This window comes from Tachypleus tridentatus, chromosome 8 (assembly GCF_004210375.1).
Source record: "Tachypleus tridentatus isolate NWPU-2018 chromosome 8, ASM421037v1, whole genome shotgun sequence".
Lineage (NCBI taxonomy): Eukaryota > Metazoa > Arthropoda > Merostomata > Xiphosura > Limulidae > Tachypleus > Tachypleus tridentatus.
The window spans coordinates 97,667,885-97,812,063 of NC_134832.1; the positions used below are offsets into that span (position 1 = coordinate 97,667,885).

General features: G+C 33.5%; 1 protein-coding gene across 1 annotated transcript; it reads right to left on the bottom strand.

Moving 5' to 3' along the window:
• Positions 1–13,826: 13,826 nt before the first annotated feature.
• Positions 13,827–110,104, bottom strand: LOC143223018 (uncharacterized). The gene is made up of 7 exons (XM_076450372.1): positions 109,973–110,104; positions 65,135–65,420; positions 31,748–31,835; positions 28,535–28,616; positions 20,925–20,953; positions 17,792–18,044; positions 13,827–16,325 (listed from the first exon to the last, which is right to left on the bottom strand). The coding sequence occupies exons 2-7, from the start codon at positions 65,404–65,406 to the stop codon at positions 16,123–16,125; spliced, it is 927 nt and encodes a 308-aa protein (XP_076306487.1). The 5' UTR covers positions 65,407–65,420; positions 109,973–110,104; the 3' UTR covers positions 13,827–16,122.
• Positions 110,105–144,179: the final 34,075 nt, after the last annotated feature.

Here is a 144,179-nt window from a genome sequence, read left to right on the forward strand (position 1 = left end):
AAAACCCTCTTTTTAGTGTTACAAGCCTCAGGCCTACAGCTGAGCCACTGAGAGAGATAGGGGGAGACACTTGATATCCGGTTGTTAGTAGATGTTTTAATACATTTTGAAACTTATTTGTACATTTTCATCTGTTGGGGTATCCATGTTGAGAGCGAATCGTTAGTCCGACATAATCGTGTTAACAAAGAAAACAAACAAATCGCAAACCACAAATAAATATTTTGTAGTTTACCTTTTAGATCTTTAACTTTAGAAAATGATATCGATCATCATTAAAAGTTTATAAAGATAAACACATATACACATAAAATCTCCCACTTTACGTTTTTTAAATTCGACTTTTACTGGTATACAGTAACCCAACAAGGTAGCAAAGAAAATAGTAAAATTAGTTTTACTAAAAGTGAAAAAGAATATATAATACAAATAGCAAGAAAGATGATTCTTTTGCTACTAACTGTTTTAGAAGTATAAAAGTAACCCTGCATGACCAAGAAGTTCAGGCACTCGACTCATAATCTGAGAGTCGCGGGTTCGCATCCCCGTCGCGCCAAACATGCTCGCCCTTTCAGCCGTGAAGGCGTTATAATGTGACGGTCAATCCCACTATTCGTTGGTAAAAGAGTAGCCCAAGAGTTGGCGGTGGGTGGTGATGACTCACTGCTTTTCCTCTAGTCTTACACTACTAAATTAGGGACGGCTAGCACAGATAGCCCTCGAGTAGCTTTGTGCGAAATTCCCAAACAAACAAACAAACAAAAATGTTGAAATAGTTTCAATTCGTCGGAACGACATTACTGACGTCACAAAGCCGTACTACAACGTAGAAAGTATAATTTCTTTGGGAAGTTTGATCAGACATTTTAATTAAGAACCAATGTTATTGTTACTGAAAGTGAGGGCGAATAGATATTAAAAGAGACAGTAGACTTAAGTTAAAAGTGAGGAATTTTACTTTAATACAAATTCATATATTTTATCTGGTTACTAATACTTATTAAAATTATACTGATTTGGTTAAAAAATTAATGAAATCTTCTCGTAATAATTTCACAGTAAAGAATATTTTTAAAATTGTACACAAATATTTATTTAGATGACATTACAAGAAATACAAATAATGAATATTTTAAAATGTCTTTCAGTATCAAAAAAATTAGTTTACAAATGATCACCGACAACTGAATTTTGATAAAAAACAACAATGAAAAATAAAACCCATTTACGCAGTTAAATTTCTTACATTCCCTTCCCATTGACATAGCTTAATCTTAAAATCTAAAATTTTTATTATTGGTATATGCGAGCGGCTTCATTAGAATATTTTAAATATGAACAAATAAATTGACTTAACACTTGTGTTTATAGGAAATCCTCAAAGAAAACTTCATAACAGAGGCGCTTAACCCAAGATATTTCAAGAAAAATGCTAATTTGGTTTATAATTCTTGTTAAATATAAAGAATCGTGTCAAAAAATCCGAGAAAAATGGAATAACTTAAGCTGGGTATATTTTGAGATATGTAAAAAAAGAAACCCAACAAAACTCATTAAAGACTTATTTATATTTCTGGTCACCATCTTTCCCTTTTTCAAGATTTTAGAATTATGTTCTTGTCATAGAAAGTGGAAATAATTTTTCTTCTAAAATATTTGTCAACTCTTTCACACGTTCTCCTTTTCTCACTTCTTCATTAGGATATTGGAATTGTCCAATAGATGGCGCGTCTATGACATTTTACCAGTTAACTTTTTTGACAACCCACAAGTGCTTATCAAAACCATGTAGAAATCACAGTTAACATAAAAGTGGGTGGAATAATAATATCTTCATCTCTAAAAACAAATAAAAATTACATTAAATTAAATTTTAACTGAATTTACTTCAAACCGACATCTTTATTGCAACAGGTAGCACTTAGGCTTAAATGAATGTTATTCTAGGGTATCTCATGATAGTAGTTTATGCCATACTTATCTAGATATTGATGGCCCAGTATGATACTGATATAGATACAAAAGTATGACAGTATTGTCTGTAATGTATTATCAATATTGCTAGCATCGCACTCTTTAAGTATTTCACACTTTACAGTGCTTTCTCAAGCTAATAGCAGCTGGAAAGATAATTAAAATAAATTGTTTGTTTTGGAATTTCGCACAAAGCTACTCGAGGGCTATCTGTGCTAGCCGTCCCTAATTTAGTAGTGTAAGACTAGAGGAAAAGCAGTGAGTCATCACCACCCACCGCCAACTCTTGGGCTACTCTTTTACCAACGAAAAGTGGGATTGACCGTCCAATTATAACGCCCCCACGGCTGGGAGGGCGAACATGTTTGGCGCGACTCTAAGATGACGCAGCACACGCCTTAACGCGCTAGGCCATGCCAGGCCCTTTAAAATAAATAAAAAGTTAATATCTGTCCATGAATTTTATTGTTGTTAATTTATTATGTTACTTTACACATAATATTTTTGATTTAAAAAAATGAAGACAACTTGTGGTACTAAATACTCATCTTTATTTATTAAATCATGAGGTTTTAGCAAAAATACTTAATTAGGGATTCTGACTTTTCTGTACAAAATGCGTACAATGCTTACTATAAGCTTGCCAAATTTTATAAAGATACATAAGTCGTATTGTATTAGACGATGTATGGATACAATCGTATCACGGTTACATGATGAGACTATCTTGTCGCTGTATCGCCACACATTTATTTAACCCATTTAGCGATGTTGGAGGAGTTACTTGTCCCCACAGTTCTTCTAAGTTAGCTTTAGTATTGTCCTGTTGGTGCAGAGATTTCTTTTGCAAGCATTTTATGTAGGACTCGTTATTTGGTTGCAAATATAGTTTTTGCAGTACAGAATACAGTGATGCTAGCCATGTTGTTATGGAAGGTAAGGTAACATATTACATAATACTGATAAATTTCATGTTTTGTCTTTTAAAACACTCGAAGTAAAGAATTGGTGAAATGATATTGGGGTGAGATTACTCTTTGTTTTATATATGTAAAGTATATATAGAGCCGAAGTTACTATTTGAATTAATTTCAATTTTGATTGTCCTTTTGTTAATGGTTTTGGCCCGACATGGCCTAGCGCGTAAGGCGTGCGACTCGTAATCCGAGGGTCGCGGGTTCGCGCCCGCGTCGCGCTAAACATGCTCGCCCTCCCAGCCGTGGGGGCGTTATATTGTGACGGTCAATCCCACTATTCGTTGGTAAAAGAGTAGCCCAAGAGTTGGCGGTGGGTGGTGATGACTAGCTGCCTTCCCTCTAGTCTTACACTGCTAAATTAGGGACGGCTAGCACAGATACCCCTCGAGTAGCTTTGTGCGAAATTCCAAAACAAACAAACAGTTAATGGTTTTTCGTGTAACTTATATGTTATTATGTACCAATGTAACCCACAATGTTATGAGTGTTTGGTACATAAAAAAAATATAAAAATGAGTTTAATAACCATTAATATTCATGTGGAATGTCATTACTATTTCTAGAATTATTTTCTTTGTAGTTTTATTTTAAACTTATCACTCAAAGATATACAAAGACTATTTATTATCTTTAAGCCATGCTTAATTATGATTGACTTTGACTGACGAACTACAATACGACAAGTGTGACAAACATCTACCATCAAGTCGTCGGCTAATCCTGTCTAACCAAATAAAGGGTTCAACCCCGTTAGTCTTACAACGCTCACAGCCTCATAATGTAGACTGAGATTTCCCAGCTGCGGAATGAGGACCATGAATTCATGGGTTCACAGTAATGGAATGTTAACATCTAGGTAACATCCAACGCCTCATTTGTTCTCTAAAATATTAAATAGAGAATTGTTCAATATCAAAAATAATTCCTTTGTTCTTCTAGGACACTCGACTCGTAATCTGAGGGTTGAGAGCTCGAATCTCCATCACACCAAACATGCTCGCCCTTTTATCTGTGGAGGCGTTATTATGTCAATCCCACTATTCGTTAGTAAAAGAGTAGCCCAAAAGTTGGCGATGGCTAGTTATCACTAGCTGCCTTCTCTCTAGTTTTTAGCTGTTAAATTAGCGATGGCTAGCGCAGATAGCCTCAGTGTAGCTTTGTGTGAAAGTTCAAAAACAAGAAACAAATTGATGATAACCGGGAAATGTTTACTTTCTTCTTTAAATATACCAGTAGGACTTGTACCGTCGGCAATGTAACTGTTATAACAGTGTGTATAGTCAATCAGCAGAAACGGTTACATTAGTCCTTGGTCAACTCTGCAAAGGGGTTTTTGTCTGTATGTCTGTTTGTTTGTCTTTGAAGAACATTCCCCCTGTTCATTATGTTAGAAAAACACACAGGTTCAAGAAGTCCTTTGAAACTATTATAGAAAATACTTAAATACAAACATAAACACAGTATATTTAAACTAATAACAAAAAACCCTGAGACTCCAGAATTGATTACATTAATGACAACAGGGAAGAGTTGATGTTATTATTTAGTTTTTGGTGATCATTGAAAATGGAAAGGCTTTCTTTAATAAAGAGTTCGTAATCTGTGACTTCGGAGTTGAGAATTTTAAAGTTTTTTAGAAGTATTGGGTGGTTGTTATTTACATCGTACAGTCGGACAGAAGACTTGGGTGGTTCAGTTAGTTCATATCTCATGTGCAGTATTTGTAGGTGGCATGTAGTTTTACCAACATAGGTAGCTTTACGGATATATATATGTGTGCCGCAAGTGTGTTTATATACTTTGCACGAAGGCATTGGAATGTGTAGAACATATCAGGTTCAAACATATTTTTAATTATAAATGTTGACGTAAACACGAAACCTAGTGTGACTTTTCGGTAGATTTTAATTTACTTGTTAAAAGTGTTCGTGTAATAAATTAAGGGGATAATCATTACTTTGTAATATGTTTTGAATTTTTGAAATTTCTGAGTGAAGACAGAAGTAGCAGGAATATACGCTTCGTTTGCAGGATTTAGAAAAACGTGTGTTTGAAGAGGTCTGGTATGAAACTGTCGAAACGAGTGTATAAGCCAGTAAATGCTTTCTTAGGGTAACAGATGTTGCAAAGAGATTCATTATATTGATTATTTGAACGTCTAAAAAACTAAGTTATTGTCTCTTTCCATTTCGTATGTAACTTTTTTACAAGGATGTTGGGAGTTTAGGTATTCTAAAACTTCTTGGTGTGATCGGTGTTATGAAAGAGTAGAAAAGTGTCATCAAAGTAACTTCTATATAACACTATATAACAAGAGGACAATTATTCAGCCATTGAAGTTCGTAATAACAAAAAATCGGACCTAGAGGTGACTCCATTGCACTCCGTCTATATAGTCATAAAGATGACCATTAAAAACAAAATGATTGCTCTTGAGAGCCATATTAAGAAGCTTTTGTGGTTGAAGTTAGAATGCAGAGCATTTTTGGAAGGGAATAACTGTTTACTTGTTTCCTGAAGTGGGATGTTAGTGAATGAGGACTGAATATCAAAACTGACCATAACTAATTGGTTTGCCAGAGGAAATTTGGATATCTCTTGAACAAATGAAAAGAAAAATCTTTAACAGTAAATTCGTTCTTAGTTAATATGTCAGCTTTGTGTATTTAGCAAGTTTGTAGGTGTAGGAACCAAGAAAAGCTAGAATAAGTCAGTAGGATAAACCTTTTCTGTGTATTTTCGGTAAGCTATACATAAGACGAGGGCGGGAGCCTCTAGGATAAAGTTCTGCAAATGTGATATCAGAGATGAGTTTACAATTTCCAAATTTCTTAAAATCAGTTGAAGTTTGAGAGTAAGCCTAAGCCAATCATTATAGAGAGTCTCAAACATCGTTTTTTCATATAATATGATCATGATCTGTAGTGCAATAAGAGTTTTTTGTGGCAATGACTATCGAGACATGATAGATATTTCAAGGTATTTACGACTAATATTTCTGTTCGGAACTTAACTCCCATTTATTGTTTATAGTCATTTATAAGAAGGTTGTTACCTGTGATGTTGTTAAAGGTAATTATTACTAAAAACCTTTTGACCTGGCAATTTATATGACATCGTAACAGCTTTTATCAAACTACAATGTAGCTTGGTAAACTTCCATGATTTTAGTCTTTAAATTCTTTATCGCACAAATAAGTTAAGGCTGCAGACTTAATTAACAAGAAATTTATTATTTACACATATATGAGTTTTTGACCTAAAGATGGCAGCACATTAAACTGTAACATTCATATAGCGCATGTGTATATTCATTCATTGGTGTTTACTTGTCTTAAAGCAAAACCACATTGGACCTATATATTGTGTCATTCATGGGGATTGAACCTGAAATTTTAGAGTTGTATTTTAGTAAATTTTCTATCGCTAAATCATTGATGGTCTTATATTGTTTTAGCGCAGACAGCCATCGTTTAGCTTTGCGCGAAATTTAAAAACAAAGAAACTTGCATTGTTTTACTGCGCTAGTAAATCCTTATTAGTTCATTAAAGAGTGTTACCATATTGTTTGTCTCAGTAAGTCACCAGTGGTGCATGAAATCGAATGTTAGTGAAATTGTGGAAGCATTAAATATTTTTAAAACCATGATATGTTTTCCATTTCATCCTTATGAATTCATGATGCCAGAAAAAACTTGCTTATCATTCGCTTATACCAACCTCACAAGTTTCAGACCACGCTAAGCAAATCAAACGGTCGAGACTGAAAGAATCTTAGTTAAGTTTTACTTTAAGAATCACTTTAGTCACAAGTTATTCTGATAAAAGATTTGGAGGATGAACGGAGCGCTCACATCTTGTCATATTGATATCTTAGCTCCTTGAAAAAAGAAAAAAAAATGGTTGCTTTAGAGGGCACTGAAAACATAATTATATATAATTATTTTTTATTCTTCACGCACGTCCACCTGTTACTCTGAATTCTTAGCTTTTAAGACATGCCAAAATAATTTTTATTTTGTCAGTACGATTGACTTGTGGATAATAGTAAAATTTCATTCAAAAGTTGATGTACACTACTTGCAGTACATCCTTAGGACTGGATGATATTTTAGTGAGATGTTGCGCTATCCCTCTTCATGTACACTACTTGCAGTACATCTTTAGGACTGGATGATATCCTAGTGAGATGTTGCACTATCCCTCTTCATGTACACTACTTGCAGTACATCTTTAGGACTGGATGATATCCTAGTGAAATGTTGCACTATCCCTCTTCATGTACACTACTTGCAGTACATCTTTAGGACTGGATGATATTCTAGTGAGATGTTGCACTATCCCTCTTCCACTTTACTAAGCCATCTTCTAGTTATTTTTAAATTGGTACGGTTGGAGAAGACATTTGAAAATCCACAACATTTAACTGTTGTCATACCTTTAGTAAAGACTAGAAACTTGAAGATTCTACCCAATTTTAGACTTATTACCATGATTTGCTGTCTGTGTAAAGTTTTGAGGGGAATGATTAATGTTTATTTTGTTTCTTTCCTTGAAGAGAACAACTTCTTGTCCATTTTTTTTGTTATTGCAAGCAGAAATATCTGGGACCAGCTGAATCAGATAGAAACATCAAATAGAAAAGATTTTCTCAATACTGAATATACAATGTAAGTATTTGTTTCATCTTGTGGAGACTAGACTATATTCTGAATGTAACATCTTCTAATATTAAGAGTAATGCCATTGGTAAACAACACCTGTGCAACAGCTACAGATAATTCTCAGTTACATGTGTGAAAGGCTGATTTATTTAAGCAGTATAAAATGGGTTATGTCTGTCTGCATACCACGGTATCAGAACGCGGTTTCTAGGGTTGTAACTCCGCCAACATACCGCTGTGCCACCGAGGTATGTCATGGTAGGACTTGAGATATGAAGATTATTTTTGTTGTCATTTAAATCTCGCTGTTTGCGTTTGTAATTAGCTTTTCAAAAATATTGATCAATGTATTCATAACATATTCCCGTTTATAATATGAATGACATTTTTGTTTTTACTTATTATGCAAAATATTGAAGTCTGTGTGTTTTCTTATAGCAAAGCCACATCTAGCTATCTGCTACGTCCACCGAGGGGAATCGAATTCTAAATTTTAACGTTGTAAATCCAAATCTTACCACTGTACCAGCGGGATACATTGAAGTCTCTAGTTTCCACATAGGAAATGTATAATTTAACTCAGCTTTCATGGAGAAATGATTGATTTTTTTCTTTAGATGGCATTATTTTCAGAAATAAAGATTTAATAGCGTCATTCAAGCTGAAAAAACAACAACATTGACTTATCCCTTGAGCTATGATTTTGTAGAATGTATTCAAAAACCGGAAAAAATTATTGTGAGATGACGCTAGTGGTCATACGAACAAGACTTATTCTGACAAATTGGAAGATAAAGAAAATGAACCAACTACGTAAAATAAGCAACGTTTTCACCAAATATTTTCCGGTGATGGTTAACTTGGTGCTGTTTTATGGTTGGCCAAATAGAACAGGTATAGAAAATGTTAAATCTTTGCATAGAATATCGGCATGAATCACAATACAAAGGATCTGACGAAAACATCATCAGAAGTTCTAAGATAACGTTAGGGATGAAATGATTCTTCGTTTCTTGAAGGCTTAAACAATTATTCTTTGAAATCGTTTTAGGAATTAAAACTTTCTATTTCAAGTTTGTTAATTTTTAATGAAGTTTTGTTTGGATCTCGCACAAATTTACACGACGGTTATCGCTGTCAGCCATCCCTAATTTGTAGGTGAAAGAATAGAGGTAAAACATCTAGTCATCATCACTCGCCACCAACCTTTGGGCTACTTTTTTGCCAACGAATAGTGGGATTGACCGTCACATTATAAAGCCTCCACAAATGAAAAAAAAGGGCAAGATGGCACATTTTGTGGAGCAAGTGAGATGAAATATATTGATTTCCCATGATAGCTGTCGCTTCTCAAACTTCTGTAAAAAGCCAGATTTTAAATAATCATTCAAAGTGAGAGAACGCTACAATATCTTTTTTCATATGTTGACACTGCAAAACACTACGATGTTCAAGTGTGTTCATATGTTTGCATGATCATAAGTGTGAACTGCTTGCATTGCCATGTTTATCATCAAATACACATACTTAATGGAACACTTTTCTAAAATAACAAATATGTGATTAATTGACTCAATGTGTGTAATTTATTATCAGGTCTACATTATTTATTTATATGTGAATCTGTTTAATATTGACCTATCTTCACACCACACTGCCTTTGGTTCCCAAAGAGGGTATAATTAAGACATTTTATCAGTAGTTGTTTTATTTACAAATCAAATTTCGTTTTACCAATTTCTCAAGATGAAAACAAACTGAATTTTATTTAAGAAACATCCTCAAGCGTTTCACCCCTCTTAAAGAAACATAGTTAAGTAAACAAAGAAGAATTTAACACAAAATAATAACAAATGTAAAATACTCTTACGTTCTTTACGCGTGACATATTGTAACACCCATACAGATTCAATACTACTGTTCATAGCGTCATCTACTACCATTACTAGCATAAAACGTTCTTCATGATTCACAGAGACTGTGTACTGGTCAAGTTTATCCATTATGCTAATTGCATATATAGTCACTCCAAAGGGGTTCTATACCCTTAAAAATCCTGTTAAGACACTTGCCTCTGAGTACCTGCGAACTGTGAGAACGTAATTTCATACGTGGTACCGCGATTCTTGTTAGTGATGGAAACACAAAATATGACGTCATAAAATTCATGCCTGGGTGACCTTCCTGGAGCGTTTCAGGCTCAACTTGTAGGGGAACTACACCATTAAGACTGGACTACTCCGAGCTCACCTGACGAAATTAGACCTGTTAGCTCCTAAACTATAGGAGTGGCTTGTGGACAATCACACAGCGCAAATTAAAACAAAATTCCTCATTCATAGCAAAAGAAAGAGGTTCTTTCAGCAACCATTTCTTTTGTTTCTACCAAAGTACGTAAACTAGTTGATAAAGAGATTCCGGATATTATATTACTTTAGATTACACAAGATGCAACTAAATTTTAAATATCATAAACGAAACAAGCAACCACTGAATCAAGTGCTTTATATTTATATATTTTATACATGCACATTTACCAAAAATTAATTTTAAAAGCCTAGAATAAGTTTGTGGACAACATCACAATCCTAAGAATAGTTCCCCTATATTTACAGTTGCTTTTGTAAATACCGTTAAAGCATTAGTGATTGTTTACAAATACTATGTAGCAGTTTGTTTGTTTTGAATTTCGTGCAAAGCTACTCGAGGGCTATCTGCGCTAGTCGTCCCTAATTTAGCAGTGTAAGACTAGAGGAAAAGCAGCGAGTCATCACCACCGACCGCCAACTCTTGGGCTACTCTTTTACCAACGAATAGTGGGATCGACCGCACATTATAACGCCCTCACAGCTGAAGGGGCGAGCATGTTTGGTGTGATCGGGATTCGAACCCGCGACCCTCGGATTACGAGTCGAGCGCCTTAACACACTTGGCCATGCCGGGCTTTGCCTACAGGAATTTGATAACTGCTGGGTAAAATGTATTTACTACGGTTGACAGTATTGTCTGTAATGTATTATCAATATTGCTAGCATCGCACTCTTTAAGTATTTCACACTTTACAGTGCTTTCTCAAGCTAATAGCAGCCGGAAAGATAATTAAAATAAATAAAAAGTTAATGTCTGTCCATGAATTTTATTATTGTTAATTTATTATGTTACTTTACACGTAATATTTTTGATTTAAAAAAATGAAGACAACTTGTGGTATTTAATATTCATTTTTCTTTATTAAATCATGAGGTTTTAGCAAAAATAATTTACAATAAATTTTGACTTTTTCTGTACAAAATACTTATAATGCTTACCATAAGTTTGTTTGTTTGTTTTTTGAATTTCGCACAAAGCTATTCGAGGGCTATCTATGCTAGCCGTCCCTAATTTAGCAGTGTAAGACTAGAGGGAAGGCAACTAGTCATCACCACCCACCGCCAACTCTTGGGCTACTCTTTTACCAACGAATAGTGGGATTGGCCGTCACTTTATAACGCTCCCACAGCTGAAAGGGCGAGCATGTTTGGCGCGAAGGGGATGCGAACCCGCGACCCTCAGATTACGAGTCGCACGACTTAACACGCTTGCCATGCCGGGCCACTTACTATAAGCTTGCCAAATTTTATAAAGATACATAAATCGTATTGTATCGGACGATGTATGGATACATTCGTATCACGGTTACATGATAAGACTATCTTATCGCTGTATCGTCACATATTTATTTATGCCCATCTGAAACAGTAGTATTTAACCCACTTAGCGATGTTGGAGAAATTACTTGTCCCCACAGTTCTTCTAAGTTAGCTTTAGTATTATCCTGTTTGTGCAGAGATTTCTTTTGCAAGCCTTTTACGTAGGACTCGTTATTTGGTTGCAAATATAGTTTTTGCAGTACCGAATACAGTGATGCTAGTCATGTTATTATAGAAGATAAGGTAACATGAATAATTGGTCAAATGATTGTTTGTTTGTTTGTTTTTCAATTTCAGGCAAAGCTATATAAGGGCTATCTGCGCTAGCCATCCCTAACTTAGCAGTGTAAGAGGAAAGGCAACTCGTAAACCCCACCAATGGCCAACTCTTGAACTACTCTATAAACCAATAAATAGTGGGATTGACATTATAACTCCCCCACGGCTGAAAGGGCGAGCATGTTTGATGTTAAATGGATTCGAACCCGAGACCCGCAGACTACTATTAGAATGTCTTAACCACCTGGCCATTTAAATTAAAATCTTGTCTTAACTATAACTTCTCTTATTACTGCAGTAAAAATACAATTTGTTTATCCTATAATATCAAACTTTTACTTACTTTTCTTCTATATTAGTCTTAGTGATAGGTTTCACGATTTTGCAATTTTTTCTAATTTTATATTTAAAACTGCGCCAAAAAGAAGCAGATTAGTGTTTCAGAAATAAATTGTCTTTTTAAGGGCTTTCAAAAACAGACAAGTTCATTTTATTTATAAGTTGTACATAATTTATATATATAACACAATGTATTTTTTATTTTAGTAATTATGTGTCTTTAGCTACTGAAATATTGATGCTTATCTCTGTTTGACGTTGCTGATAAAGAGTTACATGGATGCAAAGACAGGCCTGGCATGGCCAAGCGCGTAAGTCGTGCGACTCGTAATCTGAAAGTCGCGGGTTCGCATCCCCGTCGCGCCAAATATGCTAGCCCTTTCAGCGGTGGGGGCGTTATAAAGTGACGGTCAATCCCACTATTCGTTGGTAAAAGAGTAGCCCAAGAGTTGGCGGTGGGTGGTGATGACTTGCTGCCTTCCCTCTAGTTTTACACTGCTAAATTAGGGACGGCTGGCACAGATAGCCCTCGTGTAGCTTTGTGCGAAATTCCAAAACAAACAAAGGATGCAAAGAAAAAAGTCAACACCAAAGATAAAGTCCATTGCAAAACGTAATGTATTATGAAGGGGAAAATATCTTTAAAGTATTATGTAACAAAACATTTGCATCTCTGATACTGAAAACAGCGAGAAAAACATAGTGGAGAAATAACATTCAAACTAGGGCAGTAAAATATAATATATCAGTTTCTTGTTCATGTTTTATTACGTTAGAAATAGGATTTTATTATACGACATATGAAATAATGAATAAGAGCACATACGATAAAAGACAAATATGAAACCAATAATGCGGTTGCTTAGAAATTTGTAAACATAAAAAAAAAACACTCACTTTAATAATAAATGTATCTACATCTGTAAGACTAACAACTACGGGCCCGGCATGGCCAGATGGGTTAAATCGTTCGACTCGTAATTTGAAGGTCGCTGGTTCAAATCCCGCTCGCACCAAACATGCTCACCATTTCAGCCGTGAGTGTGTTATAAAGTTACGGTTAATCCCACTATTCGTTGGTAAAAGAGTAGCCCAAGAGTTGGCGGTGGGTGGTGATGACTAGCTGCCTCAGACCGAAAATTCTAATTTACCGTTTTGATAATGACAGGTGTGACAAATCGACCACTGGCGCAATCATTCTCGAGTACACAGTGGTACGTCTGTTGAATTACAACACTAGAAACCGAATTTCAATACCAGTGGTGAGCAGAGCACAGACGCTCTATTATGTAGCTTTGTGCTTAACTTCATACAAACAGAAATTCCGCTGTTCCACTAGGGAGGGCAAGTTATGGTAGCCGAAGGCAATAAACCACATGGTATGTTTTTGTAAATAAGTGTATAAGCTACAGAATTCGTATTCAAACTGATATTTATACAGGGAATAACTGCTTTAGTTCAAGTCTAAAGTTCCTGAATAGTTATTAATATTTCTTGAGATTCAATAGTCAACAAGAAATCCACTTTAAAATCCTTGTTTCTTCTCAGAATCTGGATATGATCACTTACTGAATTGGTACGATCACTTAGTAAAGTTTACTATTTTTATTTTTGTTTTCTAGTTGAATGGGTTTATAATAACTCTGCAAATTAGAATCAACTTCCAAATGGATGATTCATGAAATTACTATACTTCATCTATTAGTACAAACCTAACCTAAGCATGGCGAAAACCAGTATTAACAGCTTTATTTATTAAGATTAATGCTTTGGTTAATATGATAGGTGGAGAAAGATACATAAGTCGTCTGCAGTGACTGATTTAAAACGTGTAGTTTCACCTAAAATGAACTATTTTTTGTAATATCCCATTTCCTTTTCTACTGTCATCAAAAAGATAAAAATTCAACACAAAGAATTTTCTTTATTTGAAATATGAATGCATACAGTTTTTCACACACAATACACACAATGTATTTGTCATATTATATTATACACTGATAAATGTAAAACAAAATTAGAAGAACAGCTACTTATTACAAATATCATGTCGCCCACTCCATTATACATTTTGTAATAACTTGTTTTATGTATCAACCGTGCAGATTCTAACAGCAAAATTTCATTCACATTATTGTTCTGTTTTTATTCGTTTAGTTATCATTTCGTAATGTATTTCATGTTCACTCAGTTTGCCCTCTCTCTAACGGGTACTTCGTTTACACAGGTTGATACTTTTACACAAGCTTTAAATTACTTTTAAGATCTTCATTTCACTTAAGCGTTAATTGTGAGAACGTCATTCAACATAAATTTTAAATTCTTAGTATAGCTTAACTTCATTTAGTTGTAAAATCTCTAACGTCACTTTTAGCTCAAGATTGTTTTCGTGTAATATTGGTATCATTTATTAGTTTTGATGACCTTTTTGTATTAGAACTTTTGTATTAGATATAGAAATTATTAGATGAAAGTTGAGATTATTTTGACAGGAGATACTAGCTAATTTATTAATTGTAAATTTAAACTACCATTGATTATTTTTAATTGTAACAGAAAATAAGTTAAAAGTAAGCTTAAATATAATATGTTTAAAAGTTTAACTTTTATTATTCTGTTTAAGATATTAACACTATCATGCTTCAGGCAAAACTGATGTCGTAACCAACATCAACTGTCTTAATAATCATGTTGAATTACTAGCTGTTTCATATTGTTGTATCAACTTGACAAGAAGCTAATTTCATTATTCTACGTAACTAATGTCCTTTGATAAACACTGTTAACCTAAATACTAGCTGTAGTTCGATGGCGCTGGGAAAAATATACTATTGAAAAATCTGACTTGAAATCTATTTAATATCAAAGGAGCAACATTCCAATATTAAATAACTAAGAGTATATATGAGCTATTGATAGACTTTTATAATATTCACACTTGTATAGAATGAGTTACAGATAAAGTAAGTGTTCACATTACGACTTACATGTAACAAAGCAAATGAAATGAGAAATTGTGTAAACGTTGCAAGCAAGATATATATTTAAAAACGGCTGGTATAGGTTGAGAAAATTTTCTCAACTCATACTAGCCGTTTTTAATTAAATAGTTTTCTCTAAAAGTGGGTTTTCTCGTCATCACGGGGTTGCAAGCAGGACTTCCTGAGTGCCATCTGTCAATAAACTTGATAGTTTCTTCCTTTAACTGACACATTTCTGTTTTAAAAGGCAATGTCTGTTTCTGAAATTACTTGAAATGAAAACTGGTTTACTCTGAATATTTACTAATATTTCTGTATTAGTTGTTGTTTTTTGTTATTGCTTATAATGTGGCCTTTATGAGCAATTTTAGCCAATCCTTCAAAAGTATTTTTCCCTTGAGTTAGCTCTTTACAAAAATACCTGTAAGCTTACGCCTTTGGTATTGAGCTTCCTTCTACTGTTTTTTTTTTTATCAAAATTCACTTTTCATGAAACACCTAATGTGCATTTATTTTATGCAAGTTTTACACAGCCACAAACATTCAGAAAAAAATATAGAAATGCAATTTATTTATACAGGTTCACATTATAATTGCTCTATTTTGAACACTGTAAAAGTCCGCTATAGAAAATATACCAATTATAATTAGAATGTACAGTGTTTTTACTAAGATATTCCATGCAGCTAAAATAAATGCAACTAACACTTATATTATTTATTGTTTTATCTAAACAACATTTAATAACTTCCTGTACCACTGTTTTATAATAAGACTCTGAAAATACTATAACATAAGAAATTATACGGTATTCTACTGAAAATACTGAGAAACAACAATCAGCAAGGGTAGGGCTAAAACTCCTACTTGTTTTCATACAAGTAAATCTCGATATTAATCTTAAAATATAAAATAATTCATCAGGATATCACCAGCTTTAATGCTGCTAGAAGTAGTAAACAAATATAACTATTCCTCTACCTAAACTAAATATTTCCTCTGATAAATCATCGCCTCCTATTAACAAAATAAGATGAATATTTAGATGTTTGTTCACGAGTGTGTGTGAGGGCAAGCAGAGGAATGATTGCGTCAACATTACGAATCAGTCAAATCAAAGAAGAATTGTAAAACAAACAAAGTGTAATGGAAATTTTTAATTATCATGAACAAGTGCGGGTAGGTTTGGAAAACGTAATTATTATAGGTAGGCGTGTATTTAACGACGAGATATTGTTTCCGGCAGTTTACAAATTCCCATTTGGTTCTTGTTATTTTTCCTTTTATTTTCAACTGATGACTCTTCAAAGTGACATACGAGGCTTTCTCCACACATACAAGTTTCACGACATCTTCGACCCAAGCCTAATTGAACCTTTTGACATTTAGATGTTTTTCCATTTTTACTCTGGCAACAGAATCCTGTTTGAATGTAGGACACATCAAACACGTAAGTTCACATTTTATAGAGGTTTTAACGTCTACAAACTAGAACGTTTCATTAAGCTTTTGTAAATGTCATTTTGTGTGAACTAAATAAAAAACTGTAGATGAAAATCTTATTGTGACCCCTTTATTATATTTATAATATCATTTGCAAGAAACTTATAGTGGTAAAACAAAAGAAACACGAAATGGTAAGTAAACTGATACATTGATAATAAAAATAAATAATATATGAAAATTAATTTTTAAATAATTGAAGAAAGTAGCTCGATGAGATTGTACTATGATTTCTTTAAGAAGTTAATCAAGGCTATTCATAATACATATAAGACATTCGATAAAATTAGTATAATTTCTCAAGAATTGAATTTCAGAACTTTAAATTTTGAACTTATTAGAATACAATTTTATGTCTAAAGAATTTGTTCATACTTCTCATAAAATATATAATTATAGAATTAATCTATTTTTCAGGACCCGTTCCTACGTTTATACAACCCATTTTTTTTTCCACATGAACATGAGCTGAAATGCAATTTATAAAGTAATATATTGAGTGTGTTACATGGGAAGATGTAGCGATAACGAGATTAATCTGTAAAACACTAAATAGTTGTGATCAAGAAAGTCAATAACTTCAGAATAACATAATGGTTTGTACCTATTAATCAAAAATTGTTTATTGTTGGCAATCTGCCAGAGCACATGAGCAGTGGTTATGTAAAAGGAATACATATGTTGCTAAGAAACGCCATGAGTTCTAATTTCTACAATTACAGTTTGAAACGATATCTGGGGACACTTGAAAAGTGCAATTGACAATACAGAAAAAAATCGCACGAGGCAGTTGACTCTAATTGTGTTTTTCTAACAGTAAAAGCTGACGTAATTATATTGTTGCAGCTATTCAACCATTTGCTCATTTGAATCGTATATAAGGACTAATATCATTCAGAGAGTAAGTAAACGCTATTTTTCCCGCATGGCAGCTTTACCATTTCAGTTCTGTAGTTTGCCTTTGAGACGAGCTTAAATATCATGTTTGTTAGAGTAGACTTCTATCACTATCTGTGAAGGAAACACAAACTGCACTCCTCGAAGAATGGGCTATAATCAAAGAAGAAACGGTTTCGTATCTGTGTTCAGAAAACGATCTCGTTAAAGTGTTAAATCACCGTGTACTGTTTCGTCTGCTTTTCATTAAATACCGTCGCAAACATTTTGATATTTTATTTAGACTATATTTACTTCCATTATAAGATGTTCTTAATATAAATTAGCTGCTTCATTGTTCTCTCCTTATCAATAAAAGTGTTAATACCCATACCAGCTGTTCTGAGATACGTATAGTATACTTCTAACTACTTCAATAACTTCATCAAATAAGGTACTTCTAACAAGATAAACGTTTATACTTTTCCAATTTATTCGTTACCACTTACCCGATTTGCAATCAGCGTTAGATGTGCACAAGTCCTTTTTTATCTCGTGAATTATTTCATTGTTTTTGGTTTCAATAAGAGATTCCATGTCACCCACACCAGGATCTACTAGTTTGGTTACTTTCGCAGCTCTGGAAGAGTCTCCAGTTTCTTTTTCTTGAGATACTGTTTTTGGTTTTATCCCATTTATATACACGATAAAATCGTCCCCTTTTCCCTTGTGATGCTTTGGCTCTTTTACCAGGTTTATTGTCTACAGAAAGTAAATCAAATGAAACCTGTAAGGTTTATTGACAGCAACTCATTAATGTATCTTGTTTTGAAACATATTTATTAAAAATGTGTTCTACAAATTATAAATGACATTCTGCTGTTTACACACATTAATGGACTTTATTATGACAACATTAGATAAAATGGCTATAAAATATGGATATAATGGGATTATTCTCACTGGGTTAAAATGAATTGAATGGGAAAAATACTGTTACGTGCTAGCAGTTGATATTGTAATTGGCTGTCATCTAACCCTTTAGAAACTGTTACTATCAAATTACAGGCAGTAATACTGTTCTCAATACGTAATGTGGTGAATGCACACCTAGTAGCTCAGACGACAGACATATCGAGGAACGAGGTGTAAAAAAGAAAGTTGTAGCTTATAAAGGCTATTCTATATCACAGATTGAGGTGATATTTCAGAGTCTATTTGAGCTTAATAGAAATTCTGAAGATGTTATGTAAAATTAGCATTATTTTTTACAGAAATAGTCCTGGTAGGAAATTTTAAACTCTTCAAGAGAATGTTAATTATGTGCTAAGAATAATGGCTCTTTATTTGTAAAAAGACAATTTGCTAATAAATGACTTATCTTTAAAAACAACTATAAATAAACTTATCTTTAAATAAAGTTAGGTACACATCAGAAAGAAACGGCCTTCGTATAAGCACAGCTGTTTAAGAACCAGTGTTTAGGAGAGATAACTAATAAAGTAATAACGTTTCACAATAATATTCTGGTTAACTTATGGTAACACAACACCAAAATCTACCCTATTAGTTAAAATAAAGAACCCGTGTATTTTGAATCATATTCCATTTTATTTTGTATTTTTTGTGATAATATATTGGTATTGATGATAGATTACTGTAATCATGTATTGTTTGCGACTTTTGTACATTCATCACCTGTGCGACCACAACATTATTTTATACACCGTGTATCTAAAACACTTATTAAAGTTAGACATTTATTACCGTGATCCAATTCTGACAAGCTTTGGTCTAAGCAGACAACAACTGCTCATTTGAGAACTTCTTATAAGGATATACATGAACTAAAGAAATCGAGTACGGTTATGTAATAAATAGTAGAAAATATGTTAACAATGCGATTGAATTTTAAATGTTCAATGTTTATTGTCACAATTAAATTTCTGAAAGAGACATTGAAACTTTTAATTTTAACATTTATAAGGAGTTTGGTAGCAAAATACGTTAATACAATGCTATTCAAAAGTTGTGATTAATGTCACACAGCACTATTACCATGGCAGCGAAGAATGGTTAATACGCTGATGTTTAAAGAAGTGACAATAAATATCCTTATTTATCGACACTTATAAAATCTATCGGTTACATCTACTGATATACTGATATATCTACTGATATACTTTAAAGAACAAATTTCTGATGAAAGGATGCAACAAACATCTTTTTTTATAAATTTCAGTTAAATTTACAGCTGACTAAACAATTGAATTGAACGAAGTAATCTTATTCAAGTGAAAACTACCGATCTGGTTTAAAGCGGATATTCCTTTTCTATTTTTTACTCCATTATTTGAAATGCCGTTTTATAGAAAGGCAGTTTACAAATTGTAGTTTCATGTTTACCTTCATCAATTTAGAATTTCTAGGAAGAATAATGAATGTTTTATAAAACATATTAATTTTTTGTTCAAAAATAATTTTTCTTGTTTAGTATACATTATTAACATTTTTTTTATAGAAAAAGTTAATCATACAAACCAAAGCTTAAACAAACACATTAGAAAACTGAAACTTATAAGATTTGTTTTGAATTTCGCGCAAAGCAACTTGAGGGATATCTGCGCTATCCGTCCGTAATTTTAGCAGTGTAAGACTAGAGGCGGTTTGTGTTTTTTTATAGCAAAGCCCTATTGGGCTATTTGCTGAGCTCACCGAGGGGAATCGAACCCCTGATTTTGACGTTGTAAATCCGTAGACTTACCGCTGTACTAGCGGGGACAAGACGAGAAGGAGGGAAGGCAGCTAGTCATTAGCACCCACCGCCAACTTTATAACTACTTTTTTTACCAACGAATACTGAGCCTGAGCGAATATTATAACGCCCCCACAGCTGATAGGGCGAGCATGTTTGGTGTGACAGGAATTCAAACCCGCGACCCTCAGATTACGAGACGAGTGCCTTATCCACTTGGCCATGCCGAATCGAAAACTATAAGAAGTAGACTGAATGGAACCATGAGTTGAGTATATTCGCTGGTTACTATACTTTTGGTGGTAATATAAAACGCACCAATGGAATAGTAGGAAATGTCTTTCTTTTGTTTTGTAAAAGATGGAGTTTCTAATACACTGGAGCTTAAGAAACATTATTTTACCATTATACTCATGTAATTGTTAGTTAGAAAAGGCCTAAAAAAAACTAAGATATTTATTGAACATTTTATTTCATTATAAGAAAACAATGACTTAAGAATTACGAAAAATATATATAATGTTTACAAATTTATTACGTATAATTATCATAGTTATGGAAACAGAATTAGAAACTCTATAAAATAGAGCATAATCTAAGAGTAGAATCTGACCTTCAGATCTGTGGCATTCTTTGGAAATCAGAATTATGCAAGCAGGTTCATATATTTAAAGTCAACTGAAACTTATCCCTAAATAAACGTCAAACCGAGTTCAACGTTTCCTAACTCGAGTAAGGTCTGAACAAAATAATTACTATATGTGCATGCCCTGTGATTATTTTAAGAATGATACTAACTTTTAGACATTATTTTATTTATTCACAATGTTTATATGAACCAGAATTAAAACAAAAATTCAGTAAAATAACAAATCACAAATACTAACCTTAACTGTTGTGTCTGTGGTTTTCTTTGCTAGAGTGAATGAGAAACAAAGAAAGAAGTAAATAACATACGTATATTTGAATGTTTAAATAATGTGTAAAATAATTGTTATTCATCACGTAAAAATTGAAACTCACAAAAGAAAAATGATTTACGGTAACTTTAGTTTATAAATTGACTTATGTCTGCTCATGAAATATAACCAGTCGCAGTACATTCTGCTCATGAAATATAACCAGTCGCAGTACATTCTGCTCATGAAACATAACCAGTCGCAGTACATTCTGCTCATGAAATATAATCAATCGAAGTACATTTTGCTCATGAAATATAATCAATCGAAGTACATTCTGCTCATGAAATATAACCAGTCGAATTATATTCTGCTCACAACTAAATTCGAACGTAACCTAAGATATTACAGTAGAATATATTAATGTCACTACCATATTGACTAGCTTCCAGATTTAAGGATATTCATTTCGTTAAACACTTCAAGTAGTATAAATAAAGGAGACAGTGCAACACGTAGTGTAATAATCCTAATGGTTTAGATTAATTACCGCTTAAACTTCTGTGATTCCACACAGATGCTCCGAACGCCACGTAGTGAGTAACATTCATTATCCAAGTTACATGTTGATAGACATATTTTGCTAAGATTTCTTTTCTTTGTGTTAGAGCTACAGATATTCACTACCTGACTATACACTATAATAAATCTAATGTTGTATGTTTTCGAAATTAATTAATTTATTCCGATTTTATGAGACTTTCATGGCGGGCCAGAAAATGAAGAAAGTACAATTAACGTGAAGTAAAGAAATTGTAATAAATATAATTAACGATATCACACTATTAACTAGCATACAACGAATCTTTTTATGATCCTTAGTTCGACACATAACAAAAAGTTAATGAGTTAATTAGCTGTGAAACGCATATTGAATCCAACTTTTTTCTTGTTTCAGAAGTTCATACAGCTCATACGTTTAAGGGGTTTCTTTCTATTATGTATTAGTTCCGTGACAGAAAACTTGTTGCTCATTATTGTGCATGCAGATAATCAGACAGAGAGGCTTCAGAGATGTACGGGTTGATTAATGGTACAGGATGCATCCTGGCAAACAATGATGCTTGAACCGAAAGTAAGTTCATGTTTAGAATAGAAATTTAAGCTTAAGTCTTATCGCTAACACCAGGGCCAGTAAAATGGTACAACAATTCCGATTAGATCTATAGTGCAAGCTACAGAACAAAGACTAGTTTGATTAATAACGTATATCAGAACATTTTAATCACGTTGAAACTGGGATTAACTGAGTACGAATTTTTTAAATGTGTATAATTCGTCACGTTCTATTAAGCTTATTTAAACTTCCACCATACATTACTTGTCAAACAAACCGAATATGAAATTATCAAGAATGATTTTATCGAGCGAGTTACGTTAAATTAATAATATATTCATTGACGGAAATTAGCTAAATGCTAACAACAGTTTGTATATCGATTCTTGCCCCAAAGTACTTGAAAGTTATATGCATTAGTCGTCTAATTCTAAAGTGATAATCTAGAAAAAAAGCAGCTAGACAAAATCACCCACCGCCAACAAATAGGCTATTCTAATCCCATAGTGGAATACAGCTGTAACTCTTATAATGTACCGAAATCTTAAATAACGAAGCGCAAATCTGGGATGGTGATAAGAGGAAAAAAATCAGTAAATCCACAGATTTTCTAGTTGATAAGGGATCTATTTTACCCTGTGGTAGGACTGTGGATTTTAGAACTGGCGAGCATTTGTGCTTTGTTCTCTGCACTTTGACCTATGAATACGTTAGAAGCGTAATAATAAAATCCCGTTATTTGGTTAAAGTAACTCACTTGTTGACAGATGATAGGTAATACTGCTCTGCTCAGTGGCAACTTTTCCTTTGATTAGTAGTTCACACTTATGGCTGTTGTTTGACGCTAAACACAAAGCTACACAGTGGGCTATCTGTGCTATGCCTACTAAAGGGTATCAAAATCCGGTTTCTAGCATTGTGAGTCCGCAGATGCACTGGGGCAGTATAAAATATATATACAAATTTGGTGTTATAATCGTGTTTTATTTCCATAAATACCATGTTGAAGTAAGTTCTAAGGCAATAGAAGAACATTCCAACTGACGCGTTTACGCTCGAGTATAATTGTGAAATGTTTGATGTTTTGTAATTAAGTACAAAGTTACACAGTAGACAATAGAGTGATTGAAATATGAAAGAAACTGCAGGCAAAATCATGTTATAGTAATCTTTGAGTTTGGGCCTTCTTGATCCGGAAGTAACGTATAAATAAAATATATATATTGTTTGAACCTATTGAACGTCCTTTATGTTTCAAGACAATCGGTTTAGATAAAAGCAAGTGACGCAAACGTGTAATTATTGGAGAGAAGAAAAATAAAACATGGGTAATACAATATGCTTTCCCCTCTAAGGGAAACCTCAATGCAATAAGTAGGATTAGTCCATCAAATTATTGCAAGCAGGAGTACTTTATTAACACCTCAAGGGATATGCTAATTCATTCAGTTGCCGCGGGTAGGACTACACCATTAAAATCCTACTTTCCCCTCTGATGAAGAAAGGTCTATTTTTGAAAATCTTACAGGTTATAGGAATTCTTCTTTCTTTGTCATAAAATCATGTCGTTATAACTTATTCATTAAAATGAAGAGAAAAAAGGCTAAGAAAAATATTCTTTTTAGGGCTCGTTGAAGTTTTATGTATCCTCTTCGTCAGCTGTGAATAAGGATCAAATCCTACAAATGGTAGAAAAATCAGGGATATATTAGTTAGTAGTGTACATCAGAAACAAGAAAATATACTCTGTGGAAGACTGTTCTATGAGATATGTAGATGGCTGTTCCTTAAGTGTGGTCAATGCACTGGATATAAAGGAAATGATCACTGTAGCTAGCTTTCTACATACCCCGTTAATAAATGTAAACCGAATCTTCAATTTAACCTGTTTTTAAATATGGTTCTGACAGGCAAAATTGCTAAAACAAAATAAAACTTGAGCTCTGCTAATCATGGATCTGTTCTAACCACTAACGCAATAACCAAGAAATCTAAGCATCAATTTTGTCACTAAACAACGCATAGTAAGGATAGATCTTCTAAGATATCAAGTATGATTTTTTTTTTATACTTGAAGGAGGATGTTAAAACTTATATCCATTTTTTTTTTCAAAACGAGATATTTGCAGCTGTAGGTAAACCTTCTGCATGTACCAACTCTACACATCTAGCGAGTCTTTAGAGAGTTGTTTGTAGTGATGCTGCTTGGAGAGTAGTTATAGTGTTTGGACAATATATATCAATCTTAACCCCATCCGACTCAATTCCCCACTCCCACATCCCTATCAGCTGGCATGAAGATAAAGTCAGTCTACTTTTGAATTGTTTAAGAGTGTCTTTTTGTTCACCATTTGGGGTTTAATTTCAGGAAGAAGACAGAAAAGTGGCTTTGATTTATTACATTTCTACATTTGTTACGTATAGTGGTCGTTTATGAATAAAATTCAGTTATTTAATAATTTGTATTTTATATATCTTTTAAGTAAGCAGAACTGAAAAAATTCAGACAACCGTAAACATGATTAGGCTTAACTTTCTTGGTCTTAGGCTAAAAGCTATTCATGTCCTCGACCATGTATCCAAGGTTTAGTGGTTTTCACTCACTAACGCTATAAAAAGTAATAGCATCCTCATTTTAGGGTTGTAGATACATTGTAAGAGTGACGGTCAATTTCCACTATTCAACTAGAGTATCCCAAGAGTAGGCTGTTGGTGATTTAACTATCTACCTTTTCTCTTGTCTATCAATTCTAAATTAGAGATGGCTAACATAGATAATCCTCGAGTAGTTTTGCGCAAAATTCAAAAATCACAACAACAAAACAAAAACAAATCCTCGGTTGCCATTTCACTATTTGCTTATCTGTGGTTTCCGAGAGTATAAATATGAATAGGACCAAGATTTACTGTTTGTGTCGAATTCTTTATTTGAACACAAGCACTACTTCCTGGACTGGTAATCATATTAGATTTGTTTGTTTTCTGAATTTTGCGCAAAGCTACTCGATTGCCATCTGCGCTAGCTGTCCCTAATTTATCAATGTAAGACTAGAGGGAAGGCAGTTAATTATTACCACTCACCGCCAACTCTTGGGCTACTCTTTTATCAACGAATAGTGAGATTGGCCGTCATATTATAACGACTCCATGGCTGAAAGGGTGATTATGTATGGTGCGATGGGATTCGAATCCTCGACCCTCAGATTACGAGTTGAGTGCCTTAACCACCTGGCCACGCCGGGCCTATTAGAGTTGGTAAACGTATCTACCAGTTGTGTATTATGAGTCAAGTCTGACACAGTTCACTTACATATTTACAGACTTAATTAAATTATCTCGTTTATTCAGTTTGGAGACATTTTTTGAAAAGTTAAACAGTATTTTAGATTTACTTGATTTTTCAGTGTTATATATACAATATTTCACGATGTTCCAGCGTTGATAAGATTCTGACAAACAGTTTCAGGTTGTTTTACAAAGACTGTAGTAAAATCGCGCATTTAATCTTCAGATGTGAAGTTTATTGATTTTAGTATTTGAATTTTTATAGTACAGCAATGAGGTGGATTAAAATATAGCCGATATTCCTTTGGTACAATGTATGTTGTAAACAAGAACGTACGAAAAAATATCACATTTATAAGTGAGTACCTTGTTTTCATCAAAGTTGATTAGAAAAGAGAAAACTATGCTGAAATAAGAGCTGTAAGAAACGCTGTAAGAAGCCTATTATCTTTTAGTGTTTGTCGTATTCTCTTTTAAGTTGGTTATACGTTAAATTTATTCAGAATCATTAGAAAATATATTTGAAACAGTAAGAAACAACATTGGACTACGTTTAGAATTAATAAAATTGATCGCAGGTTAGCAACAGCCAAAAAAAAAAAGTTCATTATACTGCACAGTGTTTCAGACATATTCAGGTGTAAACAGGTAGTACAAGATTGGTCAGTAACAGACATATTAAACATTAACAAAGAGAAGACTTGATTGGTCGAAAATCAACTATTTGATAATATGCATAAAAATAATACAATAAAAGGAAAAAAATAATGTAGATTAATGAATAAAATTTAAATAACAGTGAATAGTAGATGATGAAATATTAAAATATTTAAACTAGATGACTTTTGTGGGTAAAGAAGGTTTTCGCTGTTGCACTGATGACGTTATAGATAGGCCTCATGCAGTTTCCAGATGTTAAGACACTTTTAGTAACAACGTGTATAAAAACTTTCATCCAGCATTATATTACACTAGGAAAATTTCAGCTGATTCGAGTTTATCTCTGTGTTCCCAAAAGTGACTCTTAAACTCGCACAGCATCATAAACTCTTTTTACTACAAATAACTCATAGCCCATAGGCTTAAGTACCATATCTTACATGTGAAAATAGCCAATTACATGTCTCATTTTACGTATTTTCATTATGTATTTCTGATAATAGTTTCATTGATAAGGCTGAGAAATTTTCAATTTTTTTTTTGCTATTAAAGTATCCAATCTAAGTAGTCAAATATTGCAGAAATAAAATTGTTAATATAAACCGTAACACAAATATTCAAAGTAGAATGGTGTTACCAGTGCTGGAAAACATATACTCTGTTCCTTACTTAAAGCCTTAAAATGCAGCAGTCGACGTAAAACTTTCATTTACTGCAAAATCACATCAATGTCTATGCTAGCTTTCTAACACCTATTACACCGTGTACAGTTACAAACGCCAGGGAAACGTTCTTGTATATTCTCACATCTCTGATCTCCTAACTTGAAACATAATGCTACAGTTGACATGTTACTGCACTTCTCAGCAAACTGATACCAGAATTCCCTCCACAGAAACTGAATTCATTTATCACTGACTTGCCTTTCGGACTACTTGTTTTTTGCATTATCTGGTTATGTTGCAACGAGCTTTATATGAGCAAACTAGACAGCAGTTGTTGAATGTGTTTGTGAGCACATTCGTACCATTATAAGAAATGAGTTAAACAAGTCTGAAGCTAGACATTAACTTTGTACCTTTTCCTTACAGAAGTTCAGAAATGCGGACTACTAAGCTCACCCAAAGTCAAAAGCAAAATAAAACATCTCAGTAACTTGGAACATTAAAAAGGCATAAATGAAAGACTTTCGCTTTTCAAACACTTTCCACCCTTTTCTTCACCGTAAAGTTATTGTTTGTTTGTTTCTCTTAAAGCCACATTGGATTAGCTATTATGTCCACTGCAAAGAATCGAACCTTGGATTTTAGCATTGTGAGTTCGTAAACTTAGTGCTGTCACAATAGAGAACTTTATTTATAATAATAGTTGAGTAAAAAGACAAATGTTCTCATTTGTTCAAGTATAAACGTTCTTTATAATCTCCGGAATAGCCACTGTTTCATTTATCCACTTATTTTTTCTTGTTAGTGTCGTACTTAGAATTTTTGTGCAAAGCTATACAGAAGGACCGTCTGCGCATAGTCTTCCCTAATTTTCAACTACAGCGAAGGCAGCAGCCCACAGCCAACTCTTGGCTTACACTTCTCTGACTGATTTGTTTTCTTTTGAATTTTGCGCAAAGCTACACGAGAACTATCTGTGCTAGCCGTCCCTAATTTAGCAGCTTAAGACTAGAGGCAAGGCAACTAGTCATCACTACCCACCGCCAACCCTTGAGCTACTCTTTTACCAACAAATAGTATGATTGACCGTCACATTATAACGTCCCCACAAATGAAAGGGGCGAGTATGTTTGGTGTAAGATTTGACTGCCACTCCTTTATTGCATTCACTGCTTCAATATAATCTACCAAGTCTAGAAGCTTTGGTCGCTTATTGTAAAATATTTGATTTTGGTTATCAGAGTAGCTAATCATGTTTAGTTCTATTTTTTTTTCTAATTTTTATAATTATTTTTTATAATATTAGAAAATATTATAGCTAAATTATTGCTTGTTTGCTTTCTGAACATATTTTAAATATCCATGCGATGTAAAGTTTATAGATCCTTTATGAAATCCAGCTTCTAGGACTTATTATATGTAAGTTATTTTCCATTAATTTACTAATTCTTGTACTCATTCAAAGAACAACTGTAGTTCTACACATTTGCTATATCTTTATTAAAGATCAAATAAAATAATATACATATATATGTAAACTTGTGGTTTTTGTGCTTGTTTCAGAATATTCTAACAAAAATACAAAAAGGTTGTATGCTCTTATCTGTTCCCAATTTTGATCTCATATACTAGAGGGAAGAAAGCTTGTCAACAGCATCTGCCAATAACCAGTTGACTACTTTTTTCTGTCTGAATTGTAGGATTAGGTGTCATCTGTTAGAGCGCGTTTATGGCTGAAACTTAAAGGTGTAGTTTTGGGACAACGAGAAACATACAAGGAACCACCGGATTTAACATCCGGGCACTCTAATCCCAATACCACACTTGACTCCAAAAATAAATGGATAACATGTAAATATTAATTAACATACCTTCTCCACCGTTCACTTTTGAGCTTTCTTTTGGAGTCTCGTTTGCTTTCACGTCTTTCCAATATTTCTTCTCGTACTGAACCTAAAAAAATATAATTTTAAGAATTATGTTTTATGCGAACGCCATTTTTCCCTTTTATATAAAAAGTACGTGAAATATTTAGAAGAAACTCATCTAATATTAAAGAACTGTCTTACTCTTTGTTCTAACTCTGATTTAAATATGAACAGTTTCCTACATCATAAAATATTTGCTATTTTTAAATGACAACTAATATAAATCCAGATAACAAATTACCTTATCTAAATCCAATACATAAATGCACCTGTTTTTTCAAGGGTTGCCACCATCACATATTAAAATATTATTTAATGTTTAAAGTCATCTTAAGATATGGATTAAACATATCAATTTGTCATGAAAAAACTAAAAAATAACTTTTTATAATTGTTGCTAACTTTCTAATTCTTTTGAATGTCAAAGACTCCCAATCAATCGAAAAATAAGATTGAATCCAAGTTTCCCAAGAAGAAAACAGTCATGTTTCAATAAAATTTAATAAAGTTTGTAAATTTTACCCTTAAACTAAAGATGTGTTGGTTACTTGTTGCAGAAAGTGCTGAAAATACAGAGAACAAACATTTTAATATTCTAGATATCTGTTTCCGTCCTACGCTACGATAGTTTCTCCTATCTTGGCTTTAGTTATACCATTCCATGCATTGAAACACCTGAACAAGTAATTATCATAGAAAGATTAGAATTTAAAACAAATAAACTCTCAGCAGATTATTTTATTTATCCTTTCTAACAGTTTTATTATTATTATTCTGTGCTATTAAGTAGTATTCAACTATGAAACCAACTAAAACACTTGGTGATAGGTTACACTGGGGAACACTTTTTCAGTAACTTTGAGTTGCATTGGATATTTTAACTGATTCTGAAGGAGTTTTAGGCGCTGATTTCAAATCTGAAATTAGTTTTTCTCTACAAGCTTTAGTTTGTATGCAATTTGAGGTTAATGAAATTGTACAAATGTGAACTTGCGTAAACCATGTATAAGCATTTTCACGTCCATTTTTTTGAACAGCCACCTTGAAAAGTTCCCTGACAACCTGGGGGCTGTGAGTGACGAACAAGGAGAACGATTCCACCAAGACCTAAAGGTCATGGAAGAACGCTACCAAGGGCGCTGGGACAAAAGTATGATGGCTGACTACTGCTGGAGCATTAAACGAGATTGTCCAGATGAAGTGTACAAACGCAAAAGTTACAAACGCAAATTCCTACCTGAATAAAATACACAAACAAATTGATAAGCTATTCCTATAATTTCCTATAATAACGAAACATTAAAAAATAAATAAAAATGTCAAATTGCATAAAATCTGTAGCTTGCAGACAAAAACCGACTTCAGATTTGAAATCAACACACTCAAATTGACTATAGAAAGGTCTTTTTTTTTAAATGCAACAAAATGAGTGTTTCCCACTGTTATTGATATAACTGACCAACATTATATGACAATTGGTTTTAATTTCGCGTAACGCTAAATGAGAAATGATAGACTGGAGGAAAGGTAGCTAGTCAATACCGTCCTGCCCTCCAGTGGCACAGCAATATGTCTGCGCACTTACAACGCTATAATCTGGGTTTTGATATGCCGGGTAGCAGAGCACAGGTAATCCATTGTGTATCTTTGTGCTTAATTAGAAACAAACAATACCACCCATCACCCATTCTTGGGCTGCTCTTTACCAACGAATAGTAAGATTTACTTACACTGTAAAACGCACCAATATTTAAGAGTTATATTTCCACCCGTTTTACTTAATTATGAAGTTAGAGAAGTCCTGATAAGATTAAAAGGGGAGAAAGTTTACGTGAAAGGAACTAAGTCTTCTGGAAAGAAAATTATTTCAACTCACTTTGTAAAACAGTTATGCCTGAGACAGGAGGAAAATTAATACATGTTTACTGGTTTGATAAATGTCCTTGAAACTGATCATATTTTGTCTTCTCATGTAAAATGCTCGATAAACCTATCAGAAAAAGAAATCTGATTCCCATTAGAGGTTAAAAAATAATCATAATATTTTAAATAGAACGTCTTATGGAAAAAACAACAGAACTTGAAGATTTGAAGACTGCCTTCCTGACAGACTGTCAGATCAATACATACGTAGCTTTGCCGCAGAATAGTCAGATTACTGAAGAACTAATCTTTCGGTGATGGCATGAGTGCTCACAGCTCAATTGAAGGATAGACAAAAGTTGGTATTTTGTCTAGATTGGCATTTTACTTTGCCAGTTTTTAACTTTCGTACTTTCCGGCACGTAAGCTGATGTTTAGTGGTTCATATACAAATAAATATTTCGCTAGAATACGTAATTTTTTCTCATGCAACTTTAGAAGACCAATCCAGTAACTATAAAAATAACAAAAACATCAAAACATTCAATGTTTTAGTTTTGCATATTTGTCACGTAAAGACAAGTATTATATAAACTTAAAAAGCTCCAATTGAGAACAAAACCAAGAAGTAAATTATTTTTCTATTGTAGAAATATTTATTCTGTATTTATTTTATATTCTAGTCAGTCTTTTATCTGGCAAGCACCTTGAAGTCCAAGCTTTATTGTGCCTCATTCAAAATCGCAGTGGGGTATAATTATAATGAAAGTTTTGGGTCGAACAATATCGTATTTGTGCACTCTCAATAAAATATTTTGATTGTTTGTTTTTTTTCTAATTTCGCGCAAAGCTACATGGGGGCTGTTTGTGTTAGCTGTCCCTAATTTAACAGTGTAAGACTAGAGGAAAGGCATCTAGTCATCACTACCCACCGCCAATTCTTGGGCTATTCTTTTACTAACGAATAATGGTACTGACCGTCACATTACAACAATTCCATGGCTGAAAGGGCGAGCAGGTGCGATGTGACGGAAATATGAATTCTCGATTCTCGGATTACAAGACGAGCGCCCTACCAAACTAGACATGCCGACTGAAATGAACAAACGTCGCTATATATTTAAATTCAAGTTCTTGTTTCCCTAATATCCAAAGTACCGAAAGTTAGGAATTCAACAGTTAACAAGAAAGTGAATCACTTTAGATACTGTGCGTATAAACCTACAAGATTACTTGTAACACCAAATTTATATATATATATATATATTTATACTTTATTTTAAAGCTACTTACTTTATCTTGGTGTCCAGCTTCATGCCGAAGATTTTTATGCTTTTTATTCATTACAAGATCCTGTTGTTTTACTGCTTCCAAGTTAAGCCTAAATAGTTAAAGGATTGGGGTAAAAATATAAAGAACTACTTCAGTACTCTGTAACTTTAAAAACAACGACAACCTATTATTAAAGACAGCGAATGCTTAATATTTAATTAAATGTTTAACACTGAACAGTTTTAAAAGTTTTCTAAAGGTACTTTAGTGACTACATCCAAATTTAAACATGGAGTAACAGTGCCGTGATTATATATGGGATCGAACTTTTGGCCATATCTGGAATACTTCCACAGCTATTGTATATGCTATTACAGTGGAACTTCAAGCGGGATAGACATATTAGGTTTGAGAACTTTAATGGACTGCAACTGTCTGTTGACTAAAAAAAATGCGACGTTCCGGTTTATATTCATCTTAATGGAAGAAGGCCTCAGCATAGAAGCCGAAAAGTTATTTCCTTTTCGCTGTATGAGCAGTTACAGTCCATTAAATTTTTCAAAATAGCTAATCTAACTGTTAGAATATCACTACTCTTATATTCCTGAATGGATTTAAATGCGTTTACATAACATGAACAACGACAACTCCATATATTTTCAGGTTAAAAGAAGGTTGAAGTTTTCAGTTAAAAGTTGATAAGTTATTGTCCTTCTTCCTGTTCTGTGGTAATTGGAAAATTTTTGCTTAAAACTAGAATATCAAATACTTATATACATTATCAGATTTTTAAAACAGCTCAGATTTCGTTTTGAAAATCTACTTGAATTACTACTTACACATGTTTGTATCAAATAAGGTACATATTATTATTCACAGTAGACTAACAGTTATTATTAGTTTTGTTTTTCACTTGATACTCTTTCTTTAAGAAAAGATTCCCCAGAACAGTAGGAAGAAGAAATAATTTTTAGTTTAAGTTTGGTTTGTTTTTAACAGAAAACATACAGTGGTTTATATTCGGTCTTCCCACCACAAAGAGTTGAACCTCGAATTTTGGCATTGTAAGTTCACAAACTTATCATTGCCTTACCGGGAGACACCTGGTTTATAATAATAAAGACTTAAGAGACTGTGTGTGAATTAAGTAAAAGTGAATTATTTCACTGAGATTGATTTAAAGTTGCTAAGCAGTGAGAACGCGATTAGATAAATCTCTAGATTATGAAACTAAACACAAATGTACGACATATGAACAATATTTAATTAAACGCCACGAAAGCAATTACACGAAATAAAGTGAAAAATGAATATTACGACATTATAAAAATAATGTATTTCTAAATTAGAAGAACACATCATTACAAATGCAAAGCTTACTTTAATATAATTTCTATAAGAAAGATTAAATAATAATGGGTGTAGTTTAATGTCTTAGTTAACCGTGATTTCGATAATATAACTTTTACAAAATTCCCAGGATGTGCATTATACATGAAATGAATACCTAATGAAACCAGAAAAGAATTACGTCAGAAAATACTGTGTAAAGTGTAAAAATGGTCATTACTGTTAACACAATTACGAATTCCTTAACTGTTTTTAAAACAAATTCAAATATCTTTCATTTTAATACATAAAATTTTGACCTAAATACAATATCGCTACAGAAACATACAAATGTTCCTGATTCTATTATATATTAAACCATACTTTGAATGCTTCTTTAACGTTTACTAAATTGTATTAACAGCACAGACAGATTTGAGATTAAAGATTTCTTAAATTGCAGATTGAGAAATGTTGTGGACTGACGAAGAGGAAGACAGAGTTCTGTGAGCCGGTGGACAGTAAGACAAATAGTTGTGTGTTGATGAATAATGTGACAGGGTGCTTGTCGATTATTAAAGAGTAAGAGAGTACGTTTGGAACAATGAACATTTTATATATGAGATTTAAGTATTTTTCATTTTATACATACAAACACTCGTAAGAGCATTTCCTTGTTTAACACATACTACAACAGACTTGTATAGAACAAAATTAAATGCTCGATTACTTATGGAAAGGCAGTTACATCTTTTGGTAAAAATGAACACGAAGGAGAAAGCTGCACACAAGTGCAGTGATATGTGTTTCATTACATAAGGAAGTTTGAAAGGAGAGTTGCTTTTCTTTTTTCTCTTCCGCTGTATATACGATTACTGGACTTTAAGTCGATTGGTTTAATATCACAAATCTTCCTTAAGCTATTCTCACATTACTGCAAAATATTTAAAGATGTGTTTATACAGAACCGTAACAGTACAAATCCCGTTAAGCAGATAAAGTAGAGTTAGAATGTGCGGATTACTCTGACTTTTTTTTTCCACCAATCGAGACTCATGATACCAACAACATGTGCGATTTAGAGTAAGTAAAATACAACATTGGCTTCCGTTCAAACTAATCCTTTCTAAGTAAATTAATGCTGAATTCCGAAGTTAAGTAAAAGTTTGCTGGTAGTAAATAAATTAAAATAAGCAAAAGTTGGTAAGTTCGTTTTCTCTGAACAAATAACAATGGAAAGTCGACCAACTTAATGCATAACCACATGTGTTGACGTTATAAATATATTAAAAATTACTACTTTTCCCTGAAACATTTGTATAAATTACTCGCATATAATTTACATTTCATAGTTTATATATTTATAAAAATATTCATAGACAACATTTTTCTCTGTAGCCAGTGATCAGTGTATTTAACCTCGAATTAGATTTCCAGTATTTCTTGTTTTCATTTTCCTGTCTTATGCACTTATGTTTTTAAAGATAAAAAACTAGCTAATGCCGTCAGTTTTGTAAGAAATATAATATTCATTGTGAGATTCGGGTAAGGTATAGATTATGCTTCTTATGTGCAAATAACTGGTGATTGTTTGAAGAGCCATATTGTCTCCGTTTGCTTAAAAAAGATAGACGAAAATTATTTTTGTGTGTTTACTTCAGCCTTTTTAATCATTCAGTTTTATTCATCTTTTCTTCATAATATTACATTATATTTTAAAATAGTTCATATCTATTCATATCTTTGTTAACTCTTTCAATAAAGTGTCTCCCACTGGTCAGCAGTAAAAAGGGTTTCGATTTCTCTAATGGACAACGGGTAGATAGTCCATTACTTAGTTTTGCATTAAAAAGTAAATAAATAAACAAATCTATTGCAGCTTTTGTTCCTCTCTTTGTACTTCTGTAGCACATGTTTAAGATACTTAAGAAACAAATGTATAATTTTGAACTTATTTGAACCACACACAATTTTAAACAAAATTATTCACTGTACTCTAGCCTTTTCAAGAGTGAAAATCCAGAACTACCTAAACCACTTTGATCACTGTATAATATCACATTATAGCTTCTTATATTTCGGAAAAATCAAACAACAGTTCGTGTTGTAGGCTCATTGTTGAATCTCAATATCTTTAGAGAATTAATAGAAGAAACTTGAACAACATAAGACATCCGTGCTTGCTGCACACACTTGTACTCAGTCCAGGTTTTCCACATTGACAGCGAGATCTTAAGCGAGATATCATGTTTTAACGGTCGTTACAAATGTACCTTCCATGAACGTAAAGCTACCATACATCTTTCCTTTTATGAACATGATTCTGTTGCCACGGCAACTAATGGCAGACGCTGCAGGCGATATTCCATACTTGCATAAAGTGACACGCCAACAATGATAACGTGATAAGATGCTGGTTGAACATCAGCGAAACATACAAACTTAGAATGAAGGTTAAACAAACAAGAGAACTTACTTTTGAAGTAAATTAAGCTGGATTCCCAGAGACTGAGGATTTTCACAAATAAAGAAGCTAACGATAAACCTCTGATAAAGGAAACAACACCCTATTCAGTAAAAACACGTAATAGAACCATCAAAACTATACATGCATGAAGACACAAGTTGTTTATATATATGTTCATATTTACCTTTCACGTTGTTCTCGTCACATTTTGAACTGATGTGAAGCATTTAAGTTGTAAAACTATTTTTAAAGTAGTTTTTTAAAAGTACTTTACATGAATATCCCAAACAAGAATCTCATACTTCAACTATTAGCTGCTTAACTGATGGTGGTTTCCTTGATATACCAGAATTAGTTATTTGTAAGCCTTTTTTTTTCTCGTTTTATTCCAGTTTCTACTTTCATTCCCTCCATATCTTATTCACGCAGTCATTTCTGTTCCATCAGGCCAGTATAGAAATATCACGAAGGGATTAAATGGTGGAACGTAGCCGAAACGTTAGACAGACGAAGCATGTTTAATCCTAGAACGTGTAGATTTGAAAACTGAGGTAGAAAGCAGATTTTAAAAATATCTATGTCAAAGCTCCAACTCTAAAACGAGATTACTTTTTGATGAACTGTTTTGACGCCCTTTAAAAGGAAGTTTTCTATTTATCTGGAAAGGGTAGTTAAAATATTGTTGCGAAAAAGCTTATCTTCCAATTCCAGTTTAGACAGCCAAACGACCTGAAGAAAATTGAGTAAATTGTCATCGTCGGCTTACGAGAACTGATTGACAAGAAAAACAACAACTCCAGGATATTGTAGCCATGGTGTAGTATCACTAACACTTATTCAAACCCTACTAAAGTCATATATATGTATATACATGCACACACACACGACGTTCTTATGTTCTTTGACATATTACTGAAAAAACTTTATTGTGCCACATCATATTATGGTATCTATAGTAAACTCTCTAAATCATCAGTTCTCAGTTTATCTTAGGTTTTGATGTTAGAAACACAAGTAAGGGTTGGAAGAAGAATTATTTTGTTTTCTCAGAAATAAACTTTCACTGAACATTATGGTTACCTTTAAACACTTTCTACATCAGCATTATTTTCTCACGTAACAAATTCTGTGACGTCATGGCATGCAAAACCTGACAGTTAAAGCCACACGCATCTCAACGGTAAATCCATATTGTGCTCATGACACTTTTGTCATATGAGTTAAAAAAAAATCTGCTTTTCTTACTTGAATTCGCAACATTCACGAATTGTATTCACAATAACAACTGAAACAGAAATGGGTAAATATCAAAATGATAGTGATTGTTGATTGATTGTTTGGAATTAAGCACAAAGCTACGCAATGTGCTATCTGTGATCTGCCTACCACTAGTATCGAAACTCTGTCTCAAGCGATGTGAGTCCGCAGAAAATCCGCTATGGCACTAGGATGCCTAAAATGATATCATAATAACATTTACCACTCTTATTCAGCTCTTATAAGATTTATTTATAACGTATACTGTTCTGACTAGTGATAACAAAGAGCATTAAGTTACTTTCTAGTTACAATTGTTTATCCTTTATTAACAGTTATCTAAATGTTTCTGTTACAAGGTCAAAATCTGAAGTGGAAACGAATAGTTTGTTCGTCTGTTGTTAAGCATAACTCTGCCCACCCCGGATATTGAAACTTGGTTTATAGCATTATAAATCCGCAGACATACCATTGCACCACTGTAATACAGTTTCAATCACACATTATATTCAATAATCCAGACTTCACACTGCTCTTGAAAGATTCTTCTCTATCGACGGCTGTTCTCATGATAACCATAGGTATTCCCTATTTCTAACATAATACGGTAACTTCAATTGTAACATCGTAATTTTTAGCCCTTTTTTAATACATTCACGTATGCTCTACTGCACATAGACTCAGCTTTTATGACCACGTTTAAACAAATTGAATGCAGCACAATTCCACGCATTTTGTAGTGTTTAATTTCTTATCACATGAGAAACTTGTAGAAATCATGAACAAACGTAATACACATTAATTCTCTTAACACTGTTGGAAAACTGTTGACAGGTCACTAGAAAGCGCTACCAAAGAGAAAGAAGTCGCTGAAAAGTAAAGTTCTTATACATATAATTTAAAATTATTTAATATTAATATTATCATTTGTAATAAATTGGATTAAATAACAAAAGAGTAGTTAGATTTGGTAAGACTGGCAAATAAAAGTAAAAGTTCAAAGTTTTAAGTTAGAGTTTAGTGATGTAAATTGTATTACAACGTTAAATTAGGTAAGTGTAGCGGTATTATAGGCTTAGCTATAATTTAATTTACTGGTAAATAGTAAAACAGAAAAAATATATTGCTTTATTAAATAAATACAATCTAAAGAATAGTCCATTGTCTCTTCGTGTCTTAAGGATTAATTTGTTCACTTGAACATACGTTCATTAACTTAAATTCAACTTATAGTATAGGTAGATAGTAAATCAGAATAAATACCTTCTATTATTAGCATTATATATGCATAAAAGTAAATACTGGGTATTGTCACTTCTATTTTTATGTTAAAAATAAAGTTACCTTCTTTAATATGAAGAGAAAGTAGTGATAGAAAAACTAATATAATTAGTTCTTAAACGTTAGGCTTAACATTAACAGTGTTGACAATGGGCTACTGGTATTTAGTATTGATTATTTATGCAAGACTACACATACAATAGTTTGTTATATGTGATGGATGCAATAAGCGGGTTTCATTTGGAAACTCAGGACTGCTGTGTACGTTTAAGGAAGCTAGGAGTGAAGATCTGTACGTAGAAATTGTAAATTGAAGGATATCCTAATTAAAATGAATGCAATAAATAAAGAGAAATGTAGAGTGTAGGAAATGTAGAGGCAAAACACATGCAAAAAGAAGGTAACATAGAGAAATGTTTAGTGCAGGAAATTAGTATAAAAGTAGTTGTAAGGAAAGGCTAAGTTGTTATTATTCTAATGCTAGGAGTGTAAAAAATAAAAAGACGACCTTAGAGCACTGATAGGAAATGGAGAATTTTGATATAATGGGGTTAATTGAGACATAGTTATATGTAGATGATTTTGATGACACAAATGTCCATGAAATACATAGTTACAGGCTATTCAGTAGAGAGAGTTCTAATTAGAAGGAGAGACGTATTTTTACATTCTGTTGAAGCTGAGGATATCAAATATTATAGTAATAAGATTGATTTCATTTGGACTTATATCAGAAGATACAAAAGGAAAAGAACAAAATTTAGTGATAATTTGCACATGAAATGACACTGATGTGATTTTAAAACTTCATAATTAGGTTAAGATTTCACCTGTTAAGTTAATGAAGTCGTAATTATGAGTACACTTTAATTTTGGGCAAATAGATTGGGAAGTGGAAGTGACAAATCATGAGCCAGAAATGTGTTTTTGGAAACTGTTCAAGATGGCTTTTTTCTCTAATTGGACAAGGAATATTCTAGTAAGAATGCTATTTTAGATTTATTGTAAAGTTCAAATGTTGAAAAAAACTGAGAGGGGCGGAAAATGGAGAACAACTGGGTGCAAGTGATGATTGCTCTATTAGTTTTGACATTTTGATGAATAAGGAGATAAGGAATAATGATATTTAAGTTATACATTTCAAAACACAGATTTGCTCACAGATATTATAACTCTTAAAATTAAATAAAAAAATTATAAATTGAAAAAATATATATTTATTAGCTGTTCTGACATAATATGTAGAATATTATAAAATATTAAGAAAGTTAGACAAACATTAAGTTAGAGCATCGAACAGGCTAGCTAAAAATATAAACATTAACAACAAGGATTTTTTTTAAAAATCCACTCGCTACTATTGTTTAGACGTCCTTGAATAGTAAGAAATGTCAGAGAATTAGAGGTTACTAAGTGCAGCTTCTCTTTTCAAGAAAGGTGATAAACATTGTCTCAGTAATTTTAGGCTTATTGCTCTTACATCAGTTGTGGGAAAGGTTTTAGTAAGTCTAACAAAAAATGTTTTATAAAGCCATTTAACATTGTTTATAATTTTATGGAATAGTAGGCATGGTTTCCTTAAGGTAAAATATTTCCTTGCAAATTTTTGACATCCTTTGAAAAGGTTATTGCTTATGTAGATGAAGATAAGAGATTTGATGTATCTGGATTTTCAAAAATTATTTCACAAGATGCCACTGAAAATACTTGTAATGTAAAAAATTGTCTCTATAGGTGTGGGGGACAAGTTAAAAGTTGTATAGAAGAGTATCTGGGTGGAATAAAGTGGTTTTAATGAGCGGAACTCAGTCAAATCAGGTTCATATTATAAGTAGGGTACATTAGTCTTAGGATCTTTGTTTTTCTCTTATTTACATCAGTGACATAGACGAAAGAATTTGGATAGGAATAACCTTAATAGTGACGTGAAAGAAAGAGATAGGCCCGGTATGGCCTGGTGGGTTAAGGCGTTCGACTCGTAAGCTGAGGGTCGCGGGTTCGAATCCCCGTCGCACCAAACATGCTCGCCATTCAGCCATGGGGGCGTTATAATTTTACGGTCAATCCCACTATTCGTTGGAAAAAGTAGCTCAAGAGTTGGCGGTAGGTGGTGATGACTAGTTGCCTTTCTTCTAGTATTACACTGCTAAATTAGGGACGACTAGCGCAGATAGCCCTCGAGTAGCTTTGCGCGAAATTCAAAAACAAAACAAACAAACAAAGATATTTTGGGGTAGTGGATGGTCAGTCTCTTAAGCCATTCAAGCAGTGTGCTGTTGCTAGTGTAAAGGAAATGGTATTTTATGTTGTATTTACAAACATATTCATTAAAAGTCTAAATACGTTATAATTGTATTCTATACGTTACTGGTTATGCCTCATTTGAAGTATTGTGTTCAGTTTTGAGCTCCTTACTTTAAAAAGGACATTGAATTATTGTAAAAAGGTTCAGATGAGGGTTACTAGAATAGTGACTGGGATGGAAGGGATGTCATACAATAAAGGTTGAGATCTCTCAAGTTATTTTCTCTTGGAAAAAGAGAGTTAGCCTGGATATGATTGAGGTGCTTAAGATAGTAAAGGGAATTGATAGCGGTGATGTATCATTTTTTTCGATACTTAACAGTGTAAGTCTTAAAAAATAAGCGACACAAATATAACTTTTAGCAGCGTAAAAGTCGTCTTCAGCTAAAAAAATTTGTTTCCTTTTTCTGATATGGTCGTTGATCTTGGGAATAGGTTTTGTTCGGATGTTGTGGAGGCAGTAAATTGAATTGAGTTCAAGAAATTATAAAAATGATTGAATGCTATATGAATGGTAAGGGGCTGGTCTTAAGATTGTTTAAAAATATATTCATTTAACAGTTTTAGTTTAATTTTCTAAATAAGGGACAGATGACACTAATCAGTAGGTCCCTTGTTGTGCCCAGACCTTAAGTAATGCAATGATCGCCTTTTGATATCCTAATGGACCGATGTTGCAATAATCATTTGACACTCAATAGTGTTTTTCTTTAGTTTTCCGCAGTTCATTTTTCTACCACAGATGTACCTGTGGAGAAACTTAGGTATTCATGATAAGTGTTTCTGCACAAAATGAAAATATGTGTGAATTATATTACACAGTTCATCAGGATATGTGCAACACGTTAACAATCACTTTCTAGAACGGAATTCCTACGTTACCAGTCTGTGGACATTGGAAGTGGTAGTTACAGTTCTGTGCGTGGTGAGATGATTTCTGTTTTGGTTTGATATCTTCATATGAGTGTACCAATCTTCCTTAGCTGTTGCTATTTGCCAGGTTATGTCTTTCAAACTGTAATGTCCCCCACACCACCTCTTATTACTTCACTTTCTGGGAATTTTTCGTGAACTAAATATATGTGTGTGTATATATATATGGCGCTGTATGTGCCGTTCGTGACGCCACGACTCTCATTGTGGCGTGTCACTGTTTTTATTATGTGTCATCAGCTTTCAATGAACTCAAGTCGACAAAGAAGCCTGTAATATTATGCAAATTTCTATGTGGTTGGATTTGCAGATGCTAAGCAAGTTAATTTCTTTAAAAAGTTTTGGTTATAAGTTAATAATAATAACTCTTTGAAAAGAGGAGGTGTAGTGACTATAAATAAGAGTGTTCTTGAAAGTATACCACTGTATATTTATTGTTAATAACTCATGTAAATGTACTTCAAAGAACTGAAGTGTTTTAACTTGGATACCACGATATTTATTGTTAATAACATATGAGAATATAGTTCAAATCACTTAAATATTTGAGACATTTTTCTGAACAAGTGCTGACTCGTTTCGAATCATGGAACAACTTATATGTCTTTGTGATGTACTCAATAATTATACTATCATAAAACGTGTTGATTAATTGTATACCATATGTATTAAACCGAAAACTACTCTAATGTGTATAAACAACTGTATTGTATTATGTTATATTACACACTATCCTAGAATGCAATCTACTTACGAAGTGGTATGAATGTAATATTGCACGCTGGTCAATGCACTAAAGAAGCAATTACATCATTAATTCTAGATGCTTTCGGTATCTTCAAATAACTTTAGTGTACTTTTTATTATCAGTACGATATTTCTTAGTTTTATTTGTATTATTTCCCGAAATCTGTTGCCCATCTTTAATAACGAAAAAAGAAGTACGCACACAAACCAACATTCAACCAAGTTTTTGACTGCCTTTGATTACTACTGTTATTATGTTATTTTAAATTGTTATTTTCCCTAAAGTCATACTAGTTATATCAGTCATATGAGCATTTGGTGCATTTATATACTTAACTCTGTACAACAAAGTATATGCATAATCGACTTTCTCTTCTTGGAAGTAAATAGTGCTGAAAACAAGTCAGACTTCTGTACGTATATATAACCTTCACTTTAACCGTTTAATTAACTTGTATAATTTTACCCCACTTCCGTTACCCAAGTGACATCAATAACACTTACATAAATTTTAGTTAATTAATCAACTGCATTAGTTAAATTCACTTCTGTGGCAAAGTGATTAATTATAGTGTCAGAGATCACAATTCGAGTTTAACAGCCTTCAACTGCTAGTGTTCCTGCATCTATCAGGCTGTGTTGGACAAAGTGAAACGCAGATTAATCTTAATCAACTTCAACTTACTAAATGATCCTTTCCTTTCCGAACCGGTGACTAAAATTTCCCAGAAAATGTATAGGGCTACACAAGAGTTTGAGAAGAATGTCTGAATTACATTATATATCTTCCTTTTTAAATTTTATTAATGTTTGTAATAATTAACCAGACAAATTTTCCTTCTTTAAATCACTAACAGAGAACTTGCTGTCGATAAGTTCAGTAATAAATGAAATCTTTCGTACATTACAAGAAAAAATTTGTGGTATTTTCATAAAATAATTCAGCTTCTCAAATACAATTAAGGAAACCATTCAACATTCCTAAAGGGAATCACATCCGCTAAAGGACACTCCGCCAACATTTACAGCTCTGAAATAAAAGAACATACAAATGATATAATATTAACATACACCCATCTGTAAGTGGGTGTTGGAAGTGGAAGAAAGTTGGAATTCCAGACGGAGTAGCTCCATATAAAGTTGTACGTGTGAATTTTGTTGTAACACTTTCTTAATTTTACAATATGTTTTAAGTAATAATCATTTTCTGGCATATCAGTCTTACTCTATTGTTAAACTCTGTCAATTGAAATATTTCGTGAACTTTCGCGCGATCCTAAAAATGAAGATCAGACATAATGACATTTTTAAAATCTTTGAATGGTGCAAAGGTTTAAGTTTCTTAAATGAGCTTCAGAAGAGATACGTTGCGTTCGAGATGCATTCCAAATCAAGAATTACTATTTTGTTTGCGCTTTATGGCGTCAACTTACGAAGTCTCTCGCTTTTAACATTGGCATACAGTGCTTGTGAATCGCAGGTTGAAGGAAATGTATTCCACATGCGACTAATGTCAACAAATCGAATATAAACACATATATTACAACTTAGTATGCAATAGTAAAATTGTTATGCATAAAGTGAGAGTTTATTTATTATATCGTTTCTACTGTTCAATGTCTAATTTCATAAAACAGTTGTTGCTTTCAGAAGTTTACGTGTTTAATTTTCACAAAACCTAAAACAATTTTAAAAAATAATTATGTATAATTTAACTTTATGTCTTGCAAGTTGTATCAACTGTAATATGACCCTGGATGTTAAGGGTAGGAAGAATCTGGTATTTTTCTTTCTGTTTTCGTTAAGTCGATGTTTTATAACACATGGCTTGAAATCTAATTAGGTCATCAGTTTACGTGTGAAAGTCGGGAAAAGCCGTTAATAACATAAATAGTTTATCACAAACCACGGTAGTACATCATAATAAAAATCGCAAGGAATTACATAAATCTCTAATAGAATTTTGGTAGAAAAGTATCTTAAACAATAAATATTTATTTCAAACAACCCCTATATTATATTCGAAGCGAATGAGTGTAAAAATACACAACAATGTGTATTAAATTTTATTACACAAATTTGTAAAATGATTACTTTAAAAGATATTAATGTTTAATTAAAGTGATATATTTTGACGCATTTGTTTCATTTGAAAATGTGCTTTTCTACTGGTAAATTTTACATGAGTTTAGTGGGGGTAATATCTTAGTCTAAACGTATATTTGTTCATTGCTATGCATTACATATGGATAATTTAGTTACAAACTAATGTGATCAAATAGTCAATAGATACAGTAAATCATCATGAACCGTATCAGTTAGCCACTAGCTATGTTTATTATTATTGCGATGTATAAAGTTAGCTACCATGTCAAGTAATTCTTTGGCAAGAAAAACATCCAGCAAACAAGATAAATAAAACATTGGGAACTAAAACACCTGAAAATAGGAATCATAAAAAGTAAGGAAACATGGCTGGAGATACTGTAGACATCACTTACTCAAACTACGAATCCATATATTAACTCCACCAAATGTAATTCTAGGTAACAGCATGGAGCCAAAATATAGGTTTGTAGTATGAGTATATAATGTCTATCGAAACAAGGCCCGGCATGGCCAAGTGTGTTAAGGAGATCGACTTGTAATCCGAGGGTCGCGGGTTCGAATTCCAGTCGCACCAAACATGCTCGTCCTTTCAGCCGTGGGGGCGTTATAATGTGACGGTCAATCCCACTATTCGTTACGAAAAGAGTAGCCCAAGAGTTGGCGGTGGGTTGTGATGACTAGCTGCCTTCCCTCTAGCCTTACACTGCTAAATTAGGGACGGCTAGCACAGATAGCCCTCGAGTAGCTTTGCGCGAAATTCAAAATACAAAAATACAAATACTATCGTAACCCCAGCCATGTCTTTATATTTTTTACGACCCCTATTTCCAGGTTTATAATTTTCCAATTTTTTTTGTAATTGACACTTGGAATCGTTTATTCTCGGTGAAGCATCATAATTACAGAATTAACGTACAATTGTCTTTTATATATTTTTCAACTTCAAATTGTTTTACTTATCTTGTTTTAGTAAGTATTTAGTAAGCTAAATATTTTTGCACTAAATCTATTTACGTGGTTAAGATTTTCCCCAATGAGTACAAAGTAGTCATGACCCCACCCAACATTTTTTCGGAGGTTGGGTTCTGTTTTTGCTTTTTGTTGTTAAGCACGGAGCTCTAAAACCTGCTCAACACAAATATACTTTTCAAAAAAAGAAACGCAAAAGGCAAAATTTGAGACATATTGTTAACAAGTTTATTTCGGGTAGTTCTGTATGACATGTGTGAAACTTTGCACATTCACTGCTGAACATCCAAAGTCTGCAAAGGCGAAGTCCACGCTCACTAGTTGAAGTTTAACGTCATTCAACGTCAATAACAAGTATGCTTACCGTGAGCATCAATAACTGCTTGGCATCTCCTGCCCATGGAAGCGATGAAATGACAAATCACATCCTGTGTAATGGCGGTCCACTCAGCCTGCAAAGCTGCTGCAAGCTGAGGTAGAGTCTTCGGTTGAGGTTGTCGCCGTCGCAGACATCGGTCCAACTCGTCCCAAAGATGTTCGAGTTTAAATTTGGTGATATGGAGGGCCAAGGAAGAACATTGATGTTGTGGTGTCTCAAAAAGACAGTGGTGAGTCGGGCTGTGTAAGGACGGGCGTTGTCATGTTGAAAAACGTCGTTCACGTTCACCATGATGGGTTGCACATGGGGCCTAAGAATCTCGTCGACGGTTGTGTACGGTATAATCAGAAATCCTACGCAGCCCTGGTATGGTTGAGGCAGTAGACGTTGCAGTGGTGGTCCTATCCCGAAGGTGACGTAACCGGATGTAGCGATCTTGTGCGAGCGTGGTCACACGAGGTCTGCCAGATCGTAGACGGTCACGAGTTGATCCATGTTGTTGGTGATGATTCCATAGCCTTGTGATGGTGCTTGGGTGGACATTCACAGCTCTGGCAACATCTGATCGAGATTTGCCTGCTTCCAAGCGACCAATGGCGTTGTTGCGTTGTGCTTCAGTCAGTCTTGGCGTAACTGTATTGCGTGTCGGTGGCTTAACACTGAGCTATGGAAACAGAGAACCCGTCATTTTTATAGGGATTTTGCACATGTTGCACTTGCAGAACATTCAGATCTCTCAAACAAATTTATTGGACACGCATGCGTTTTGGCGAAAAATCCGATGTTTTCCTCCGTTTTCAAAGTGCACAACTTTTATTGTCATTTTGGTTTGACAGTCAGTGCCTTAACACGTGTAACATCACATATTCTGAGCTTGTAACGTTATTACATATATTTCTCTTTAAAATAACAAAAATATCTCTTTTGCGTTTCTTTTTTTGAAGAGTATATTACAACTAGGGTTTTAGCTTTATAAGTCTTTAGACTGCCGCTAATACGGTGGGGGCTCTTGTGTAAATAACATTTATGTTATAATGAAGAAAGTACTGTTGGTTCTATAAGCAAATACTGCTGATATGGTTTGAAAGATAATTAAACTGATATATATTTATTTACCTGAATAAATTTAACTAAATTGGATATTTTTATTAAACTTTTTTGTTTACCTAGGATTTAAATACTTTACTTAGTTTAGTGATAAAAAAGACTAAAAGACTTAGTAGCTCAGATTAAAAAAAATCCAATTTGTTTGAAGTTAAAATTCATTATCAACTTAGCAAACATTTACTTGCAAGGGTGTTAATTAATTTCATGGCTCCAATACAAATGACGAAATAATAAATATAGGGTTTATTGTAAAGCAGCTTTAAACTTCTACATTATTTTGCCAAGACTACGTATAGATTTATCTTTATTGCTAAGAAATAAATGATTTTTGATCAACCTTAAACTAACGAAACTTAGAAATATATCTAAATGATATTAAAAATTAAAAATACCTTAAAAATACGAGTAACAAGGAAAACATCACACATGTTTATGGAGTAACTTGCTCAGGTGATAAAATGTTTCGACGTTTTTGGAATTTCTTTTTAACATTAATTGATCGACCTCTCAATAGAAGTGTTCTGTATATTCAACGAGAACAAATATTGTTCATAGTGCAAACCTAGTACATTCAATAATATGCAGGCATTACCCCACGCTTTTGTCCTCAGTTTACCGAAACAAATGGATATTAAAAGATATTTGTCGTGGTTTTAACTCTCAGATTATTTAGTTCATCATGACCTGTATATCAAATCATAAGTTTAAGAAGCATTAAACATTTTCTTTCTTTAAAACAGTTTAACTAACTGAGATTTATTATTGGAATACACTATAACTCTTCAACAATAATAAAAACTATAAAGAAATAGTGTTATTAGACGATAAATAAATCGACTTCGAAACAGACGAAAAAATTAAACAATAAATATTAAGGGTAAAAGATGTGGTTTTTACAATGTAACTAATTATCGTGACATATGAAAGCTCCTTCAGTAAAAAAACAAAAAAAAAATAACAAACCTGTACACATTTTCCAAAAATCACAGCAATCAACAGGAGAATACAAAAATCTTCTCTCATGACTGTTATAATTCCATATAGATTACAAGAGAATACGTTCAAGTTTCTATATGATTGTATACGTATAATAACTTCCTTACTTTTATGTGGTGTTTCAACTGAATTTGCTTATTTATTATCAAAATTTGTAGTGTTGCTGACAACGGAAATATGTTAAGTTTTCTACTTGTCTGCATGCTATTAAATATGCCAAACACGTTAAATATCACAAACTACTTTTTTACATAACTTTATCAAAATTTAGCCCCCCCCCGCTGACACAGCAGTAAGTCTACGGATTTATAACGCTAAAGTCAGGGGTTCGATTCCCTTCGGTGGGCTCAGCAGACAGTCTGATGTGGCTTTGCTATAAGAAAACACGCATGCATACAAACTTATTTCTCAGTCGATTGTTTGACTGGTTGTATGACATATGCCAATGTGAATAATTTATGTGTGCAATTTCACAGAAATGCACATATATAAGTATAATCTTATTACCTACGCAGCCATACCTATTTTAAGTTGTTCGTTTTCTATGTGGTCAGTTTTAACAGTAGTGTATTTACAAAGGTGTTCATTTGAAGTAAAGAAAATTATAATGAAGACAGTCTCTCTCACTTACATAAATTTATCTTCCTTTCGTTAAGATGTTGTTGTTGTTTTGAATTAAGCACAAAACTACACAGTGGGCTATCTGTGCTATCGAAACACGATTTTTAGCGTTGTATGTCCGCAGACACACCGCAGAGCCACTGGGAGGCTTTTCGTTAAAAAATATACACTTTATGATTTAATTTTCTATCAAGTTACGTAGCGTTTGCCTCATTAGTAAAGTATTGAGCTTCTAAAGAGTATGCATATTATAAACTCGTTATAATAAACTATTCTACAAGCCACTACGCTAATAGAGAACCTTTTAAAGTGAGCCCTTTAAAAACGTGTATGTTCTATCATTTGCTGGAGATTATGATTTATTTTAAATATACAACATTGAACAATGTGATAAACTATGGAAGATTTTTTATATTGTTATATGCATATATGTATTAGTTTACTTTATCATACATTAGGTTCGGCTAATAGTTTGGTCACTAAACTAGATAAAATACAGTGAAGTTAATAATTTACTTATCTAGAAAAATATTCATGTTTTTCAATGAATATTTTCTATATTTATATGATGAATTTGTGACCAAAGGAAATTACTTAATGGCATTATAGAAACATTTCTATACTTTAACGAAACCTTAGACTATATCGGTTATTGTAAAACAAATATGATTTTAGATATCTGCCTCGTTACTTAACAATGTCCGGTTATCTACAGCCGGAGAATGCTGTCTGCCTCGTTACTTAACAATGTTCGGTTATCTACAGCCGGAGAATGCTGTCTGCCTCGTTACTTAACAATGTCCGGTTATCTACAGCCGGAGAATGCTGTCTGCCTCGTTACTTAACAATGTCCGGTTATCTACAGCCGGAGAATGCTGTCTGCCTTGTTACTTAACAATGTCCGGTTATCTACAGCCGGAGAATGCTGACTTGTAGATAATTTTAGTTGAAAGTACAATAAGTTTCTTGACGCTTTTCATATTTTCTGAATGGTATCAGAATGATCCATGTTATTGTATCGATTTCTCCACCTTACTAAGAACCTGCACTTAAGATATTACGAAAAACGTACGAAGAGTAGACCTTAAACAGCTTGGAAGGATTATTTTTGAAAGACCTGATCTGCTTATAGATTTAAATGTCTATTTGTTTTCTTCAAACAAGGATATTGAAACCTTTACATATCTAACTTTGAATAAAGATTATATAATAAATGGTTTGTTTTGTTGTAATAGATCACCGACTTGCTAAATACATTATATAGACGAATTCTACAAGTTTGTACAGAAGTGTGTATAATGACTGTTCTGATAAGACTAGATGCCTTACTAAATTCTAATCGTTTTACGTATGAGATCTATGTATAGATACTTTAATCAATCGTAGAAAGGGATTTTAATTAATAGAATGAACAACAAAATTGGAACATTTCTGCAGAAACATTAATCTATTCTCAAGAACAAATGTTATGAATTCAATTAAGCTCACTTTAGTCCAATACAGAAGTCAGTGGCTCGCAGTTCCCGCTTTAAACAGATATGACAAAGAAAAAAAGACACGATGTGGTAAATGCTTAGAATTGTTTAAACAGAATTTTCTGGAAACGAAGGTAAAATTAGAATATTCGAATTTTGATCGAGCTCAAATCAACCTCTATAAAATCTCCTACCTCCACTTTCTTTTGTAATAGTACATTACTAGTGTCTAATTTTGACACTTAGCAATTTTCAATTTCAAGAACTTAGATTATGCAAAATTAAAAAAGCAGGTTTTTAGAATTAATATATTTAAAGTAGCTAACAGTTTTATTACCTTTTTGTTTAATAATTTCAGTTTTATCAAAGTTTCGTTAACATAATCAAGAATAGACGACACTTATTTGGTGTAAACCACAAAAAATAACAAGAGGCAGGATTTTATTACTATTTTTTGTTTAAATAAGTGAATAACAGATAAGAAATCTGAGTTTATTTTAGGTTGTTTTTTGTTTATGTAAATTTGTTGTTCTGCCTCCACAAGTATCGGACACTCGATTTTTAGCGTTATAGTAAACTCACTGAGCCACGACGGGGTTATATTTTAGGAACATTAGTAAGTTTATTTATTAGTAATATATTACTGTTTTCAATCTGTGGAAAATGAATACCCTTAAATTCCTCCTTCGTTTTCTCAGTGGTAAGTCTGAAGGTTTATAACACTAACAACTAGGTTTCGATACCTGTGGTAGGTACAGTACAGATAGCCTATTATGTAGCTTTGTGCTTAAAAACAAACAAAAAACTCTTAACTTCAAATTGGTTAAAATTAAATTTTCTTCAATACCCTGTGTGAAGAAGTGAAATAGTCATCATCAAACATTTCCTCTGTTATCATTCATACAAAAGACATTTTCTTCAATACCCTGTGTGAAGAAGTGAAATACTCATCATCAAACATTTCCTCTGTTATCATTCAATCAAAGACATTTTCTTCAATACCCTGTGTTAAGAAGTGAAATACTCATTATCAAACATTTCCTCTGTTATCATTCATACAAAAGACATTTTCTTCAATACCCTGTGTGAAGAAGTGAAATAGTCATCATCAAACATTTCCTCTGTTATCATTCATACAAAAGACATTTTCTTCAATACCCTGTGTGAAGAAGTGAAATAGTCATCATCAAACATTTCCTCTGTTATCATTCAATCAAAAGACATTTTCTTTATATATCTAAATTACTGTTAATGTTTTGACTAATGAACTGATTGCTAATCCTTTTCTATTTCTAATATCTGGTGGTAAAGTTTTAATGTAATCAGATATTTCCCAGAAGAGTTCTATGAGATTTATTAGATATTTTTGCTCATTAATTTGTGACATAAAGCAGGTCGAAGTCTGGTCCGGTTGCTTCCAAGAAAGGTTCTACAATTATTTCTAATACTACACCACTTTATTGTTGAACAGTGAATTCTGCTCTTCCTAATCACAAAATGATTTGTTTATCCATCTATATAAATGATACTTTACATCTATGGTTCAAATATAGCTGTCCGTAGTTTTGAGCCACTGACCAAAAGGAATACAACCGATCGACACCACTTAGTGCTTAAATCAGCTACTCTCAACTAAATAGTGATACTTAGTGTCACTATTATAATGCAGCTATAGCTGAAAATATGAAATGTGTTTCAGTTCCACAACGAAATACCATCGGATCTCAATTTTGAAGTGCTATCCACTACACTATCCACAAACACCCGTTTATATGAAACTATCAAAGATTTGTTTTTAGTAGTAACGACAGATAAATAGATTGTTTGTTTGTAGCTAAGCAGATATTGAGCTATATGTGCTCTACCCACCACGAGTATCGAAACCCGGTTGCTAAAAGTGTGAGTCCGCAAAACATACCGCTGTACCACTAGGGGTGGACGATAGTTAGATAAATAGATAAATTAACCAATAAATGCAGCAGAAAACGGGTAATGTGTACAAGAAAAATAAGGCTAATATTTACACAGATTGGAATCGAGAGAAGGAAATGGTTAATATTTAAACTTAGAAGGCTAAAAGAAATGAACCAAAGTAAAGACGAAAGGATAAATGTATTCTGAAAGCACTGGCGCATACAGGTTTGGAAAATCGCTCTTCTTTCAAAACAAATACACATAGACTAGTTTTCGACCAAAAGTAACGATCGTTGATTCAACGCTCTAACCGTTCTGCAGCTTTTCTTTTATATCTTGGCTTTAAGACTGAAAAGTGGAAGCTGAAGGAAGATAATGCAAAAAGGCAAAATAAACCATTTAGGCGAGTTAAATCGCTATAGATCTTGTACATCGAACCATGAAGCTGTTTTATCGATTTGAATAAAGTAGACGAGTTGTTTTCTTCTTATCACACGACACGGAATCGTAAAACCATTTTAATCTCGAGTTGCATTCGACTGCTTTCTGCTTCAACCTGCAAATTATTGACCGTCATATTATGAGGCCCGACGGCTGAAAGGGCATGTTTCATGCGACAAAGATTCGAACCCGCGACCCTCAGATTGCGAGTCGAGCGCCCTAACCACTTGGTCATGCTAGGCCTATTCGAATGAAAAATATCGATCACAAATGCTCTCCCACACGTCGTAACTATGTGATTAAATGGATTTTGTGTTTGTTGAATTTTGTATAAAATTACTCGAGGGCCTTCTGTTCCAACTATCTCTAATTTAGAAACGATTGATGCCCTAACGTCCGAAAGGGAGAGCATGTTTGATGTGACAAGGTTTCGGATCTGCGATCCCCAGATTACAAGTCGAGCACTATGCTAGGCCTTGACTCATTTATTAACGTTCAATATATCGTAATATATACATAAAATACATTATTAATTTAATATACGCCCAAAATCTTTATTACAAGACACTGAAGAATACAAGAATAATCGTTCGAAGTTTACAAGCATGAAATAGTTTAGTAAAGTTTTTAATAATATGTTACGTAAACTGTAGTCTATACAGTGCTTTAAAAGAAGTTACTTATATCAATTGACACTACGTTATACCCTGTGCTTTAGTACTGAAACAGTCGCATATAGTTTGAAACTGTTAACGTGCGTCTAAAGATGTGACTTGAGTGTTTAATAAGAGATACATATTTGTTTCCGGCCAGTTTTAGCTGATCAATGACATCTAGTAAATACATTTTGGTTGCGTTAGAAATGGTGAACATTCATAAACTTTATGAGAACTAAATATTGAAGTAGTGTATTTATACGACTGACGAATTAAAAATCTAGAAACACTTCACTATCATTATACGAAAGCATTTGTTTTTTGTATTCGCAGATTAAAGTTAAAATAAATTTTGAAACGCGTATAAGACAACCAATATTAGTTTCCATAGTTATTTTTTTCAATTTCGCGCAAAACTACACGATGGCTATCTGCGCTAGCCGTCTCTAATTTAGCAGTCAGAGACTAGAATGAAGGCAGCTAGTCATCATCACCCACCGCCAACTCTTGAGCTACTTTTTTATTACATTATATAGTCACATTATAACGCCCCCACGGCTGAAATGGCGAACATGTTTGGTGCGACTGGGATTCGAACCCGCAACTCTCAGATTACGAGTCCAACACCTTAACCCACCTGGTCATGCCGGTCCTTTTCCGGAGTACTTACCAGATAACGTTTTTTTTATTTCTATAAATACCATGTTGAGGTAAGTTCTAAGGTAACTGAAAAACATTACAACCGACGTATTTACGCTCGAATGTTAGAGCGAAGGTTTTGTTTGTTTGTAATTAAGCACAAAGTTACATAATGGACTCTCTTCTCTGCCCACCACAGGCATAGAAATTCGGCTTGTGGCGTTTCAAGTCTGCAGGTATTCCGCTGTAACATTGGGAGGAAACAGTGGAAGGTTTATATCCATAAGAAAATAAACATACTTAACTATATGTATCATTAACCTACTTCGAGTTTTGTGTGCGTGTGTGTGTAGGACTCTTAGATAAATATACTCATATGCAAATAAGCATGTATACATAATTATTTGATTATCTTATCAAGATGGGTTTTTGACCTATACTAATGTGAACTTTCCCCCCCAAAAAAAATATTTCAAGGTACAGCAATAATCTCATGACTCTTTTCGCTGAAAACTAATTCAATAAATAGAAAAATATAAATTGTAATTAAAATGTGAACATACACTACATAGCCAAAAGTATGTGTACACTCGACCATCACACCTACATGTGCTTGTTGAACATCTCATTCCAAAACCATGGTCATTAATATGGAGTTAGCCCCATCTTTGCTGCGATAATAGTCTCCACTCTTCTTGGAAGGCTTCTCACTAGATTTTGGAACATGGCTGCCGGGATTCGCTCCTATTCAGGCACAAGAGCATTAGTGAAGTCAGGCATTGACGTCGGGCGAGTAGGCCTGGCTCGTAGTCGGAGTTTCAATTCATCCCTAAGATGTTCGATGAGGTTGAGATCAGAGTTCTGTGCACGCCAGTCAAGTTCTTTCACACCAACCTCGGCAAACAATGTCTTCATGGACCTCGCTTTGTGCACGGGGGCATTGTCATGCTGGAACGAAAAAGGGCCTTCCCCAAACTGTTGTAACAAAGTTGGAAGAACACAACTCTCTAGAATGTCATTATATGTTGTAGCATTAAGATTTACCTTCACTGGAACTAAAGAGCCTAGCTCAAACCATGATAAATAGCCCCAGACCATTACTCCTCCTCCACAAAACTTTACAGTTGGCACTCTGCATTCAAACAGGAAGCGTTCTCCTGGAATCCACCAAACCCAGACTCGTCCGTCTGTCTGCCAGATATTGCAGCGTGATTCATCACTCCAGAGAACGCGTTTCCTCTGCTCCAGAGTCCAATGGCTGTGTGCTTCACACCACTCCAGCTGACGCTTAGTATTGCGAGTGATCATCTTAGACTTGTGGGCTGCTGCTCGGCCATGAAACCCCATTTCATGAAGCTCTTGTCCTGATGTTGCTTCCAGAGGAAGTTTCGAACTTTGTAGTGAGTGTTGTAATTGTGGGTAGACGATTTTTATGCGCTACGCACTTCAGCACTCGGTGGTTCCGTTCTGTGAGTTTATGTGATCTACTGCTTCGTGGCTGAGCTATTGTTACTCCTAGACGTTTCCATTTCACAATAACAGCACATGACCGGGACAGCTCTAGCATGGCAGAAATTTGATGAACTGACTTGTTGGAATGGTGGCATCCTATGACAGTTCCACGTTGAAAATCACTGAGCTCTTCAGTTCGAACCAATCTACTGCCAACGTTTGTCTATGGAGATTACACGGCTGTATACTTGATTTTACGCCCCTGTTATCAATGGGTGTGGCTGAAATAGCCGAACCCACTAATTATAAGGGATGTCCACATACTTTTGGCCATGTAGTGTAATTCGTGTGATTTGTATTTTTCCTGTATTATTTTGACTGTGAAAGTGGGAGTTGTTGGCGTTATTTCATATAAACAGCGTTGGACAGCGGTAAGTTTACAGATTTACAACTCTACGATCCAGGTTTGATTCCCCGCGGTAGACATGGTAGATAGTTCAATGTTATATTGCTCTGAAACAAAGCAACGTAAGCAAGCGTTCAATATTGATATTTTATTTGTGTTTCAATAAATATCAATATTTAAAAAAATAATTTTACTTTTCTATAACCAAAAACGAATGTAACCAGTATTAAAAATGGGCTTTGGTCTAGACTCAAAGCTATAAAAAAATCGTAAGAGTAGTTCATTACATTTTTGAAACGATATTTTATGGAAAAAATTTCAGGTCGAACGATTTCCTTTTTTTTAATTCTTAGAAATGTGATCAAGGGAATTAAAACTTGCAAGCTTTCAAGTTAATATTTTATTATGTCTTTAAACGATATTAATATAAGATGGAAACATCTGTTTAAATACCGGGATTCTGTTGTAATAGTTTCTAACAAACAGTGATGGAATGTAATTATCTGTAAAGTTTGTCGAGTATTTCTCTCGTGCTTGTTTTCCAAACAATAAAATGGAACTTCTGATTGTTACGTGTTTAGTTTACTCTGCTCTACTATTTGACAACAACACTTCTAAACGAGATTTCCAAACTTTTTTTAATATAGTATGCCTCAAAAAAATTCATTCACTAATACGTATCCACAATGTCAATGAAATTGTGTTTTAAGTGTTCCGAAATGGAGCCAAATCTCAAGATAAAACATCACACTCAGATGAGTACAGCTTCTCGGATAAATATTCAGCTTTTATTCATCGTACGGATGCTTATAAACTTTGAATCTTTCCCAACTGAAATAATTTGCTTTCCAGAAGGGAACACTTTTAGACCTCTGTTTCAGAATGAAGACAGTTCACCACTGCGTTAGTAGTACGGAGTCGCGTGAAACCGTGCGTACACACATATTTCCTACGTGTAGCGGAGAAGGGCAAGTGTTTTGAACAAAATAGTCAATTTATATATTTATACATAGCCAACAAATGTTTGGCGAAGAACATTTCAGTGACATTCAGCTAGACTTTCCAAAGAATAGTGTGTTAATTTGTTGGTACATTTGGTTTTACTAATGTAACAGCCAATTCAGTCACAAAATATTTATACACTAAGATACTTTCAAATCAGGTATTTAATATTTCTATGACTGGAATATCCCTTGCACGTAATGGCATTGAAAACGAAATTATGGGAAATTTGAGAAACCAGAACAATACAGAGTGAGACCTCCAACAAGTCATGCCCCAGCTGGGGCAGGGAAATGGTGTATTTTAACGGCTGAGAATCAACGATTGCAGGTGCCAGTAACAAAAGCTGTCCACATGCCCTAAACATAACTACTTACCATAATCAAGAAAGATATCTGTGCACAAGTTGATTCCACGATATATACATTCAACAGTCGTACACCTAAAACAAATAATGAATAACATAACGGCCTTACAAAGGTCTTCAGATAAGGTACAACCGAACGTGGCAACATGGAGTACAGTGACATGGTGAACTTCCAAACTCAACGTAATACAAATTAATCAGCCACTGAATAACAAAGGACCAATTTAATGTTGCACAAAACCTTATGTAAGTTCTAAAATATTATTCACAAATATTCTAGTTTTATAATAATGAGTCAAAACTAAAGAAGACAAAATATTGAATATACGTTTCCTTTATCTCGTCTTGATCATTTACCAATTAGTTTAAAAACTAACGAAAATACTTGAAGTTGAAATCTTGCAAAGAAATAATTATGAAATTAATAACTTGATCGAATACCTGACTGTATACTTTACTATTTCAGCATTCTTAAGACATAAATAAAACATAAGAGGCCATCTTTAAAACTTATCATTTTACCGAACATTACAGAATAGAAAACTGTTAAAATGTTCAGCAACATATTAATAATTTTCCTATTATCCATAATATTTATTTCATGAAAGTTGTTTTCTAGACATGATTATGCGCACTTATTTGTGGTCCATTTTTCTTTGTAATTAAGTCACATAAAAAACAAAGTTTAAATTATCATACATAAATAAAAACCCTGAACAATATCCGAACTCTTCATCACAGGTGATCTTTTGTTTGTTCAGATCTTCGACTTGTGATCTTAAAAGGTTTATGGTAGGAAAATTAGTGTAATGACAAACGTGATTACAAGAAAGAGATGAATATTAAAAGACTAATGATCTAAACTGAAGTAACAATAACTGATTTGTTTCTTTATTTGTTTTTGAAATTCGCGCAAACCTACACGAAAGTTATCTGCGCTAGCCATCCCTAATTTAGCAGTGTAAGACTAGAGGATAGGTAGCTAGTCATCACCACCAACATAAACTCTTGGGCTATTCTTTTTACTAAAGAATATTGGGATTTATCGTCACTTATAATAACGCCTCCACGGCTAAAAGGGAGAGCATGTTTAGTGTGACGGGAATCGAACCTGCAACCCTCAGATTGTGATTCGAGTGCCCTAACTACTTGTCCATGCTGGGCCTATATGAATGAAAAATATCGATTACAAATGATCTCCCACACGTCGTAACTATGTGATTAAAGGGGTTTTGTGTTTGTTGAATTTTTTCCATAAAACTATTCGAAGGCCAACTGTTCTAACTATCTCTAATTTAGAAGCAATAGGCTAAAGGTAAGGAAGCTAATCAACATAACTCACCGCCAATTCTATACCAACTATAAGTGGCAGTGACTATTACATAACAATACCCCCATACTTGAAACGTTTCTAGACAGAAGTCTGACCGTTGACTCGTCAAGCTATGGAAAAACATTTTGTGCTGAATCTCAGATTTCATGATTTTACTGTCCATCTAGTCACCCAAGGATTCTTAGCTTCATAAAAGGAAGCTACACGTATGTGTATCTGTCTATAATATTCCTTATACTTTGAGTTTCCTATTTAATTTAAATTAGTTCTGAAAGTTATTTTGAATATATAAATTTTAATATTCCAGATTCATCAGTTTTTACCTTTCATGCTGACACCTTAATTGTAACCTACAACACCTTTTATGTTTCCCTCGAGTTTTGGATTTGAATACTAACTTATGCCTTTTTATTTGAACCTTTAACTCTGAGTATGCATTAAGAATTTTGTTTAATTCATTTTGATTTGTGTATCCTAAAGTTTTAGGTGTAACGTGCTTACATCTATCTCGTTGATTTTGATGTTTATGTCTTTGAGTTACCATATAATGGGTGTATATGAATGTATGAAATTTCATTGTTGTTGTTTCTAACTGTTGTTTTACATTTCAGTTCTATTACGACTGAAATTTTGTCTCTATATGCCTTGATGTTGAGTTACATTTTAACATATTTCTCTCCTTTCTCCAGTTTGTTATTTGCAAAAACGTTCTTTCTAAATCATTCCATTTTAGATTAAAATTTTCAATCTTATTTTCGGCTCATTTCCTCTGTATCTTACATACTTATATTTATTTCGATCCTACTTATAATTTGGTTCAAATTACTGTTAAGTTTTTTTTAATTATAATTTTGTGTTTACTTTGGTTATCTTTTATCACTGTAGATTGACTTTTACTCAATGTTTTTCTAAGTTGTAGTTATCCTGAGTTTCGTTTATTTTGTTACCTATGTGTTGGAACTTATTTATTTAATACAACTCGTTATTTGTTCGTCTGTGAACAACAGTCATGGCATTTTATGCATTATCGGAAGAAAACTCGTTAGCCAGTAGTATAGTGGTATGTCTGCGTACTTACAACACTGGAAACCGAGTTTTGATACCATTGATGAGCAGAGTATAGATAGCTCATTGTGCGGCTTTGTGTTTAATTACTAATAAACAAGCAAAATAAAAAATCATGGTTAAGTTAGATACTCTTGATCTTTAAAGGTGATTTTTAAATTTTAATTCAAGTAAGGAAAATCAGTGAGATAATAACCAGAGTGTATCTTTCTATAGCTATATTTTCAAAATACATATTTTTGCAAACACCAGGTTTTAAAGCACTTTGCAATAATTTAAAATCACATTAAAATAAACAGCTTCTTTAACAATAAGTAAATAAAAAATACAAACTAATTAATTTACAAACTGTTCACTTAATTACTCGACTAGTTTTGACGTACCATGTACATCATTTTAAAGAGTGTTTGTGAAAATCGCGATGTCCATAAAAATATTATTTTATGGTCTCATTTAATTTTACTGTACGTCATATTTTGTTCTGCTGCAGAATGTTTACCACAAGGGGTTCAGTTGAAAACCTATATGAACGGAAATATCAGTCTTTGATGACCATATATACTAAAGCGATCACAGAGTCATATTTATAGAAAGAAAGCTCATTTCAGAGCAAAAGTATTTTCAACATAAAAATGCAGGCATACTCATAAACATTGATATTAGCTTTCAACCGAATACATTGAAGAAAACATATAACGTAAGGTATGATGAACTCTTACAAAAAATTACGCTTTTAGACGTCGTAGTTTTACACATTATACCCTCGAAAATAATGTACATGTTACGCCGAAACTTGTAAGGTAATTAACTGTACGTTTAATAAATCGGTTTTGGTTATTTAGTGCTTGTTTTCTTAATTTGTGCTTAAAAATTGTTTATCTTAACACCTTGAACCAAATAGTCTTGAACGTGCTTTAACCATCATCGAGGTTACATATCACAGTACATGTGTTTTTCTAATGTCTATCTGCTGTAATATATTTTACTCAAGTGAAGAGGTAAAGTACAGGATGTAGAAATTGTTACTATGAACTAGAGACTACCTGAGTTTGAATATATACAATCAAAATAACCATTGGTATAGACGGCATTATACGATACCTTCTTAAGGCTTCGTCTGAGATGAAAGCGTGGAATCGATAAAATTTGCCATGTCTCTGTAGAGTGATACATTTGTTATAACAGCTTCACTTTTACTTTAGACCCAAAATACCGCGTCAGTATCAAAGTCTGCAGAACATTTCGTATGGGTTTAATAAAGATTTTTGTTTATTTATTTTAATTAGTCATTTTTTCCGTAAAAATGTTTTCAACCTTTTTTTATTGCAGTACTTAATGTTTACCTCTTTGTTGCCACAGCAATGAATCAATAATATTTTATAAAGCTCAAAAATAAATTACCAATCCCTGGAAATTAGTTTTTATTTAAGAAGTAACAATATATTTCCACCAATAGAGAAAAATACAGAGGGAGAGATAGATAGAAGGGAGCAAATAAGTACGACGTAAAGTAGAAATATAGAGAAACTATATACTTTTTTTTTTTCTTTTAAATGTTTTCGCATAGTCACCTTTAAGCTTGAACTGATACACTTTGGAAATGCAGCTGGTCAGCATCACTCGCTACGCACTCTCTTCCAACTCTTTTCCAATCAAATAGCGTTGTTTGACTGCGATTCTCATAGTGCACACAATGTATGTTTTCATGGTAAAAGTCTGTAATCTTAAATTATCGTATCCTCACTTCGAGCTAACCACTGAGCCAAATTTGGACCGGAAATGTTTGTTTTTTTCAATTTCGCGCAAAGCTACTCGAGGGCTATCTGCGCTAGCCGTCCCTAATTTAGCAGTGTAAGACTAGAGCGAAGGCAGCTAGTCATCACCACCCACCGCCAACTCTTGGGCTACTCTTTTACCAACGAATAGTCGGATTGATCGACATATAACGCTTCCACGGCTGAAAGGGCGAGCATGTTTGGTGCGACGGGGATGCGACCTGCGACCCTCAGATTACGATGCGAACGCCTTAACCCACCTGGCCATGCCCGGCCAGGGGACATTTGTAGCTCAATGCTTAACATTCTGTAATGTAAATTGTTTCATAAGACCCAATTTTATGTGCAATGGTGGGAACAACACCTTCTGGAGGTCCACTAGTGGCTCACACTTGATATTGTGCCTCCCCTCAGAGAACTCGATCCGTTGTGGCCAGTGCTTTCTGTCGTAAAACGCTGCGGTGCCCCTGCTGTCCCAAAGGCAAAGATAAGACGGAAACTTGAAAAGCCTCCGTACAGACCCATCAGGAAAGCCATCATTTTAAAGTCTCCGATAACCTCCCAGCCATACTCATCATATTTCAAGGCTTCTAGCAAGGTTTTGACGATGTTGAATTCCTCTTTGAAATACACCGAATAAGCGAAGGAAAGAGACGGATACTTATTCCCGTTATGGAGCAGTACAGCTTTGAGGCTTCTAAATAAGCTATCATTGAAGAGGCGCCACTCGTTCGGGTTACAGACAATTCCAATTACCTCGCAGAAACCGGATACACTGGGGCAGAAGCGGAGCCCATCTTGACAAGTAAAGAACTTGAAAAATGTCGGTGACGCTTCCTCTGACTTGCGACTTGAACAATTTCATCTAACAAATCCCACTCCTTGAGCCTAGATGTCAAAAGCTCGGCATTTGACTTTGTTAGAACAGGATCTCTTATCAAGTCATTAAAGTCTCTTTGGTTGGGCTAGTATTGGTTTCTCTCACCAGCTGCATCCCTGAAATTGTAATCTGGATATTCAACGTCTACCTCCTTTTCTGATTCGCTGCTCCCTTCTGAGGATGGCTGCTTTCTCTCTGGCGGAGAAGTTCATGGAAAATATTTTATATGTTTTTTCTTCTATACTATAGGAAATTTAAAAAAATAAATTAAAAGATATTTCAATTTTAAAAGGTTTAAATTGGTATAACATAAAATCTTACTATTCAAGCAAGCAAAAATTGTTCGTCTTACCTTCTAGAGTTGTTTTGCAGTGCTCGCAGGTAAAATGAGGTGCCCAGAGTTTGTCTTCGTCTCCAACAGGCATGCCGAAATATGCATTGTAGGCTTTACACATTTTAGCAGATGCTGTCACAGAGTACTTTTTTACTCTTGTCTTGATAAATTGGCCACATACATAGCAGGATGTATCTGGAGAATACTTGCAGCTACTTGATGCCATCTCTGATAAAATCACATAGGTCTATGTGTTCACTTAGGCAGCTAGAACTAAACTCAAGTGGTTACTGGTGAGCCACTGCATATATATATATTACTATGGTAAGTTCTAGAAAATTCTAAAAGGTTCTTGAAAATTCTTGTAAGTTCTAAGACATTAAAGAAAGTTCTTGAAATTTTTTCAAAGTTCGAGAAGATTCTCTATTAGCTACTCAGCACTGAATCTACCTGGAATGTTCTGGAAAATGGGTAAATTTGAAAATTTCATTACCCAGGTCACAAAAGCAAACTTTGAAGGCAAAAATAGGTTTTCTCTACTTGCTTTAGGCATAAGCAATTGGGAAATAACACTCTCTGCCCAGGAACGAGTTACATAGTGCAATTATCCTTTTTACGTTAGATTGGTTGAACGAGAGGCGACACTGAAAGCTTTATCTTGGTAAGCCCATACCCTGTTATTCTGTTTCTGCACGTAGCTCCTTTTACATTATGTTATGATCTGTTGAGGCTCGGCATGGCCTGGTGGGTTAAGGCGTTCGACTCTTAATCTGAGGGTCGCGGGTTCGCATCCCCGTCGCACCAAACATGCTCGCTCTTTCAGTTGTGGGGCGTTATAATATGATGGTCAATTCCACTATTCGTTGATAAAAGAGTAGCCAAAGAGTTGGCGGTGGGTAGTGATGACTAGCTGCCTTCCCTCTAGTCTTACACTGCTAACTTAGGGACGGCTAGCGCAGATAGCCCTCGAATAGCTTTGCACGAAATTCAAAACAAACAAACATACACACGTCCCGAATACATTGACTAGACTGGAAAATTTAATAAAATGGTAAGACGTCCAAATACATTGCTTCTGCCATTATTAACTGACATCGTAAGACTAGTGTTAAGTAACTATCAAACTAACAAGGACATTCTACAGCATAAACTGATGTTTTAATATTTGCTGTATTATTTTGATTGAAATATTTAGACGACATGTGTTTGATTCTTACTGAATGAGCATAAGGAAACAAAAATCTTAAATTATAATATTTTTAATTACACTTAACCAATATATTTGTATTATATGATATTGTTATTTTGTTGTTGTTTTGTGTTTAAATTGCGGTTATCACAGCTTACAAATCAATGGTTTAATATATATTCAAGATCCGATCGGAGAGGTGTATGTGTTTTTTTTTCAGCAAAGCTACATGAATTATCTGCTGAGCCCACCGAGGGGAATCGAACCACTAATTTTGGGTTATAAATCCGTAGACTTACCGCTGTACTGGCGGGGGACCGTTGGATAAGTATTTTTTGACATAAGTTGGATACTAAATCATATTCGAGATGCTTACATTTTATCTAAAATATATGTTTTAAGATTATTAGCTATAAAAATGTAAAAAAAAGAAATAGAATATTTGTAATTAAAACTCTTTGTGAATTTGTTATTGTATTGTTTATTTTGTTTCTTAGAAAGCGAATACCATGTTTATGAAATAATAAATCACAACAATTAGTTACTAATATCCTTGTTTTCCAACTAGTTATCTTTTGTTTTCTAATGATGCATTACTTCTCGTGATCGAAACATATACCTTGTTTGCAGGGAAGAATGAATACTTCCTGAATCGTTCAAACCGAATCAAACGCAAAAAAAGATATGAATTTTAAAGAAAGCAAATAATCTGTAGCGTTCAGCATTTGTTCTTCAAGATAAATTATTGTAAGAAAAGTTTAAGAAAATGATCGCATTTTTACTCAAAACGTTGACTTAATTGAAGTGGAACGCACAGACCTGGATGCATTCTTGTTATCGTAAAATTCAATACTGATCATGAAACGTTCTGGCATGTAGTTTTTCCTCCATTTATAAGCACCACTTCTGTAAAACATATGCCACGTCCAGGAAGCATTTGCTTTTATGTAATACTTGTTTTACTCTGAAGTGATGCTTGATACTTTTGTTTAGTATTCAAGAATAATATAGCTAAACAACAGATTGGCATCTTTATTCTATTAGTGTGACATATGTAAACATAAATGTATGCACTCACAAATATGTGGCAGAATGAGTGTGTGTGTGTGTGTTTTTCGTATAGCAAAGCTATCATCGGGCTATCTGCGGAATCGAACTGCTGATTTTATCGTTGTAAATTCGAAGATTTACCGCTGTTCCAGTGGGGAACTTGCAGAATGAAAACAAGATATAATATATAAATAATACTAAGGCATTATGTAAGTAACCTTTGTTCTGGGCCCGGCATGGCCAGGTGGATTAAGGCGTTCGAGTCGTAATTTGAGGGTCGCAGGTTAGAATCCCGCTCGCAAACATGCTCGCCCTTTCAATCATGGGGCGCTATAAAGTAACGATCAATCCCACTATTCGTTGATAAATGAGTAGCCCAAGAGTTGGCGGTGGATGGTGATGACTAGCTGCCTTCCCGCTAATCTTACACTGCTAAATTAGGGACTGCTAGCGCAGATAACCCTAGCTTAGCTTTGCGCGAAATTCAAAAACCAAACTTTTTGCTCTTTTGTATTTTCTGTAATAATCTTTCACGACATTAATAAATTTATCATCTAATTATTACAATTATTAGTTGTTGTTTTACTCTTGTATGTGAATCGCTTGCATATTTTGATAATTGTGTTCATTAATGCATACATATGCACAAACACTTTAACCTTATACGATCGACAGGGCAAATAGTAAACCAGATCTCTATCAGGCTTCAAAACGCTTACTATGACAATAATACTTTATACACACACCGATCGCAAATAAAATCCGCCATTTAAAGAGATAGACTTTTCTAGTATAGAGACGATGTTGCTCAACTCTTGGCTAATTCAAAGAATTGAGTTCAAAACAGGCTACTAAAAAGAATCGTAGAAAGTTATATCCAACCGTTATGGGTTAAAAGAACAAAGTAAAATAAAACCGTTAAAATACTTACTTGTTGAATTTTTCATCTGTTTTCTTCTGTTCGTTTGGAGACTCTTGAATAATTCGTTCTTGCCTTCTGTAGTCGTTTTCAAAACGTTTGCTGCTCTTGCTTTTAACATTGTAGTCTCTGAATTTGTGATAATGGTGATGTTCTTTTTTGCCATGATGTTTGTGGTTCCAGTGTTTGTGTTTTTCTTCCTCGTGCTGATGTTTCTCACCATCTGTGTAGTCGATTAGGAGTACCATCAAAATGGCTGCTAGCACTAAAAAAGTGGCTTTCATGCTTGTTTTATTACCTACAGATAAATAATAGTTGGTCATCAACATTGTGGAAAGACAAAACGTCTAGTGGTAACAGCGTAAACAATATTAGTATCTCACAAACATAACTAAGAAATATACTGTATCTGAAAATAATTATGAACTTGGAACCTTGTTTTCAAACTATCGTCCATAAAACAAATACAATATTTCCTTGTTATTCTAGAAATCTCGCCAAACAAGATGCCTCTGAATTTAAAGCTCTTCATTACTTTTTATATGAATCTATTACACATTTTTGTTGCCTTGTTTGTTTGTTTCTGCATTTATTTGATTTAAGGCACATTAACCTGTCGAAAAATATTAAACGTTCAAACAATTTGCACTTCAACTTGTTATTTTGACATTTATGTTTCTCTTAGAAAATGCAACAGATAAATATAATAAATAAACACTCAAAAGTTTAACACCATGCCCAACATTTAAATTTTTAATTAGGTTTGGAAAATCCAGTTTGGAAGCTCATTTATAGAAGTAAAAGGAGAATATAGAATCATTTTTTATTTTGGCAATTAAAATGTCGACAAAACAATACCACTTTATTGTTCTTGTTTTGAATTAAGCACAAAGTTACACAATGGGCTATCTGTACTCTGCCCACCACTGGTATCGAACGCCGGATTTTAGCGTCATACGGCCGCAAACATACCGATGAGCTACTAGGGAGCTCGCCATTTTAAAGTGATGGATTTATCATAAGCATATCCTTTAGCCGTGTAATACACAGTGTTTGACTAACCACCAAAATAAAGTCGTTTTGGGGTGTTATAAGTACTACTGTTATTAAATACATCTTTAATACGGTAGGTAAGCTGTCATAGATATTAATATTTCATAATAAAATATACTATTATCATAATATAAAAAGAAGAAAGGTAGTAACATAGGAGAAGGCGACCTGTTTTTTGTATGGGTATGTTTGCTTATAGCAACGTCACATCAGGCTATCTGATGAGTCTGCGGAGGGGAATCGATCCCCTGATTTCAACGCTACAAATTCGTAGACTTACCGCTGTACTAGAGAGAGACAAGTTTATGGGGAAAGTTGCCCACTGTTATCTAGAACATCCGCAATTTGACTAGAAAAAGCTAAAAAGTCTAATCCTTTACATTTCTAAATATTTTCCAATTATGTAGAGAAAAAAAAAAAAGGTTTGATACTTCATAAAAAAAATTGACAGTGTTGTGCACAAATAACTTGGGTTTTAAAGTTTATCACGAACAGCAAAGCAGAAAGATTTTAATGATATCATTTCTAGGATGCAAAAACAATCATGTTTTCGAACTAGTTGTGTGTTATACTTTTAATTAACAGGTGTTGTTTGTTAGTTATATATATATACATATATATATTGTCTTACCCAAACCTTATCAAATTTGATTGTGTCTTTAGGAAAACTCAAACTTTTCCACGTAGCAGTACCTTAAGAAACGTTTCCTTGTTTAAGATTATCTTTCGTTCAGATCAATTATGGAGGTTATTAACGAAAATATATCTTACTAAGTTAATAAAAGAATTAGGAGATTCAAGTGCTCAGCTTCGACTATTAAATGTTTCAGTTAAATTGAATTTTGTGCTACAAAACTAGCCATACGTTTCAGATCAGAAAACGTTGTAACGTAGTGTGATAAATTATTAATTTCTTAAATCTTTGGTATAAACTAATTCCACTAGAGCTTTTTAACAAGAAGGTTAGGTTGTTTATAGTTAAGCACAAAGCAACAGAATGGGCTATCTCTGCTCTACCCACCAAGGGTATCGAAACCCGGTTTCTAGCACTATAAGTGGGGTACTCACCAAGAAGAAACATTAATAACATTTCATATTATATTCTTTTAGGCCTTATTAGATGTTGTCTAACATTTAACCTTAGAAATGTCTACTTTGGAAAGGTTACTATTATGCCTTTAACTTAACCTATGGTATCAATTAGTTGTAACAAAAGTTTCAGGCCGTGCTTTGATAATCAAACAAAAAATGCATTACCATTTGTTATTTTTATACGACTAAAATTTTAAAATAATATTCAGATGATAAAAAGAGGTCATTATTTCCTCCCGTGAACAAAAATATAAAATTAAATTATTTTTCCATCTTATATCTTTACTCGAGATTTGAAATGAACCAGTGGTTCAAGGTTTCACAAACACAGCATCATTAAAAATCTGTCGTGGCCTTAAACAGTAGAGGGAGATTACGCGACATTGTAATCAACACTGAACCAGTACGAGTAAAACTTCAACAAATATCGTATCTATCCCTGAAAGCCAAATACATTTAAGAAAAAATTACATCATCTTAAGACATATTTTTTAATTCCTCAAAAAATTGTTAGCTAGCATAAAAGTTAATCTTAGGCCTGCCCCCAAATAAGTTTGAGGGTTTGTGTTGCAAAACAAAATTAGGTTTCCATGTCCATTGTTGGCATATCCCAGATAACCCACTGTAGGTTTGTGTTTAACGGCGAACAAATCTTTCGTATGGTTTGTGTAACGATCGCAGAATGAAGATATTAACGAGCAACAATTTACTTTCTATTTGTCGATCTAGTTGAATTTCACTAACGGTAATAATATTCTAAGAGTCACAAGGCTAATACTGTATATTATTTGTATATATTTAGGTTTAAAAAAACAATTTTTTGTAATGTTTAAATAACCTACGTTAATCATATATGAAAGATAACCGCCACCTTTAAGTATCAAAATTAAACGTTTTGTATTTTTGTGGAAAAACGCTTGACGACAATTGAAATGAGTGAAATACCCAACGATTTTACAATTGTTCTGTCAACATTTAATTGAGTAAAACACAGGCAAACAAAGAAAAGAAGAAAAACAAATTTATCCTTAATACGTTTTGTAAGGGTCTACAGTTATTATGTTACCAATAACAGTTACCGGTGCATATGTTACACTTATATAAAGACATTGTTAACCATCGCCAGTAATACTAATTTTAACAGCAGTGGTGTAACTCTCAATATATACTTATTTCAAGAACAACTGTACAGATGCTAAAGTTTTCCTAATTTGAATAGCAATGATGTTATTTAATTAAGTCTTGCGACCAACTGGTTTAAAAAAGCGTCGGATATATTTATTTCCACAACATCTTGTTTTCAACAATAGTAGTGTTAAATACAAAGATATATATATATTGACCCTGCACTCGCTGTCACATTCTTTGTTTGTTTGTTTATATTTCGCGTAAAGCTACACGAAGGCTATCTGCGCTAGCCGTCCCTAATATAACAGCGTAAAACTAGAGGGAAGGCAGTTATTCATCACCATCTACCGCCAACTCTTGGGCTATTCTTTTACCAACGAATAGTGGGATTCATCGTCACATTATAACGTCCCGACGGCTGAAAGGGTTAGCGTGTTTGGTGTGACAGCGATTCGAAACCGTGACCCTCGGATTACGAGTCGAGTGCCTTAACTACCTGGCCATGTCGGGCTATATTCTATGAGTTTTAAAAGTTATCTTCTCACAATGCATTTTCGTTTCGGTAACTCTTTCCAAAGCCACGTATCTTATTCTTTGGTAAATCCTTCTTACACTGTGCTTTACCAATATCCGTCATTTCTCTGCACATTTTTGTCAGCACAACACATATATATCCCATGTAGCCGTTACTTTCTATACAGCCCGTATGTCTTTCTTGTCACGCTTTATCCACATACTTTACGATTTCACCAGCATATTCTACCACACCCCAAAATTTCCTCGCTATGATATTTATCACGCCACGTGCACACATCTTTTTTATCCTACATTTACTCTTTACAACCTGAGTCTTCTTTTCGAGAACAATCACATCTTTTCCGTGTATTGTATCTTTGCCGTTATATTTTCCGTTCTATGTAACATTTTTTCCAGTTCGTTCTCCACATGTTTCTCTTGTATGCCTTTCGCATAACACGCATATTATTCAGAAGCATATTTTACGTTCCACAGCTTTTTCGCAAATACACTATTCGTACTCCATACTCTTTTCGTTTTAAACTCTTCCCCATTATATAATTTCTTTGCTAGTGGATCTTCCCGTACAAAGAACCTTCTTAGTAAAAATAAACCTTCTTCACAAACATACCTGTAGTGCCTCTTAGCTTGTTCAGCATAACATTTTCTGTACGCTACATTTCTTCATAGTCACGCAAAAATATTTTTGTCTGACAATGATGATCTCTGTTATTGCGTAATAATTGTATAACATACAGAACAAGCTATATTAATTTTCACTGAGTGTTTTATTGTTTTAGCAAGACTAAAAAAAGGTAAAAAAGTAACTATTCTAAAGCGTAAAGAAAAGTTTTAAAATATTATTTGCACTCTTAGGAATTTGTAATTCAGTTCGTTGTCTCAGTCGGATAATATCAACTAAAGTTACTTTATGAAAAATATTCTTATGATCAAACTGTCCCTCGAGAGGTTTCGTTCACCTCGACGGACACAGCAGATAGTGACTTTGCTACAGAAAGAAAACAACAACAACAAAAACACACACACATTGTTTGCAATTAAGCACAAAGTTACCCAATGGCCTATCTGTGCTCTGTCTACTTCGGGTATTGAAACTAAGTTGTACAGTCGTGATAAAACATGTCGCTTCGAGAAATTGTTTGCTTTAGAGTAAAGCCCCAATAAGTAATGTTTTATATCTATCACGGGAAATCGGACCCCGTATCCTAGCTTTGTAAACTAGAAAACTTATCGCTGTTCCATCGGGAGGAAAAACCTCAAGGGTGCTTTGTAGGGGTGGAATTTATTCATTAACAAATAATTAGGTATAGAAGAGAGATTGTTGGATAATAACAAACAAACCCATTTTCATAGAGTTCCTACATTGATTTTGATATCACAGATTTGAATTATACAAGTATACATGCACGTAGAAAACCATAGTAAACATTTTACTCAGCAGTAATAAAATTCCTGTAGGCAAGGCCCGGCATGGGCAGGTGGTTAAGGCACTTGACTCGTAATCCGAGGGTAGCGGGTTCGAATCCCCCATCACACCAAACATGCTCGCTTTTCAGCTTATAATATGACTGTCGATCTCACTATTCGTTGGTAAAATAATAGCCCAAGAATTGACGGTGGGTAGTGATGACTAGCTGCCTTCCCTCTAGTCTTACACTGCTAAATTAGGGACGGATAGTGCAGATAACCTTTGAATGGCTTTGCGCGAAATTCAAAATAAACCAAATCTATAGGCAAAGATAAAATACACGTAATAATTTGAAGTTTGCGAAGGTATACTGATTTCTGAAACTAAATATATTTAAGAGCTCAAAACAAGCATCTGATTGTTCACTAAGCATTTATGAAATTTTACGTTTGAGAATTTACTGTTTGTTACGGAATCATTTGTTCACAAACATTTTGCATCTTGATTTAGTAGAACAAATTATAAAATGCCCTTATCTTCATCCATAAATATATTGAAAATAGTTTACTTTCTACTACAGTTAAACATTGCTGAACGCATCAATCAACTAATGCATTTTTGCTATTTTATTATATACCTTGACACCAATGTCACTATACAGTTGTCCCATAGTGGGACAACTGTACAGACTTCCAAATCTAGAATCCGGGGTTTGGTTCGCCGCGATGGAACCAAGAGATAGTTCAAATAAACAAATAGTTTACAGTTGGTCTTATTTGGGGCTTAAAATAAAAAAAAAAAGGATAAATACACATCACATCTTAAAGATAACATATAGAAAAGTTGGATGAAGAATTATTTTTCTAACTTCTTTGAATGCTTGAAAAATGGATGTTCTTTAAAAAATAAAGCTTAGAAATAGAATAAAATGCCACGAAGACTTGGAGCACTTTATCATTAACTAAGAAAAGAAAATTCCACTATTATTGTGTTCGTACAAAAAATAAATTAAACAACATAATACACACGCATACTCTGTAAGTATTAACTTATCATTATGATTTATTACATGACAAACTTGCTTTTCAGTAACGTAAGTTATAAGTGCACCGTAGTTAAATTATAAACAAGCCTTTTGTAAACGGACAAGAAACGTCTATTTATCAAGAAATCTTTAACTGGTGCCTTAGTACAAGTTAAAGTTATTGATTGGAAAGTATTTCTTAGATTGACATTATTAGTATAGTAAAATTTTCTGACTTTTTACGCTATTTCAAATCCTTCTGTCAGCTGAAAACATTCAAAATCAGTATTGTGAAATCATTGTAATGAATACAACAGCTAGCTTTGATTAGAATTTTTAATAGAAAGTAGTTTCCAAATCAAAGCTACGCACTTTTATATTGTAGCACACAATGACAAATAATAAATATATATGTCCTCACAACAATAACAAATAATGCACTATATAAAAAATTATTCGATTTATTTAAATTTACTGCACATAATATATATATATATATATATATATGAGTACATTTTAATGTGTAACATTCAAGAAACAGTTTGTATAAAATTCAATCAATTCGATAATATTAAAGATGATGTAAACCCATAAAGAGAGATACTCAAGAGTTTATATAAGTGTTAACGGCAATACTTATATAAAAGAAAAATTATACTACAAAACTCTTTACTCAACCACTAGTTTTAGTTATTCATAATTAATCCGAAAACATAATACTGAATTAAAGTAGGTATGGAACTTTTAATACTGAAGACAGGATATCATGAATTCGTGTTACAAAAACAGTTGGCCCAGCATGACCAGGTGGTTAAAGCACTTGACTCGCTAGCTGAGGGTCGCGGGTTCGAATCTCCATCACACGAAACATGCTCGCCCGTTCAGACGTGGGGGCATTATAATGTGACGGTCAATCCCACTATTCGTTGGTAAAAGAGTAGCGGTGAAGGTAGCGTATTCACAACTGAGATATTTGAATAATATAAAGTTTACCAATACCAACTTTTAGACCAACAAATGGCTCTTGAAACCATACTGCAAGCCAATTCATAAGAAAGCATGCATACATAATGTAAAGTCTTTGGTTAAGAAAGATAAACCTCTGACTTAGAAAGTCAGTTAAATTAAATTGTCTAGATATTCTGATACTGTTAATAATATATTAAAACAAGAACTTGAAGTGGATAAGCCAAAATTTCACGACTTTCCAACCACACCACCAATGTATATTTCAACGAAGAAATGAGTGCACTATAAATGACATTCAAGTAGTACTATCCAATCGTAGAAAAATAGCCCAGCAGTTGGCAGTAGCTTTTGTTGAATAGATACTATTTGTGGTCTATCAGATCAAATTTAGAAATGATATGTGAATTAGCCATTGTGGAGGGTTGGACAAGAAATGTAGAACTATTAAAAAACAAACAACAAGAAAGCACGATTAACGATGGAACATGTAGCTCCATTCTTTCTATTTTATGAACTAATTCTTTCATGCTATTACATAATGTAACTTTCAACACTATGGTGATGCTTCACTGTTTCCTGTTGACAACTGAATGAGCCAGTAGAGCAGAGAGTTTGCATAAAAGCTTTACGTGATTCTGGTTAAACTCTCCAACAAATTACTGCTGACTTGAAATGCTCCCTAAACACTATAAAATACACCCTAGATCATGAGATCGAGACAGGTACATTTGAAAACAGGAAAGCAAAAGGCAGAACATCTAAACTCAATGATACTAATGTTAAGTATCTCTGTCTATGCAGCCTTTGGGACAGAAAGAAAACTGCTACTGACCTCAAGCATGAGATAAACGACCGTTTACCAATTGATAGAAACGTGCCCAGTTCTATAGTATCAAACAGACACAACAAGGATAGAATATTTGGTCATGTAACAGTTTTTTTAAAAAATTACTTCGATCTCAAACTTTTGTCAAGATCCTGAACTTTGCTGAATCGTAAAAAAACTGGACTGTTGATATTTGGAAAAAGGAGTTATAGTTGGATAAATCCAAATTTGCAATATTTGGTTCAAAGCGTATGTTCTATATTGTACATCGACTTGTACAAACAAAGATACAGACAAACCACAGTACCTTCACTATTAATATGTTACTCAGCTTTAATTAAACAATGTTTACTAACTGTAAACTCCTTAGAATAAAGAAAATCTTTTCAGATGAAACAGAGTTCAGAAAACACGCAAAGGATCTAAAACAAACGATGTTACAAAGACACCGAAATCAACAGACAGATCGAAAAGGTTAACAACAGTCAGCAGAAGAACATCCTACAACATAGCAATAATAAATTTTCGAATTCTCTTATTATTATTATCACTTTAGACTCAGAAACGTTTCGCGCATTATTAAAAAGATTTTCATCTCCTACAACTGAATTATTACTTTAAAAGATATTTCCTGAAATTCCTGATTTTCCTACCGTAAAATCAGAAGTTTAAAATATATCCTTATTCATACAAAAGTGAATTACACCTCACCAAGTAATAGTTCTCATCCATACCTACAAATTCATAAAAACTATTTTTTTTCTGATAAATATATATAAAACTAGAGACATTTTAAAATTTGTAGAGAAATTACTTGCACAGCACCAAATACAATATTCTATATACAGCGCAAAAAATTGCAATCACCAATATATAGGACATACACAAATAACTCTTAGAGAACGTTTCAACAACCATATATCTTCTATTAATACCGATTTCTCTGTTTCTGAACAATTAAACTAACCCACCCCTTCTGTTAACGATGTTACTCTAATCGGCATCGAAACTGACTGAGATGAAAAGGTTTATTGGATTGCTAATCCAACTAATTATCAGTCTAGTGGCATCCGTCTAGATCCTGGAATCAGTGATATCTGATCATTGTTTTTTTCTCTGTGAGAAACACAATTTGTATTTTTTTAATGTACTGTGAATTATTGATGGTTACTCCTAGTTTTTTTGTAACGTTATTTTACTTTAACAACTCTTAACTATACTTGGGCATGTGTGAAGTAAAACATTTAAAAAATCTTTGTATATAACGCTATTGTTTACAGCTGTGTTGCAACAGAAATGAGAGACACTTAACAACAGTATTTTGAAAACTACTCTTCATTTGGTTTTAATTTCGTTCAAAGCTACACCAGGGCTATCTGTGCTAGCTGTCCCTTATTTAATAGTGTTAGATTAGAGGAAAGGCAGCTTGTCATCACCATCCACCGCCGACTCTTGGGCTACTTCTACGCCAAAGAATAGTGGGATTTACCGTCACATTATAACGTCCCCACGGCTGAAAGGGGAGCATGTTTTGTGTGACGGGGATTCCAACCCACGACCCTCAGATTACGAGTTAAGTGCTTTAACCACCTGTTCATGCCAGGCCTATAAAATATACAAAAACAGTTTCTAAAAGTACAAATGACCTTCATGATGTCATTCAGCTCCCTTTACATATCACTAATTCGATTACACCACCATTGCCAGTTTAACCTTTAAAAAGAAAACTCCTTTCAAAATTGTTCCGTTAATACAATGTTATCGTTTTAAATATTTTATGTAAAAATGTTTACTTTGTTCTCACTTCAAATATCACTTGTTCATCCTAACAGCTCAAGAATCTTATCTTCTATCTGACTTTTGCTATTTATTCCCAAGTTGTTTCAACACTAGGTTTACGTCTCTAGTGGCTCAGCGGTAAGTCTGAAGACTTATAACTGAAAAACTTGGTTTCGATATCGATGGTGGGCGCAGCACAGAGAGTCGATTGTGTTACTTTGTAACAAGCGGCAAATAGAAACAAGGTTTAAATAACGTGTGACAATTTGTTTGTAAAACGTATTGAGCTTCAGTTGTTTGAGGCTGTTTCAAAATAGGAGTGTAGATCCTAGTGACAATTATTTTTGATCCTAATAAATATCTACTCTTTACTTTAATTATCTTAATTTAAACGAAATATAATTATTTTCTATTTTTAAAGCTGTGTTGGAAGTAACTGCTTATTCTTTACGTCACCCCATAAAATCAGATTCTGTTTCCCTTTAAAAATAATCAAAACCAGCTAAGAAGGTAAAAACAAAAAACAATCATACAGGTGTCACTGTACAAGAAATTATACTGCAAGCCAAATAACTTTTAGCTTTAGATTTTCTTGATAAAAGCATTGTTACGGCGCTATTGTAAAAGAAGACGTCATATTAATATCTATTTTATTCCACTGCGTTGTTTTTCGAAGAATTTCAACTATGAAAAATATTCTGAAGAAGTGGTTATTTTTTGGTTTTCTCTTTCATTTCGAAAATTACCCGTATTGGTAGTATTTCTATGAGTAACAATTGAATTAAAATCTTTTTTGACAAAAAATAAATCAATATGAGCAGGAAGCAATTCCAGAAACACTGTTAAGGTATTGACCAAAGCAGAATTACAATAGACAATATCATTCTTACTATAATTAATCAAAGTTAAAATTAATACCAATCTGCTTTGTTACAGGCCAGCAAATTTATAACTATTTTAATAACAGAAAGAGAGATGTTTATGAACTAATGTAATTAACGTTAAAGTCTAGTAAGATTGATATGGTTTGTTGGTTCTAATCACAAAGGTACACAACAGTTTATCTGCATTGTGCCTACTGCAAAGATCCATCCTAGAAATTAGCATTGTTAGCCATGAAACTCATAGATGATGTAGCGGAGATTCCAGGGGAACAAATGTAGATAATCATATTGATCTGTAACATATTCAGTTTTCAACAATTTTAATTAAGAATGTTGTATACAAACATTTCATCCAAAAGTTATAAAGCTGGTATTAGATGTGATGACAACAAAAACAATGTCTTTGATAACCTAAAATAATGTTTCCTCTGTCTAGTATGAAGCGCGTTATCTACATGAAAATTAGTTTTCATGGTTTAAAATAACACTTTTATCTTCAGCATAGATAACCTGTTAAATGTCATAGAAAGAGAACGTTAAGACACGCGATAATCATACTTATATAATCTACGAAAATCACACCAAAACGAAACGCAAAGCAAGCACAGTGCACACAATAACAACACCAAATTTCCATGTATAGAATACAGAATAACAATACGTATCTGGGCTTTGAAATACCTTTGGAAGTTTATAAGTTGAGTACGCTATGTTAAAAGGATTTTGATCTTGCATCTCAGCAAGTTACGTGACACTTTTAGCAGATATAGAATTGCGGTCGCATAAAACGTATAAGAGGTATGTTTTAATATTGTTCTGCGAATTTGGTAGCTAGTGCGAAAACACCGAAAAATGATTGTTCTTGAGAAAAGTACGTAGTCGCCCTTTCTGTCGCAATATGTACGTACGCTCAGGTGCCTTCATATCGGAAATTTAGTATTTCTAAGACAGGAATATCTTTTGTGTTTATGGCAGTGAAAACAGAGAAAAATAAATCGAGTTGGAGCACCAGAACAGTCTAAAAATAAATGTTCAACAAGTTTTACCCAAGCCGGGGTAAGCAAAGTGCGGTGTCTTGTAACAGATGAGGATCCTGGAACACAAAGATAAGTGGTATCTTCAGATAGCAGTTGGCAGCATAAACAAAATGGAGATCCGTCAGGTAGACCGACAGAAGTCAGATGTCCATAAGTTATTTCAATGACAAACTTGTTCAGTTGTCTCACATCTGAAGAATGACAAGAGTATTCATAATATTTAGTTCAAATATTACTATAAATATTACTGAACTCGTGGAACACTGATTGATTTCTGTACATTTGGAATATATGAATGGATGCTGAGAAAACCAGCCCATACTAGAGAGATTATGGAATGTATCAGGAGAATAGACGTGTTTTGAACATAGCAAATAATTAAGAAAACGTTTTCTATAATGGAAACTACTCTATAGAACTATTGTGGGGACCATGGTTGTCCCGTATGGTGTGATGTAACATGACGAGTCTCCAAAGTTCTTTTAAGTTACCGAATTTAACTTTTCTAGGAATAACAGAGTGGTAAGGATGTTCCGTCTTTAACTTTAGTTATCATGTCTTCCCAGTTACAAAACTACAGATATTAGTGTTCAGCGTCATGATATATTCACTGTTTTTACCAAGCTGTAGGAATGTGGCTTTGTAGAAGTAGAGAGAAAAATGTAGGCAAAAAGTAAGCCTGCAGATTATTGGAAATATATCACTGGAGTTAATAAGAAAAGTTTTCCAATCTCAGACTGACTAGAAACTCCAATTAAAATGTAAGCAACTAATGAATCATAAATGTTAAGGTTAAGGTTAATAATGATACCAGAAATGTGGTATTGTTCGCCAAAGTTTCTGTAGAATTATCCATCTCAACTCTTTGCATAAAGATAATATAATTTATTTTCAGTTTGTGTGTTTTTCTCTCGTTGTATCGCTTTAGCTTTTGTCAAAAAATTATCAAATCAAATTGATACGGTTTCTTGAATTTGGAACGAAGACAACAATTTTGTATATGATATCAAAGTTGATCATAAATTAGTCTAAAATATCTGGCTTGATCGCTTTATCTTAAATGTTTTACTTTATTTTCTACAAGTCTAAACATGTCTTATTAAATTTGAACAGATAATTCTTGGTAAATTAAAAGTTAGATTATTTATTATACAGGTTATCCATAGGACTCCTAATGGATATGTATATTAAGCTCATTATGTTTATTCTACTGTGACACTTTATTAGTTAATACAGTTCTACGAAAGTTACTCTATAGTTAACTGTAGGCAGCTAAAGGTGCAGGATCAAGTTACGCTACTGAAATCATTGACTTGGAATAGTATATATTTCGTCAAATAATATTATTTTGAAATCTTAACATTTGTACTCTATTAGTTGCTTTTACAATGACTAACCCTAAGACAATTTTAGGAACTTGAAATCCTACTGTAAGAGAGAAAAATTTAGTTTATCTTTAGAGATATGTTTTATTATGATGTTGGTTCTTTCTTTATCTTTCTGTGCATTTCGAAGGAGCTGTTTTCCTACAACAGGCTGCAGACAGTGAAAGGTATGCATCATAGAGACGTTGTGAGCTGGAGTGCTCACGTCAATGCCAAGCTTATGAGATTAAATCTGGTAGACAGTGTGCCTTTGCCGCATTATAAGCGCCACTTAGCAATTACTTTAAAATTCTTGATACTTCTTACAGTTTTCCACATTACAGTTCGTAACTCGGTATTATTATTAATTGTATTTTCCTTCTTGTTTTGTTTATTTTCCTAATGCACAAAATCATACGTATAGACTTTTATGTATCTAGCCTTCCTATTGTTTCATGGCACTCTAACTTTAAGCGAATGTTAAAATAAATATCAATTGTTTATATAGCTTTCACTTCTAGTGGTGTTTATATAAAGATTTTAAGATGTAAAGCAACCCATAGACGCTTATGTTTGCATAGATAATATTCCAACAGTTTACTTTTATAACTTAAGTACATTATTCTAAAAATTATTAAATATATTATTAGAGAAATACTGTAAAGTTATAGATATGTATTATGTATTTCAAATATATAATGGTTTGTTAGCAAATTATACTACTACTAATTTTACATTTACTGCGTTGTTCATGCAATTCTAATGTACAAAAACAACATAGGCCTGGCCTGGCCAGGTGGTTAAGGCATGCGACTAGTAATCTGAGGGTCGCGGGTTCGAATCCTCGTCACACCACATATGTTCGCCCTTTCAGCCGTGAAGGCGTTATAATATGACGGTCAATCTCACTATTCGTTGGTAAAAGTGTAGCCCAAGAGTTGACGGTAGGTGGTGATGACTAGCTGCCTTCCCGTTTTACAGTGCAAAATTATGGACGGCTAGCGCAGATAGCCCTCGTGTAGCTTTGCGCAAAATTAAAAACAAATCAAACCAATAATAACCAGTCATCGTGAGAGTGTCATCTAGATAAGTAGTCAAGAGTTAGAAAGCATTAAATGGTGACTCAAGTTGAACACAAGATTTGGTGTTTGGTAATTTTTGCACAAGGCTGCTCGAAGGTTACCTTTGCCAGCTGTTCATAATCGGCAAGTGATATATTAAACGTAAATCAAGTAATCAACAGCACCTACTACAAACCCTGAAGATACTCTAATCTAATAGGAAGTACTGGTTGTCGCTGAAAGAAGAGGAGGTAGATGATTAGTTTGAAACCAACGACCAGCAGAAAGCAATGGGAGTGTCCTAACCACCAGGTGGTAACAGACCAGAAGATTAATTACAAATCACCAGTTTCCTTCTATTGTCTATGAATCTAGAAAGATTTATAGTGTTTTTAACCTTTGATACCGTAAAGAGTTCAATTAGTTAAGAATTGTATACCCTCAAGCTTTTCACAGTAAAATTTATCCAACTTTATAGATTTAGTAGGTCAGTTATTAAATTGAGAAGTTTGATATTGAATAGATACCAAAAATTTAGGGCAATAGTTACAAATTTTATTTTGTAAGAGCGCGTTATTAAACTGGCTACCAAGGATTCTATTTATGAAAGTAATGCTCTTGTGTAGCTATACAAAATACTGAAGAAACAAGTTCTTATTTCATGCGTTAGAGTCATATGGCAGGTTTCAAAGTTGTAAGGAGTCAGTACGTTACGAGGTCTTAATACACGACTCTTTAAACCTTTTTTGTTCCTTTGTATTTTTCTTAATTTCAACAGAAAAAAATTAAGGTAATTCTATAGAAAAATACATTTATTGTAAAATACGTATTTTATCATTCAGAACTTGTTGTCCAAAGTGCACCTACCAATGTCAGTTCACTTACGCTTACAAATAACATTGCATAGATTTATATAATATATTAAAAACCCAAATCAAAATTTAGCCTATTACATTTGTGAGTTTTTAGTTCAGTCTTATGAGAAGTATAAACACAACTACGAAATACTTTAGTTTTATGGGCCAGGTGTAGTCTCTTGTTGATTGTGCCAATAATGTGATCCCACGTGTTTTCGATTTGTGTCTCGATGTTCTACTTCTGTTTATTCGATCAGACAAGGCCAACCAAAAGTTAAGAATAAGTGTTGTTGACTAGTTGATTTTCTGTGGTATACCAAGTCAAAATTTAGGGACGACTAAGCGCAGATAGCTCTTTACTACGTTTGCACGAAAATTGTAATAAGCAACAACAAAAACAAAACATGCACACGAAATTTCGGAAGACGAAACACAGTACATTTTGACATCGCTAAAATGTTAGATATACGATATAACGGATACCTATTGATGTAAATCAAAATCGCTGAATAACTGTATATGCCCCCAAATGGCACAGCTGTATGTCAGCGTGCTCACAACACTAGAAATCGGGTTTCGATATCCGTGCTGAGAAAAGGACGGATGGTTCTTTATATAATGTTGCGCTTAACTTGTACAGATAAGAAGTGTGTGTGTGTATATTTGTTTGTTTGTTTTTGAATTTCGCCCAAAGCTACTCGAGGGCCATCTGTGCTAGCCGTCCATAATTTAGTAGTGTAAGACTTGAGGGAAAGCAGCTAGTCATCACCACCCACCGCCAACTCTTGGGCTACTCTTTTACCAACGAATAGTGGGATTGACCGTTACATTATAACGCCCCCAAGGCTGAAAGGGTGAGCATGTTTGGCGCAACGGGGATGTAAATCCGCGACCCTCAAATTAAGAGTCGCACGCCTTAATACGGTTGGCCATAAAGGGCACGTGTGTGTATGTATAAGGAAGGTTCTCAACTCTGTAGTAGATAAAGAAATCATAATCGAATCTGGGATTATAGAAATAATTAAAAATTGAGGAAGGGAAAATAAAATAGCTAACGTTTCCGCCAGACACCGCTTATCGAACAAATAAAACATGCACATGGCACTTGTACAAGAACCATCAATGTAGGTTTAATTGGTATGTGACTGCTGTTTTATATCAAGTGTAGCTCTATACCTGACATTTAGTGGTTGTAAACGTAGAAACAAAATTATTGCTCATTCAATACTTCTAAAATTTTCATTCTATATCCTAATAAACGCAGAACGTATTAGTTTTCGTTAACTCTGTAACGTCATGAAAGTCTGAAGATTTAAAACTAACTATTCATCTTGTATGCTAATCCCAAACATTAAGATTTTTTCTTTTGTCTTTGCAAAGGCCCGTGTAAAGCGAGGAATAATAAAGTCTAATTTTTTTACAATGAGTTGTCATAGAATTAACCAAGATTTTGATGGCAGGAACATAATTCACGATAAGCCTTTTTTTACATTAGCTTAAGCCATTGATTGATGAGAGGATTGGGAATTCATACATGTCACTCCTTAGTTTTCGTTTTATAATCTAAGAGTTTTTCGTTTTTACTACCTTATAATGAAAATTAATTATTTAAATCCATTCATGAAATGTCTGGGCGGACAGGAGGAAGTCCCATCGTCACACCCAATAGAAAGACAGCGATAGAGAGAATGACATCAGTACATCAAAATGTACATAATACAGCGCATAACAGAGCTGATAAATTATCGCTTCCAACAGAAGGAAATAGGAGTAATATATAAATAATGAGTAAAAATGTATTTTACATTTTCATGAAATATTAATACTCTTAGCATTAATATTGCAGCGTTTAAAAAAGAGTAATAGTTTAATAGAGTAACTATTAGTAAGAAGGATTTACAGTAAGGAAGAATCTGTGATTTATAGCATACAATTCAATTTGTCACAATGAGTCATATCGACCGTTTTCTTCCTAAATACGGTCTGTGTAAAATTGATGAAACTTTGATAGCCGGTGGAGTATTGTGATAACCTAACAAAGTAGGAAAAAAAAACAGTTTACTTTGATAACGTGCAATTAAGATCCTATTTCATCAGCAAGCTTGAGTATATAAAACATGAAAGTTTGAGTCGCGCACTCATTACTTTTAGATCTTAGTTATAACTTAATTTTTTTTTATCTCTAAAATGGTCTTGCTTAATGCTGTAGCCCAGTTCATCTTGTATCATAATTGTACTCTAGAATATGCAACCATGTTGAGACAAAAGTTGAAATAATGAGACACTGGAGAATTACATAAAAAGAATCCCAGAAGCTCAAGGGAAAGATTAAAGATACCGGTTTTAAATGAAGGGCTGAAATAAGGGACTATATAGAGTAATACTAGACAGAACAATTCTAGTAGAGAAGTCAAGAACAAGTAACCAGATAAACGCATACTTACAACTAGCATAGCCTGAAACTAAAAGAGAGAAGTCAAGAACAAGTAACCAGATCAAAGCATACTTACAACTAGCATAGCCTGAAACTAAAAGAGAGAAGTCAAGAACAAGTAACCAGATCAAAGCATGCTTACAACTAGCATAGCCTGAAACTAAAAGAGAGAAGTCAAGAACAAGTAACCAGATCAAAGCATGCTTACAACTAGCATAGCCTGAAACTAAAAGAGAGAAGTCAAGAACAAGTAACCAGATCAAAGCATGCTTACAACTAGCATAGCCTGAAACTAAAAGAGAGAAGTCAAGAACAAGTAACCAGATCAACAGAACAAACGATAGAACAGTTGAAGAGTTTTGAACTTTGTTCCTTTTTTTATAAACATACATTAATCACTTTGGAAAACAGTAACTATTTTCGGACACATAAATCAACAGAAATTTATTGGATCTAAAGTTGAAAATAAGTAAAGAATGGTTAATCTCATTCAAATTATACATACCTGAACAGCAGACTAACATGGGTATTACCAACCATGAACATAGCAGAAAGACGAAAGAAAGTTCATTTCTATGGTGTTAAAACGTAATATATGTTTTCTTTGGTGTTCAGCCGTTTATTACAATCTATCCATACAATTAAACTTTTTATTGTCTACCAACAAACAACATTACAATTCTAACAAAGTAGTACATTCGTTGCTATTTTTTTCCATTTCTTAATGGGTTCAGATATTAAAGATAATATTACCTTAGCTACGGAACATTCCAGGTTCTTGATTTTTGAATTATATCTACCAAGACTACTTACTCACTAATTAAAACACATATAATTTTCAGCGATTTTGAAAAGGTAAGCTTGATATCTGATAAATGATGAATTCAATTTGTATTCTTAATATCTGCCTATAATATTTGGTTTTATTTGCTCAGGAGTATAAAAATTAGATTATTATATATTGTGGGTTTTAATTACGGTTTTCTTTACTTGTAGATTTTCGTACAAAAAAATCAGAAGGTCGTAAAATATACATAAATACATCCCGAATATTTTTTAAAGGCCTTTTGGCTTCATTATACGCTATTACTTTTAACAATACTCTAATTATTTAAGATATTAATAACTTCAACAGGAATGTTTCTATTAGATGCCAATAACTTTAAAAAAATTGATTTACTCCTGTGATATCGATTGTTTGTTTTTTGGAATCTTGCACAAAGCTACTCGAGGGCTGTCTGTGCTAGCCGTCCCTAATTTAGCAGTGTAAGACTAGAGGGAAGGCAGCTTGTCATCACCACCCACCGCCAACTCTTGGGCTACTCTTTTGCCAACGAATAGTGGGGTTGACCGTCACATTATAACGCCCCCACGGCTAGGAGGGCGAGCATGTTTGGCGTGACGGGGATGCGAACCCGCGACCCTCAGATTACGAGTCGCACGCCTTAACGCGCTTGGCCATGCCAGGCCTCTGTGATATCGCATAAATTTAACAAGACGGTTTTACTTCTGTGATATACCAATAAGTTTAAAAAGATTACTTTACTTCTGTAATATCGAATAAATTTAGCAATAACCAATAACTTTAAAATGATTACTTAGTGCTGGAATATACAAATAACTTTAACAAGGCTGCTTTACTTTTGTGAGATGTCAGCAACTTTAAGAGGAAGAGTTTTACTTCTGGGGTATACCAAACACTTTAACAATGCTGCTTTACTTAAGAGATATACCAATAACATTAAGAAGACTATTTTAATTTTCTGAGATATCAATAACTTTAAAAAAGACTGCTTTACTTCTGTGAAATATCAACAGCTTTGTCAAAACTTCTTTATTTCTGTAACTTACCAATAACTTTAACATAATTGCTTCATTTCATGAGATGTCAAAACACTTTTAACATGACAGTCAGGAATGTTAAAAAGTAAAAGTTCTCTCTCATTCCACTCATATTAGTCTTCATTCTGCGATCAATACAACATGCATTAATCTAAACGGTCACAAAAATTATAAAACTATTAACTATAAAATAAAGTTCAGTTATCATTTGTATTATCAGCAAATATCTTTGGAAGACTAAATTTGGTTAAATTGTGATATTCGTTGTGTGATGAGTAGAGTTTTTCTTCTTTCACAAATAAATACTGACGCTTCTCAAGTAGCAAGTTTAAACTCTAATGCTAGAGAACCACAATATTTTAAATAAAATAACTTCCAATGTTTCTTTATTGTTTTAAGAATGGAATGTCTTATTTACTTATTATTCTTTAAGTTGATGTTTTGTTTATTTATAAATGTATATGTGATGAACAAAAAAGTGAAAAAAATAATATTTTAAAATTTCTTCAAATCGTATCTGAATAAATAGCACTAATATCTTTCATATATTTTTTTCTGCGCATGTGTGGTGCGGATTTATACAGTAGGTGTCCGTGCCAAGTAGAAAACAGCACACAGTACACTTGTTTTAAAATAACATATTAAAACAAGTGAAGCGTATATACAAATGTTCGTTACACGTTTTACTACAGTTTTACCCAGAGCTTTAAATAATCGTATCTTTTCATCTGGTTCAATTACGTTGAAACACAATTCACGACACGCAATATTCTGTTCTGCTCTATTGTTACAATACAATTGGTGATAATTTCACATTAAAATACGTTCCACTATACACTATTTACTGTCTCACTTACAAATACACAGTATAGGCCTAATTAACTATATTTCTCGCTAAGTTTGTTTTACTTAATTTCTATATTGAATTAATTTTTTTCAATTTGTATAGATGAACAAATGAAACAGTCTTGAACATTCCACACAATACTAGATACATGGTGCAACAATCTTACCTAAAGCAACGAGAAAAGTTTTTTTAAAAATGTTCTAGTGACATGACATAATAATACAACAAGCACTATTTCACAAAAAAATGAACTACAAAACGTATGGTTCGTACAGAACTACGTAAAAAAATCTGCGATAAACTATCGCTTCTGAAAAACAACTAAATTTAACACTCATGCAATATTTAAATGTGAAAAGACGTGCATATCTAGCATGGAAATAATCGTTCGTATCACGTCGCAAGCGACAGTTCTCGTCTCATTTGTATCTTTAAAGCTCAACTTAAAGCTAAAATTTATTTCGAATTTTTACGCTTACGATTACAAGACAACCTGTCAATCTTTTACTCTATCTATCACGACTCTGAGCATTTGGTAAGTGAGAGTCGGCAGGGTTATGTACTATACAGGGATTTGGAATGATAATTTGTTTGTTTCTTTAAAGATTTTCAGGATAGCTCATGTTAAGTGCTTAGTTTTTATTATTATTGTTTAGTGTTTATTATGTTTCGTTTTATTTTTTGTTTGTTACTAATAATTTCTTGTGTATATAGTTTAGGTAAATATCTATTATTTTTCACTACGCATGTATTTATAAACATATTCATGAGATGACTTGAATGTCTGATACTTTTGTTTTAAATCGATTAATAAAGAAAAAGAGCTTCCGTCTCAACGTTTAGTAACATCACACCGGGTTAATACTTAGAAGGATGATCACCTGGGAATACTGAATGATTATCACATTTTAAAAATCGTAGCTTTATTTTAAAAGGGATTTTGCATGTAAAAATAAGATTACGTGTGTGTGTACGTGACTACTAAACGGAACTGCATTGTGAGCACGGACTAATAGTGAAATAATGCGTAGTTAATATGGTGTAAATATACGAATAACAATTCGTGAGAAGGAGGAAGATGTCAAACCCTGAACCTGATCCTCCCCGGTTAAAACATGGACCGAAATCTGATGAAGAAGAAGAAGATGATAAGTAACACTTATAGTAAATCATACAAAGAGAGAAAATAACTTAGAAAACTTTAGCTAGTGGTGTAGGTTGATAGGATGTCTTGTAACTAACTAAAATAACTTAGAAAACTTTAGCTAGTGGTGTAGGTTGATACGATGTCTTGTAACTAACTAAAATAACTTAGAAAACTTTAGCTAGTGGTGTAGGTTGATACGATGTCTTGTAACTAACTGAAATAACTTAGAAAACTTTAGCTAGTGGTGTAGATTGATAGGATGTCTTGTAACTAACTAAAATAACTAAGAAAACTTTAGCTTGTGGTGTAGGTTGATACGATGTCTTATTACTAACTAAAAATAACGTCTGTCATTTTGATGCGTCTGAAAATTTGAAAATTTATAAAATCTATCTGCCATATCTTGTATTACTTCTGCCACTTTCAGCGAATAATTACTTAGATATGACTGATAATGAATATTTAGTAAATTGAGCTACACCTTATGCACACAAGGGCTAAGCAGCTAGGATAAGGTCAACAAGGTTCAAGACTACTCTTAACTGGATAACGGAATTGACTCTGTCCCTTATAACGCGCCTAAAACGGTAAGTGTAGAGTATGCTAGAAGCATACCATTAGCTTGATTCTTGGGCCTTCAGGTCAGTATTTTTCCGGGCCAGTAATAAAACTAATCTTAATAATATAAGCATACTATGAAACATTTTATGTCAGCTTTGAAAATGCAGAAATACTTTAAAGAAAATAAAAGCTGAGCTATTACAAAGATGAAAAGCCATGTTTGCAGCTTCTGTAAATGTGCCTTTTTATCGGTGTGATATAAGTTCATGACACATCGAGAGCCACTGAAAAGCTCTGGTCATACAACCAAGGTTTATACCTCTTTGTCTACGTTTACTGAAAGATATTCAAACTTTTTGGATTGGCCTGTAGTGGAACTAAATGCTGTTAGAAATACTGGTGTTGATTTCGTTCTCAACAACACCTGCTTCGAAACGTATCTGTTTAAATGCATCGTTAGCCGTATTGATATATAAGTGTTATGAATATTAAAAATTATTTTTCATATATTATATTAAAAACGATGTGCTCTTTAAAAAATATGGGTCACTGCTGCTTGAAGACAACAAGTTGTGAAGAAGAAGTGAATTGTTTACTGAAGTCTTCAACAACTGGCACAAAATCGACATATCTGATTAGTTATTTCTTATATTCCTAGCTAAATTTGAGAAAACACATCAGTAGTTTTTGTGAACTTGTTGTAAGCCTTTTTTGTTTCACTCTCTCGAAAGAATTCAGACAATAATAGATCATATAACCAAAAATGAACATTTTAAGTCTTCAATAACTAGAATGGTGGAAAAGTAGTTAAGCTTAAAAGAAAGGGGGCGAAATAATGGGCGTGGTTTGGAACGTTGACAACATGCTGAAAAAAAACAATTCTCTTTTTAGGAATATTGATTTAGAAATATAATCGGAAATAAATGATCAAGTTTTCTGTAAGCAATACTAAAGCTACAAATTACGAACGTAGTTTCGCAGGATGAGGCATGGGTAAACTCTGAAAAATTAGTAAAGTCCAAAATGACAACATGGTGCAAGGTAAAGTTGTCTCAGAAATAAAGAGACGTTTTAATCTTTCGTCTGTTGACAACTGAAACTCTTTGATCTCCCTCAGAAATGTATTCAAAACACGATATCTTGGAATACGTATAAGTGTGTGTGTGTGTACGTTTATCACGCTAGGTAACATAATGTGGACGTCAGCACAGAGTAATTATGAAAAATATAATCATTTTTGTGTTGGCAGAAAAGCCTGAATCGACTACAATTACCGTAATTTTTGTGGCTATTGATGAAAACAAAGAGAACAATCAGCCTGACCATTCATCAGTTGTAAGGGTAGAAGTTTTAAGGAAGTAAAAACATGTATATTAGTAATCTTGGTTTAGAGTCTTTTGAGCTGACCCAGCCTAAATTTGGCAACAGAATACATCGAGTAGTGTAAATGCTGGTGTGTTTTCTAATGTGGTTTGGAGATAAAATACCCGTACAACAGAAAATTTTGCAGCAAGTTCAACCTCTGATACATGTTTATCAACTTTATCAATAAACCCGATTATATAAGCACTTCTGGAATGTAAGGAATAAATTTGGAATTATCTGGAACTTTAAAGTTAGGAAATTAAGTAAATCATATTTGCTGTGTTACTAATTACGATTTGTCTCAGACGAGTCTCCGATTTATCATGTAACGTATGTTAACGTATTACGATTTCAAATGGCTGAAGATTGCAATTTTAATTTTGATATGTATTAAATGTATGATATTTACCAACAAGATTGATAAACACAATTTTCTTTCTTAGGAGTTGTGTTCTTTAATATAGAAGTAATAATACAATTTATAATAACGCTTGTTAAAAAATAGTTATTAGATATTAGTTTATAAATAAAAATTTACAAACTCGCAACCAATATTCAGTCTTCTATATGGTCTGGAGCTGAATATTTTATCAACTGTCCAGGTCCACGAGACACAAAATTACTTTTAAGTTGACGGAAATGCCAGCTAGCTCTATTTTTGTTTGGCGTAATACGGTTTACAAGTTCACTTTGTACTGTAGAAGATATCTAACGTTCTTGTAGAAATACTAACGTCCAAAGTTAATTTTCTGAAGTTAAATGGTTCGTTATGTTCGAAATATATAAACGTTCCTAGTCCAGTTCTGTAGGTTTCCGCTTAATAAATGTTAATAACAATTATAGCATTCGAAACTTATAGTATACTGACTGTCGCTGACAAAAAAAACATAGAACTGTCTTTTGGCGACTTGTGATGACTTTCTTTTAAATACCAATCACGCGAGATTCTTGAACATCCAACAGTGTTCAAAGACACGCTAATATTTTCATAAATAACATATTGTTGATTCTTGCTCTCGAGAATCTTCTACAAATTTAGAGACCAGGTGGGACATGCGCAATACACATCTAGCAATATACGTCACATGCACAAAAAACTATACTGAAACAACCGTAGGCATTAAAATAAATGTATAACAGTAAACTTGTTACAAGTGATATAGAACTCTGAAATTTCTTGGCTGTTAAAATTGATACTACCATTCGCTGATGCTGTAGCAAAGTGAGTAAAGAACCAAAAGTATTTATATATATATTTAATAACCTAAATTAATTTAGGTATATGAATAATGATATGACCAACTCTTCAATTATTGTATATATACACGTATATACAGTTTGTTTTTGTTTTCGGAAAGAAGCGTAGCGCGTGTAGTAACATTTATTTCATTCTAGAGAAGAAAAGAGAATGAAGCAGATAAGAGAATGTGTGAAATAAATAGGTTAGTAAGAGGGAGCTGAATAATTAGGAAAGAGTGTTAAAAATAAAACTAAAGAAAAGAAAATTTTAAAGTAAGCTAGGTGTAAATATTGAATATATGTCAATAAAGAAAAATTGATATATATATTTTTAAAATTAATATCTAATTAAACATAGTAAGTCATTTATATTAGGAAATTATCAAGTTTCTTTGGAGCAGAAATAACTACGAGATGATTGAATATAGTTTCTATGTAAGTGAAGAGTAATTAGTTGTATGTCAGAGAACAATATAGAGAAAAATGAAGAAGTAAGGTTAATGTCCTGGTCATAAATCGTATTCGTAATGGGAATCCAATAGGTCCCTTTATGTTTCTTTAAGCTTTAGATCTTATACGAGTTTTGATGTTTAAGAAAGTCATACTATTGGTAGAAAGGCCACTATAGTTAAAACGCTGCACAATGTAAAGGGATTTTCTTTTCTGTTCTAATATTTTAGTTCTAGAATTAATGGTCTTCCACATTTACTATATTTGTTATGAGCCAGATCTGAAGGATATTCTAATCAGCAGTTTGTTGAACACGAAACAATTAGATATGAATTGTTCCACGTACCGTTCATTTGAAACTAAGATAACAAAAGCAACTGAAGTCAAATTTGATTTTAATCATATTTACTGAACATATAACATTTTATTTCATTACTTCAGGAATTAACGCATAATGTAAAGGTTTTAAAATACAGTACAATGGCCCGTCTTATGGACTTAACCCAATTTACTATATGGACTTGTCTTGTGAGATTAACCCAGTTTACAACTTAGGCTTAATGAACTTGGGCCCTGTTTTATGGACCTAATCCAGCGTATAGGTTTGGATGCCAGAATCATTTAGGCTAATAAGACTTCCTGTACAATTCTACAGATTAAGGAAACAGATAGTATTTGAACTTGAAGATTGAGGAACGATACAGTTAAAGATGAGGTTCAAAACAAACTTCTATGAGTGAATAATGAAGTTAAAAAAAACGTGGATATATGATATAACACAGACCTTTAATACCACAAACTTCACCCTTACAATCTGATCCTCGTTTTAGTTGTTAACTTAGAAATCCTCGAACTAAGAATGCTGCTTAAAATTTATCACGTATCAAAAGAGAAACTATAGTGTTTGATGGTATCACAACAGAACAAGAATTGCCATGAGAAAATGGCAGGTGAGCCTGATTCTATTATTCTGAAAACTTCTATCACGATAAATTCGTAAGTGTGATTCTATTAGTCTTGAAATGTTCCATCATGAGTATATTTTCTGTTTTTGTTAATTTTGCGCAAAGCTACTCGAGGGCTATCTGCGCTAGCCGTCCCCAGTTTAGCAGTGTAAGACTAGACGGAAGGCAGCTAGTCATCACCACCCACCGCCAACTCTTGGGCTATACTTTTACCAATGAATAGTGGGATTGACCGTCACATTATAACGCCCCCACGGCTGAAAGGGCGAGCATGTTTGGTGCGACCGGGATTTGAACCCGTGACCCTCGGATTACGAGTCGAACGCCTTAACACGCTTGGCCATGCCGGGCCCCAACATGAGTAAGCGACGGTATCGATTTGCATTACAAAAAAGTTTCAATGTGTAACTTTTTTTGTGCTGAAACGTTTTATTGTACTAGTGTGTATCACATTTGTCTTACAAGTAGAAATACAAGAAAGTGGAAATAATATAAAATAATTACTTCTGAAAAGTTGAATAATAAAAAAGTGACACATTTTGATTCTATCAGTCCTAATATATCCTATCATTCTCAAGTGAGAAATTGTTTTATATTAATTTTAAAAAGTGTGTTCTGGTAAGAAAATGTCAAGTAGTAATTGTTATAATCCTTATGTGTTGAGTTATGAAATATTTTCAATTGTAGTAGTTGTATGATTATATGATTCTTAAAAAATATTAACGTGAGAAAGTAAAATTATATTAGTACTTAAAATGTTTTATTAAGAAAAATGGCAAATACTGATTGAAGCAATTATTTAATGAAGATAGCGTGTGTGAAGCACTCAGTTAACTTGCTTAAAGAAAGGGAAGGTGATAAGAGTTAGGAAAGAACAATGGCTTTCAAGGTGTTATTGTGTCTTACTCGACTAATGGTACAAAAAATACAAGGAATAAGAGATTTGATGATATGTAAGTTAAAACAACCAATATAAAATGAACAGTGCACTAATGTGAACAATAAAATGATGGACTAAATAGGTGATTCCACCATTTGAGGGATTTCAGGGTAAAATCCACGATATAAACATTTAGAACAAATCACAAGTTTCAGTCGAGAAAGACAAATATTACTAAAATACCAAATAAGGCGAGCAGAAATGAAAGTAAATTGAAACAAAATAATAAATGTGGTTGTTTTCTAAATTACGCACAAAGCTCCACAATGGGCTATTTCTGCTCTGCCCACCACTGGTATCGAAACCCGGTTTTTAGCATTGTAAGTCCACAGACATACCATTGAGCCACTGGGGGAGCGATAAATATGAAACACAAAACTTCTACAAAACTACATTAAAAACAAAATATAAACTTCCTCAAAAAAAGAGCAGAAACGTGGTAATGTTGTGGACAGTAACCAGTTTCGGACAGTAACCATAACTTATAAAGTAACCCAGCATTTGTTTTCAGACATTTAAACAAGTAATACAAAAAGAACAACTTTGAATGTAAATAATAAATAGTAACTGCAAATTGAGAATATAATATATAGAGGAATATTATGACAAGAGATTTAAGAAAGACTTTGATAAACATTGGAAAAAGAAACACTAAGAGGTAAATGGAAGTTTGGCAAAATTAAAAACATGAAATGAAATGTAGTTTTTGGGTGAAATACTTTCCTATATATGTGTATATGTATATATAAAATATCATAATATTCTAAGAAACTCATGATAGGAAGGAAATTAAAAATCGACAAATGTAAAATGAATATAATAGACTAAATAATGTATCATGAGTTATGAACTGCTTTAAAAGGAACACATCACCCAGAAAATGATAAATATGTAATGCTTGTTTGTTTGTTTTTGAGTTTCGCGCAAAGCTACACGAGGACTATCTGTGTTAGCCGTTCCTAATTTAGCAGTGTAAGACTAGAGGGAAGGCAGCTAGTCTTCGCCACCCACCGCCAACTCTTGGGGTACTCTTTTACCAACGAATAGTCGATTGACCGTCATATTATAACGTCGTCATGGCTGAAAATGGCCACCATGATTAGTGTGATGAGGATTCGAACCCGCGACCCTCAGATTACGAGTCGTACGCCTTAACGTGCTTGGCCATGCCAGGCCTATCGGCAAAGGCACTCGACTCGTACTCCGAGGGTCAAGGGTTCGAATCCTCGTCACACCAAACACGCTCGCACTTTCAGCCGTGAGGATGTTATAATGTGCGGTCAATCCCACTATTCGTTGGCAAAAGAGTAGCCCAAGAGTTGGTGGTGGGTGGTGATGACTAGCTGCCTTCCCTCTAGTCTTACACTGCAAAATTAGAGATGGCTAGCGCATATAGCTCTCGTGTAGCTTTGCGCGAAATTCAAAGCAAACCAAACCAATCAAATGTCATACTTAAAAACTAACACTTCCATTATTTGTTATTAAAATGTCGATCGCCTTATTCAACTGGCCTTGCCAGGCTTGAAAAAGTGAAGAAGGGATACGTTAATAAAGTCGTCTTATTGAAAACAAAGATATTAACTCTTTCACTACATCCACATACAACATCATTATTTGCTTGTAGCTACTCCACCCAAGAGATTGGCTGTCAACTCTTGCCATGTCTGTCTGTCCTATACTTTCCTCACACAGTCACTGTAGGATGACTGAAAACATTTAGTGACATCTGTACCCGTTTTTTTCTTTCTACAGCCTTCCACCTTGTGACCTATCAAAGTTCTTTGGATCTTATTTGTCCTGTCAATGTGTCCATAATGCTGACACTTTCTTTGCTGGATGTCTGTTTTTAGCGTACGCTTTGTTATGGTCATTTCCAATATTGTCGTATTTGTTTTATACTCTGAATATGCTGTTTTCAATATTATTTTAAGCTTCCACATTTCCAGTGCTCCTATTTCGTTTCATAGTTTTTTTAGTTAGTGTCTAAGTTTCTGAAGCATACAGAAAATTGAATAGTGTATAATGTTTTATATCTCACCTAAAGTTTCTTGTTATTAATACTTCTTTTTATGCGGATGAAATCTGCTCTTGCAATTTCTCTTGAAATTGAGTAGCAAAGCTACTCGAGGGCTATCTGCGCTAGCCGTCCCTAATTTAGCAGTGTAAAACTAGAGGGAAGGCAGCTAGTCCTCCACCCACCGCCAACTCTTGGGCTACTCTTTTACCAACGAATAGTGGGATTGACCGTCTTATTATAACGCCCCCACGGATGAAAGGGCGAGCATGTTTGGTGCGACGAAAATAGATGAACGTCCATGTTTCTCATAAGCATATTACATACAAAGTTTCAGGATAAGACACAAGACAGCATACGTTTATAACAAAAACGGAGTAAGCTGTTAAAAAAATCCTTGGACAGACGGAAAGTGTTATTTTATTTTGTTTTTAATTTATTCGTTTTATTTGAAACATTATAAATAAATTTGATTTAATTTATTGCATTACTTCTTCTAAATTGTGCTGAGTTCAAAACCTTATGCCCATGTATCCTATAACCTTTATTTTATCATTCGTTATGAAGAAACAATTGACATGAAGAAACATGAATACATGAAGCATTCGTTAAATAAATGTTTCTTTAAAAATGTACCATTTCGTGTTTACACGACATTAAATAAGCGCATAATTTAGTCATTATTATGAAACAAAACTGACATTAGGTGTTAGTGTACAAACGGATTATTACTCTTGCGGAGTCTCTGATTATGTAAACATAAAAACATAAATGTGATTCGTTTATTCTTGTATACTCACCTCTGGTTGAATGTATTTGTCAATACATTGTCTAGACTTTATAATTTCTAATTTATAAACGCAAACTTATTAAAAAATAAACTTACTTAAACATGCTTTATGATAAATAGAATTATGAAATAAGAATATATAGAATGGCTTAATTAATTTATAAATAATTCCATAGCCAAAAACTCGTTTAAGAGTCTTTTAAATATGGTTTAACTTTAAGAGAGACAACAGTAAAATCGAAGAAAGTACTTATTATTACTAAAACTGTTTATAAGACATTCGTATTAGGCTTATCAGATTTTAAACACTACATTCAATATCACGCTTCTTAACTGAAATTTAAAAATTAAATAGTGTAAAATAATATTCAAACCTTCATATATTTGTGATATGCATTTCCAACAACGCGTTTCGTTTAATTTCGGACTCATCAGGCCAGTTGGAATGCAATGAACATAGTAGTAGTCAGACATAACCCATTTATTACAACACACAAAGGTTGTACTGTGCACTCCTTTTACTAGCTAGTAAATCATGATTATAATTAAATGATACTTTTCATACTATATTAATATTAGGTCTATTATATGTTTAAACATACCTAGTCCTTCAGGAATTTTTAAGAATTAGAAGAATGTGTTCGAATACAATTATGGTACACTCTTCTAATTTTTGAAAATTCCTAAGGGACTAGTAGGTATAGAGTGTATTGTTTAAACGTATAATAGGACTAAAACTATTTTCTTATGGCAAGAATAATTAATTATAGTAATACTTCACCATTTTGTAAAAGTCACTCAAATTAGAAGAGAAATTACAAAATGATTAAACTTTCATAATTTAATCAACTAAATACTAGGATTCCTTTTCATAATAAACTGATCGCTATTCTACACTGCTAACAAAACAGGACCTGAGTTAAATAACATCATATAGAACTTCGAAATGGTTTTGCAAAATATTGTTACAATGTCTATGTTACTCTATTTCTCAATGTTGAGGAGTAATTTGACAATGTTGTTTTTGACATTACAAGGTTCTTTTAATTTTTATTGTAGAATAATATCACTAGTTCTTTGTTTAATTTACTGAAGTTATTTAATCAAAAACAATACTTAGATGGTTTTATTTATTTAGTGTAAATACCTTACCAGAGTATTTTTGCTTATACATGTGTGTAGGTTGACACTATTTTTATATATGCAAAAACGGCTCGTTTGGGTTGAGAAAATATTTTACATAGAAGAGCGAACAACGTTTCAACCAAAGGTTAAACTTTGTGAACCTTACGATGACCGAAGAAGGTCGAAACGTTGTTCGCTCTTCTATGTAAAATATTTTCTCAACCCAAACGAACCCTTTTTTACATATATATTTCTCTACAAGTGGGTTTTCTCGACATCACTGACACTATTTTTGTTTGATGCTCTGATGTGATGAAATATTAAATTGGTTTCATTTTTTCTTAAATAGAACAGACGGAAAACGTTAGCTGTTTTCCTTTTCTGTTATACCAACAAATTGTGAGAATATTACATAGATTTGAATTACGTAGCCCGATGTGATTTTGCTATAAGAAAACATCTACATCTGAATTATATTTATTCGAATTAGTTAAGATATGGTTAACATAAGTAGATGGTTTCATTGATTTTTTGTAGACGATACCATCTGGAGTATAAACTAGAATATTGCCTTTAATATACACTATACACATACACACTCACGTATTGTTACAGGATAAATTACCGATCGTGAAAAGAAGAAAAAATAAATTTACAATAGTAATTATTCACGTTTATCCAGTCACAATAAGAAATATTTTACAGTGACAATATTTACACAATTATTAATCTGATAATATTTACACGATTATCAAGCGATATTGACACAATCACAAAAATATTTAATTAACTGATCTGGTTAGAAGTTAGAGAATTTATTATTACAATAATGACTTTAAAATTCCAATTACACCGTCATACATAAGACAAGTTTGTTTGTTTTTTACCGTCAAACGCATTTCCAAATTTTTCTAAAAGCTTAAGTGTGATGTGATGACTTTCAATAGCCTGTTGGCTTCTTCAGAAGGTACTAAATTCACAACATCCTTAGTGATATTTACATGCTATCATAGAACTCTAGAAACTTCTAGACCAGGGATGGGCAACTCCATGGCCACTGGCCACATGTGGACAGTGTATAGCACAGTCGTGGCCAACTCGAATTTAGGAATCAACTTTTTCTATCATTTAATTTTTTATCACAAATTTGGTAATCAGCAGCTGCACTGCCTTACGTCATCACTAATATCGCACACTTAATTACTGCCACAGACTCCGCCCGTTCTGTAACGTCAGTCTGATTTAGCTGTTTGTTATCGAGTGTGCGTTGTTTTGCATGCGCTTGCAAACATATTTTCATTGTGCAATTTTCAAGGGTTTAAATATATTTTGTTTTTAATTTCATAATATGGATAAGTGGATAAAAAGAATCCAGATGATGGTGAACACTCAGAAAATAAAGATAATTTAATTAATTCTGGCATTACTGCCAAAAAGAGAATGGCGCGTGACTGTAAAAACGTGAAACAAGAAGTTAATGAAAGTTGGAGTTGAAATTTGTGGTGATTGAAGCAACTAATAAGTCAGTTTATCTTTTGTGTAACAAAGTTTTTAGGAATACGAAAGTATACAATCTCAAGCAATACTTTAACAATTTTCATAACGAATTTGATGTAAAATTTCCAGTTGATGGCAAAAATCGTATGAATGAAATTAACCGTCTGAAAGCACAACGCCATGAACAAAAGTGTGTGTTTTCTCATAGCAAAGCCACATCGGGCCATCTGCTGAGTCCACCGAGGGGAATCGAACCCCTGATTTTAGCATTGTAAATCCTGTAGGCATACCGCTCTACTAGCGGGGGCTCATGAACAAAAGTGAGGCCTAAAATGATTTTTATCATCAATAGAACTAGTTACGTTAGCTAGCTATAAAGTAGCCTGAATCCTCGCTAAAAAAATCATTCTCTGATGCTAAACTAGTAAATGAAATATTGATTGTGGTCATTTAAATTCTGTTGGAAAGAGTCATTATTAAAAAATAATAGATGATTTTCTTCAAAAGGTAAATAATTTGCAATTAAGTCGAAGAACAATTGTCCACAGAATGCTAGAGTTAGCGAAAGACAGAAAATCAGTTGCTTCATCAATTAAAAGACTGTTTGTATTTTTCTTTAGCACTAGATTATTGACACTGCACAGTTGATATTTTGGGTTCGATAGGTAACTTCAGCTCTTCAAGTGAGGGTATAAATACTTGGCCTTTGTGGATTGCGAGATCAAACATGTGGAAAAAACATATTTGAAAACTTTCTTGAAATGTCAAAATATTCAATCTGGATTTTGAAAAACTGGTTTCTGTCACAACAGACGGTGATCCCGTTATGACTGTGGAGAAATTAGGATTTGTTTTTCTTTTGAAGCAGCATTTAATTGAAAATAATATGAAGTCCACGCTGCCATATTTTCATTGTATTTAGGTGCTCAGATGTCTAAATGTGATGAATTGAAAAATTTGATGAACACTTGTAAAAATTGTGAATTATATTAGAAGTGGAAGCTCTCTCATCCATCGACACTTTGTTGAGTCTCTGAAAAAATCTGTGATTGTACTTTTGATGATCTTACTGATTTTACAAATTGTAAGATGATTAAGTAGAGGAAAAGTCTTGGAACAATTTACTTTCTTATTTCCTCAAATAAAAGAGCATCTTGTTGAAAAAATGTAAGATTGAAAATGTCCCCGAAATTGAAACTTTGTCATTGCAGTATGATATGCACTTTTGTGTGCGACATGATGGTTTAATTGAATAATTTGAATACGAAGCTTTACAATCACAGTCTATTCATGAATTTCAATTAAAGCTAAACCTCCTTTCGGAACAATTACAAAATAATGATTTGACACATTTTGCAAAGTTGAATAGTTTTCTAGAAAATAATAAGGACAATGATTTCTCTGATGCTAAAAATGATCTCTATATGTAAGGTGGATCAAAAATCTATCTGAGAAATTTGAATCATGTTTATCCAAATTTAAAAATTTAAAATTGATATTTGAATTTTTGCATGATCCATTTCAATATGACTTAGGAAATTTCAATAAGGAAATTACAGATTTTTTGTCTTTGGATAAGTGTGGACTTGAAGAGAAGATGCTTCTGCGAAGTGTAGAATACGTAAAAGGTAAACAAAAATGTTCTACCAGAGAGATGTGGCTCACTATTCTGATAAATGAGAGTTTCTTAAATCTAAGGATAGCAATTTCAATATTTTATTTTCCATATTTGGATTCACATGGGTGTCTGAGTCAACATTTTCTATACTAGATTTTCTCAAGTCTAGATACAGATCTCGGCTTACTGACATAAATTTAGAGGCAGAGCTAAGTTGCTCATTGAGCATAGATCGTAAGCCAAGTTTCAAAACTTGTTGATGAAACACCCATAAATTATTACATTGAAGGTTAGTTAAAATTATTGTGATTAAACTAGCATCTTTCTTTCTTTCTGAATAGTTGTTTTCATTAGCCACAGTTGTGGCTATTATGAAAACTAAGTTGCCCACCATTGTTATAGACTGTAAAAACTTTCGCAAGTGAATGTTATCACATCTTCTCTGGAAACTTCGATTCTAGTAAGTTCGCTGCCCTTCAATCTGCATTTCAGAAAGTTTCGGCACTTTATATATTTCTTGGACTAAGCCACGATCTTTCCAGAATCTCCAATAACTTTTCCGTAGTACAGGAATATTTGACGAGCATCAATCATATTAATTATGCTACTGATTCTTGTTAGGTATTACGTTCAGTATTAATAAGAGTAAAATTTGTGTCTAAGCATTACAGTGTTACTATCTATTACTAATGGTACTACGTCAGAACATATACATAGTTTGATTTATAGAGCTTCAGTACTTTTCTGGATTACTGATAACATATCTAATGCTTCACCATGTTCAAAAACAATATTTATAACAAAACTGTTACAGTAATAAACTTTTTGAGTTTCATGATACCTATCTTAATCGATCAAATATTAATAGTTTGGACTGACAGAAACCCCAAAGCAATTAATATCAAGTTCGCAGTGAGCTAAAGTAATTTCTGTAACGCTCTTTCCTTTGTAATTCAGCCATTGTTCGTCAAGTCTTAATAGGTTAGTCAGTTCTATAAGAAACATTCTAAACAACAATAGAACAAAGTGCTACAGTCGAAGCTATAGCGTTGTAGTTTTTCATTTGTATCATATATATATATATATTCCAGCATCGCTTTGAACATCGAGGTTAGATTAGATGCCACTTGTAGTTTATCGTTTCTATCGATTTAACTTTTATTACTTTTCTTCCAGTTCCGTTTTCTATCTTGTTTTTTTTTTCAGATGTCTGGTGAAAACTTATCTTGCTTCTCTCATCTTTTCGAATGAAAGTTTTCAAAGAAATACTTGGTGAGGTTGCGGTAAAATATTTCTAAGTCACATAGGATTAGAACAAAGTAGTGCGCCCTCTAAAAAATCCTCCAGAATAATCTAAAGTCTGTCTTCTGTTTTTGTGTTAGATATATATCGTTTATTCACTCTTTATAATTTTTTTTTCATTCTTAAATTTTGATTATGTAACTTGCAGAAAATATATTTTACTCTCTAATTCAATTTTAATATAATATTTTTCTTTACAAGTTTAATTATCTGACTCAAAATAAATATTCCTTCGGTATTGAATTTGATCCTTTAACTAAGTCGAAGCCTGAATATTATTTATTTAATTTATGAGTCACGTTTTTTGTTTAAGGTTTAATAGTGACGTCTATTCTTTAAAGAGTCTACGAGGTTTGTTTTTTAATTTGTGTTTTGCGCAGAGCTACACGAGAGCTATCTGCGCTAGCCATCCTTTGTTTAGTAATGAAAGACTAGAAGAAAAGAAGTTAGTCATCATCACCCACTGCCACCTCTTGGGCTATTTTTCAACCCAACAAATAATAGGATTGACCATAACATTATAGCGTCCCCATGACTGAAAGGACGATTTGAACTCATATTGTGAGTCGAACACCTTAACCACCTGGCCATGTGGGGTCTGAGTGAATGGGGTGGAAGCACTGTAATCACACGTGTACTTTAGAGTAAAACACTTTAAGGGGAACTTAGCATTCAAGTTGTTGGCTTTCGTCTCATTCCAGTTTTTGCTCGTGACAAGAATTGTTCGTAAAGATATTTTCTATATTTGTGTTGACTGGCATCAAAATAAAGAAAGCAAAAATACAAATTTCTCACGTCTGTATCTTGCTTTTCTACAGACGTTCAAAAAGTAATGGTAAGTTGTGTTGTTTGATAATTTGTTTTTTTACGGTATTATTACTTCTGTCAATTTGGAACACAAAAGTCATACAACTACCAATACTGGTGTTAAAAGAAATTTAATATGGTTTAGAACGGTTAATGCCAGTTAATCCACGTTCATCACAGGGATTGAACCTGGTATTTTACAGCAAAAACTATGAAGCTTGCGTTATTTCAATGTTATAAATGAGCATTGGTGAAACTTATGGAAACTTCATTTTCAAAATGTTAATAAAATCACTAGTATATACACAAACAATGATAATGATGCTCTATGTGTATATCGTTTTATCAGTGTTTCTAATACCCATTAGGTTTTAAAGTCACTATTCGAATATCAGTCCTGTTTCTCTGTCCGTTATTTAAACAATAAAAGACACAACTCCGTTTATAGTTAGGTGTAATAATTTAAGCTCCAAGAATGCGTTTCGGAGAAGCTGTTATATCTTGTGAAATAAAATGAGAATAGTTGTGCCACAAATGATGGAAAATAAAATATTCAAAACGTGTTTTCTAAACTAAACAAACCAAAACCACTTTATCGGTTTACAATAGACAATAATTTTAAATTTAGTTACAGCAAGTGGGACAATTTGTAGGCCTTAGAATTAGGTTTTGTTTCTAATTTGTTTGTCAATACTGTATAACCTTTCATTCTATAAACCAGTATGAAAAATAATATAAACGAATTATAATTATTTACCATATAACCTCGTTTAAGTGAAACTGGCTTTGTTTGAAACTGCACAATTTACTTTCTATTTTTTAAAATTTATCCTTTCTTCCCTCTCTGTATAAAATGAGACACCTTACAATACTGACAATATCTTTTAAAAAGTAACCACCTCATCATTCCTTTTACTTGTTGTCTTTAGGACAATCTTGCGGGATCTACAATATCCAGTATGATTTTCTTTTCATAACGTTTGCGTAAAGTTATTGTTAAACTTCTAGTCTGCTTGTAACTAAATATCCAGGTGAAATGCAGCTAGTCAACAAAAAACACCGCCAGTTTAAAGCTGCTCTTACATAACTGAATATAGCGCACACACTATCCTAAAGAACACAGATTTTGTAAGTAAGAGGTGTGATTTATGAATCTTCAGTTTCAAAGTCCAAGTGCGCTTAACACTTAACAACGTCTTGTTTCCTTTTTCGTACCAATCTGGCTAATTGTTGGAATTTTAATATTCCCTAGCTTTGCGTAATGCCTTGTAATATTAAGCATAATTTGTACTAGAAAAGACATTGATTACTCAGTAAAGAAGCCCCTTCTAGAATCGACTGTAATTCCAGAAATAAAACTATTTATAGGCCATTGTAGTTCCTGACTGATATCAGTGTGTTTTAAATGTGTTTGTTTTATTGTAAGAAGAGCTAAAGAAAGGTTCAGCCGAAAAAAATGTGCTAATGCATCACGTTTGTTAATAAATGTTTTATCATACAATTAATTTAATGATTTCTTTACAAATTTCAATTTATTGATGTTTATTTACGATTTATAAACCCAAAAAGAAAAGCCCACGCCATACGTTATGCTATATGCCTAATTCAACAAGACTAAGTTTGCAGTAGTAACATATCCACCTTAACTCCAGCATTACATGAAAGATCTGAGTATTATATTTGTAGCGGAGACACCTGATGTGCTATTTACACATATTTCAAATTTAATATTTCAATAATCTTACTTTGAAAATTCTTGAAGAAAACAAAAGAGGATCTATAACGCCACCTTATTGGATTTTCAGCATTTTTTACGCCCTAAAAACTTTCATATTTCGCCAGACTAGAATTTTACTAACAAAATATACATAAATACGTTTTTACCTTTAGCCGCGAGATGACTTAAATGATAACTGAAATTTTGATTAACAGTTTTGAAAGTCAATAAACTTCAATTGCGTCATTTTTATATAAAATTACTTTAGATCGTTTATTTGTTTTCTGTTGTACACAAAGCTACACAAAGCTATGCTCTACCCCCAACGAATATCGAAACCCGGTTTTAGTAGTACAAGGGGGCGTTATTTCAGAAATAGTCCTGTCAAAACGTAGGTCATGTTACAGCTGTTAGCTGGAAATTCCGGCGTTTCTGGAAAATATCTTATTTAAGGTTAAGCCATTGATCAAATAACATGTTTATAAGCGACTATATTTAGTTTTGCAAAGTAGCAAAGTGGGAATTATATCACACCATTATTCCTTTCCCTGTACGTTCTTATATATCGTTTGAAGTCATAATGCTTTGGATGCAATGTTGCACTGCAGTCTAACATTATGAGTTTTTCGTTGACTCTTACCACCACTGCACTTCCATTCTGTCTTGGACTTATACTCAAGTTGACATTCATAACGTTTTATCCGCGAATATGTAAACTTCGTATGCCATGACAGTACTAGTAGGTGAAGCATAAATCAAATATGATTTGCACTCCTGTGTATATGACTGCAGTTTCTGAGTAAAACCAACTCTATTCTCATACATTAGAAAACGAATTCCCATCGATTTCTCTGGCAGTTAAATTTGTAACGGGGTTTCTCAGGGCATAAAACGTGATGACTCAGTAAACAAGATTGTGCTGGCAAATTCAAGTTCTTGTTGCTTCGTGAAGCAGAGTCAACGTTTTAAAAGAATAGTTTTCCTTTGATGTTTGATTAAATATTTTACTTTGTAAAATTAAGGAATATTTGGAGTCACTTTACTTTCTGCTCATACATTAATTACTGAACTATTTTCATCATTTAAAAGACATTAGAGTACCATCCATCTACCGCAGAGTTTTAAAAATTGTCCAGAAGAACATACATAGCTTTTATTTAATTAAATTACTTGATGTATCCGCCAATGTTTTACACATCTATCTGAGGCTTCTGCAGCCGTCACTACTTTAAACGTCCATGCTAGCTTTATCAGCCGTGAGGGCGTTATATGTACGGTCAGTCCTACTATTCGTTGGTAAAAGAGTAGCCCAAGAGTTGAGAGTGGATGTTAATGGCTAAATGCTTTCCATCTAGTCTTACACTGCTAAATTAGGGACAGCTAGTGCAGATAGCTTTCATGTAGCTTTGCGCGAAAATTCAAAACAAACAGACAAAATTTACACTTCCTCAGGTTCTATGCAGGCTCCAATATTGTGCTCGGGTATCCACGTTCTATGCGGGAATTAGTGTTTTGAACCACCTTTACCATCATAAAGGTTTTACGGAAGAACGTAGGCTAAATAACATGATGTTGTACAAATAACACTATGCATTATTCTCTTCAAACTTTACTTTTATGACCTGGATAATGAAATTTAGAAACTAACCAATTTTATATGTAAAAATGAGCAAATTTGCACATTTTCATTTACATAAGGTCGGAATAAAATAACATATGAATAAGTTTTACATGTATTCATAGTAAAGTTATACAAAAATGTTTATAAGTGAGTAGTTTTTCAAGATTTGTAATTGTAATGTAAATCACTTTCACATATCAGCCCCCAAATATAGTCTTCCATCATGTTTTCGTTATACGCACCTTGGTAGCGGCGTTCAAAGTCCAGTATATCTTAATGAAAGCGCTCGCCTTGCTCCTCTGTGTGTGCTCCCATGTTCTCCTTGCATTTATCAAGATGAGCGTCAAGGATATGGACTTTCAGAGACATCCTGCAGTCCATTTTGCCATAGTTCTTCATCAGAGCTTCAACCAGTTCCACATAATTTTCTGCCTTGTGATTACCCAAGAAGCCCCGAACCACTACAACAAAGCTGCCCCAAGCTTTTTTTCCCTTCCTACTGACCTTCTTGGGTAATTCTGTGCACTTTGGGATCTTCTTTATTTGTGGTCCAACGAAGACACCAGCTTTGACTTTTGTCTCAGACAGCTTAGGGAAGAAGTCTTGAAGGTATTTGAAGGCTGCAGACTCCTTATCAAGAGCTGTAACAAATTGTTTCAATAGACCTAATTTTATGTGCAATGGTGGAAACAACACCTTCTGGAGATCTACTAGTGGCTCAAACTTGACATTGTGCCTCCCCACAGAGAACTTGGTCTGTTGTGGCCATTGCTTCCTATTGTATTGCGCTACGGTGTCCCTGCTGCCCCAAAGTCAAAGATGAGAGAAAAACTCGTTAAAGTCTCCTTGGAGACCCATCAGGAATGTCACCATTTTGAAGTCTCCAATAACCTCTCAGCCATACTCATCATACTTCAAGGCGGATGTTGTCACAGAGTACTTTTTCGCTCTTGACTTGATAAACTGGTCACATACATAGCAGAATGCTTGCAGCTTCTTGATGCTATCGCTGATAAAATCAGATAGGTCTATGTGTTCACTTAGGCAACTAGAACTAAAGTGAAGTGGCGAGTGGTGAGCCCCTGTATATATATATATATATACTTATATATATACAAGGAAAGTTCTAGAAAATTCTGAAAGGTTCTTGAAAATTCTCTATCAGCTACTCAGCACTGAATATACCTGAATTGTTCTGTAAAATGGGTAAATTTTAAAATTTCATTTCCCAGGTCACAAAAGCTGTTGTTGTTGTTTGTTGTTTTTGGAATTTTGCACAAAGCTACTCGAGGGCTATCTGTGCTAGCCGTCCCTAATTTACTAGTGTAAGACTAGAGGGAAGGCAGCTAGTCATCACCACCCACCGCCAACTCTTGGGCTACTCTTTTACCAACGAATAGTGGCATTGACCGTCACATTATAACGCCCCCACGGCTGGGAGGGCGAGCATGTTTGGCGCGACCAGAATGCGAACCCGCGACCCTCAGATTACGAGTCGCACGCCTTAACCTACCTGGCCATGTCGGACCCAACCTTTGTGATCTTTGACTTAAGGTTTTTTTTATTTTTGCTTGTTTTTAATATCCCTTAATCATTTAAAGTTTTTTTGTGATTTGTAGAGTCATTCAGGATTCTCACACCACTCCGAGACATGCTATTGTTAAACAGTATGGCTTGTATCGTCATTTAACTTTCAGACAACTAACCATAGGTTTTACAAAGCATGCCTTATATCAAGCATTAATTAATTTTTATACAACCATTCAGAATGTCAACAGACTTTAGAGGCTTTTCTAAATAGTCATGATTTGCGCTTAAGTTTAATTTAATTATTCGAGATTTTTCAGGCTTGCAGGTCAATCATAATTTTACACTAATTAAAATTTATGAAAACTTCGAATAGTCTAAAACCATGCAGGATATATACAGCTCAAAATATCCACGACTGGTTTGGCTTCTTTCTATCAAGAAAACCTTATTGAATGTTTTGTTTTAAAGACAGCTGTAACTGATTTTAATGACAAGTACTGTTATACAAAGTCGTGTGTCAGTCGTCACAGAAGACTATGAAATCAAGTTGAGTTATGCCATATTTACTTAACAGCTTACGACGTATTGTTTCTGTTTCTTAATCTGACGTCACACTTTCATGCTCACGAATTAATGTACTATTTGTTTTCTTAAGCTGATGTTCGCCACAAATAAATCTACCTTTTAAAACGTCTTAATTTTAGAATTTAAAAAAGCGTTTGTGAGGGAAATCAGTTCATATATATTTGTGTTATCTATTTAAAATCACTTGAAACATCGTACGCAATGTAAGTACATAACATACTATTTTGAAAGCACGAAAAATGTTGATGTTAATTTATTTCTACTCTATGTTGTTTAGGATAAAATGAATTGAATATTGAACTGATAAGTACGTAAAATTTTACACAGCATATCATGCATATTGTTCTTAAGAAGGGAGGCACAATATCAAGTGTGAGCCACTAGTGGACCTCCAGAAGGTGTTGTTCCCACCATTGCACATAAAATTGGGTCTTATGAAACAATTTACATTACAGCATGTTAAGCACTGAGCTATACATGTCCCCTGGCCCGGCATGGCCAAGTGTGTTAAGGCGTTCGACTTATAATCTGAGAGTCGCGGGTGCGAATCCCAGTCGTACCAAACATGCTAGCCCTTTCAGCCGTGGGGGCGTTATAAAGTGACGGTCAATTCCACTATTCGTTGGTAAAAGAGTAGCTCAAGAGTTGGCGTTGGGCTAACTATAGCTTAGACATATAGCTGACGGTTTTTGCGGTTTTAAATTTGAAGATGAACAATTATAATTTCTACTACACGTAAACAACCTGCATAAAGACGTACATTTGACAGTGGAAAATGTAAATAACCACATGATATATTTTGTAAACATTAACATCACACGAACCCTCCAAGGTTTCACTATAAAAATTCATAGTAAAATTAATATAGTTCTCGAGAAATTGCATACACTGGTTTTCAAATCATGTAATCCCTCAGAAGCTAGCCACTCTAAAAAGACCCCTAAAACTTAGCATACACCAAAGCCATAGAAAATATTGCTGAAAAAGTTACACATTCAAACCAGTTTCCTACTAAACTATTTACAGAGGCTATTAATGCATTTTAAAAATTACACAGATAAGAGATACTTAATAAATAATACATAAACTAAAAAACATTCCGCAAAAAAAGGAAACATAATCACTTACAGCATTCCATATATAGAAAGTCATGGCATGCTTCTGTCAGAAATTATAAAAATATTAGCACATAAATATTAACATAACACCGAGGTTCATTTTTACCTCTTGAAGGATATACTAAACACATCTTAAGAATATTATATAAGGAATCCACAAAACTGAAAATCATTTACAAAATAAAATGTAACAGTTGCCAAAACTTTTACATTGGAAAATAGGATGTAACTTGACCATCAGGTTAAAATAACACCAAAAACCTACTTTCCAAGTCCATTAACATACGAACAAAAACAAAGTTTTTCTGAACAAAATACCATCAGTTCTAAAACTTAAGTACATTGTTAGATTGTGAATGTTGATATAAATAGTAAAACCTTTTTTTGTTGAAACTAAGCTTGTGTGTTTGACAATGATCGCAACAGTGATCGAAACGTCATACTTTGATTTTAATTAAAATTTGTATCTTATAATAAAATCATTTATTCTATTATTTTTGATATTACAATGTTGTATTCGTTCCCTTTGGTACTTTATTGTACATTATTTCTGTGCTGCCTTTAACTTGACGCAAAAAAAAAATCTGTTGTGTCTCTTGCAGCAGCTTTTCTTATAAGCCGAATACACAAGACCGTTAATGTTTATAGTTATAACAACATTATTTATTTTGCAACTACATTTACAATTACCAAACCTGTATTATTTAATATACTTAACTTAATAACAACTCTTTTTTGCTTGTTTATTATTCTTTAATGCCTTAATAATCAATAGTCCCAAATAAACAGTTCTCAATATTCACAGTACTTATCACGCACATGGCCAGGTGATTAAGACTCTCGACTTATAATCTGAGGGTTGCGGGTTCGAATCCCCGTCACACCAAAAATACTTGCCATTTCAGCAGTGGGAGGGCGTTATAATGTGACGGTCAATCCCACTACTCGTTGATAAAAGAGTAGCCCAAGAGTTGGCGGTGGGTGGCGATAACTAGCTGCCTTCCTTCTAGTCTTATACTGCTAAATTAAGGACGGCTAGCGCAGATAGCCCTCGAGTAGCTTTGCGCGAAATTCAAATACAACGACAACAATTGTTCCTAAGCTGCATATATGATTCTAAAAGCTACTTTAATGTGTAGGTTACCTCTCATCGTTTGTGTACTTAATTTGTCTCCAACTATTAAATCATCGAACATTATCAGAAATTGCTGTAGTACCTGTTCACGCTTTGTACCGAAATAACATTATTTAAAATGAAACTCATAAGTAACCAAGCGAATGATAACTATTTATTTCAAGCAATGTCTTTCTCAGTCAGATAACTAATAGATTTATTTAACATGCCCATTTAATACCTTCCTGAAAAATTTAGAAAAGGGCTCACTGATGTCTTCATTATTTAATTTATTTCTTAGTTCTCACTCAAAATAATTATTTTTGTACAGATCATACTTTATCATTATTTGTTTTCCTGTTAACTTCTTGAATACTTTTTGTATATATATGTATTATTATTATCTCAAGTGCTTATTAAACAAATTATTGTTTTATTTTCTTCTTACTTCTTTATTAAGGTATAAGTTTTGTTTAGAACATGAACTATTATTAGCCATTACATAGCATATTTCTTTCTCTAATCATCGCCTCCTCTAGTGGTACAGCAGTATATCTGCGAACTTATAACGTTAGAAACTGACTTTCGATACCCGTGGTGGACAGAGCTGTGTAGCTTTGTAATTCTAAACGAACCAGTCTCTAACTATTGTTACATAAGTTGTTTCTTTTTTTTTTACTTTAAGCAACCTTTCCTGTGTAGAGTACACATTAATATCATCGAATGTGTTTCTTATTTTTTAAATTATTTTGTTTCTGTTTACAGTTGCGTTGTTTTTATCTGTGTCTAAAATTCACCTTTTTCTTACTTTAAGTACTTTTTTTTCCTATAGAGGGCTTCTTCAACAGAACTATTTCAATCAAATTCACACCTAAGCAAGTAAACGTCCGTAATTTATTTATTTCCTATTGAAATGTTTCATAGGTAGAGTTAGATAGTGGTTTTCAATACTACCCATATCAATGGGACCATGACACTAATAAAGTAATTTCGAACACTCAGTCTTGAAAAAAGTACGACAAAAAATGCTAATCTTGACTTCAATACATTTTCCACCTTTGACAGGAACCTGTTGCTCTTTTTTTGCCACTGGTACAGAAAACTGAGACAAACTGGATTATTATAAATAAAGATACAACCTAAGTTATAGAATTAAAACAAAAGACTTTTATAACTACCAAAAATATTCAAAATTTGCCTTACCAGAAAACTATTGAACCAATATACTGTGAGTTCACTCAGCTGTCTTCTCCTTCCACACGATGGATGTGGTTCTAATCTTTCCTACCAAACGATGCTGTAGAAATAGTGCGAAACAGATGAGCGTCGCATTCACATTCGACCAACCACGATCTACGATACCACGTGGATGATTTCGTGCATGCAGTATTCCAGGGGCTCGTGACAGTTCACCATAGTGTAATGGAATGGTACACAGATAACTCAAGAATAATGTACAGTGCCTTTACAGTTACATTCTTAGCATAATATATTGTTAAATACAAAAGGTATTAGATATAGACACAAGTCTAATTCAATTAAACTTACTTGCCTCATTCAGTTTCTTTTCTTTTTGTTGGTTGTCAGTAGGAAGGCAAAAGAAACTCTGTGATTGGCCGATGCCCAAATAAATCACAATAACTGATAAACATCAGTAAACTGTATTAAAGACAATTGATTATATAAATAAATAAATACGTCAATCTCTCTCTTTCTGAGATATTTACATGTACAATAATGTGTATTTGTGCTACATTGTACTAATGTCGATTTTGATCCATTACATATTTTATCAGCTATTGTTATCTTACGCAGTAACGTGGGTGACGGATATTTATTTTCAAATAAAAATTTACATGTTTCTACACACACACACACACACACACACACACACACACACACACACATATATAACAAGTTCTAAAACTTAACTAACAGTTACAGACAATTTCGGCAGTTAACACCAAGGAAGATTCATTTTTATATTTTTGTTGTAATATTAATTATAATGAAATATGTATAGACAAATCAAGATGTACTAGTTTAGTTTCGATTGTGTTTACATTGTTGTAACATTGGTTATCATCTGAGAGTATTTCAACCAAGCAGCAATATTCCTGTTACTTCAAATTAGCTTATGTAAGGTGAAGTTTCGAAGTAAACATCAATCGATATCAATGTAATTCATTATAAGAGTCAGTAGAAATTGATACTAATATAATTACTTATAATAGACGACATCATTAAGAGCTAAAATACGGAAGCTTGAAAAAAGTAAAGGCACAACTTTATGGAGCGTCCCTTTTCACTTTTCAACCGTTACATAATAATGAGTGTTCTTTAAAATATACATATATACACATGTCATTTTGTAAAGAAGGGCATTATAATTTTCTATAATTAGTTCTTCTATGCAATTGGGAAAATCTAAGTAATACGTATCTTTACAGATATAGAAATAAGTTGGTTCGCTCTGCCATCTGTCGCTTATTTTGGTAACCAAACCTTCAAAAAAGACAAAGTTCAAACAGCAATTCATACACAATTCCATTTTTTTTATATTGAAACTTGTTGTACCTCGAATCGTTATTGAACTTTCAAAATTAGATAGTGAACGATTTTCACTTATGTCATGTATTTCACCTGGAAGAATGGATGTTTAAAACCATTGCTGAAGAACAACAGAGTAATCAGAACAATTTGTTGCATTGACAACGTTTACCCTATAGATTTATTACAATGTGTGTATCTATCTACATAAATATAACAGTACTGTCTGTTGTATGTCCATGTAACAACTTCACAAGGCATGGATTAATCTTCACCAAAATTGAAATGGAAGTTCAATAAGTCCACACATACACAAAAAAAAATTTCAATTTTTTTTATTTTGAGGTTTTTTTTTCTACTTCGCCCCGTGTAAATGGATCTTCACCAAACCTTCTAAGAAGATTCATTAGGTCCATGGAATGATAATGCAAATTTGCGGTTTCAGAGTTTGTTTTTTGCAGTTTATATGGGCGTTTTTGCGTTTCTTACAATTGCTTATAAGATAAGCCATTTTTCATGTCGTGAGATAACCTCTCATTAATCATGAATTTACATAACTTCCGATGAAGGAACGGGTACTCCAGCTAGTATTTAATATGTATTTACATAACTTCCGATGAAGGAACGGGTACTTCAGCTGGTATTTAATATGTATAGAATTAGTAGCCTTTTGTTAACGCTCATTTCGTTTGTGTCGCTTAGCAGCAAAACTATAACGTGGTTTATTATCTTATGCATGTATATAATACTTTGAATATTCACGAAAACTTGCTTAGATTCTACTTTCTTAGATAATTTTCCGTTTTAGTTTATACATATACTTAGTTTGGCGTAGATATTTTGAAATCCTTAGTGAATTTCATAAATATATAAGTTAGAAATTAGTGACCATTATTCATATGTTTTTACTTGACTTTTACAAAGTTTTGTTATTACATTTTTGCATAAAATATCTTTTCCTCTTTTGATTCCAAACCAGCTGGTTTAATTTATTTTAACTAATGATGGTACGTGAAATCAATTTATAGGTTCAAACCTTATGGAGTTTAGTCGTCTATACCGTAAGTTTTAAGTTATATGATGTAGTTAGAAAAATACGTTATGGTACGTGTGAAATTACGATGGAATTGCGAAACTTTTATTTACCACGGATCCATTTGAGTTAGATAACTTCATGAAGAGGGCCAGTGCAACTATTTGAGCAACATTTGCACAGGGCGGCTGGTTCTTGGGGAGGGGGGTTTAATAGTGTAGAAATCCTATAATAACCGAAGGTGAGCAGCATACACGACGCTGGTCCTGTTTATGAAACAGATAAATAGAGTATGCTTTAAAAATTCTGCTTGAACGTTATGTGTCAAGGTTTGGGTGATAGGGTTATGTTAGTTGGGTCATGTAGGAGTTTCTCGAGTGCGCAGATGATCACAAATTGAACACTTGTAAAAATATTTGTGTAGTTAAAAATTCACATATATAAGCGAATCAAAGTACATCAGTATTAAAAAATAACATATACAAGAGTATAAAAATTCATTCCAGAGATTATAAACAAATATATTTACTGGAATATTTTTCATTTCTTTGATCATTTGTTACTAGACCTCTATATGTGGGGTGCAGTAGGTTGTGACATATATTAAACATGATGAAATTAAAATATAATTGTACAGTTGAAAAACTCCTTGAGGAAAGCTCTGAACGTTGACCCCTATAAGAAAGGGCGGTGACACTTCGAGGCTATCTATGAAAGTCCTAACTGATCTCATATGAATGCAACTTTAATAGAATACTTAACTCAAATATTATGTTAATTCTAACCATTTTCACGAATTAAGAGACACTTTCAAAAACATTACGAAAAAAAGGAAGCTTAAAGATATTAATATAAAAGTAAACAAATCGTTATTTACAAATACACACAGATTTGTTAGTAATAGTACAAGCAATTGTTTGTTTGTAGTTAAGCACAAAACTACACAACAGGCTATCTATGCTGTGCCTACCATAGATACCAAAACATATTTTTGGAGTTTTCAGACGTAATGTTGAGTTACAGGGAAAGGACACAGTAGAAGACAGTAGCAACTTAATATTGAGATACCATAATTTTAAACCCGGTTAATTTCCTTTATGTTCGAAGTTTACAGTTATTTTAAATTTAGATTGCCTTACATGTTTATAGAGCCAATTACGATCATTTTTTATATAAGTACTACGCTTGCAACTTTAAATTGAATCTGTCCGTATCTTTTCTCGCAAATTTCTCGACCAAATGGTCAAAAATCTTACATCATTAGAAAGACCTAGGTTTGAAAACTCCGAATTGAATTTTAGCTTTACAGTTCAAAATCACCTAACGTGATTTTTGCTTAATCACAATTTTCAATGCAATGAGTATGCTACACGATGACACAATGTTGTTGTCATCACTTGGCCACTGGCTTCGATTCCAGCTTTAGCATTTTTATTTGAAATACTTTTCAAATAAATAATACTTAATCTGCTTATAATTTCATAAAAAATAAACATTATATTAAATACAATTTCTGTGAGCTTTCTCGACTTATTTAGGTCTACATTACGAAACGCAGTTCGTTCAAAATCATATGATTATTATTTTGTGAACGCACATTCAGACGGTTCTGTCTAATCAGCTAAGTTTGCTTTTATTACAGCTTTACATTTATTTTACTTTGCAATAATTTAGTTTCGTGGAGTGCTACAAACACCTTTTAGCTATTTTTACTTTATTACGGGTTTTATCTCTTCTTTTTGTGAGTGTCTTTGTTTTAACTCGTAAAATTATTTCACTCACTAAACATTCATAACTGTTTCGTGTTTTGTAAACAATTATAAATACCACTACTTTGTTTTATTGTTTATGTGTAGTTTTATTTTAATAAAAGTTGAGTACGTTTGTTTGTTTTTGAATTCCGCGCAAAGCTACGCGAGTACTATCTGCACTAGTCGTCCCTAATTTTGTAGTGTAAGACTAAAGATTTGTTTTGAATTTCGCGCAAAGCTATTCGAGGGCTATCTACGCTAGCTGTCCCTAATTTAGCAGTGGAATACTAGAGGGAAGACAGCTAGTCATCACCACCCACAGCCAACTCTTGGGCTACTCTTTTACCAACGAATAGTGGGACTGATCGTCACATCATAACGCCACCACGGCTGAAAGGGCGAGCATGTGTGGTGCGACGGGGATGCGAATCCGCGACCCTCAGATTACGAGTCACACGCCTGAACACGCTTGGCCATGACGGGCCCGTAAGACTAAAGAGGAGGCAACTAGCCATCACTACCCACCGCCAACTCTTAGGCTACACTTTCACCAATGGATTAAGCGTCACATTATAATTCCCCCATGCTGAATCACTGTCTTATTACTGATATACCCAAATCCCGAGTTCATGAATTATTTTTGCAGTTTATTGTTGCTGAATTTGTGAAACGTTTTAACTACTGCACCATTTTCCCTCTTATATTTTAAGTTGCCTATTACATGCGATAATAACTGTAGTTTTATACATCGTTTCTTTTGATTATTTAAATTCCAATATTTTTGCTTATTATTAGTTAGTTATTGAAGAATCAAATGGTCTTATTTCTTTTCCAAAACCACTTTCACTGCATCATGGTTTATTTTTTTGGTTTGATTTCATGATTTATAATTAACAATGATTATTTTTATGAAATGTTAAGCAAATTATAAATATTTAGTGGATATTTTGTAATATAAATAATTATTCAACAGGATTATTTATTTAAATATAATGTATTACTGAGTAAAGCTTGTGTATTCGAAACTGTACAATACATTGTATTGATAAACTACTAACGTACTATTATCGGTTTATACATATACACAAATACATATAACAAGAGTAGTATAGAAATGGATTCATTGATTAATTATATTTCATGGTTTTTAAATAAAAATAAACGTTGTTTGATGGATTTTGAATATAAATTATTAATGATTTCTTGTGTAGTAAAGTGTTAAAGGTTCTAAAAAACTTTAAAACAAACGTCTGTACAATAATACAGGTATATAATATCTGAGAACGAATGTACCACATATATTTATAGATACATTTCTGTAGTTTTAAAAAGTACAAATTGACTCGTTAGACATATTAACCCTATCAAGTAAGTGGCATTTCGACCATGTCATAGATCAAACACTGATCAATTAATGAATCTAACTCCATCATGCCACTACTTGTATCAGAAGAGACTTGTGTTTTCGACTGCTTTATATTCTTTGAATATAAAATCAGTAAACAGATGGGAAAATATCTGAAACCTTCAGGTGCTTAGGACACCTTGCAATCAATCAGTTGTAAATAGTCAGTTTTGAATAGTTTTAAGGTAAAAATTACTAACCAGTAATATGAAATTGTTTGCTTGTTTTGAAATTCGTGTACAGCTATACAAGACCTGTCTGCGTTAGTCGTTCCTAATTTAGCAGTAATGGAATAGTAAGGTTGTTAGTCAACACCACCAACTGTTGGAAAACTCTTTTTAACAACAAACGTAACACATTATAACACCCACGTCGTCTGTAAGGACTGGAATTCAAACCCATGACCCGAAGATTTCGAGTCGAGCTCCGTAAGCATCAGACCATATATATGAAAAATAAAAACCTGTATATAATATTGTCGCTACATTTAGACATTAGCACTTAAATGTTCATAAATACTAGCCTTGTTGTAGGCTATATAGATGTTTTAAAAGATTAATATCTTGTAATAATGATTCACATTCCTGCCAAATGCAGTAGCTGTTATATTACAAACATTTGCTTTAATAGTAGAAGTAGGTTTTCAGAAAAAAATAACAAATAAAAAAACCTACAATATTACTTTATCCAAGACGGCTGAAATAGAAAAATAAAAATAACATGGAACTGATATATCTTATGTGTATCTATAGTAACTTTACAAGAAGTATATCGCTGTTTAATTGTATGTATTTACCACGAATAATCAGATCCCCAAGTTTACTTTTGTAAGTTTGTAAACTTACCACTGACCTACAGCGTTTAAAATAGCAAAATTAAGTAAACACATTTAAACTTTTTTTTACGAACAGTAATTTTCTAATAGAGCCATTTTACTTAAATTTGAATTCGAGTTTATGTTCTACTTTTGATTTTGTTGCTAAATATGATTAATGAAAGATCCAAAAATCAGTTATATGCAAAAATACAAATACTAGATAGAGGCAAACTAAAACCCTTGTGTTTGTTTGTTTTTGGATTTTACGCAAATTTACACGATGGCTATATATGCGCCAGCCGTCCTTAATTTTGCAGTGTAAGACTAGAGGGAAAGCAGCTAGTTATCACCACCCACCGTCAACTCTTGGGCTTTTCGTTTACCAACAAATAGTGGAATTGGCCGCTACATTATAATGCCCCTATGACTGAAAAGGCTAGCATATTTGATGTGACGGGATTTCGAACCCGCGACCCTCAGATTACGAGTCGAGTGTCTTAACCACTAAAACCTCTTAACCATGGCAATTACGAAATTCAACGCCATCTTTCAAAGACCTTTTGTAACACCAAACAATGTGAGCTACCTCTTCTCTAGGTATAAAAAACTCGTGTTTACAAATATGCATGCCCCCGCTAGTACAGCGGTATGTCTACGGATTTACAACGCTAAAATCAGGGGTTCGATTCCCCTCGGTGGGCTCAGTAGATAGCCCGATGTGGCTTTGCTATAAGAAAATATACACACACACACACACACACACACACAAATATGGACATTTGTTACGTAATTAACTGGTTCAAAACAAGCTACGCGTGGGTAAATATACATTTCTAAGGCTACGTTCCCCGTCTGCTCTCAATTCACATGCTTCAGTTATAAACTTTTGTGAGTTGTTTGAGCGAGAACAGTCTAGATAATGACGCTATAGAGAGCTGTGATAACACTTTATACTACCCGTTGACTAAGTATAAATCATCTTTTTAAGGTTTATGTCAAAGTTTTAAAATTACCAATGGTTTTGTCAAGAGAAACAGTGAAGTGCTTTAAGCTCACCAGTATGAAAAAGGCACCAAATGGAGTTCGATTCTAATTAACGTCTGGTAAAGAAACGGATCTAATTTTAACAGCTCTGGGCTCTTTTGAAAGATCGATACACGTAAGAGTACTTTCATCGTTTTATATTGAGTAATAAAACTACTAAAGATATAGTTACCGCTTTAAGGATTAACATTAAACAGCAGTTGAAGTGCGGACGCCTTTTAAAGTTAAGGTACGGTTGAGAGCTTACGAACAATAAATTCTGCTTAAAGCTTATAAATACAAAATCAACTACAGTGAGCATAGGATAAGACACTTCTTTAATTGGAAACTACAGTCTTCCAATCTCAACAGAATTACAACAGTTGTGTATTATTAATAATAGCTAAAATATAAAAATCTTAATGTTTGAGCTTTAATAAGATAAATAAGTATTTAAGTAGAGATTGTTTAGTTTGTTGAATTTGCGCATAGCTACACCCCAAACTAGGTTTGCAGTGATAGACCAGAAGGAAGGTAGCTTGTCAAGATGAACCGCTTTAACTTCAATGGGCTACAATACTCTTCAAAAAAAGAAACGCAAAAGGGATATTTTTATTATTTTAAGGAGAAATATATGTAATAACGTTAAAAGCTCAGAGTATGTGATGTTATACGTGTTAAGGCACTGATTGCCAAACCAAAATGACAATAAAAGTTGTGCACTTTGAAAACGGAGGAAAACATCGGATTTTTCGCCAAAACGCATTCGTGTCCAATAAATTTGTTTGAGAGATCTGCATGTTCTGCAAGTGCAACATGTGCAAAATCCCTATAAAACTGACGGGTTCTCGGTTTCCATAGCTCAGTGTTAAGCCACCGACACGCAATACAGTTACGCCAAAACTGACTGAAGCACAACGCAACAACGCCATTCGTCGCTTGAAAGCAGGCAAATCTCGATCAGATGTTGCCAGAGCTGTCCACCCAAGCACCATCACAAAGCTATTGAATCGTCACCAACAGCATGGATCAACTTGTCACCGTCCACGATCTGGCAGACCTCGTGTGACCACGCCCGCACAAGATCACTACATCCGGTTACGTCACCTTCGGGATAGGACCACCACTGCGACGTCTACTGCCTCAACCATACCAGGGCTGCGTAGGATTTCCGATCAGACCGTACGCAACCGTCGACGAGATTCTTAGGCCCCATGTGCAACCCATCATGATGAACGTGAACGACGTTTTTCAACATGACAACGCCCGTCCTCACACAGCCCGACTCACCACTGTCTTCTTGAGACACCACAACATCAACTTTCTTCCCTGACCCTCCAGATCACCAGATTTAAACCCCATCGAACATCTTTGGTACGAGTTGGACCGACGTCTGCGACGGCGACAACCTCAACCGCAAACTCTACCTCAACTTGCAGCAGCTTTGCAGGCTGAGTGGACATCCATTCCACAGGATGTGATTCGTCATCTCATCGCTTCCATGGGCAGGAAATGCCAAGCAGTTATTGATGCTCACGGGGGGTATACTCGTTATTGACGTTGAGTGACGTTAAACGTCAACTAGTGAGCATGGACTTCGCCTTTGCAGACTTTGAATGTTTAGCAGTCAATGTGCAAAGTTTCACACATGTCATACAGAATTACCCAGAATAAACTTGTTAACAATATGCCTCAAATTTTGCCTTTTGCGTTTATTTTTTTGAAGAGTATATATTATACTTAATAACGAGACCCGGCATAGCCAAGCGTATTAAAGCGTTCGACTCGTAATCGAATCCCCGTCACGCCAAACATGCTCGCCCTTTCAGCCGTGGGGACGTTATAATGTGACGGTAAATCCCACTATTCGTTGGTAAAAGAGCCGCCCAAGAGTTGGCGGTTGGTGATGATGACTAGCTGCCTTTCCTCTAGTCTTACACTGTTAAATTTAGGACGGCTAGCATAGAAAACCCTCGAGTAGCTTTGCGCGAAATTCAAAACAAGCAAACACACTCAATAGTGTAATTTTTACTTTTACTCTTATAGCGCATTCACGGTCTCAAAATACTGAATGTGATTTGTTTTGGCAGCAGCAGGATGTGAAAGCCAGGTAAATCTGATCTACAGATGGCGCGTTAACTCGACCGTCCTTGACCAATGGGAAAATAGTTTCTAAATTAGTGTAAAACGGGATCGACTTGTAGGATTTTAATGATTAATCAACTTTAGTTCACATGAAATTTTAAAAATAAAAAGTACAATTTGTCTAATTGAACCTTATTAGTTTTCTTCCTGCTTCATTAAAATAATTATTTCTCCACTAGATATTCTTGTTCAGAAATTAGTTGTAATGGAAAGTATAACAACGGAAATAAAACCTAAAAAATAATTATTAAAAACCATTATGCTGTACATCTTTTTCTTAAAATTAATTTTCAAAACTACAAACATTAAAGTACATAACTGTATAATTTTTTAAACTTCCGGATACAGTCCAAAAGAGAACTAATAAAAATAAGACATCAAGAGAAATATTTCTAAAATAATTTTACTGAGCTTTAGAATAATATAATATAATATAATATAATATAATATAATATAATATAATATAATATAATATAATATAATATAATATAATATAATATAATATAATATAATATAATATAATATAATACAATATAAAATAATATAATATAACGTTCTTTCGTGGAATCGTAAAGAAATTAAATATCAATATTATTAGAGTAAAAAAGTTTATTTTTTCTGGTTTTTCATTGGAAACAAATTATCACCTTTTTCTGTACAAATGTTGTCTTTACAAGCCTGACAGATTACTGTTGTGAGGTGTTAGAGGCTTTCCTGGTCGGCGACTTCTATGTACTGGGGGTTGATAAAAACCGAAGTAAACCTAACCGATTCGGTTGTAAACGTTAGCTAAAACCTACAGTAATGTAAAAAACAATAACTTGTTTACTTAATTATAATTATAACCTGTATTACTACGTACGTATATATTAAATAGAAGCTACAACATACGTTCTTTTAAAACGTTTAGCACGTCTTTTGATAACACTATGTAACAAAATTTTTTACTTTTTCTTGTTCCTGTTACTTCCCAATTGCTTATGCCTAAAGTAAACGAAAAAGACTTATATTTTCTTCAAACTTTGCTTCCGTAACATAGGTAATGAAATTTTCAAATTTACTCATTTTCCAGAATATTTCAGGTGGATTCAGTGCTGAGTAGCTTATAGAAAATTTTCTCGAACTTACAAGAATTTTCAAGAACTTTCTAGAATGTTGTAGAACTCTCGAGAATATTCTAGAACAGGGGTGTGCAACATTTTTCGTCGGTGGGCCATATAACCAACCTCATCAATCAAGCGGGGCCACTTAAAAAACAAGCTTATTCGTGTACATGCACAATAAATTAAAAAAAATTCTCAAAATGCAAGCAATAATATTTTATATTTTTGCATGAGTGATCATTTTAGTGCGACACTTGAAATTTAGAGTCCTTGCAGAGCTTGTCAATATCAGCTTTGACAGAAGTGGTTGCCACTCTTAACTGACTGGTCAAATGTTCATCAGTCAGCTGACTTCTACATTTGGTTTTGATGAGCTTCATTTTGGAGAAAAATTGCTCACAGCAATAGGTGCTACCAAAAAGGGAGACAATTCTTTGTGCATGACGGGACAACTTGGGAAACTTTTCACGTTCACAGAGTTTGTAAAAGTCTAGCAAACTGTTTTCAGAGAATTTCCTTTTAGTGTCCATGTCAGCCTGCAGTTCAATGAGTTCCATTTGGCAATCATCAGGACTGTCTTCCACTGCCAAATCAAAAGGTTGAGCGAACAATTTCAATCTAATTTCAGTTTGTCTGAAATCTGGAAATCTGTTTGCAAACTCATCACGCAGCTTTTGTACACTGGTTCCATATTTGGTGCAATCCAGATTAGGAAATTCCAGTTTCCTGGTTGCAAGACATGTAAAATGGGTCAATATGGCTCTTCTCAACTGAACCTGGAAAAGTTCCAATTTCTTCTCAAAAGCACAAATATGGTCAAACAACTTATTCACAAGTTGACTTTTCCCTTGTAGTTTTAAGTTTAAATCAGACAGATGCTATGTAATGTCTGTGAGGAATGCTAAGTCATTCAGCCAGTTCTCATTGCTCAAGAAGTCCACATTCTGACGTTTGCTCTCCATGAAGAACTTAATCTCCTCTCGCAGATTCCAGAATCTCTTCAAAGTAGCAGCTCTACTAAGGCAACGTACAGCAGAGAAGTACAAAACATCTGAATACTCACTGTCCAGCTCATCTAAAAAAGTTTTAAATTGTCGATGATTTAATCCTCGTGTTCGAATATAATTTACGCATTGGACGACATTTTTCATGACTTCTGCAAAATCCAGAACTTTGGTGCACAAGCTCTCTTGGTGAATAATGCAATGGCTTACAACTACGTCTTGTGCTCCAATTGCAGTTAGAAATTTCTTGGTGAATCCATTTGTCCTACCTGTCATGGAAGGAGCACCATCTGTTGTAACACCACATAATTTATAAGGATTCAGTTCAAACTTTTCTACAACCTTAAGCACTTGTTCACAAATACCCTGTCCTGTGGTTGTGGAGGAAAGGCTTGCCATATCTAAAAACTCTTCGAAAACATCAAAGCCTGCAGTAACAGCTCTGATGAAAATGACAAGTTGGGATGTGTCATTGATATCAGTGCTTTCATCCAAAGCCAGACTGAAAGCTTCACACGAATTCAATCTCTCTTTCAAAGTTTCTTTGATGTCCTATGAAAGATCTTTTGTCCTGCGTGAGACAGTAAAGGGAAAGGCTAGTTTGCTCCACCAAATATTTTTTCTCTGGACATGCATATTCTGTGAATATTGTTAAACAATTTTAATAAATTCTCCATCACTGAAAGGCTTTCCTTTTCTGCCATATATTCACAAAGCTTAAAACTCAGTTTTGTCACCAGTTCTGAATTTTTCTTGAAAGTGGTAAAAACACCTTGTTGCTTTTCAATGGATGTTTTAAATGTTCAATTTTGTCCTTTCGTGCCTGACCAACAATTTCATCAAACTGGGAGGAGTGCTTAGTTGCGTAATGTCGCTTAATATTGTACTCTTTCATGACTGCAATTGTAGTTTGACAGACGAGGCAGACAACACCTTGATTATGTGGGACAACAAGATATTTTGTGCACCATTCACTGTTGAATAACCTTCCTCATCATCAATTTTTCGTTTCTTAACTGCTGACATTTTACTAGCCCTGAAATCAAAACAAAAATTATTCTCACGAAAATAGCAAAGTAGAAAAAAAACATAGAATTTATTTACACATGGAACCTCTTATGGACAGAAACACATGTTTCTAAATTGGCATCCCGATCATAGCCTTCCGGTACTTAAATTAATTGAGAATAGCAAAATACAGTGTGACCTCGCCTATTCGCGGTTCGCCATTCGCGGCCCCGCATATTCGCGGGTTATGCGCGAACTGCGTTTTGTAGGTCACAGAGACTGAAAGGGCTTTTCGAGGAGATTTCTGTTGTATTTACTCAATCAAGCCGTTTTATCAATTGTCGTCTTCACCAAACAAGATTGACTGCTATTGGCTGACTGCCTCAGCTTCCCCAACAACGCAAACGGCAAAGCACAGCCCGGTAACGCACGGTACAATTTAGTGAAATACATAACAGTATGCAATATTGCTACATTATTACTGCATCAATGAGTATAAGTATCATTAGTGTTTGGGAAGCATTTCATATAGTATATAATCGCATACATATACGTTTTAAAACTGCGTCCAATATTCGCGGTTTTCGCTATTCGCGGGAGGGTAAAGAACGTAACCCCCGCGAATAACAAGGTCACACTGTACATAGAATCAGATGCATCTGAAAGCAAAAATTTTAATAAATTCAGTAAAGTCACAACAATATGCTAAATAATAATCAATTTACCTTCAATCTCTTGTAGTAACTGTAAAAGGTAATAAAATTTTCACCAATAATGAATGACGGACAGCAGAGGTTAGGGAAAATTGTCGCCAGCGGGCAAAGGCGAGGTTCAGGACATGACGTTGAGTCGTAGACAATAGTGCTAGTGCACGTCACCTATTCATGCCCTAAGGAGGCCGACCAATCGAATTCGGCCTGCTCCTCTCTAGCAAAGATAATTTTAGAAGTTTGTCGAGTCGAAGCCTGGGAATCCCGTAGGATCGATGCTTTTAAAAATATTCCATTTGCGTTGGATTACAGATCAGGCCACATGGTTAGATTACAACAACTAGGGCCACACTAAATGGCTTGGCGGGCCGGGTTGTGGCCCGCGGGCCGCCTGTTGCACACCCCTGTTCTAGAACTTTCCATAGTAATATATATAAAGGGGCTCACTACTCACCACTTCAGTTTAGTTCTAGCTGCCTAAGTGAACACATAGACTTATCCAAGGAGACTTTATCAAGTTTTCCCTGTTTCTCTTTCGGACAGCAGGGACACCGCAGTGCACTACAACAGGAAGCACTGGCTACAACGGACTGAGTTCTCTGTGAGGAGGCACAATGTCAAGTGTGAGCCACTAGTAGATCTCCAGAAGGTGTTGTTCCCACCATTCGTAAAATTTTCATAAAATTGGGTCTTATGAAACAATTTGTCACAACTCTTAATAAGGAGTCTGCAGCGTTCAAGTACCTTCGATACTTCTCCCGAAGCTGTCTGAGGCAAAGGTCAAAGCCGTTGTCTTCGTTGGACCACAAATAAGGAAGATCCTGAAGTGCACAGAATTCCTCAAAAAGTCAGTTGGAAGGGTAAAAAAGCTTGGGGAAGCTTTGTCGTAGTGGTTCGGGGCTTCTTGGGCAATCACAGGGCCGAAAATTATGTGGAACTGGTTGAGTCTCTGGTGAAGAACTACGGCAAAATGGGCTGCAGGATGTCCCTTAAAGTCCATATCCTTGACGCCTATCTTGATAAATTCAAGGAGGACGTGGGAGTATACTCAGAGGAGCAAGGCGAGCGCTTCCACCAAGATATACTGGACTTTGAACGCAGCTACCAAGGTGCGTATTATGAAAACACAATGGTAGACTATATTGGGGCTGTTACGTGAAAGCGATTTACATTACAGTCGTAAATCTTAAAAAACTACTCACTTGTAAACATTTTTGTTTATTTTTTATAACTTTAGTATAAATACATCTAAATCTTGATTCGTATTTTGTTTTATTCAGACCTTACATAATTGAAAATGTATAAATTTGTCCATTTTTACAAAGAAAATAGGTTAATTTCTAAATTTCATTATCCAGGTCACAAAAGCAAAGTTTGAAGGAAATAATGACCATTTTCTGTATCTTTACAGCTTAAGCAATTAAGAAATAACACATACTATCCAGGAACAAAATTTGTGTTACACAGTGCAATTAAAGAAGTTATATTAGCTGTACTTTGTGGGTGCTTGTCAATGCTAATTCTTTTAACTTCTAAATAACAAATATTCAAACACGTATTTTAATTTGGAAAATCAGCGGAATTGTCAAATTTCGATTTTCATATATTAAACAATTAAGGTATACTCACCACTAAAGTGTATTTTAAACCCAGTTTCATCGGTGTTTATTCAAATTTTAAAGGTTTCACTCCTTCCTTTTTAAAGCAACTCTGGTTAGAATTATATTTCCGATATAAGAAAATCAAAATCGTTTTTTGAAGGAAAAGTTAAAACAAATATAACAAATGCTTAAAACAAATTGTTTATCGTTATTTTTCCTAAATAGAATACGTCACACCTATAACAAAACTAATCGTACATCCCATCTCTTGTTGCATCTGGTGTTCCAAAGAAAACGGTTACTTTTGTCACACCCTACAAAGACACTGTTATATGGATGATTAAGATGAAAACTAAAAAGTTATCAAACAACTGTAGTCTTTAAAACAGATTCCAAGTTAAAATATAAATAACATTAACTGAATGTAGTGGTATACGAGCTCACTTGACCAGAAACGTTTATATATTTCAAACATTATAAACAGTTTAACATCGGTGAATTAACCTCGGATTAATATTTCTACGAGAACATTTCGTATCTTCGTCTGTGAGAAATTCACTTGTGAACAGCAAGAGATAACCTACCCGTTAAGTGAACTGTACTAATATCAACACACAACTAATTCGTTCGCGGTGAGCCGTCGAGAAAATTTTTAGTTCCAGGCCACAGAGAAAACTTACTATTATTTGTGAGTTCGTAAAACTATATGTTTTTGTCAGTTGTATTTATATATATTTATGTTAAGAAGGAAAATTGTGTATATCAGTCTTGTTCAAACTTCCAGCTAATTGAAATCGTAATGTGTGACATATGTAACCAAATAAAGTGGATACTCGTCTGAGGTAAACTGTAATACGTAACACATAGTTAGCTTTATTTTTTAAGTCTTGGCTGGGTTGTTTACCCAATTCTGCTGAGAACTTTACGAAGTAAATTAGTGTGAACAGACTTAAGTAAAGCACATCTCTTTCCATCAGTAGAAAATAAATACTTTCTTTATATTTTTCATTATGGATATGGAATTTTAAAGTTCTAAATGACTGTTTCATGAACATGTTTAACTATATAATATCAGATAATTAATTCCAAAAAAATCCAGAATCATATTTAATGAAGTTTGCAAGTTATTGGTAAATAGGAAACTGCTTTTTCAAATGATAAAAAAGATACAACTTAAAATGAAGCTAATACTTAATTTCGCTCTCGCAAAGGGGAGAAATGTAAATAAAATAACGTTTTGATAAAAAATTAAAACAACTAAAAAAAACTGACTTTTATAACTTCCTCTGGATACCACATGGCAGGGTCGTAACGTTCACTGTTGCACCTGTCACACTGCTGACCAAAAAGTTTAAAAATCACTAGGCCTTCGTAGGTCAAAGTGTTCAAGGTGAACCAAAAAACTACTCGTCCCTTCATCGAGGTACAACCACGTCCACATTTCTAGAAAACAGGAAACTAATGATAAATAATTACTTATAATAAAACGCGAAGACAAACCACGAGTAATGGCTTCGGAATTTTGTGTTTGGATTTATTTGTATATCAAAAATTTTCATACAAGTGTAATCATACTTTTTATGTATAACTCTTTATAATAAGCAGAATATATCGTAGTTGAGATTTAACATGAAGTTTTCCCGTGAAATGAAAGGATGATAATGTAATAGATTGAAAACCAACAGTAATAAGATCAGTGTGGACCCTGAAGATCTATCATCTGGTGGAATGCAACAAGTAAAAAAACCTCATATTTGTATCAATAAATTTAAAACTAAACACTAAATACAAAAAACATTGAAATAAATCTTGATGCTTTATAAAGGGGAAAAAGTGTACAGTAGAGAGAAACTAACTGTTACAAAACTGACCGTAAACTTTTTAGCCATAATACAGGGCTGGACAAGGGACAAGTGCTGGGAGACGGCCATATGTGTACAGTACTTTATGTAAAGTATCTCCATTTAGTGACGAGAAGAACTGTTACATATTCTAACTACCAAATTTGTTTTCGTGTTCAATAAACAATTCTTGTAAAGTACAAATATGTAGACAAGACATTTGTGGGATTTACCTCTACAGAATATAGACAACCTTTTCAACATGTCCAAAGGTTACCGCTCACTATCCAATATAAAAAAGTAGACAATCTACATTTTTCAATCTCATTGTCACAAGAAACGATACATATTTCGAAACCAATATTCGCTAAAAATAGCATTTACACTTGCCTCTCCATTCCCTGTGATTTTCTCATGAAGCAGAAGGAAAACTTAACATACATCAAAAACTGTACTTAATGCAGTCACTGACATGCTCACCCAATAATTAACATACATCAAAAACTGTACTTAATGCAGTCACCGACATGCTCACCCAATAATCTCAGTTACGAAATTAGTCACTAAAACAAGTTTTCGTTGGATTTTCAAATATTTTTAAAACTTTAAAAAACTACAACATTATACCCAGGACTCTCAAAAAGTACAATACTGCACTCTGAACTGAAAGTCCAATGAAACAGCTAACAGCAAAACTACTACTGTGTAACTTAAATCCCAGAAATCTGTGACAAAACAAGTTATCATACATTTACAGAAAATTTGCTTTTAGATACACAGTACCTCTAACTATTAACTTTACCTAGGAGCTGGGCACTAATACAAAACCCATACTCTATGACAACTATACAAACAAAAACAACACCAATACCATTTTATAAAGCACAACGTCAAAACTTATCATACATTTTACAGAAAACTTGCTTTTAGATACACAGTTCCTCTAACTATTAAATTTACCTAGGAGCCGGGCACTAATACAAAACCTATACTCTATGGCAACTATACAAGTTACAAAATTGATTTAATATTAAACACTCAACTTACGTGTATATGAAGTATTTCATTAGAAATACAATATCAGTTAACTCATTGAATTACTATAAATGTGACTCATTCCTCTCAACCAAAATCCACAGAGAGTATGAATGGTAAGTGTGATTCGTTTGTTTGGAATTAAGTACAAAGCTACAGAATGGGCTATCTGTGCTCTGCCCATCACGGGTATTAAAAGCAGGGTTTTAGCGGTGTGAGTCTGCGAACATATCGCTGTCCCACTGGGAGGCGGTAAGTCTGCAAACTCATAACAAAAGTCACTTACTAATCATTCTATAATGGAACACCTGCTTGAATGGTACTGGAAAAAAAACAAACTTTTTACTACGTGATATGTAAACCCCAACTTAGCGAAATTTTTATTATATATGTAAGTATATTTGCAATAGAGGTCACGATGTCTTCTCCGATGTCACGGAGAACTATATTATTCTCCATTTCCAGGGTGCAGATATAACGTCATGAATAAATCACACACAGATCTTATGAAATGGCGTCGTCTATATAAATATTGTAGTACTATCTGTGGATGAATCTTTGCCAAAATTGGTATGGAGATTTATTTGGTTCATGGGAAAATAACAAGTTTTCAGTTCTGCATTTTATGGTTTTTACGAGTGTTTTGCGGTTTCTTTTTACCACTACTTCACCTGCGTTCATGGATCTTTGCCAAATTTAGCATGAAGATTTGTTGGGTCCATGAGGAGATACAATGAAATTTACGGTTTTATATTTTATGTTTTGCTGTTTTTATGAATGTTTTGGTTTCTTAAATTTATATATAAAGGAAACAACTTTTCATGACCTAAAATAACCTTTCATTAAACATGAATTTACATAACTTCCGTCCAGATTACGGGTGCCCCAGCTAATAACTCTGATATAAGTTAATACATTTATTAACAATCCAACAGTCATATAACCACGACAATGCAGAGAAAAGGTAAATTCTTACTTTGATTGGTGTCATAAATTTATAAAACAACAGAAGTATATGAAACAGCAATCACTGTAAAAAGCTGATCAGTAGTGGCTGTCACAGAATTACAGATTTAACCACTGCAAATGTATTATTGATGTCATATAACATAATAGCGGTTATTTTAATCATAGATCGGGTAGTAATGATTTTTAGTGAGGTTATAAGCCCAGTTTCTTTCGTTTTATTTTTCTGATTATTAGTAAATTGTTTTAGGAGCCATCTAGTTGTTTTTTTTATCTGGTTTTGGCCATTTCTTTCTAGGACATTGGTTGTTTTGTCCGAGTCCTAGCTGACTTAAAACTTGACAAAGTTTGTCCTCTTGTGTTTATATTCATGCTCTTTTCAGACATTTGCTCAAATATTACCCATGATGTTGGCAATGCTTTTACAAATTACACTTTAGACAAAAAGTATCTGCAGTACTTTCCAGTTTCTGTTGCTGATCTGGTGAAGGCAACAGTTTGACAGTAACTTGGTGGAGTAAAGATACTACAATTGGGTAGCTGTTGAACCTAATTCCAGTTCCAGCGCTCCTAGTGCTGTTGGTCTGTTATCTAAATGGATCAAATGTAATGGTAACTACCCACTTAGGTTTTAATGTTAGCTACAGAGGCATCTATACTTAGCACATTTATGAAAAACAAAAGTCAAATGAGTAATCATGAATAATGTTATCTGAGCGTTTAAGTCCTATCAGAGAAAGAATCGGTATTATTTATTTGTGATTTTAGCTCCTCAGAAGATTAATTTCTAACAGGGGTAATAACAACTGCAAATATATGCACTAGAAACCAGCTACAATATACCATTACGGACTAGCAAAGCCCTGAATAGCTAGGTGGTTAGAGCTCTCGACTGATAATTTGAGAGTAGTGGGTTCGAATCTCCGTCACACCACACATGAACTTTTAGCTGTAGGGGCGTTTGTTTGTTTGTTGAATTTCGCGCAAAGCTACTCGAGGACTATCTGCACTAGCCGTCCCTAATTTAGCAGTGTAAGACTAGAGGGAAGGCAACAAGTCTTCACCACCCACCGCCAACTCTTGGGCTACTCTTTTACCAAGGAATAGTAGGATTGGCCGTTGCATTATAACGCCCCCACAGCTGAAAAAGCTAGCATGTGTGGTGCTATGGGGATGTGAACCCGCGACCCTCAGAATACGAGTCGCACGCCCTAACCCACCTGGCCATGCCGGGCCGTAGGGGTGTTATAAGTTATGATCAATCCCATTATTCCTTAGTAAAATAGTAGCCCAAGAGCTAGCGGTGAGTGGTGATGACTATATACCGCCCCTCTATTCTTGCACTGCTAAATTAAGGACGGCTAACGCAGATAACCCTCATGTAGCTTTGTACAAAATTCAAAAGCGAACAAACAAAATACATAATAACAACATCGACAATGTAATTAACGCTTTGTTAAGTTTTGGGTTTGTGAAAATTGAATTTAATCAATTTCATTCATAAAACTAAGAACTGGAATGTCCTTTTCTTGCACTGAATAAAAAATGTTCGTGTAAAGCACAAGGTAGAGAAGTAATTTTCCCCATACATTAAAATCAAATTGTGACCATATTTATGAAGGCAACTCACAATTGGTACAGGATGCGCTATTTCTTTCCTCTGAGCATTCAGCCTTATAAACACTAATATACAATAATGTTACACTATATTTTCTCAGCAAGGTGTTCTTTAGGCTATCACTATCACTATCACACGTTACTGACTGCAATCCTTTGATTCCTAAGACTTTTATCTGTGACTTTACTCTAACCGTACAGGTATTAATTAAATCATGCATACAACATTGAAATAAGGTATACACAATCAAAAGTATGATCTTAATTTCAACTTTTCAAGTATCATGCATGACACTTACTGAAGTAAACCAGAGACTATCTAATAAATCGAGGATTACCATTCTTTCTTATGCCAGAGGAATGTCTTCTGCGTATCAAGTGGAAATTATGTCACGTGAAAGAAAAATTGATCATATAGAAATCAGAAAAACTCTGTACTCGATTGGTTCACTCTGTTTGCAACAAATGTATACGCATTTTTCTCCCCTTTTAAAGAGAAAATGCCTGTTTCAAAAACCGCTGGCAGTATACAAATATCTGTTTCCTTACTGCAGACAAGTCTATATTGGCTCAATGACACGAGCCTCAGCTACCAGAATCAAAGAACATGTGCATAACAGCCCTTTTAATAACTCTGAAATTTACAACCACCTAAACAAATACTGTAACGATAAACCGAAGAGTGAACACTTACTCAGTGAAAGAGGTATGAATACTAGAAAAAGGACAACCAGCATGGCCAGGAGGTCAAGACACCCGACTCGTAATCTGAGGGTCGCAAATTCGAATCCCTGTCACACCAAACATGCTCTCCCTTTCAGCCATGAGGGTGTTATAATATGACGGTCAATCTCAGTATTCGTTGTTAAAAGAGTAGCTGAGAAGTTGGTAGTGGGTGGTGATGGCTAGCCGCCTTTCCTCTAGTCTTACACTGCTATATTAGGGATGGGTAGCGCAGATAGCCCTTTTGTAGCTTTGTGCGAAATTCAAAACAAACCAAACCACTAGCAAAAATGAAGCACATCTGATTCCTAATCTATAAATTAAGCTGAGCAATCAACTAGCTACGTCACTGCATCTCATACTAGGATTAACTTATCGCGTCTGAGATGAGCAAAAAGTGAAAACTTCGTTTAACAAACAAGTTTCACTATTTAGCAAAATGGGAAAAACAACAAAAAACCCTTATGTAATGCATGCAGTACGTCATGTTTTTGTATCTTTATTTATTTATTTTCATGAATTTATATTATTTTACACTCTTTTAGAAGTCTGGTAAATAATTTACTCATACACGTTTGTCGTTGCACATCACCTACATACGTAAATACTAATACAGTTAAAAATGAGCAAAACATAGAGTAGGAACATTATACAATAAACAAACCTTCTGCAACTGCTAACCACGTAACTGCAGTCAGGATAGAACCGCTAATGAACTGCGATCGATAGCTGTAACATAATCATAAACATTACTATTCGTGATAACTTGATAAAGAAAAACACAAGGACAATGTTCACAACAAGGTATAAATTCATAATCACATTTCTTTCTTTCACTATCTATCTTTGACAACAAATTCTTCTCAATTTACCACCATGTTTACATTGTATGTTTGCGTGGCGTGATCTAGTAGTTAGGGCACTCGTCACACATTCTGGACACACGTCACGCATTCTGTTGGTCGCAGGCTTGAATCCCCATCATGGCACCTGTAACAGCCTTATGAGGAGAAGTGAATCCAACTAATCGTTGGTAAAAGAGTAGCCCAAAAAATATCGATGGGTGATGATGGCTAGCTGCCTCCGCTTTAGTCTATTATTACCAAATTATCAATCGATAGCACTGATAGCCTTCGAATAGCTTTGCGCAAAATTCAAAACAAATCAAACCACGTTACTTTGGTTAATTTAATCGAGTTCCTTTTATTAAATATTATAGAATATGTTTTACGTAGAATACTACTCAATAACTCATAGAACGAGTATTACAAACCACTTTAAGTGTTCATGAATTTACACCATTCCAAGTATCATACCTCATACTGAATTATAAAAATATCACATCAGCTTAGTTAGTAGCGCAAAAACAGTAAGTAAAAGCATGTTCCTCATTGGTTATCACGTCTCTCATAACTACCAATTAGGACCATTACTTTTCGCCTACTATATTAGAAAATGAGGCAACCGTGACGATTATTTCTGTACAACTAGCGTATAGTCCGTCAAAAATGACTCCACCCCATAACCTTACATTTCCAAGCTAAATGAAATAAATGAATTTTGTGAAATCAAGCTTGACCATAAAAAGGCAAAAAGGTACATTGTTTTTTTAGGTAGTCAAAATTTAGATCATTCATAAAATAAATTAGCGTTAAATTAATAAAATAACTATTGGTAAATTTAAAACAGATTAACAACTTCTTACATACAAAGAAGTCAGTGCATTTTGGTAACTCTATATTCTAACAATGGCTTTTATGTCATGTTGCTCAACAACAAAAATATAACCTAATATTGTTGTTAGTCTATTTATTGAAAGTATAAAATGAACTGTTTTGGGAACAAAACTTTAAAAAAAAATACTTATGATATAACAAAAAACAGCTTACTTTAGAAACGATTTAAGTTTAAAACTGAATCGATATTTCTACTTTCATGATACATATTATGTATCTGGCTCTGGACTACGTGATTTCACACTCTCTTTATTTTAAACACATTATACCAACACTCAATACACTTATAAGGTTTCACGGCACCCTCCCCTCACAACCTCCTTGCACTTCCCTCACTAAAATCGTAATAGGCAGACAGTAAGCGAACTACTCTATCTGGATTAATGCATTTTAGTATACTCTAGTGACGTATGGTAAGTGAACATCCCAGTCATTATTATAAAATTATATAGTATCTGTCTAATGTTTCATATCGCTCCTTCAGCCAAATCAACAGAATGAGATTAATAGCGTGAACTACATGTATTCACCACCCATAATACTTGTACTCGTTTAGAAAACAGCAGACATTTAATCTACTCCTTTATCTCTGTGTCTGTGTATTTCTCTACTTGCTTGAAGTAAGGTATAAGACATTGTTCAGCTACCTATCAAGAACAGAACATGCTGACGTGTCAGCCAAAGGATAAGCTTTACCTCATTTGGTAAGTCACCAGTTTAAATCCAGTACATATAAATTATCTTTTATGCGTTTCTGTAATTTTCTGGTGGGATAATGGTAATTTACAGACTTACAATGCTAAACTATGGAGTTCGATTCCTCACAAAACGGAAATCCTATTGCAACTGTGCTCTAAAACAAACGAGAGATTTATCAGTGTTTCCGCCTATTACCTCCACTGAGTAACCTGCATTTTTCTTGAGAACTTGTTTTGACATGGTCAGCTTTGTCGCTGAGAAGTACATGCAACACAAAGTTAACATTATATTTCCATATCATCCAAGCAGTGTGGTCAGTAAAACCACTATACAGATTGGCAATGCTGCAAGACACTCACTGGTATACTCTCATTTTTGCATTATGTAAATTATAAAGAATTTCCTGCCATAGAAATCTACTGTGGGTTATAGAGATGACTATGTATAGCCTCTACATCACTAAATATTCATAGAATTTCTTCATGCTGTATTCTTCCATATTACATTTTCGTCATTATGAAAATCACACTTTTTCCTGCTCTATAACAATCAGTTGCCCAACATATACCTACATTTTTGTACTCTTACTTGATATCGTCACCAGTTACTCTCAATAACCACTTGGGAAGTTTTGGGATTGATGTGGATACTTAAGGTGTGTGAGCTGAAAAACAGAAACAAGTAAGACACAAAATGGTCTTTTGTTGAGACTTAACATATAAGCTTTGTTATTATTTGGAAGTGTGTGGTAATTTCTAGTCTACTGGCCAAGAGTTTTTTGAAGCAGTAAAATCGATGTGAATGCTCAAGGTGAGTGATATGTGGAAATGTAACAAATAGAAACATTGATATACCTTGTAGCTATACCAAAGCTTGGCACTGGAAGTATGGTGTAGTCACAGAAACACAAGACTCTCTCAAAAGCAGCTTTCCACTCAACGCAGATAACAGAACAACTTTCTCCAGTTCTTTCTCTGATACACACAATAATACATCTAACTCTTCACAAGACTTTGTATTAGAGTCCTTAACATCGCCATTAGATCTCAAAGATGAATAACCCAAGTGTGCTACTTCTCTGTTTACTTATTGTGATAAAACACAGAATGAACATTGAAGGAATTTAAAACCACTGTCATCGGTCACACTGGACGTAGTGAAATGACAAACTGGTTACAGGTTTATAATTTCCACGAAAAAAAAAACCCGCAGTTGTGATAAATTAAATATTTTGGATATATAAATATTAATTCATATTGAAGGAAGTTGAAGTTCGACAAGTCAAAATTCATTTGAAGGCTTGTAGCTTTTGAAAGAAAATATAAGAATGTGAGAAAGGTAACCTTAATATTGGCGTCTAAGGCTCTTCATTTTACGTTTTGTAACAGAAAGCCAAAAATTACCTTATAATGATTTCCATGTCTTTCTACAAGTGTGCATGATTTTTCTATAAAGAAATCCTCGCTTTCAAACAAATCATGATTTCAAAACGCTCATTATACGTATTATCTAATATAAGCTATATTTTGCTTTTCTATAACAAAGGGAGCATCACTGTGTATATTAGTAACAATTCGTAGATGTTTCCCGTATACTCTTTATTTTAAGTTCTAATATGTACATAACGTCTCAATGACGATATAAATAAGTTATCAGCATTTTGTGATATACACTGAATCACTTGAGGTGTGTCTATATCCTAGAAAATGCTCAAGTAATTATTTAAGCTACAAGAACAGCATCTCTATATAGGAATTCTTAAAGCGTTTAAAAATATATTCTATAGATTCATATCATTGTATTCGTTTTAGTAAATCTAAAATATATGCAATTTATTCATATAAAAAGTTATAGTAAGTGCCAATTTTGAAATACTAAGTAATATTTTTAGATCATTTAGAACAGGAAAAGGGTGTCAACTTTAGACGTTTAGATGAGGATTTTTCTTGACTGTGTATGAGATGTGTGATCTCTTGTTTTGTAATAACATGATTTGTTTTTCCTGAAGTCTGAGCTACACAAAATGCAAACTTTTATAAGTGTTTGGATTTGTTTGCTGTTTAAACCTACAAACCGTTAGCTTACCAATAAGTAACTGTGTGGCATAATGACCCGGCATAGCCAGATGGTTAAGTCATTCGACTCGCAATTTATTTGAGGGTCGCGGGTTTGAATCCCCGTCACACCAAACTTGCTCGCTCTTTCAGCTGTAGGGGCGTTATAATGTCACAGTCAATCCTACTATTCGTTGGTAAAAGAGCAGCTCAAAAGTTGGCGGTAGGTGATGATGACTAGCTGCCTTCCCTTTAGTCTCACACTGCTAAATTAGGTACGGCTAGCGCAGATAGCCCTCGTGTAGCTTTGCATGAAATTCAAAAACAAACAAAGGGGTATAAATGTTTATTAAATTAAGATACTAGTTCCATCTTGAAATGATGAATGTGTCAACCCAGTGTTAGAAATTATTCCTCCAATTTTTATTAGTTTATATATTTTTAACGTCTATGCTTTCAACTCCAAAAGGAGGTTATTGATCATTTTATAATTCCAAATCCTGTCTGATATTGTTGGGTGCTAAGACAAATTGAAAATGTTCATTTAATGGTCACGTAATACTATTTCTCTTTGTATATTTGTCAAACTGACTATTATAAAGCTTCAAAAGTAAGGACTGTTACTGTTATGTATTATAATTTATTTCGGACAAATATCCGATATTTGTTACTTTTTCAAATAGCTGAATTTTTTCTAATTTTTAAAAAAAATTCTTAACTTTAGTGGATTGAACAGGAACAGGATTTTGTTGAGATAGGGAAAATTACTTTTCATAAAAGAGTAGTTTTATGAGTTAAAGTGTAATCACTGGAGAGCAGCTGTTTCCTGTCGTTTTTTCCAACTTTGTTTTTATCCAAATACGTTTTGAGGTCATCATTTGTACAGCGTTTAAATTCCTCATTTAAATACAATTGTCTTAAAACGTCGAAACTGTTGCCAATACACATAGAATTACACCAACGATCAAAATAAACCTCTTTTTCGTTGGTGAATTCTATATAAGTTTGATTATCTTGCTTGCAATAACCTCGAAACTTTTGGCGATAAGCCTCCAGATCTAACTTGCATTCATTGAGGATAACTGCTTTAACCTTATCATAATCGGTGTAAGCTTCTAGAGGGAGAGAGGCATAAGCTTTTCATACTTTACTAGTTTAAACACTCTGTTATAATAGTGACCATTTCTTGGTAAGCCATTCCATGGTTTGGGTTACTTTTTCAAAATGTTAAAAGTATTTGTCAATTTCATTTTCGTTAAATGGTGGTACTTTAGTATACTGACTGAGTTTAAAGTTGTCATTCTGTCTTGGCTACTCAGAATTGAGTCTAATTTCCATTTCTTTCGGCCTAATTTCTTTATCTGCTTCGATACAGGCTGTTTCGACTTCAAAGTGTTTACTCTCTCTTTCAGTTTCGATATGGGCCTGTTCTTTCTCTGCTTCGATACGGATTTATTCAATCTCGAGACTTTTATTTCCTCTTTCCACATCGATGAGAGGCTGTTCAAGCTCGATTTGTTTGACTTTTAGCTGGACTTCTAGTTTATTTTTATCAAACAACTCTGGTTTACTAGTCGAGACATTAGCGTATTCCGCTAATGCTTCCTGAGACAACAAATCATCATCAACTAATATTTCAATAATACGCTTTTTACTTCATTTTTATCATTGATTTTTTAACGTTTAATTATAATATTGGGCAATTTCGATTAGTTCATTTATAAATTTCTAGTTGTTCGAGGGAGGGTGATTGAAGAAGTTCTTGATAATCAGACACGATCAAATCTTATTGTCACCTATAAATATAACTCGAATTATGATTTCAATTTTCATTTATTTCAAATTTTATCCCTGATTCAAATCTTGGACTCGAACTCTCAATTTATTATATCATTCGTTATAGTTTATTTCAAACGAGTGTCCAGTTTATGATGTCATGTGAAAACGTATTACTATTTCAAATAACCGAAAATTTTAGTTTTAATTTAGAAGTTAATTAAATATTATTATGCATTGAATTTATGGTATTTCCCAAAACTGATACAAATAATTTTCTTTATTAACATAAACATATATTAATATACAAACAACAATACAATTTATAGTAACGGTTATTAAAGTAATTATAACAAATAATGATTTATATAAACAAACGTACAGACGACACTGAGCCTTATATCTAGTGGAGAACTGAATATTTTGTCGACGGTCCAGATCCACTACGAACAAATTAACTCTCAGTTAATATTGTTATACTTCGCTTAAACTAACTCTATCTTTTCTTGGTTAGCTTCACACCGGCTAGAAGCTGACTTTCTCGGCAAAGATATTTAATGTCCTCGTAGAAATACTAACCTCCAAAGTTAATTCACTGAATTTTAACGGTTTTTAATGTTCGAAATCTATAAAAATTTCTGGTAAAATTTTATAGTTTTCGATTAATAAGAGTTAATCACAATTATAGCTTCCGAGGTTTATAGTATACTGATTGTAGCTGACCTATAAAAATATATTTGACTTTTGGCACGTTGGTTTGTATAGTTTAAGGCGAGCTTTTCGAACGTTCAATAATGTTCAAAAACGTATAATCCACGTATTATTGACACTCGCTCTCGATAATCTTCCACAGATTTAGATAACAGTCGAGAATTGCACATTGCTCATCCAGTAATAGACATCCCGTGCATCAAACTTAAAGAAACTTAGGTGCTAAAACAAACGTATAACAGTAAATTTATTACATTATAAATGTTTTGTCACTTGTCTTTTTATAAATATTTTAAAATAATTAAAAAACACATTCTTAACATATTCACGTTTCTCACAAAATTTTGTTCTATACAGCCGTCAGATGGCATCACGAAACTAGTTGTTAATTACCGCTTTATTTTTTCTGTGTATAACATAACATATAATTAGTTTCTCAAATTAAGTATTTTTTCCATAAAAATAGAAAGCCTTCAATATCACTAGCGAAGCACGAGGGTTTTCAAGATACTGGAGACGAGAATGAAAACTTAAAAGCATATATAGCTGAAGCCAACGACAAACTGACGAAATAAATCACAATGTTTGATTGTGGGTTATTCTATAAGGTTATATATAAACCAGTGAAAATGTAGCTTATGTTACGGAAGCAACATCTTCTGATGAACGTTCTTAAAGCGTTCGAGAGATGGCGCTAAAGAAATTAAAATCATTTTATTCTTCTTTTAATAAAATTATAGAAATTAGAACTATATATTATGTTTGAAATGTAAAGCACTAAATGTTTTATACTATTTAGAAATAAACAACAATTATCAGACTTACAGATAACTTTCACAGATATAGTAGAAAGCCTCACAAAATGTTTATAGAAATGGAAGACGAAACACCAAATAAAGCGTTTATCATATTCAGTCACGAACCAATAATTATTAATTTATCAAGCTCTCAACTTACAAAATTATAAAGTAAATACTTGAAAATATTTAGGAAACACGTTTTCAGTAATATACAATACTGTTGTAGCTGACTTACCCCAACTAAATTTGAGTTCCTTACACAACCATTTAGATTACCTCAAGTAATGTCTTTCATAGAATAATTTATATTGTGTTGATTATATAATGAATTATATCTTTAAATGACCTAGAAACATAACTGATTTTATTTATGATGAAATGCATATTATAAAAATCAGAGCCGACTGTCAAGATGTTTGAGTTATGATTGGCTAACCGCTTGCCAAGTTAAGATTCTGCATACACATTCTGTGGAGATACAACTAAGCTAAGGTGCTGTAAAACACAAACCAAAATTTCTTGTTGAAAATAATTTGTGCATAATAATGCAGTCTATATCATAGTTTGTTGTTTTTTAATTTGGGTATTCAAGTTCGTATTAATGTTCTATTAAAGAAGACATACAAGTTCCTTTTAAAAACTTAAACATTCAACTTGAACATCTTCCATCAAATTTATTACTTCTTGTGACCACTTATGAAGGTCTTAACTTATATCTTCACGAAGAAAGATTATTTTTTTTGTTTTTATAATATTCTTTATGTACTAAAAATATTATTTGTGTTATCTTACACATTGCGTTAGTAGAGATGACGTTTAAGTTAAGGCATTTTTATTTAATTAGCATTAACTAGCTTCATTACCTATACTTTTATTACCTCAAACATTTTTTTTGGGGGATTGCATTTTTCTAGTTCCAAGAGCCTGATATTATTATCTATTTTACTTTTAACTTGACCAATATCGCTGGATTCCTTATTGACCACACTAAACAACTGAAATGTAAGGCTTTCTATTTTATTTAATTACAAATATTAGAAAAAAAGAAAGAGACTGAAAGGTCTGTCATTTATGGTTTGGTGACCGTTAATCAAGGTTCTACCTTATTTTGATTCTCTTTGTAACTTCTAATTTAGCGAATAAAGCACACAATGAGTTTATGTTGTAGATATGATTTTGTTTTCTAACAAATGCTGGAAACGTAATTGGAAACAGTACTTCTATTTGTTGTTGTTTCTTTAACGCATTATATGTGTTTTCGTATAGCAAAGCCACATCGGGCTGTCTACTGTGTCCACCGAAGTGAGCAGAACTCTTGATTTAGGAGTTGTAAATCCGTACTTACCGCTGTCTCAGAGGGGGACAAAACTTATTGTACTAAAGTTTTTAACGGGAATAAAACACATTAAGCTTCATTCAGTTATGATTTTAATAAGCCTCAGAACTCTGATTTTCATGCTTCTTCAGACGTGCTCATCAAGTGTGATTTACCACATACATAGTTTGTTTTTGAATTTCGCGCAAAGCTACTCGAGGGCTATCTGCGCTAGCCGTCCCTAATTTAGCAGTATAAGACTAGAGGAAAGGCAGCTAGTTATCACCACCAACCCAACTCTTGAGCTACTATTTTACCAACGAATAGTGGAATTTACCGTGACATTATAACCCCCCTTCGGCTGAAAGGGCGAGCATGTTTGGTGCGACGGGGATGGGAACCCTCGGCCCTCAAATTACGAGTCGCACACCTTAACCCACCTGGCCATGCCAGACCACATTCATAGTAAAACACATGTACCTTATATAATGAAATGTATCAGTCTACTGAATTGTGACAGAACTCAAAGAGATAAGTCTAATTCGGTTCCAAAATATGGTCCAAGGCTGTTTAACATCCATCATTCATACTTTCAATTAATGTAATTACTTGAAGAAGAAATAAATTATATCTATCTGATAAGATTTATGCAGCAAAGATAAATATGTTGTTTATGTTTGGTGTCTTTTGTTTTAACACACCACATGACGTCATCTATACATTGATTAAATGTTACTAGCATAAGTAGAACTTCCTGAATGTGAATATCCTCTTATTACTAACATATGATATGGGAGCCTCCAGCAAATATTATGTAAAGTCATACTATTGAAAAATAGGTTTAGATTTTTATATAAGTTACGTACTATACTGATATACTATATTGTGTATATATACTCACAATCATATATATTAATTAATTGTAAGTTATTATACAGGATTAAAAAGTTGACACCCTTAAATAAAAGAAAGAAAAACAGAAAATCAAAGTAGACCTGTATAAGGTATTATCTGAATTATAAAAAGGGCCTTTGACAACCTGCTGATTTTCCTATGAAAATCTGGGATTGCGTATTTTTGGTTTTTCTTGTGTTCCTGTTTAATTTCGTCTAATAGTTATTTTATTGGAAGTCGTTAATTATGGCTTAGAAGTTTAATTTTCAGTTTTATGCTTTTGAGTTTACTCATAGTGTAATTTGTTTGATTCTGTGTCTCACATAACTTACTCAGTTATACCCTCTGTGAGGTAATTTCATATTTTGTACTATAGTTGATTTATCCTGTATTTTATTGAATTATATTTGAGCTTACAATGAACATATTGATTGTATCTAACGTGTTATTTAATTTGCTCAGTTCATCATTTCTGTAATCTTGTGTTTGTGTGTGTGTTTTCTTATAGCAAAGCTGTATCTGACTATCTGCTGGGTCCACCGAGAGGAATTGAACCTCTGATTTTAATGTTGTAAAACCTTAGATTTACCACTGTATTATTGGAGGATTACCTTGCGTTTAATTGTCAGTATTGTATTACTTTACGTAGTTAGTTTATCTCAATATCATTCTTAATATCTTTACTTTATTTTGTACTATTCTGTTTAGCATCATGTCTGATATTGTGTACTTTGTACTTGTTATGATTTTATTTTAAAAGTATTTGTGTGTGTTTGTGTTTCTTTTAGCAAAGCCACATTAGGCTATCTGCTCATTCCACCGAGGGGGAAATGTATTTGAAATTATAGTTTGCCCTAAATATATTTTGATTTTGTTTTGTTTTTTAATTGATTTTAAATTGTATTTAGTTTTATATCCTCATCATGTATTTAATGAAAACTTATCATTTGGAATTCATTATTTTTTGTAATACGTAGTTGTGCCAACCTCGAGTTGATTTGTATTATTTTCAGTTTAATAATATGCTATTTTCAATTCAGTTTTAAATAATTTTCAGTTGTGTATTCAGTCCATGTTTTAAATAGTGCCGTATCTTTCAATTCTTTTTTAACTTATGTTTAGTTTTGTATTAGTTTCACTTTATTTGCTTTATTAGCTCCACCTACACAATCAAAAGAAGACTAAACCATAGATATATACCAGTAAACTATAACTTGCTGTTAATCTTTTTATTTCTGTTAATACTAGGAATGTTTCCATAAAATTGTTCAATGTGCGATCCGTTGTGTTTTGTCAAATACATGAGATCCATTTCTTGATTTTAGTTTTAAATCTTAAACTATTCCGAATTTTATTAAGCACCTTAATTCGTTTAATCAGTCCTAGCTGTCTACCTCTTTATGAACATTGATATAATTTGATTTTTTTCTCAATGAGATAAATCAATTTTGTTTGACGTCTTGTTTACCTTTTCATATATACTGATATAGTTTGACCATTCTTTTGTTAAGATGACTCAGTCTTGTTTGAAATACTCTGTACCTCTTTACGCATTAAAAAGGCTTAACTGTTCAAGTAAAGAAACTTGAGTATAGTAAGCACCACGTTATAGTAACTCAAAGCATGGTAACAAAAGTTAGTCTTTGAGAATTATACAAAAGTCAAGTAATAGTGATATCTGTACGGTTACTTATATGAATAGATTATAAAATACTCTGATGAGCACAAAACTTAGTATCTTTCAAAATATATTACTCAGAATAATTACATGTAAATACAAATTACATCACAGTAGTAATTAGCAATAAAGAAAAGAAAGCTTATAATAATATTGACTTGCTTAGCGATTAAAACCGAGTAACACGTAAGATTAGTTAACATGCCCTATATGACAGTTTATATATACACGTATGAATATACACAGATATATATACACACAGACACACACCCATCATATTGCCAGATTATTTTAACAGCATATTCTGAGTTAGTAGAAGGCTAATGTTCACTGGATTTTAATATAAATTCTAAGACTTACCATATCGTAGTGTTCGTAATATCATAAAGCTCAACAGCAACTATATTGAGTCAGATGAAACCAAGATGTCATGAAGAATGAAGCTCACGAACCGTTGTAGAAAAGGTATTAACAGCATGAATGTCTGAAACATCTTACTCCGTTCCGTCATATCCAACCCCGCTTGTCTGGAGACATATCAATCCACTCAATCATACCTAACTTCTCTTATTTGGAGACACAAACACTTATTCAGTCATATCCAACTTCTCTTGGAGACATATTAATCCAGTTAGTCATGTCCAACTCCACTTGTCTAACACATCAATCCTCTCAGTCATATTCAACTCCACTTGTCTGGACACATATCAATCGACTCAGTCAAATCCATTTCCGCTTGTGTGGAGATACATCAACTTATTCAGTGAAATCCAACTCCATTGTGAGTAATGGAATGATGAAAATGAAGACTGTTTATCTTCCTCTAATGAATATCAACCTGGCCAACCTAACATTTTGTAACGTGGTATTAAATGAATCCATACATATAGTATTAAGTCCATCGGCCAATGTGTTAATGACAGATGATGTAGGACCAGCAATTTCATGTGTGTTAGATGCTCTATGCTGTTGAAATTCACGGGTTATAAACCATAATTTGGGCAAATAAATGACGCTAATCATTGTTTGTTTCTGAGTTTTGACAGCAACCTGTAAAACGATCTAAATGTGACTGTATTGTCACATATTAAGACATATCAATCCACTCAGTCAAATCTATCTCCAGTGTGAGTAATGGAATGAAGAAGATGGAAATTGGTGATTTTTCTTCTATCTTCCGTTTTTGGGTTGTTTAGTAATTACGCCCGCACCTTTATAAACACCAACTCTTACGTTCGTGTAATAATGACTCATAACAAGTTCAGTTTGGGCGAGGACACGATCTTGATAGGATTGACTAAAGCTCGAAGTTTCTACAAAGCTGCTTTGGTCTTGCTCAGATTTGAAATAAAGGCACAATACTTTTAAAACTAAGTCATTTATCAAAGATTACTTAACGACTCCTTTAAAGAAAT

Coding starts and splice junctions, on each gene's coding strand:
- LOC143223018 (XM_076450372.1), bottom strand. CDS start 65,406: ATGAAAGCCACTTTTTTAGTGCTAGCAGCCATTTTGATGGTACTCCTA. Junction 18,045..20,924: donor CCACAGACACAACAGTTAAG/GTTAGTATTTGT, acceptor TACTTTCTGTAG/ACAATAAACCTGGTAAAAGA. Junction 16,326..17,791: donor TAACGCTGATTGCAAATCGG/GTAAGTGGTAAC, acceptor ACATTCAAACAG/GATTCTGTTGCCAGAGTAAA.